The 130,546-nt window shown below is 42.3% G+C and overlaps 2 protein-coding genes and 1 non-coding gene across 4 annotated transcripts; 1 reads left to right on the top strand and 2 right to left on the bottom strand.

Moving 5' to 3' along the window:
- Positions 1-24,046: 24,046 nt before the first annotated feature.
- ccdc3b (coiled-coil domain containing 3b) lies at positions 24,047-66,590 on the bottom strand. The gene is made up of 3 exons (XM_071335286.1): positions 66,104-66,590; positions 39,715-39,889; positions 24,047-25,094 (listed from the first exon to the last, which is right to left on the bottom strand). Exons 1-3 carry the CDS (start codon positions 66,457-66,459, stop codon positions 24,810-24,812), a joined length of 816 nt encoding a protein of 271 aa, XP_071191387.1. The 5' UTR covers positions 66,460-66,590; the 3' UTR covers positions 24,047-24,809.
- A 20,456-nt stretch (positions 66,591-87,046) lies between these two features.
- Positions 87,047-112,157, bottom strand: LOC139535654 (protein FAM107B-like). 2 transcript variants are annotated; one of them, XM_071335283.1, is made up of 4 exons: positions 111,923-112,157; positions 95,568-95,796; positions 88,537-88,699; positions 87,047-88,426 (listed from the first exon to the last, which is right to left on the bottom strand). In XM_071335283.1, the coding sequence occupies exons 1-4, from the start codon at positions 112,002-112,004 to the stop codon at positions 88,319-88,321; spliced, it is 582 nt and encodes a 193-aa protein (XP_071191384.1). In that variant the 5' UTR covers positions 112,005-112,157; the 3' UTR covers positions 87,047-88,318. The 2 variants fall into 2 exon arrangements, with proteins under 2 accessions (XP_071191384.1, XP_071191385.1); XM_071335284.1 differs by having other exon boundaries at positions 87,047-88,423.
- A 13,717-nt stretch (positions 112,158-125,874) lies between these two features.
- On the top strand, positions 125,875-125,929 carry LOC139536616 (U7 small nuclear RNA). Its single transcript, XR_011667342.1, has one exon. It is a non-coding gene; the product is annotated as a U7 small nuclear RNA (small nuclear RNA).
- The last annotated feature ends 4,617 nt before the right edge of the window (positions 125,930-130,546 follow it).

Here is a 130,546-nt window from a genome sequence, read left to right as displayed (position 1 = left end):
CCAGGGGAAACATGTTTGGTTTCACCTGCTGACCTGATGGACTGAAGATTTGACCTGAGAATTTGACCTTGGACCTCATATAAACTCTGACCAATGACCACTCATTCATAGCCGTGGGAAGTAGTGTTGGTGATAAATAATGTTATTTTTCTCTCACAAAATTTGCTCACTAGGCCTTTATTGCTTCTATAATTAAATGTTACTATTCAATATCCAAGGTTATCTTGCTCACAGTATGTCAAAGGCCTGGGCCTGGAGTGTATTGGAATAAATTATATGTTTCATGGTGTGCACACACCTCATGTCATTCTCACTGCCCATACGCCTGTCGTCAGTACCACATTGGGTCCGTGTCTGCCAGCGCTGCCGGGAGTTACATGTGCCCCCTGTGTCCATCTATACTTGGGGACTGAAAGTGCCTGGGCACTGGTTCTATATTTCTATCTCTACCACCATAACTGTAATCCTAAATTACCCTAAATACGCAAATGTGTAGTTACTTCACTGACCCATCAATCAAATATCTTATGTTTATTTTATAGAGGTTGGTTAGAGCTGCGTCACCGCGCAGTCACGCCACCTCAGTTCCCCAGAGGGTACTATGAAGTCACCACGGGGTGTGTCCAGTGTGTGTTCACAGGGCTGTCGAACAGGACAAGGTCATGTTTTCAAATCAAGTCAAATCAAATTGTATTGGTCACATACACGTGCTTAGCAGATGTTATTGCATGTTTAGTGAAATGCTTGTGCTTCTAGCTCCTACAGTGCATTAATATCTAACAAGTGATATCTAACAAATTTCACAACATACTGTATACCCAATACACACAAACGTAAGTAGGAATTAATTAAAACCATATACAGTGGGGAGAACAAGTATTTGATACACTGCCAATTTTGCAGGTTTTCCTACTTACAAAGCATGTAGAGGTCTGTCATTTTTATCATAGGTACACTTCAACTGTGAGAGACGGAATCTAAAACAAAAATCCAGAAAATCACATTGTATGATTTTTAAGTAATTAATTTGCATTTTATTGCATGACATAAGTATTTGATCACCTACCAACCAGTAAGAATTCTGGCTCTCACAGACCTGTTAGTTTTTCTTTAAGAAGTCCTCCTGTTCTCCACTCATTACCTGTATTAACTGCACCTGTTTGAACTCGTTACCTGTATAAAAGACACCTGTCCACACACTCAATCAAACAGACTCCAACCTCTCCACAATGGCCAAGACCAGAGAGCTGTGTAAGGACATCAGGGATAAATTGTAGACCTGTACAAGGCTGGGATGGGCTACAGGACAATAGGCAAGCAGCTTGGTGAGAAGGCAACAACTGTTGGCACAATTATTAGAAAATGGAAGAAGTTCAAGATGACGGTCAATCACCCTCGGTCTGGGGCTCCATGCAAGATCTCACCTCGTGGGGCATCAATGATCATGAGGAAGGTGAGGGATCAGCCCAGAACTACACGGCAGGACCTGGTCAATGACCTGAAGAGAGCTGGGACCACAGTCTCAAAGAAAACCATTAGTAACACACCACGCCGTCATGGATTAAAATCCTGCAGCGCACGCAAGGTCCCCCTGCTCAAGCCAGCGCATGTCCAGGCCCGTCTGAAGTTTGCCAATGACCATCTGGATGATCCAGAGGAGGAATGGGAGAAGGTCATGTGGTCTGATGAGACAAAAATAGAGCTTTTTGCTCTAAACTCCACTCGCCGTGTTTGGAGGAATAGAAGGATGAGTACAACCCCAAGAACACCATCCCAACCGTGAAGCATGGAGGTGGAAACATCATTCTTTGGGGATGCTTTTCTGCAAAGGGGACAGGACGACTGCACCGTATTGAGGGGAGGATGGATGGGGCCATGTATCGCGAGATCTTGGCCAACAACCTCCTTCCCTCAGTAAGAGCATTGAAGATGGGTCGTGGCTGGGTCTTCCAGCATGACAACGACACGAAGCACACAGCCATGGCAACTAAGGAGTGGCTCCGTAAGAAGCATCTCAAGGTCCTGGAGTGGCCTAGCCAGTCTCCAGACCTGAACCCAATAGAAAATCTTTGGAGGGAGCTGAAAGTCCGTATTGCCCAGCGACAGCCCCGAAACCTGAAGGATCTGGAGAAGATCTGTAGGGAGGAGTGGGCCAAAATCCCTGCTGCAGTGTGTGCAAACCTGGTCAAGAACTACAGGAAACGTATGAACGCTGTAATTGCAAACAAAGGTTTCTGTACCAAATATTAAGTTCTGCTTTTCTGATGTATCAAATACTTATGTCATGCAATAAAATGCAAATTAAATACTTAAAAATCATACAATGTGATTTTCTGGATTTTTGTTTTAGATTCTGTCTCTCACAGTTGAAGTGTACCTATGATAAAAATTACAGACCTCTACATGCTTTGTAAGTAGGAAAACCTGCAAAATTGGCGGTGTATCAAATACTTGTTCTCCCCACTGTACATATGGACGAGCGATGTCAGAGCGGAACGGACAAAGATACAGTAGAATAGTATAGAAAACAGTATATACATATGAGATGGGTTCCTGGTCCGAAACCTGGAACGTTGTGTTCCGCAAGGTGCCAGAGCAGCAGTGAAAAAGGCTGGCTTGTGAACGTAAAAACTTTCTCATTAATAAATGCGCCTCTTCATTTTTCTCTAGACAAAAAATATTAATTTGGCCTAGATATTGTCAATCGTCCAATGTTGGATCCAAAATAAATCCAGAACCTTTACAAGTAGGTTTCTGAAAGGAGAATAGGGAGTTGGGGAAATGTGTGAACTGTCTCTCTGTCGGTCTATCTGCCTGCCTGCCTGTCTACCTGTCTGTTATGATGAATACGTCTGTCAGTCTACACATTTATCTTTCAACCTGCTTACATTCTAGTCTATCTGTCTGCAGGCGGATGTTTGCTGGTAAATCTAACAGAAACCATCTATCAAACTACTTGTTGCAGTCAAAAGAGATGGATGAGAGAGAGAGAGAGCGAGAGAGAGTGAGCGCAGGGGAATGGGTTATTTTTCCACTTTCAGGGGTCTATGTCCCATCAGAGTGGATCAAACCCTGCCAGACACTTGACACATGCTATTTGTATTACTGACAGGTTTGATACCCTACTCTTTATGAAAAGTGGAATTATTACAAAACTCTCACATACACAGGCAAACAGACAGCCCAGAGCTCCCAAGTGAGTGTCAGAAATAGAGGGGGGAAATGGAGGTTATGAAGAGAGCATGGAATGAGAGGGATAGAAAGAGAATTATGAATGAGTGTTTTTTTCCGTACCCGTAGTCTTACCTCTTTAGAATGCGATTCTTCTCAGAATGCTTCCATTGGAACAATGGATGAAAGGACCAGAGAGAGAATGGAATTTCAGGGCCATGGGTCGTTTGAGTTCCTCGGGGCAATGTGTACACATACAGGAACACCTTCTAATTGATTGGACAAGCTGGGTTATACACACATACAGTATACATACAATATGCACACACACACCCGCACACACAAACACATTTAGCTGTCATGCAAGTACCTTTTAAAAATGTGCACATTTAGTATAGTGTAAATCAACAGCAAATGCCAAATGTAATTAGTTATAATACTTTAGTCTTGACATGATGTTTCCTCTGTGACAAACACACTCAAACACACGTTAGACAGTAACAAACGTTGTCTGTCGTTTACAGTCACATCCATCTTAATTTACGATATCTGTGTTTAAATAACCCTAGCCCACACAGAATCCTTCCATTACCTTGTCTTCACATTGTTCCGTGTCTACAGGCCATTCAGACCTTTTTTCATGGGGAGCTTTTACTGGTGATGTAGAGAGAGGAAAGGGAGAGTTTCCCAGAACCGAACCGATCAGCGCTCACAAAGGCAGGCCAGACAGACGACCCACTGTTTGTGAGAGCGTGCATTGTGTGTGTGAGAGCGCACGTGTGTGTGTAGGTGCGTGAGTGAGTGAGTGAGTGAGTGTGTGTGAGGTGCTCTGGGTTTAAGGCCTGGGATGGGAAAAGAGGTGCTGCTGCCAACCGTCCTGTGAAGGAGAATTTATGTGGCGTTCAGGTCTCATAAATACACAGACATTTTGGGAGAGCTACAGAGGAGGAGGTGCATGAACGAGCAAATAGTGTGTGTGTGTGTGTGTGTGTGTGTGTGTGTGTTTAGAATATGCAGAAGGTTTCTCTAGGACTTTTCTAAATTCTGTGATCTAAATAGATCCGTGTTGAAGTGATTGTTTTAATCATTCTACCATGCTTCCTGTGTTTCAATGTGCCAGTTGGCCAGGTATTTATCACAAATTACAAATCTGTTGTTGACAACAGTCTGAAGATAAAGTTGAATAGGCATCGTAGATTAATAGATTTCATTGATGGACCAATACAAATGGGAAATAATTAATATGGCATAATGTCCCTGAACAGGACGGAAGAGGTAACTATAGTTCACACTGGACATTACCACATTTTACAAGATCAGGTGCTGATGCTGATGTCAACGTACAAATTCGGGCGTGCTCCGCCCAGAATCCTGAATCCTTTTCCAGGGTCTCATCCAGAATGACTCATGCTTATCCCAGTAGCAGCAGCGGGATAACACGTTTGGTGTGTACACATTGATGCTTCATGGCAGACAACAACGCCTTTTTAAGGATTGCTTTCTCTCCATGTCTGTTACAAGGAGACAGTTACAAGGATTCAAAGTTCTGGTAATGTCTGGTCCTCCCAATGGTCTGGTCAGAGAGCAGTGTGTCAAATGTACTGGCCATCTCTTCCTGCCATCCATCATAAACTGCTATGATTTCACTCTGCCTCCCTCTCTCTCTCTTTCTGTCAATGTTTCTCTCCCTTTCTCTTCTTTCCCTTGCTTGCTGTGTTGTTCTCTCTCTTTCTCTTTTCTGTCTCTTTCTGTCTCTTTCTCTTCCTCTCTATGTATCTGAACCTGCTGACCTGAGTAGGAGAGAGTAGGAGGAGGGGGGGTGAGGGAGGGTTGGGAATGAGCACATGGTCAGGAGTTCAGTGTGTCCGGTCAGAGTCCCATGTCTCCTCTCTGACTCTCTGAATGAAGCTGCTCTGGCCTCCGGATCCACAGTCCAGCAGACAGGGAGATCTGATTGCCATTACCTCACCAGCCTGGCCAGGATGAATGACAGTTGGCTGACACTGGGCTGAGAAACAGAGATCAGCATGTGAACCCTTCTTCCTCCCACCTCCCCACAGATGTGTTTGAAGCCCTGTATGAATTATATCATCCCGAAATAAGCTGATCAGGTTCCCCCTAAGCAGCCATGTCCCAACAGCAGTTTGGGGAAAATAAACTATATATAGCCACATTCTGAACGTGACCCTCAGATACCAAGGAAGTGTGCCCTTACAAAAAACACATGTTAAATTTGCTGTTTTACATGCTGAGCTTACATTTCACACGTGAAACCATGTTAACACCACCATTTCACATGTGAGGAGAATTGCAGTTTCACTTGTGAAAATCTAATTTGCAGGATCACATGCAAGAAAACTCCACATGTGAAAATATTCACATGTGTAATTGCAAGTTCACATGTGGGGGTGAAATAATGTTATTCTCCTCACGTGAAAATATGGTGTTAACATGTTGACCACATCTTAAAAGCCCAAATGCGGACAAGGGAATGATTGTGCAGGACATTCGCGGAGCAGTGGACAGAAAAAACTTGGAATTATCCGTATACCTTTGATGTGGAAATGCCCCATTCACTTCCATACGTTTTAGGTACCGGGTTACCTCCAGACGAGTCCCGTGACACTTGGGGTTTGTAGAGCAAAACAGAGAACACCATTGAGTTCATGAGAGTCTCATCAATAACAGTACAGTATGAAGATAGGCAGAAACTGTTCTCCAATAGAAATCCCTGATCACACTTGTTATGGCGACGTTGGCTAGCTGAGCGCATGCGCAGAAACACGTCATCGTGTCTAACAGTCGTCTCGTGCCAAACTGCATGCACATGTGTAGGCCATCAGATCAAAGGCACTACTTCGACATAAAGTCAACTCAAAACATACTGACACCCCAACTACAATCATGGTAACATTAGGAATTCTCCAGTTTGTTATTCTTTCGTCATGAAGAATCATAGGCAATCCTAAACATTATTCAGGGATAAGAGGGTGTATGACCTGAACTTGTTTTTTGTTTGATTGCGTTCTTGATCATGCATAGAATCCTCTTTGCAGTGTGTAATGATTGATAAGATATTGTAACAGCAACAATGAGTTTGTTTTGAATACACCAAGCCTGAGATATATGGCTTTAGTGGTTGATGAGGTGTCGAGGAAGGCCCAGAGGAAAAGAAGGATTGGGCATCGAGCTGAACATTAATAATCAGGAACGACACTGTCCAACATCAATCAAGAAAGGCTTTCTGGTCCGTGCCGTGAAAACACGAGCCACACAATCTCTCACAAGCTCTTTAATGCAACCGTTGTGTCAGATTTCAAAAAAGCTTTACGAATAAGCACACCATGCAATAATCTGAGTACGGCGCTCAGACACAAAAACAAGCCATACAGGTACCCACCATGTTGTGGAGTGAACAGAAGTCAGAAATAGCATTATAAATATTAATTTACCTTTGATGATCTTCATCAGAATGCACTCCCAGGAATCCCAGTTCCACAATAAATGTTTTTTTTCTTTCGATAAAGTCCATAATTTATGTCCAAATACCTCCTTTTTGTTCGCGTCTTCAGTTCACAAATCCAAATTCATGACGCGCAGGCCAGACGAAAAGTCAAAAAAATCCATTACAGTTCGTAGAAACATGTTAAACGATGTATAGAATCAATCTTTAGGATGTTTTTAACATACATCTTCAATAATGTTTCAACCGGAGAATTCCTTTGTCTGTAGAAATGCAATGGAACGCAGCTAACTCTCACAGGGGCGCGCCTGAGTGAGCTCGTGGCACTCTGCCAGACCCCTGACTCAATCAGCTCTCATTCCCCCCTCCTTCACAGTAGAAGCATCAAACAAGGTTCTAAAGACTGTTGACATCTAGTGCAAGCCTTAGGAAGTGCAATATGATCCCATAGACACTGTATATTGGATAGGCAAACCTACAAACCTCAGATTTCCCAGGTTCTTGCCTGCCATATGAGTTGGTTTATACTCACAGACATCATTCAAACAGTTTTAGAAACTTCAGAGTGTTTTCTATCCAAATCTACTAATAATATGCATATCTTAGCTTCTGGACCTGAGTAGCAGGCAGTTTACTCTGGGCACCTTATTCATCCAAGCTACTCAATACTGCCCCCAGCCATAAGAAGTTAACATAAATCTTCAATAATGTTTCAACCGGAGAATTCCTTTGTCTTTAGAAATGCAATGGAACGCAGGTCGCTCTCCCGGCCACGCGCGTGACCAGCTCATGGCATTCTGCCAGACATCTGGTTGAAACATCTCTCATTCTCTCCACTTCACAGTAGAAGCCTCAAACAAGGTTCTAAAGACTGTTGACATCTAGTGGAAGCCTTAGGAAGTGCAATATGACCCCATAGACACTGTATATTAGAAAGGCAATGAGTTAAACTACAAACCTCAGATTTCCCACTTCCTGGTTGGATTTTTCTCAGGTTTTCGCCTGCCATATGAGTTCTGTTATACTCACAGACATCATTCAAACAGTTTTAGAAACTATCCAAATCTACTAATAATATGCATATATTAGCTTCTGGGCCTGAGTAGCAGGAAGTTTACTCTGGGCACGCTTTTCATCCGAACGTGAAAATGCTGTCCCCTATCCCAAACAGGTTAAACAACTGGGGCGGAAAATATGGGAACGTTAATCTAATTCGTCCCTAGTCAGCGAATAGATTTAAAACACAATTATGCACTGCTAACAACAAACACATGAAGTCACATGCTGCTTATGTTGTGGCCCAGACAAGAAAAGAAAACAGAGAGCAGTAAAAGCGAGGGAAGAGAGAGGGAGAGAAGAGAGTGGATGGAAGGCGGTCAGTGAAGTGTTAGGAGAAGGCTGAGTTAATCATGTCATGATGGGACTGTTTGATAATTTACCAAATGGTAGCCATCAGAGGCGTAAAAGAGGTAACTCCTGCACTCTTACAGTAAACTAACTCTGACACACAATATGGAAACCAAACAATATGTCGTTGAAGTAATTGCTACAATACAGACAATAAACTAGAAGTAAGTACTATCTCGATCAAAGCCTTAACTCATCACCATCAAGTTCTTTCCATCATTGTACATAAACTCCTCCACAGCAGCCAGTGGCTTTGTTTAGATCTCCCCACAGACAACACTCCTTATTGTGAGGGATGGTGGCTGCAGATCAGAGAAACTCTTGGGAAATCGTCTGTGTCATCTTAAGAGTTCAGACGGAAACACAACAAAAATCTCTTAAATCTTATTGGCTCAAGTTAATGTTAGGGATCCTTTTGTGCAAGTGACCACTGCTAACTAAAGAAAAAAACAATACCCCAAACAAACTAAATTTCAAGTACATTTACAAACAAACAAAAACAAATAAATGTACCAGGCCAATACTGCTCAATATCTTCAACATCCAATAATATGCTGAGATGTAAAACAACCACATTCACATTACAGACCAGTCATCTGTATAAAAAGCATAACTCTCTCTGTCTCCTCTTCCTGACAGAGGGCTGTTGTGACCTGGCACTGGACCATCCCTTCATTAGGAGAGTGTTGTGCTTAGCTTTTCTTGGCAGTGCACTGCTTTTATTGTCTACAGGAGAGAGGATGGCAGCCGGAAGGTGTACTGTTATGTCAAAGTCAAATAACACATAGACACACTGACACACACATAGACAGACACACTGACACACAGACACACACACAGACAGACATGCATGCATGCACATATGGTGGACAAAAGCCTCACACATTCTTATATCCTGTTTGTGATCAACTAGCTACATTACTCAGCAGAGCATCCACTGAATGAAATGCTGAAGTCTACTTCTTATTGACCGACATGTCTCTTTGTCTGGTAAAAATGCCCAGGATCCTTCTCTTTGTACAGCTTGATGTCATAGCCAGTGAAAATATTGCACATTTCCCTCCATGGTTATATTAACTTCCCCCACCTGGTTCCAGCTCATTTCCCCCTGCTTTTCTTTGCAATCAATTCATTGTGGCGCTCCTCTGGAGTTTAGCATACATTTACTCTTAACAGTAAGGCTATATGTAGAGCCTTGGAAAGCAAGGGAAGCAGGGAAATCAAAGGAAAGCAAGGGAATTTCACATGTGCTGTACATACAGTAAACCTTCACAAAACAACATACACAAATACAAATATACAATCCAAGCAGAATCTGATTAATAAAGATGTAGGATTTTTATTTGATCATCCTGTTGCAGGATAACTTTCCTGCAATGTAGCGTCCTCTCTAAAATACCTCTAGTCTTCATCTACTATTCGGCTACAAGAAACTACTAAACTATGCCTAACTGTATCCTCTAGAACTGTCTGTTTCTATTCCTTCATCTCTCTCTACCCCTCCTTCTCCTCTCTCAGTCTCCCTCTCTCTTTATTTCTCAGTATCAATCAGGACATTTTACATTTGTTGTGTATTTGAGGTTTCTGGGGTTCTGAAGGGTTCTGAAGGGTTCTGAAGTTTTTTTAATTTCCACTTAGAATTTTCAGACCTGATTTTCCCTTACGAAAAATGTCAATTAATTATAATCCGCATAATAATTCAATTTTCCTCCTGTGGCAGGATTATTTTCCTGCTATAGCAAATTTTCAAAAATGAAGATCCTACATCTGTAGTGTAAACATTCCCCATGCTGACTGTATATACTGTAGGCCTTTTTGGTGGCAATCTGGCAGGTGTTATTTAAAACGAGAAGGGATGAGCACTGAGAAAACAACCGGCATGTGTCCTTTTCCTCTGCAGGACTGAACTGAGCTGATCTCTGCTGCTCCCTCCATGCCAATAACCACCACAGTGTATTTTACTGCTGCGTGCTGGGCATACCAAAACCAATGTGTTCTGAGACTGTGTGTGTGAGACTGGTGTGTGTCATCGGCAAACTTTGAGGGTGTGTACTTTGTCAGAGTTCTCAATGACTGTCCCAGATGTGAGCGTGTGTTTCTCTATGTGTGCGTGATTTCCTCACGCGAAGGCACTGAAACTGTCTCCACTGTCTGAGTCGTTTAGTCAGGAGAGAGCACCAGTATCCTACTCTGTAAAGAGAGATACAGCTCAGGTCAGAGCAGCTTTTGTCTCGGCCTGATGGGTATTGCTCTTTTCTTCTCCTTTTAGGAGGCCTGGTATTGTAATCATCGTCTGACAGAGAACTATAGGAATGACAGCAGCCTCAGAGGAAAAAGACATGCTTCTCTGCTCCTTATTGAAACAGACATAGACAAGCAATGATGGAAATCACCTACAGTAGACCTCGCTGAAACACACTCAGCTGGAAAAGCGCTAAGATAAAGACAAAGGCATGCATGCACTTCAAATCTGAGCTGAGCCTGTCAGGGTTAGGGTTACCATAATATACATTTGCTTAGATTCAAACCAATAATGCTTCATTAGCATGTCTGTATGTAACAACTGACATTGCCAAACTGCACTGTTGCCAAAGCGATTATAAATATCTTCAGGAGGTGATGTATCACAGGTTCAACCATTACACAATGAAACATGTATCATACAGCTTTGGAGCTGTACACGCTGCTTGCCAGTGCGCCTGAAGGAATGTAGGAAAATCACACTGGTGTGCCAGAGACTGGGGTTTTATTGTAGGGTGAGTGATTAAAAACCTAAAGGAACTGGAATTCCTGTGCATAAAAGGAAGTGTTGGCTCCTATGGTACATATTTGAGTTATTACCAACAGAAGCAGATGTGACCTAGACCAGAGACTGTTCATGTTCACATGGTAGATGTCTCTTAGGTTGGATAAATAACATATTTATTATATTGAATTAATATACTTTATTCTGTATGACATAACGAGTAAGTAAAATTTATCTTTGAAGATATGGATGCCTGTTGGAGCAAAGATAATTGTATATTGGGTAAAGCACTTTGAACTTCGTGGTGTAGGTGACGAGCTGGTTTATGTCCCAATGTCACGCCCTGGCCTTAGTTATCTTTGTTTTCTGTAGTATTTTGGTTAGGTCAGGGTGTGACAGGGGGGATGTTTGTGTTTTTGTCTTGTCTTGGGTGGTTGTAGTGTCTAGGGGGTTTGTGTTAGAGTGTATGGGTTTGTGTTGAGTGTAGGTATCTAGGTATGTCTATGGTTGCCTGAATGGTTCTCAATCAGAGACAGCTGTCATTCATTTGTCTCTGATTGGGAGCCATATTTAAGGCAGCCATAGGCATTGGGCTGTTGTGGGTAATTGTGTATGTCTATGTGTAGTGTTTAGTGGCAGCACTATTTTGTTTAATATAGCTTCACGGTTGTCTGTTTGTTGTTTTGTCTTCATTGAATTAAAGAAGATGTCTTTCTTTCACGCTGCGCCTTGGTCCGCTTCTTATGACGATCGTGACACCCAAATGGCACCCTATTCCCTACGTTGTGCACTACTTTTGACCAGAGCTTTATGGTCCCTTTTCAAAATAAGTGCACTACATAGAGAAAAGGGTGCCATTTGGAATGCAACCCTGGTGTTTCCTTCAGTGCTTCAGTGTCACAATTTCTCCTATTAACTAGACAGTCAATTTGATCAATGACACCAACCATCTTTTAAACCACTTAGCAGAATTTAGAAGCCATGAAAAGGATTCTAAACTGTAATTGTCTGCATTTTTTGGGGGGGAGGGAGTTGGTTGAGCCAGTTGAGAGGAATCTTATTGACTAGACACTATATTTGCCAACAAAATAAATAATCTGTATAATATCTCCATAACCGCATCCCAAATAGCACCCTATTCCCTTCATAGTGCACTACTTTTGACCAGAGGAAAAATACACACTTCCCTGCTCCTTATTGAAACAGACACAGACAAGCAATGATGGAAATCACCTAGTCCTCACGGAAACACACTCAGCTGGAAAAGGCATGCATGCACTTCAAATCTGAGCTGAGCTTGTCAGGGTTAGGGTTACCATAATATACATTTGAGTAGATTCAAACCAATAATGCTTCATTAGCATGTCTGTATGTAACAACTGACATTGCCAAACTGCACTGTTGCCAAAGCGATTCATATAATACCTTCAGGAGGTGATGTATCACAGGTTCAACCATTACACAATGAAACATGTATCATACGGGGACCCATAGTGCTTTGGTCGAAAGTAATGCACTTTATAGGGAACAGGGGGCCATCTCATTTTCTTCAATCATTTGTTTTTCTCAACTGTCTAATAACACAAGGTAGAGACCTGAGACAGATGACAGGAGGAAACAGGAGAGGGAGAGAGAGAGATACAAAAATATACATAGAAGTGATACAAAGATGGTTTGAGAACCTAATGAGGTTCTCACGAACTGTATGTGTATGGAATTGTATATTGCATGAAATTATGCCAGGATTCGATCCGATCATGGGCTATAGGCATTGCAGCTTTCAAAGGTAATTTCCGATTGAGCAAACATAAACAGCGTTTACCATGAATGGGAACATTTCTTTAAAAACCTTCATGCCAATAACCTGAGATCGGATTGAAACCAACCTAGCTATTTGACATAGATAATTAATGCTATATTTCCAAGAGAAGACTGACAGAAATCCCCTTACCGTTTATTATACCAGTAATCAGAATACTCCAACATTTAAATTGTATGAAACAGTTTACGAAGAGACATAAAAACAACAAAATCCCAAACCACATAAATAAAATAAGATAAATAAACCAGGTCTATAATTAGGCTGAATGCGCCAGGGAGGACCACCACAAATGCGGCCATATTGTCTGACATCTGTTTTGCAGCAGCTTGCCGGGGCGCGAGGGTTTTATGTTGAAAAGGCAGTGTATGTACATGTATCATCTTTGGCCCACTTCCACAGGGCTATGACATATTCCTGCAGGCAAAACTGTCTGATGTAGTGCTTTGAGAGAGTGGAGAGGAGAAATGGAGAGTTATATTCTGTAACTGTCTCCCCTTCGGAGGTCAACCGAGGCCTGCCAGAGGCCCCAAACAGAGAGAAAGGGCTCGTAAAAGTCGCCCACACTCATATTATCTGTGATATGTCTCCCTTTTCACCACTGGAAGAGGTTTACACACTGCAAAATGTGTTTTTAATGTTGTCATTTCTGAGTTTTACTTCCCCTTTCCCTCTCTTTTATGAAACGGCCTATATGGAAGAGATTGGGTTCAGTTCTCTCCTGGAAATTGTGTTGAAAGTTTTTATAGAAAACTGTCTGCCAAGATTATTCCAGATCGGAAATGATCCTTCCTCCGTCGCTATACCTAACTCCGTACAAAAGGATATTTTCGAGGAAAAGGTCCAAATCTGGGCTGACTATTTAGAATCCTGCTTTGTATTCATGCAAAAGAAATCATGATTTATTCACTTTGTATCACATTGCAGACCCCATAATTGCCAGAAGGAATCTATCACAAGCTGTCACACAGCAGAACAGAGGAAACATCTTGTCTGTTTTTGATTTGAGTCTGTTCTGTATGCTCTCTTTGCAACTAAGTTCTCCCGGTGGTAGCTCTAACATTTGGCTGTACTCATCTATGTTGAAATAACAGATCCATAGATAAAAAGAGTTTGGCAAACTATCCTTGTTGGCACCAAACATTCCATGACAATATGTATGTAATCGTTTTGTAACCTTTGGTGTCAATATGGTACCCCTTGGAATTCTAAATCCCAAACAAATTCTCCTCAACTGTTTACCAATGGCTCCAGGAAATCCCATGGATTCACTGATCCTCCAGTCTAGTTCTAGGGTATAGTGTACACCACAAATCTGCTCCAAGTGGCGGGGGAGTAGAGGGACGAGACTGCTTTCATGCCTCAGTCTAACATGGAACTTCTTTCACTTCATCTCTTTGCTGAAAGCTCTTTGGCTGACTGCGTTATCATATCTGTATATCAGCACTGTTCTATATAGCTCTCTGGGAATAGGAGGTGATAATCTGTAGATAATATACAGTATCTAGTTATTTCACTATATATAGTGAACAAAAATATAAATGCAACATGCAACAATTTCAACGGTTTTGCTGAGTTAAAGTTCATATCAGGTAATCAGTCAATTGAAATAAATTAGTTAGGCTCTAATCTATGGATTTCACATGACTGGGCATGGGTGGGCCTGGGAGGGTATAGTCCCAACCACTGCAGAGCCAGGCACAGCCAATCAGAATGAGTTTTTACCCACAAAAGGGCTTTATTACAGACATAAATAGTCCTCAGTTTCATCAGCTGTCCAGGTGTCTGGTCTCAGATGATCCCACAGGTAAAGAAGCTGGATGTGGTGGTCCTGGGCTGGCATAGTTACACAAGGTCTGCGGTTATGAGGCCAATTGGACATACTGCCAATTCTCTGAAACTACGTTGGAGGTGGCTTATGGTAGAGAAATTAACATTCAATTCTCTGGCAACAGCTCTGGTGGACATTTCTGCAGTCAGCATGCCAAGTGCACGCCCCCTAAAAACTTGACACATATGTGGCATTGTGTTGTGTGACAAAACTGCACATTTAGAGCGGTCTTTTATTGTCCCCAGCACAAGGTGCACCTGTGTAATGATCATGCTGTTTAATCAACTTCTTGATATGTCACACCTGTCAGGTGGATGGAATATATTGACAAAAGAGAAATGCTAACTAACATGGATGTAAACAACTTTGTGAGAAATACGCTTTTTGTGCGTATGGAACATTTCTGGGATCTTTTATTGCAGCTCCTGAAACATGAGACCAAAACTTGACATGTTGCATTTATATTTTTCAGCAATATTTGTTTTGTCTCTCCTTCCAACCACATACACTACATGACCAAAAGTATGTGGACACCTGCTTATCGAACATCTCATTCCAAAATCATGGGAAATAATATTGAGTTGGTCCCCCCCTTTGCTGCCATAACAGCCTCCAATCTTCTGGGAAGGCTTTCCACTAGATGCTGAAACTTTGCTGCGAGGACATGCTTCCATTCAGCTACAAGAGCATTAGCGAGGTCAGGCACTGATGTTGGGCAATTATGGGGCGGTAGGTAGCCTAGTGGTTAGAGCGTTGGACTAGGAACGGAAAGGTTGCAAGATTGAATCCCTGAGCTGACAAGGTAAAAATCTGTCGTTCTGCCCCTGAACAAGGCAGTTAACCCACTCTTCCTAGGCTGTCATTGAAAATAAGGATTTGATCTTAATTTGGGCTAGGCGTGCCTCAAGCGACCCACCTCAACAACATCCGGTGAAATTGCAGAGCGCCAAATTCAAATGACAGAAATCGTAATATTAAACTTTCATGAAAAAACAGGTGTCATACATAATTTAAAAGATAAACTTCTTGTTAATCCAGCCACGTTGTCAGATTTCAAAAAGGCTTTACGGCGAAAGCACACCATGCGATTATCTGAGGACAGCGCCCCGCAAACAAAAGCATTAAAAACATTTTCCAACCAAGCAGATGCATCGCGAAAGTCAGAAATAGCGATAAAATAAATCCCTTATCTTTGAAGATCTTCATCTGGTTGCAATCACAAGGGTCCCTGTTACATAACAAATGGTCATTATGTTCGATAAAGTACTTCTTTATATCCCAAAAAAGTATGTTTATTTGGCGCGCTTCATTCAATAATCCACCGGTTTCCCCTCGTTCAAAATGCATACAAAATGAATCCCAAACATTACCAATAAACTTGGTCCAAACATGTCAAACAACGTTCCTAATCAATCCTCAGGTACCCTAATATGTAAATAAACGATAAAATTTAAGACGGAAAATAGTATATTCAATACCGGAGATAAATAACCAGAAGTAAAGATAAAATAAATCACTTACCTTTGAAGATCTTCATCTTTTTGCAATCCCAAATGTCCCAGTTACACAATGAATGGTCGTTTTGTTCGATAAAGTCCTTCTTTATATCCCAAAAATGTCAGTCTATTTGACGCGTATGATTCAGAAATACACCTGTTCCAACTCGCCCAACATGCCTACAAAGGAATGTAAAAAGTAACCTGTAAACTTGGTCCAAACATTTCAAACAACGTTTCTAATCCAACCTCAGGTACCCTAATATGTAAATAATCAATAAAATTTAAGACGGAATAAACTGTTTCCAATACCGGAGAAAAACAACGAGGAGCACGCAGTCATATCCCTAAAAAGTTAACTGACTTGCGTAGTTAAAAAAATAAATAATGAGGCCTGGCTCGCTGTTCCAATTCATTCCAATGGGGTTGAGTTCATGGCTCTGTGCAGGCCAGTCAAGTTCTTCCTAACCGATCTCAACAAACCATTTGTGACCGACCGGCTCGATTCGGTCTTATGTGTTTATTTTTTATTTTTACATTGGATAAAAGTAGAGACTCAGAGCTAGAAAATGAAATATCATACACTACAGTTGAGGAACAAAGGGCTTTGAAAGTTGATAAACTTGTAACCCCACTTATGAGAAGATGGCCCTTGAATGTTTTGATACACCTACTGAAGAGCTCTTCTTTGTCTACACCCATTCAGCATCATTCATACCCTCTTAAGCCTTATCCCCACTCATCTTTAAGAATTCACATGTGAGACTATGTGCTAAACAGAGTGATTATGGTAGTGTACTAAACAACCAAATATTTCAAGACTAAAGCCTGGTTTATACTACGTTTATTGACATGTCACTGCGACAACTGTCTACAGACATCACGAACATTCTATTGTCATCCAACATCAAACTTGTCATTGTCTTTATGAAAAAGTATAAACACAAAAACAACAGGCTGCATGACATCAGCATCCTGGTGGTCCAAAATAGCATAACTGGTCTATTTTAACACCAATTAACCCATTGGTTTAAAAATGTATTCTGTATATGTCAATCTAGCAAACCAGGCAACTAAAATCAACTTTCTAAACAATGTTTTGGTTAGTTTCTAGCTTGATAGCTAGCTAGCTAAGGTTAAGTTAAATAATGACCATATCATAGCTGACAACGTCTTAACTTCAGCAAATTTTGGTTAATTATTACAGGAAAATAAACTCACAACACGATCATTATTTACAAGTTAATGGTGAGCTAATTACAGAAATGTTTTACGGTTGCGAGTGTGACAAAATAAAAGCAGGGCATTTTACCAGAGAATTTTAGAACTTGGACGCTGTCTTGTTGGCCTAATGTTATATCCTAATTTAACTTTGGTGAAGGTCATGTTGTTCTTCACATTACCGTGTTTGATAAACAACATTTATTTGTCACATGAACAGGATACAGAAGGTGTAAACGGAACAGTTACTTGCGTAGTGGAGTCTTTTGTTTAGACATGTAGCTAGCTAGCTAGATAAACAAGGAACCATAATCCCAACTCATATCGTTACTACCATGCATGAATATGCAGGTACAGATGCAAAATATTTTTATTGTGAAACAAATAAGAAATCAGACAAAAAAAATGAAAACTTGAGTGTGTGTGTAACTATTCGACCCCCCAAAGTCAATACTTTGTAGAGCCACCTTTTGCAGCAATTACAGCTGCAAGTCTCTTGGGGTATGTCTCTATAAGCTTGGCACATCTAGCCACTGGGATTTTTGACCATTCTTCAAGGCAAAACTGCTCCAGCTCCTTCACGTTGGATGGGTTCCACTGGTGTACAACAATTTTTAAGTCATACAACAGATTCTCAATTGGATTGAGGTCTGGGCTTTGACTAGGCTATTCCAAGACATTTAAATGTTTCCCCTTAAACCATTCGAGTGTTGCTTTAGCAGAACCTCCGTCTCAGTCTCAAAACTCTGGAAGACTGAAACATGTTTCCCTCAAGAATTTCCCTGTATTTAGCGCCATCCATCATTCCTTCAATTCTGACCAGTTTTCCAGTCCCTGACAATGAAAAACATCCCCACAGCATGATGCTGCCACCACCATGCTTCACTGTGGGAATGGTGTTCTCGGGGTGATGAGAGGTGTTGGGTTTGTGCCAGACATAGCGTTTTCCTTGGTGGCCAAAAAGCTAAATTTTAGTCTCATCTGACCAGAGTACATTCTTCCATATGCTTGGGGAGTCTCCCACATGTCTTTTGGCGAACACCAAACATCTTTGCAGCTCCTTCAGGGTTATCTTTGGTCTCTTTGTTGCCTCTCTGATTAATGCCATCCTTGCCTGGTCCATGAGGTTTGGTGGGCGGCCCTCTCTTGGCAGGTTTGTTGTGGTGCCATATTCTTTAAATTTTTTAATAATGGATTTAATGGTGCTCCATGGGATGTTCAAAGTTTTTGATCTTTTTTTATAACCCAACCCTGATCTGTACTTCTCCACAACTTTGTCCCTGACCTGTTTGGAGAGCTCCTTGGTCTTCATGGTGCCGCTTGCTTGGTGGTGCCCCTGCTTAGTGGTGTTGCGGACTCTGGGGCCTTTCAGAACAGGTATATATATACTGACATCATGTGACAGATCATGTGACACTTAGATTGCACACAGGTGGACTTTATTTAACTAATTATGTGACTTCTGAAGGTAATTGGTTGCACCAGATCTTTTTTAGGGGCTTCATAGCAAAGGGGGTGAATACATATGCCCGCACCACTTATCCATTTTAAATTCTTTCGAATTCTTTGATACAAGTTATTTTTTTCATTTCACTTCACCAATTTGGACTATTTTGTGCATGTCCATTACATGAAATCCAAACAAAAATCTATTTAAATTACAGTTTGTAATGCAACAAAATAGGAAAAAAGCCAAGTGGGATTAATACTTTTGCAAGGCACTGTAGCTAAAGCTAACCAACTAGGTTTAATGTTAGCTAGCTAATATTAGGCTATAACTAGCAATGCAAATGGCTTTCTGAGAGACAAATAATATTACTACACATATCATACACGTAAAGTTAGCTAGTGAGCCAGCCAGCTAATGTTAGCTAGCTAACAGTACGCTTTAATTTGCAATGAAAATTACTTTCTGACAAAATTAGAAATGTATGCTATCTGAAAATGTAGCTAGCTAGACACTCTGACCTGTATACAGTGGCAAGAAAAAGTATGTAAACCCTCTGGGAATACCTGGATTTCTGCATAAATTGGTCATAAAGTTTAATCTGATTTTCATCTAGGTCACAACAATAGACAAACAGAGACAGCAGGGGTTCAAACTGTAGAACCCAGTTCCTACATTTGAATTTAAAAATTGATTTTAACAAACAAACAAAACAAAAAGATTACTGAATGTACTGTAAGTACATTATTTACCTTCAGAGGTGAATGTATCAAACCAGTTGGCGTGATAAAAGCGTTTGTTGCTGTGCACTCCCCTCAAACAATAGCATGGTATTTCTTTACTGTACTAGCTACTGTAAATTGTACAGTCCTGTTAGATTAACAAGAATTTAAGCCTTTTGCCTTAACAAGACATGTATATGTCCTGGAAAGTTGGCTGTTACTTATAACATCATTCTAGTCACATTAGCGCACTTTAGCAACAACCATCCCAGGTTAGGGACACCGATCCCGTAGAGGTTTATGCATTTGAGCCAATCAGTTGTGATGTGACAAGCAGGGGTGGTTTACAGAAGATAGCCCTATTTGGTAAAAGACAAAGTCCATATTATGGCAAAAACATCTCAAATAACCAACGACAAACGACAGTCCATCATTACTTCAAGACATGAAGGTCAGTCAATCTAGAACATTTAGAGAACTTTGAAAGTTTCTTCAAGTGCAGTCGCAAAAACCATCAAACACTACAATGAAACTGTCTCTCATGAGGACCGCCACAGGAAAGGAAGACCTAGAGTTACCTCTGCTGCAGAGGATAAGTTCATTAGAGTTACCAGCCTCAGAAATTGCAGCCCAAATAAATGCTTCACAGAGTTTAAGTTGCAGACACACCTCAACGTCAACTGTTCAGAAGAGACTGCGTAAATCAGGCCTTCATGGTCGAATTGCTGCAAAGAAACCACTACTAAAGGACACCAATAAGAAGAAAATACTTGTTTGGGCCAAGAAACACAAGCAATGGACATTAGACCAGTGGAAATCTGTCCTTTGGTCTGATGAGTCCAAATTTGTGATTTTTGGTTCCAACCGCCGTGTCTTTGTGAGACGCAGAGTAGGTGAACGGATGATCTCTGCATGTGCGATTCTCATCGTGAAGCATGGAGGAGGAGGTGTGATGGTGTGGTGGTGCTTTGCTGGTGATACTGTCAGTGATTTATTTACAATTCAAGGCACAATTAAGCAGTATGGCTACCACAGCATTCTGCAGCGATATGCCATCCCATCTGGTTTGCGCCTAGTGGGACTATCATTCAAAAGAAATTACAGGACAATGACCCCAAACACACCTCCAGGCTGTGTGAGGGCTACTTGACCAAGAAGAAGAGTGATGGATTGCTGCGTCAGATGACCTGGCCCCCATAATCACCCGACCTAAACCCAATTGAGATGGTTTGGGATGAATTGGACAGCAGAGTGAAGGAAAAGCAGCCAAAAAGTGCTCAGCATATGTGGGAACACTTCCAAGACTGTTGGAAAAGCATTCCTCGTGAAGCTGGTTGAGAGAATGCCAAGAGTGTACAAGCTGTCATTAATGCAAAGGGTAGCTACTTTGAAGAAAAAAAAGCGTCATCCCTCATCAAATCAAATCAAATTTTATTGGTCACATACACATCTTTAGTAGACGTTATTGCGGGTGTAGCGAAATGCTAACCCAAACCATGAAAGACGGCTAACTTTACAGTTGGTAATATGCATTGGGGCAGGTAGCGTACTCCTGGCATCCACCAAACCCAGATTTGTCTGTTCGGCTGCCAAATGGTCCAGCCTGATTCCTCACTCCAGTGAATGGGTTTCCACTGCTCCAGAGTCCAATGGTGGCGAGCTTTACACCACTCCGGCCGACACTTGGCATTGCGCATGGTGATCTTAGGCTTGTGTGTGGCTGCTCGGCCATGGAAACCCATTTCATGAAGCTTCCGACAAACAGTTCTTGTGCTGAAGTTGCTTCCAGAGGCAGTTTGTAACTCGGTAGTGAGTGTTGCAACCGAGAACAGGCGCTTCAGTACTCGGCGGTCCCATTCTGTGAGCTTGTGTGGCCTACCACTTTGTGGTTGAGCTGTTGTTGCTCCTAGATGTTTCCCCTTCACAATAACAGCACTTACAGCACTTACAGTTGACTGAGGCAGCTCTAGCAGGGCAGACATTTGACAAACTTACTTTTTGGAAAGGTGGCATCCTATGACAGTTGAAAGTCAGTGAGTTCTTCAGTAAGGCCATTCTACTGCCAATGTTTGTCTATGGAGATTGCATGGCGGTGTGCTCGATTTTATACATCGGTCAGCAAAGGTTGTGGCTGAAATAGACGAATCCACTAATTTTAAGTGGTGTCCACATACTTTTGTATATATAGTGTATGCGAGAAGTGTGGGCTTGACATAACAAACACCTATCATATCGTAAGAGCCTCAATGTGTCTGAAGTGTGCCAAATAATAACGTCCTGCAGGCATTGAATTTAATTATTTTGCTCGATTATGACAATCTTGTTCCATTGGGATGCAGTGACCTGTTTGTTGCTAATCAGTACTGGTCTTTAATGAGATACTGTATGTGGCAAGGATCAGATTTAGGGAATGATCAATGTTGATCTTTGCGATGCTACAGTAGATATGGACGCCTGGAAGTCAATCACAACATTTTCGCTAATAATAAAACTACAAGCTCATACTATTGAGAATCTGCAAGATGGCAATACAAATGTAAAAAAATGTATGTTTATTTTTTTCATTATTTGCTGTCATACATGAATACACTAAGGTTAAAGGCAACCAAATGATTATTGTTTGAAGAGGACAAACATAAAAGCCAAGTACAACACATAATAGGAGACTAGGGACGCCTCTCAGTTCTGACACAGAAAAATATTTTACTGTACCACATCACACCTCATTGGCTAGTGGTTGTATTTATTGAGTGCTCAGCACCCTGTTTCAAATATAAAAACAAATGTTTCACTCAATAGAAATGTATAAACCACCCACAAAAAGCTGGGATCTTAAAAAAATAACAAATAAACCTGGAAGCCCTTGGGATAAAGTTATTATTGGTTAATAATAACCATATAACTGGCAAAATGAGAAACATCTAGATTTCAACAGAATTTGTTGTTTAGTGTGTAATGGTTATAGTTGGGACTGGGGAGGGAAGGTTCGGGAGAGCTTATCAGAGCCATAGATGCAGTATTAAGAGTTTAGCATCTGTGTTGTCTATCGTCTGTGTTGTCACTAAATCAAACTCCCTGTACTCTGTAGAGGTGATCCAGCATCAGTTAAGTTAAGGACAGAATGTAACCTTTTACATGTAACTCTCAAGTCATTTAGCAGATGTTCTTAACCAGTATGACTGTTTTGGGTTTCGCATCCTCAGGGCAGCAGTGTGAGGTCCTTGACATGGTTTTGCCAGCACACCTTTAGGCCTTTCTTTGACTTTCCCACTAGTTCTCCAAAAGGTGTCAGCTACCATGGCAGCATCTCACCTGGCATGGAGACTGGCATCGAACTCCACTCTGGGGAAGGCAGAATATTTTGCCTGGGCATGTTTGGGGTGTGAGAGGTGTGTAAAATTACAGGGGGAGACTTTGACCTGCCAACATAGCTCAAACACCTCACCTTATTTATCAGAATGTTATTAATTTTTTCAATATTATACCCTCACAGGAGGATAAGGCTTCACAGAGGCAGCACTGACCTCTACTCTATGGTACTGAGATGAGGGGACCTGGGGGGGGAGGGGATATGGGAGCAAAGTTTGGATGAGATAGGGGGTCACGAAGGCCCGGTGGGATGAGACATTGTGATTACCATATCCCCCAGCATACATTTTTGTAACAAAGCAGTTGTATAGACGGGTTGGCTGACAACGTCACAGAAATTATGAGTGTGCATCAATGTGGCCTTGCTTTGTTATGATTCTGAATGATCAGATAGCTAGCAAAAATGACAAGAAGATGCCCTTTTGCGATTCGTAGCTGGCTCGTTTCAGCTAGTTTTATCTTGTTCTTGATAACATATCTTGTTTTGAGGTGTTTTCATTGATTTCATGTCAATGCCAAAATGGCTAAAATTCACTAGCTTGCTATCCAAAAAGTGTAACGATGTGTTTGAGAGAAGTCCTCATTGTGCAAATGTATTTATGTTTTCAATAATCATTTGGAGACTAAATACAGCTTACATGTTGTCAACAATCGAAGCGAACCCCCGTCTGAGTCGTAATGAAGCAAGAGTGCCGTCTCAGCCTGTGTGTGGAAATCACATTTGATCCAAGACAACGTTTCCCAGCTAGCACAGTGGATCTGGGCCGATTCCGGCTGAGAGTCGGGGCACTCGGCTGAGAGTCATGTGGCCGACGTCATGTGGCCTGAGTCTGAGCCGGCCTTTGGCAGTATTACTTATGGCTAGGATGCGGGGATTGAGCTCGGGCCTATTCCGGTGTGTGTTATCTGTCCCAAATGTATAACTTGGTGCTCGGGTCGATTCCGGTGAGAGTTATCTGGCCCAAATGTATTACTTTAGGCTCAGGCCGATTGGGGCTACTCTCTGGCAGATGATTACACGGGCTGCTTTATATAATTAACATTTCATTATACATTTTTTCCATATTTTCTCATTGTTTCTGTGATACAATTTTTTTATTTTATTCTTTAAGAGTCCTGTGTAGTATTTTAGAAGTTTGCTACTTTGTGCAAGGCAATTGATAAGCATTAAAAACTTTGTGGATGGAGCTACAGATGTTGGTCTGAGACCCGTGCCGGCCGCGCCCGGGAGACCCATGAGGCGACGCACAATTGGCCCAGCGTTGTCCGAGTTAGGTGAGGGTTTGGCCGGCTGGGATGTCCTTGTCCCATCACGCTGTAGCGACTCGCTGACACGGTCACCAGGTGTATGGTGTTTTTTTTGTGGATGGGTATAATTTGTATGTATAAAATGTATAATAGTAATATTTAAAATGACGAAATTGGGTAATTTTGAATGCATTTATTTACATTTGCATCAGGCCGCTTCTGGGGGGATTCTGGTAAGATGCCGGCAAAGTCGGCTGAATTCCGGTAGACAGAAACGGCCGATGTACTTGGGCCGATTCTGGGCAGCCGATTCAATCAGTTCCGCCCCCCCGGAAGAGGGCCCTTTCTGGGCCGATTCCTCATTGCTAGCTGGGTTTCCTCAAATTGTCCTGCTACTCTTCCTGTGGTAAGAACAGAGTGACACAATGTGATTGCAATGACAATAAATGCTTATCACATTGTAGTGTATGCATTCCTTATAGATCCATACCGAGTATATGTGTGTGAAATAACTTGATTTATATTTAGAAATTATGAAGGCTATTCTATAGGTTTATATTATTGAAGGGAAAAATAATAAGAAACCTCCATCGTTGTTTTACTGCATCGTTGTTTTTTTCAGGATACAAAACATTCTGATTTGCTGAATGCACTTTCTTGTAACAGAGGTGTGCCTAGTCTGCATCACATTAAGGGTATGCAATTCCTCCAACATCAAAGCTTTTGACATGATACACTATTATATACAATACCTGTCTATAGCCTACTTATCCTTCTCCTGATGTCACATTCTATACAGTTCTTATATCCTTTTATGCCTGTCCATGTCTGCAGTGCAACAGGTGGTGGTGGTAGGGGCGGGTTTGGGCTCAGTTTTTTAGCGTCTTGGTGAGGATCTTTTTGAGGGTGGGTCTTTTCTGGTCCTGTGTGGTGTCCTGGTGTGGGTGGGGGGGCTCGGGGTTGTGCAGCTGTTTCATTGGAAGGGTCTTCTGGTCCTTGGTGTCTCGTTTGGCCTGGCGTAGCAGGCGCTTCATGTTCTTCACCTTGTCCCGCAGATGGCTGTTGGCCTTCTCCAGAGAACGCACCTTTTGGGAGAGAGTCTTCACACGCTCCTCCTCCTCAAAGAGGGCCTTCTGCACCGTCGAGCACAGCAGCTGGAAGAAACAGGAAGCAGGAAGTCAGTCAACAGGAAGTGAGAAAAATGCTAATTTACCAGATTGAAGTTGATCATAATTGATTCAAATGTTGTGTGAGTTCAGAGAATAAAGTCTCAGGCTGTTGCTGCTCCCATTATTGTTTTAGACCTTTGATGATCCATTGCACAAACCCCAACCAAGTTGTTACACTAATTCAGTCCTGAATCTTTAGATCCTATGGTTACTCAAGTTCCTGATACAGTCTTAATGTTTGGAAATTTATAATTTACTTCAAAAGGCCAATATATTCATCTCCTTTCTTTGAAACATATTTCAGAAAACAAATGCTTGCCTTGTAGGGGGGATATGCTAAAATGGTCATGTCAAGCCACAATTTATTCTGTGCCAAACAATAGAGATGGAAAACTAAAACCTAGAAACTGTTCCACTTCAGTGATGGAAAGTCTGAGACAGATTCTAATAATTTTTCACCTCATATGTCACGAATTAGACCTAATCCTTTGAAAGAGAATACACTGAGATTGAGGATGAAAGATATCTGCTAATTTACTGTGTTTTTACTTTAATTTTAAAAAATCAGGTTGGTATGAGATAAAGTACATCTCAAAGAGAACGAGTGAGAAACTTCTACAGCTAAGTTGTAGGTGAACATACCATCCAACTGAAGAATATTCCCTTCATTCAAAACACATGACGCACAACTTTAATGATTAACGATAAACACAAGGTCATTTCTTCAGAATGATGACAGGTAGTACTGAGGAGAGTAACCTATCATGTTTGTTGATAGTGTCAAATCTTCTAAGACCATCAGTAAAGTCTACTTGTATTTAAAGAGATTCCCTGGTTCTTTTGGATACTTTATAGCCAGTAGTTCTAAAATTCAAAAGACACTTGCACATCTGAGCTAGCTTTTTTGCAGGTGCATGGTAACAGTTGAATAAGATGAGAAAAAATAAGAAACCCGCACACTGCTCTTGATAGTATCACTGCTATTTATTAATTAAGCTTTATGTATCGGTCTTCGTCAAAGCTTTTGTGAGTTTTTTAAATTAGCACCCTTATGTAGACATAGCTCCACCCACATCCGTTCAATACATCGAATGTGGTTGGAGTCAAGGGAAAATAAGTAAGTGTTACCAAATAAAACAATGCGCATTTCATAAATATTCGAATAAAGTGTGTACATAAAACGTATTAAACACATCTGTAAAACCACAATGAGGACATCGACCCATCAAGCAAGTTTTCACAAATCATTGGGTACAGCGCAAGAAAAACGTCAGAGTCATCTGAAGTGGTGGCATTAATTCATGTTCACATTTACAACATAACATGCATGGGCATTTCATCATTAAGTCCTTCAGGAAATAATGTCTGGAGGGTGAAAATCCCAAAACATTCTCTGTCGCTCAGGGTATTATTTATATCCCCCCCCCTGTCTGATATCTTAACTTTCTCTGTGCCACAAAATCTAAAAGGTAGAAATGTCATGTTTTTGGTCATTAAAATGTACTGCGACTGGAAAATCCCTGTCGTTTCTCCTGATGTTCACTAATTCTCTGTTTCAGAGAACGAGAGGTTTTACCTACACAGCCCACATGGACATATAATCATGTAGATAACATGGGTGGTGGAGCATGTAACAATGTCATTTATTTGGAACTGTTTTCCTCTATGTGGGTGGCAGAAACTTTCACACTTCATCATATTGCTGCACTGTGCGCAACCTCTGCCTTTATAGCTACCATTCGGAAGAGGGCGTAAAAGAGCCTGGCTCATTTTATTTTGTGGCTGGCTGTTGACATGGACTGTTGATCGCGTAAATTGCGACCTCTCCTATATACAGTGCATTCAGAAAGTATTCAGACCCTTTGATTTTTTTCCACAATTTGTTATTCTAAAATGAATTAAATATTTTTTTCCCCTCATCAATCTACACACAATAACACAATAACAAATAACAAATAACAAAATAACAAAGTGAAATGTTTGCAAAAGTCTAAAAAATAATAATATATATATCTTATTTACATAAGAATTCAGACCCTTGGCTATGAGACTCGAAATTGACCTCAGGTGCATCCTGCTTCCATTGATCACCATTGAGATGTTTCGACAACTTGATTGGAGTCCACCTGTGGTAAATTCAATTGGACATTTATTTGGAAAGGCACACACCTGTCTATATAAGGTCCCACAGTTGACAGTGCATGTCAGAGCAAAAACCAAGCCATGAGGTCGAAGGAATTGTTCGTAGAGCTCCGAGAGAGGATTGTGTCGAGACAGAGATCGGGGGAAGGGTACCAAAAAATATCTGCAGCATTGAAGGTCCCCAAGAACACAGTGGCCTCCATCATTCTTCATTGGAAGAAGTTTGGAACCACTAAGACACTTCCTAGAGCTGGCCACCCGGCCAAACTGAGCAATCGGGGAAGAAGGGCCTTGGTCAGGGAGGTGACCAAGAACCGGATGGTCACTCTGACAGAGCTCCAAAGTTCCTCTGTGGAGATGGGAGAACCTTCCAGAAGGTCAACCATCTCTGCAGCACTCCACCAATCCAGGCTTGATGGACAGTGGCCAGACAGAAGCTACTCCTCAGTAAAAGGCACACAACAGCCCGCTTGGAGTTTGCCAAAAGACACCTGAAGGACCATGAGAAACACGATTCAGGAGGAAACTTGGCAACATCCCTACTGTGTTTTTCAGATGCAGGGACTGAGGGACTAGTCAGGATCGAGCGAAAGATCAACGTAGCAAAGTACAGAGAGATCCTTGATGAAAACCTGCTCCAGAGCTCTCAGGACCATAGACTGGGACAAAGGCTCACCTCCGAACAGGACAACGACACAGCCAAGACAATGCATGAGTGGCTTCGGGAAAAGTCTCTGAATGTCCTTGAGTGGCCCAGCCAGAGCTCGGACTTTAACCTGATCGAACATCTCTGGAGAGGCCTGAAAATAGCTGTGCAGCGAAGCTCCCCATCCAACCTGACAGTGCTTGAGAGGACCTGCAGAGAAGCATGGGATAAACTCCCCAAATACAGGTGTGCCAAGCTTGTAGCGTCATACCCAAGAAGACTCAAAGCTGTAATCGATGCCAAAGGTGCTTCAACAAAGTACTGAGTAAATGATCTGAATACTTACTTAAATATGATATTTAAGTTTTTATTTTTAATACATTTGCAAAAATGTCTAAAAAACAGTTTCTGCTTTGTCATTATGGGGTATTATGTATAGATTGATGAGGACCATTTTTTATTTAATCAATTTTAGAATAAGGCTGTAACGTAACAAAATGTGGAAAAAATAAAGGGATATGAATACTTTCTGAAGGCACTGTAAGTTGTTTGTCATAAGATATGGTATCTATAGCTCTATCGACCACTGAGTAAATAGGGAAAAAACAATGAGGTTTTGTCAAATAGCAGTAGGCCAGATTCGAACCTATGCCGACACTGTATACAGTATATAGTATATACAGTATGTGCTGGAGGCTGCGTCATTACTGCTAGACCAGCCAGGCCACTCAGCAGGTAACTCTTAACAGCAAATTCCAGGTAACCAAAACATTTGGAAGGAGAGATGGAGCTTGTTTGCCTGAGTATGTGTTTCATTCAGACCAGAGGTACCCACAGTAAAGTCCCCATTTCCACATCTTTCTGTCATTGTTATTGGAAATGCTATGGTTTTCCAGAACAAGCTCCATTGTGGACACATACCTATTTAATTGCCCTTGAAAATGTCTGGAGTTGAAAAATCTGGACTGTGATCTGTGCATCTTTATCCAACGTATGGTCCACACCTGCACCACAGCTACATAATAGCCGTAGACATATTTCAATGCTATCCCTATCATATCTTTCACATGGCAGCCAACCCAGTTAGAAAAATGTTGATACATTCAAATGTTTACGCAACCAAACCAAAAAACACTAATCACAAGTGGCAGATGAATGATGTATCACTGTGGTCATAATGGTAGGGACCCAGGTTCCATAGAATCATTGACATAACATGCAATTTTGACACTCATCTCTTCATTAATACATTTATTTCCAGCCTTAGTGGAACATTTTCCCATGTTATCAGAGGGACATCTTAAAGGTTTTTGAGGGAAAACAGCTATGGGTCCCAGTTGAAGATACCTCCATGGGCATGAGATTTTCAGTCTAGCGCAGGAAAATGACGACTATAATCATAACAGCATGTGTGTTGGGTAATTATCATTCGTTTTACATGTGAAGTCCCTAGAATGTCATTCTTACACAGCAGTAACAGTCATGTCTGTGTGGCATGATGACAGTATATGATTGCGTTGTGCTGTCACACAGTGCAGCCTGTGGGCCGAGCCATTCCTTCCAGTTATTTTGTAATACGAGTGTAATCATAAGAAAAACATTGTGCATTTCCTTCGCTTTGACTCTGATTACAGATTTGAGCTGAGATGTAGTCATTAATGGAAACATAAGCCAATTCTTATTCCTTCACCGTGAAAGAAGGCTTTTATGTGCAGTCAGCACATGATTGGAAACAGAGAAGACTGATGTAAATCTTGAATTCAATGAATGGCGTCTAAAGACTATTCATTTCTATAAAGGGACCGTACAGGAATCTATGATGTAATCACTGGCGTTGATCTTGACACTGAAACTCTGAGGTGAACCATGGATAGGTTATGGAGAAATGTGTAGACTTCATAGTCATGTTTACTAGCATTCAGTATCTTACAATGCGTATGAGGCACACTTTTCCCTCAACCTACTTCAAATCAGGACCACGGGACAGGGCTTTGAAACTGATCCAATAATTTGGTCACACTTAATTTGAACAGTCCAGATAGTTCATCTGTAAATGCTCTAAAGATGGTCCTACTATCAACAAACTATCTGTTGCTAAGCAACTGCTTGCTAAGGTTACGGTTAGGATTAGGTTTAGAAAAAGGGTTAGAGTAAGGTTTAGGGTTAAGATTAGGGTTAGGTTAAAACTTCTTACGGCTGAGATCGGCTAAGATCCAGTTAACGGGATCGATTTGACAACAGCCAGTGAAAGTGCAGGGCGCCAAATTCAAACAACAGAAATTTCATATTTAAAATTCCTCAAACATACAAGTATTTCACACCATTTTAAAGATAAACTTGTTGTTAATCCCACCACAGTGTCCGATTTCAAAAAAGGCTTTACGACGAAAGCACACCAAACGATTATGTTAGATCAGTACCTAGTCACAGAAAAACACAGCCATTTTTGCAGCCAAAGAGAGGAGTCACAAAAAGCAGAAATAGTGATAAAATGAATCACTAACCTTTGATGATCTTCATCAGATGACACTCATAGGACTTCATGTTACACAATACATGTATGTTTTGTTCGATAAAGTGCATATTTATATCCAAAATTCTCAGTTTACATTGGCGCGTTACGTTCAGTAATGTTTTGCTTCCAAAACATCCGGTGATTTTGCAGAGAGCCACATCAATTTACAGAAATAGTCATCATAAACTTTAATATAAGATACAAGTGTTATGCACAGAATTAGAGATAGACTTCTCCTTAATGCAACCGCTGTGTCAGATTTCCAAAAAGCTTTACGGAAAAAGCAAACCATGCAATAATCTGAGTACAGCGCTCAGACAACAAAACCATGTTGGAGTCAACAGAAGTCAGAAATAGCGTTAGAAATATTCACTTACCTTTAATGATCTTCATCAAAATGCACTCCCAGGAATCCCAGTTCCACAATATATGTTTGATTTGTTCGATAAAGTACATAATTTATGTCCAAATACCTCCTTTTTGTTCGCGCGTTTAGCCCAGTAATCCAAATTCATGAGGCGCGAGCAGACGAAAAGTCCAAAAGTTCCGTTACAGTCCGTAGAAACATGTCAAACAATGTATAGAATCAATCTTTAGGATGTTTTTAACATAAATCTTCAATAATGTTTCAGCCGGAGAATTCCTTTGTCTTCAGAAATGCAATGGAACGCAAGCTAACTCTCACGTCAACGCGCGTGGTCAGCTCATGGCACTCTGCTAGACCCCTGACTCAAAGAGCCCTCATTCCCCCCTCCTTCACAGTAGAAGCGTCAAACAAGGTTCTAAAGACTGTTGACATCTAGTGGAAGCTTTAGGAAGTGCAATATGACCAATATCCCACTGTATATTCAATAGGCAATGAGTTGAAAAACTACAAACCTCAGATTTACAACTTCCTGGTTGGATTTTTTCACAGGTCTTTGCCTGCCATATGAGTTCTGTTATACTCACAGACATCATTCAAACAGTTTTAGAAACTTCAGAATGTTTTCTATCCACATATACTAATAATATGCATACCCATAGCTTCTGGGACTGAGTAGTAGGCAGTTTACTCTGGGCACCTTATTCATCCAAGCTACTCAATACTGCCCCCAGCCATAAGAAGTTAAGAGTTAAGTTGAAATGTTCCTGATAGCCTGTAGAGTATCTACAGATGGACTACCCAAATAAAGTTTTACCAAAAGGTTTTACCTACAGTAGCAGTCAAAAGTTTGGACACATCTACTCATTCAAGGGTTTTTCTTAATTTGGACTATTTTCTACATTGTAGAATAATACTGAAGACATCAAAACTATTAAATAACACATATAGAATCATGTAGTAACCAAATAAGTGTTAAACAAATCTAAATATATTTTATGTTTGAGATTCTTCAAAGTAGCCACCCTTTGCTTTGATGACAGCTTTGTACACTCTTGGGATTCTCTCAACAAGCTTCATGATGAATGCTTTTCCAACAGTCTTGAAGGAGTTCCCACATATGCTGAGCACTTGTTGGTTGCTTTTGCTTCACTCTGCGGTCCAACTCCTCCCAAACCATCTCAATTGGGTTGAGGTCGGGTGATTGTGGAGGCCAGGTCATCTGATGCAGCACTCCATCCCTCTCCTTCTTGGTCAAATAGCCATTACAAGAAGTACAGTCTAATAGATTTCTGTTCTGTGCTCATTGTAGAAAACTCCATAGATGGATAAAAAACCTGTATGCCTCTCCTTGTCTCTCAGCCGCATCCCACATCCCCCAATCCAAGATGGCGTAGCAGTCGGACGAGTCTTTGTTTTGTCCTGTCCCGTGTAAATAGTCTTCGTATTTTTCGTATACATTTCGTATATATTTTAATTTCACTTTCCATCTAGGAACTGAATATACATTCCTACATTCTGCCTCACCCAATGTGGTACGGACCTGCTATTTTTTTTTATACTTTAGAACCGTAACCCCAATCAGAAGCTAGCCAGATAACTAGCTACTAGCTAGTAGTCAGTTAGCCACTGCTGCGGTCTTCACCCTCAACTCGGACACAGCCAGCTTCAATACCGGGCCAATACCTGCCAGTCTGCAAGCGCGATATCAACCCAGAGCATATAGGACTGCTTTTTCTCTACCACATCACCGGATTCCTGACGCAAGCTCTGGACAATTACACCGTATCATCACAGCTAGCTAGCTGCAACCGAGTGGCTACTACTGGCTAACACCTCTGTCCCGAAGCAAGCACCAGTTAGCCTTGAGCTAGCCTCGAGCTAGGCCCATCTGCCGGCTAGCTGAAGAGGTCTACCAGCGAATTCTTGGGCTACAATACCAGCTACAAGCTAATTTAGCCATTTTTTTGCCGCTGTTAGTAGCTTTTACCTTCTGCACAGACACCAGCCCTGTTATTAGCCTGGATATTACTCACCAATTTACCAGCATCGGACTGTCTCTCGACAACAACGCCGGATTCCTGCCGTAATCCCTGAGCCACTGCTTCTGATCCTCACAGCTAGCTTGCGGCTAGCGCAGCTAGCGCCACTGCCACGAAGCTAGCACCAGTTAGCAAACACAATTCTACAATTCACAACCTCTCTTTCGCCATCGCCATCTGGCTTGGATTCTCTGTCGACACGACCACGTCTGAGCAGACCCCCTCCGTCTGAGCAGACCACCCCCCGGGCTACTAACTTTAAACGCCGCGTGCTAGCTTAGTGGAGGCCTCCCTGCTCCATCTACGGCTGCCCCCTGGACACTATGATCACTTGGCTACATAGCTGATGCATGCTTGACTGTCCATTAATTCACGGTACTCCATTCTGTTTATTTGTGTTTTATCTGTCGGCTCTGTGCTTTAACTCAGGATCTGTGTGTAGTTAATCCGACCCTCTCTGCCTAGTCGTCGCCATTTTTACCTGTTATTGCTGCTGTTATCTTACCTGTTGTTTTAGCTAGCTCTCCCAATCAAGACCTGCAATCACTTTATGCCTTATTGTATGTCTCTCTCAAATATCAATATGCCTTGCATACTGTTGTTCAGGCTAGTTATCATTATCATTGTTTTGGTTTGCAATGGACCCTGTAGTTCCACTCTCCATACCTCTGATACCTCCTTGGTCCCACCCCCCACACATGCGGTGACCTCACCCATTGAGACCAGCATGTCCAGAGATACAACCTCTCTTATCATCACCCAGTGCCTGGGCTTGCCCCCGCTGTACCCACGCCCCACCATACCCCTGTCTGCACATTATGCCCAGAATCTATTCTACCACGCCCATAAATCTGCTCCTTTTATTCTTTGTCCCCAACGCTCTAAGCGACCAGTTTTGATAGCCTTTAGCCGCACCCTCATCCTACTACTCCTCTGTTCCTCGGGTGATGTGGAGGTAAACCCAGGCCCTGCATGTCCCCAGTCACCCTCATTTGTTGACTTCTGTGATCGAAAAAGCCTTGGCCTCATGCATGTCAACATCAGAAGCCTCCTCCCTAAGTTTGCCTTACTCACCGCTTTAGCACACTCTGCCAACCCTGATGTCCTTGCCGTGTCCGAATCCTGGCTTAGGAAGGCCACCAAAAATTCTGAGATTTCCATACCCAACTATAACACTTTCCGTCAAGATAGAACTGCCAAAGGGGGAGGAGTTGCAATCTACTGCAGAGATAGCCTGCAAAGTTCTGTCATACTTTCCAGGTCTATGCCCAAACAGTTCGAACTTCTAATTTTAAAAATTAATCTCTCCAGAAATAAGTCTCTCACTGTTGCCGCCTGCTACCGACCCCCCTCAGCTCCCAGCTGTGCCCTGGACACCATCTGTGAATTGATCGCTCCCCATCTAGCTTCAGAGTTTGTTCTGTTAGGTGACCTAAACTGGGATATGCTTAACACCCCGGCAGTCCTACAATCCAAGCTTGATGCCCTCAATCTCACACAAATCATCAAGGAACCCACCAGGTACAACCCTAAATCCGTAAACATGGGCACCCTAATAGACATTATCCTGACCAACCTGCCCTCCAAATACACCTCTGCTGTCTTCAATCAAGATCTCAGCGATCACTGCCTCATTGCCTGTATCCGCCACGGGTCCGCGGTCAAACGACCACCCCTCATCACTGTCAAACGCTCCCTAAAACACTTCTGCAAGCAGGCCTTTCTAATCGACCTGGCCCGGGTACCCTGGAAGGATATTGACCTCATCCCGTCAGTTGAGGATGCCTGGTCATTCTTTAAATGTTACTTCCTCACCATATTAGACAAGCATGCTCCGTTCAAAAAATGCAGAACCAAGAACAGATATAGCCCTTGGTTCACTCCAGACCTGACTGCCCTCGACCAGCACAAAAACATCCTGTGGCGAACTGCAATAGCATCGAAGAGCCCCCGCGATATGCAACTGTTCAGGGAAGTCAGGAACCAATACACGCAGTCAGTCAGGAAAGCAAAGGCCAGCTTTTTCAAGCAGAAATTTGCATCCTGTAGCTCTAACTCCAAAAAGTTCTGGGATACTGTAAAGTCCATGGAGAACAAGAGCACCTCCTCCCAGCTGCCCACTGCACTGAGGCTAGGTAACACGGTCACCACCGATAAATCCGTGATAATCGAAGACTTCAACAAGCATTTCTCAATGGCTGGCCATGCCTTCCTCCTGGCGACTCCAACCTTGGCCAACAGCCCCGCCCCCCCCGCTGCTACTCGCCCAAGCCTCCCCAGCTTCTCCTTTACCCAAATCCAGATAGCAGATGTTCTGAAAGAGCTGGAAAACCTGGACCCATACAAATCAGCTGGGCTTGACAATCTGGACCCCCTATTTCTGAAACTGTCCGCCGCCATTGTCGCACCCCCTATCACCAGCCTGTTCAACCTCTCCTTCGTATCATCTGAGATCCCCAAGGATTGGAAAGCTGCCGCGGTCATCCCCCTCTTCAAAGGGGGAGACACCCTGGACCCAAACTGTTACAGACCTATATCCATCCTGCCCTGCCTATCTAAGGTCTTCGAAAGCCAAGTCAACAAACAGATCACTGACCATCTCGAATCCCACCGTACCTTCTCCGCTGTGCAATCCGGTTTCCGAGCCGGTCATGGGTGCACCTCAGCCACGCTCAAGGTACTAAACAATATCATAACCGCCATCGATAAAAGACATTACTGTGCAGCCGTCTTCATCGACCTGGCCAAGGCTTTCGACTCTGTCAATCACCATATTCTTATCGGCAGACTCAGTAGCCTCGGTTTTTCTAATGACTGCCTTGCCTGGTTCACCAACTACTTTGCAGACAGAGTTCAGTGTGTCAAATCGGAGGGCATGTTGTCCGGTCCTCTGGCAGTCTCTATGGGGGTACCACAGGGTTCAATTCTCGGGCCGACTCTTTTCTCTGTATACATCAATGATGTTGCTCTTGCTGCGGGCGATTCCCTGATCCACCTCTACGCAGACGACACCATTCTATATACTTCCGGCCCTTCCTTGGACACTGTGCTATCTAACCTCCAAACGAGCTTCAATGCCATACAACACTCCTTCCGTGGCCTCCAACTGCTCTTAAACGCTAGTAAAACCAAATACATGCTTTTCAACCGTTCGCTGCCTGCACCCGCACGCCCGACTAGCATCACCACCCTGGACGGTTCCGACCTAGAATATGTGGACATCTATAAGTACCTAGGTGTCTGGCTAGACTGCAAACTCTCCTTCCAGACTCATATCAAACATCTCCAATCCAAAATCAAAGCAAGAATCGGCTTTCTATTCCGCAACAAAGCCTCCTTCACTCACGCCGCCAAACTTACCCTAGTAAAACTGACTATCCTACCGATCCTCGACTTCGGCGATGTCATCTACAAAATAGCTTCCAATACTCTACTCAGCAAACTGGATGCAGTTTATCACAGTGCCATTCGTTTTGTTACTAAAGCACCTTATACGACCCACCACTGCGACCTGTATGCCCTAGTCGGCTGGCCCTCGCTACATGTTCGTCGTCAGACCCACTGGCTCCAGGTCATCTACAAGGCTATGCTAGGTAAAGTGCCGCCTTATCTCAGTTCACTGGTCACGATGGCTACACCCACCCGCAACACGCGCTCCAGCAGGTGTATCTCACTGATCATCCCTAAAGCCAAAACCTCATTTGGACGCCTTTCCTTCCAGTTCTCTGCTGCCTGCGACTGGAACGAATTGCAAAAATCTCTGAAGTTGGAGACTTTTATCTCCCTCAACAACTTTAAAAATCTGCTATCCGAGCAGCTAACCGATCGCTGCAGCTGTACATAGTCCATCTGTAAACTACCCACCCAATTTACCTACCTCACCCCCCATACTGCTTTTATTTATTTACTTTTCTGCTCTTTTGCACACCAGTATCTCTTCTTGCACATGATCATCTGATGATTTATCACTCCAGTGTTAATCTGCTAAATTGTAATTATTCGATTTATTGCCTACCTCATGCCTTTTGCACACATTGTATATAGATTCTCTTTTTTTTCTACCATGTTATTGACTTGTTTATTGTTTACTCCATGTGTAACTCTGTGTTGTCTGTTCACACTGCTATGCTTTATCTTGGCCAGGTCGCAGTTGCAAATGAGAACTTGTTCTCAACTAGCCTACCTGGTTAAATAAAGGTGAAATAAAAAAAATAAAAAAATAAAAATCCTACTCTCCAGTCAACATACTCTATTCTGCATTGACACTTTTAGAGAGAAGAACAGCAGAGCTCTAACCAATGGGAGTCTGACTGTCTGGACCATCAGAGCAAGGCCTCTATCCACCACCTAAAGAATTCTGGTCTCCCAGCCACAAAGAACAAATTACACTTACAAGCCCCTCCTCAGTGGACCTTTGAAGATTGTGGTTAGCACTGACTACAAAGCCACTATTAGGGATGTAAAAAACATTTTCACATGGCCATCCCCATGTACTGTAAAAATTATTTACATACCTTCCCCCCTCATAAAATGTACTCAAAAAGAATGATTACCACCACAAATAACAATAACAGTAGCAACCCTGTGTTTATAAGCGTGGATAATCGACTTGACCACTTCTCCCTGTTTGTCTCATTACACTACGCACAGAGCTCGCTGCAGTCAATGATCAGCTAGTGGGAAATCAGATGTAAAAAATGTACTGCCTTTAAAAAAACATATCTGATACGGCTGACATGCTTAAAAACAAATGTAGTTTCTACTGACAATTGAGATGTACAAACTATGGCATAAGGGGACGACAAGCGGATAAGAGGCAATCTGTAATTTTGATTAAGACATTAATGAGCGAGCTAGGACGGATTTGGTCAATATAACTGTTTGTTCAGAACATTTTTACAGTGTTCTCCCTGTACATCTAGTCAGAACCGTAGGATAAATAAAGGGAGCATATAAGCCGACAATGAAAGCTCTTACAATATTTGATGATTACATTCCTCTAAAACAGGTTATAGGCTACATGTGCACCAACAAGTCAGAACGGTAGGCAAAATTCAGAGGGGAAAATAGACCAAGTTATTAGGGTGAGGCACATGGGCTACTAACAGCTTACTACAAAACATACACTTAGTATTACTTTCTTAGCTACAGTATACATATCTCCCTGGCATATTACATAATTTGTGCAGCAGCATACAAGACATTTATGGACTCACCTTGTTGTGCTGTACTCACTTGAACAGGAAGGAGGCGCGGCAGTCCTCTGTTGGCAAATTTTGTCAAACTTTATCATCAAAGTTTGGCATTCTGTGGATTTATGGTGCTTTCAAAACATCTAGGAACTCGGAAAAACAAGGTTGAATCATGAGGATGTCAGTGATCTTCCTGGAGTAGCTCTAGAATGAGGCCCGAGTTTCCAATTTACAATTCCAATTTGGAAGTTGGATGACCGTTCAAAATGTATTTTCCCAGTCGGAGCTAGTCTTTTCCTGAGTTCCCAGTTGTCTTGAACTCCCTGAAGTCAGATTTCCCAGTTCTGAGTTAACACTTGTTATGAGCGCGACAGAAATCATGCTGGATTGACAGCATGGCCAATGTTGAATGTTTATAATTTTAAGCTTGGAAAAGAGAACCTTAAACCGAGAATTGGGACCACATACCCACTCCAATGAATAACAGGCTAGTGATTGCTTTGCAATGCTTACAGTTAGCCACTGATTCCTTCCAAACCACTCATTGTTGAAGGTACGATTTCCAACTTGCTGTATAATGTTTATGTCCAATGCCCAATGAGCACCGATACTTTTTATATATAATTTCTCTTCATTATTTCGCTTCATATGACAAGGATTAAAAAGGATTTGCCAGTAGATTGTTGACTTGATTCATGATGCTCAAATCAAATCAAACTGTTGTGTTATCGGCAAACTTAATGATGGTGTTGGAGTCGTGCCTGGCCGTGCAGTCATGAGTGAACAGGGAGTACAGGAAGGGACTGAGCACGCACCCCTGAGGGGCCCCCGTGTTGAGGATCAGCGTGGTGAATGTGTTACCTACCCCTTAACTTCTAGCTAAGATTTTGAAAGTATGTCCAATCAAAGCTACTGTAGATATAATGTGATTTGACATCATTTTATCTGTGGCCAATGACCTTGAGCCTTCTTGGATGGGCACTTATAATGTAACTCTATGGCAGCTCCCAAGGGGCTTGAATTTTGTAGCTCTACCCTTAGATTTGTCAGTGATGTAGTGTCCCCATGTGTGACAGAACACTAAACCAATCACGGCGCAACTAGAGAACATTACCAACCCCTACGCTCCGCATTTTCCGCTGGCTGCCCCTCCACCACAGAAAGCACTGAGCTAAGCTGAAACACCTGCATTTTGGAGCTGCTTTACTCAAGAAAGCAAAAAAGAGACCATGTTTGTATGTTTGTATGGAGGCTTTATTAACTCAAGTATCATTAATATTTTTGGGGCTACAAATGTGGGGTTCAAAACACCACTGCTCCTATTGCATTCTGTTTCATTATAGGCACTGTTCCCTGATTGGGGGTTAAGGGGAGTTTAAGTTAAACATAATACTATGCAGCGCTACCTTTTGCTAAAAACTTCCTGTCTATCAAGTGCAGGTGATCATGGAAGACTTGCTACAATATGCAACGCTGCATGCTACCTCAGCCATGGGGAATGGCAAGGAAATTTGATCAGCTGTTTATAGTGTGTCTGTCAAAGGTTTCCTGCATGTGTTTTGATGAGATTCTTCCAACCTAGGTTGTTTTTCTTTGCCGGTCTTGCTCTTTGGTGGTTTAGGAGCTGCTGTTTAAGCAGTGCTGTTAAGACTTTTATAACAAAGGCACACAAAAACAAGAGCGATAGATAAGATTAATTCGTACCCGGCTGTCTTCCTGAGCCTCCCACTCTGGGGTGTAGGTGTGGACTGTGATTCCGGCCGTGCAGTTGGAGAACTGGAAGAGGCTGGCGAACATGCGGTGGTTCTCTGGTGTGTCTGGGAAGATTGGATCTTGGAAGTTAACACCATGGGGGATGATGTTGTAGTTCTCATCCATCCTGAGGAACACAGAGAGACAGGGGATCAACATACATTGCATTTGAATTCCACACACACACACACACACACACACACACACACACACACACACACACACACACACACACACACACACACACACACACACACACACACACACACACACACACACACACACACACACACACACACACACACACACACACACACACTGTAAGGCTTTGAGACTGAAGTGTGGCAGATTTTGTGATGCGGCTGTTGGGGTGTCAGACAGGGTTAAAATAACATGTATGCCTCCTCAGTGTGTGGCTTTGGTATCTGTTTATCTCAACTATGCTTTGGGCCACAGCTGTCTAATAAAACCTCCAATCGTGTGACACGGAGGGGAATACCCGTAGCATAACAGTTAGAGCACCTGCAGTAAAATATTATGACAATTCTTCAGCAGCTACACAAAATTACTTAAGCATTACAAAGGCATTTGGCAGCACAATTACATTTACCTCCAGGTGAAACATTGAAAGTCACATCCAAACTCATCTAAACTAAGTGGCATACTCTCTCTATGTCTCACATTCTCTCTTCTTTCGTTCTGTTGTTTTTATTAATTGTGGTGTTTAAAAAATGTCACTCATAACCTCTCCAAGCAGACATCTGCACACACACATATATGCACGCGCACGCGCACGCGCACGCCTCCCATCAAATGAAGGAAGTCTGTTATCACATCTCTCAAGGTGGCAAAATACATATTAATACAACACCATGGTTACCCTGGCATAAAAGGAGGAGAAATAACACACTTATTTGGTCTGCCTCTTGTTAAGGGCACTGCTCCTTTCTTTACTGTGAGCTTTGGCTGCTTTCCAAGGGCAAGCCTGAGGAAAAGTTCAGATTTATGTTTGAGCTACTTAATTTCAGAGAATAGATCACGAAATGGCCTGCAGAGTTTATTATAAGTAATAATCAAGCCTACATTGCGGTGAAGGAAGGACAAGTGGGTTCCATGGATTGTTTCCAAATGCAGGAAACTGTTCAATGGGCTGGTATGACATAATTTTGAATTATAAAGCTGGAAGGAAATTGTGTGTTTGTACAAACAGATAGTTTTTTAATGTGATTATCAGGAGTTAAACAGCTGTGTTTTTCAAATGATTCAAGCAATCAACATCTGACAGATGCTTGAACCAGTGTTCTTCAGAGAAAACTTTTCTCATGCATTCTGTTAGGTACAAATAATGACGGTCAGCACAGAACAAACAGTATATCACGGAACAGTAAATGTTACAGTATCTTCTCCAATCAACAGCTTCCAACCCCTCCCCCCCACCCCAGCCCATGTCTAGACTCCATCTAGGTTATGAGTGACAGTAGCTGCATGCGAGAAGTGTTACATTGGGTTTTGAGGGTAGTGAACGAAAATCGAGTATGGCACAAAAATACAAAATAAAAAGGCACCTCATGTACAGTGGGGAGAACAAGTATTTGATACACTGCCGATTTTGAAGGTTTTCCTACTTACAAAGCATGTAGACGTCTGTAATTTTTATCATAGGTACACTTCAACTGTGAGAGACGGAATCTAAAACAAAAATCCAGAAAATCACATTGTATGATTTTTAAGTAATTAAATTGCATTTTATTGCGTGACATAAGTATTTGATCACCTACCAACCAGTAAGAATTCCGGCTCTCACAGACCTGTTAGTTTTTCTTTTAGAAGCCCTCCTGTTCTCCACTCATTACCTGTATTAACTGCACCTGTTGGAACTTGTTACCTGTATAAAAGACACCTGTACACACACTCAATCAAACAGACTCCAATCTCTCCACAATGGCCAAGACCAGAGAGCTGTGTAAGGACATCAGGGATAAAATTGTAGACCTGCACAAGGCTGGGATGGGCTACAGGACAATAGGCAAGCAGCTTGGTGAGAAGGCAACAACTGTTGGCGCAATTATTAGAAAATGGAAGATGTTCAAGATGACGGTCAATCACCCTCGGTCTGGGGCTCCATGCAAGATCTCACCTCGTGGGGCATCAATGATCATAAGGAAGGTGAGGGATCAGCCCAGAACTACACGGCAGGACCTGGTCAATGACCTGAAGAGAGCTGGGACCACAGTCTCAAAGAAAACCATTAGTAACACACTACGCTGTCATGGATTGAAATCCTGCAGCGCACGCAAGGTCCCCCTGCTCAAGCCAGCGCATGTCCAGGCCCGTCTGAAGTTTGCCAATGACCATCTGGATGATCCAGAGGAGGAATGGGAGAAGGTCATGTGGTCTGATGAGACAAAAATAGAGCTTTTTGGTCTAAACTCCACTCGCCGTGTTTGGAGGAAGAAGAAGGTTGAGTACAACCCCAAGAACACCCTCCCAACCGTGAAGCATGGAGGTGGAAACATAATTCTTTGGGGATGCTTTTCTGCAAAGGGGACAGGACGACTGCACCGTATTGAGGGGAGGATGGATGGGGCCATGTATCGCGAGATCTTGGCCAAAAACCTCCTTCCCTCAGTAAGAGCATTGAAGATGGGTCGTGGCTGGATCTTCCAGCATGACAACGACCCGAAACACACAGCCAGGGCAACTAAGGAGTGGCTCCGTAAGAAGCATCTCAAGGTCCTGGAGTGGCCTAGCCAGTCTCCAGACCTGAACCCAATAGAAAATCTTTGGAGGGAGCTGAACGTCCGTATTGCCCACCGACAGCCCCGAAACCTGAAGGATCTGGAGAAGGTATGTATGGAGGAGTGGGCCAAAATCCCTGCTGCAGTGTGTGCAAACCTGGTCAATAACTACAGGAAACGTATGATCTTTGTAATTGCAAACAAAGGTTTCTGTACCAAATATTAAGTTCTGCTTTTCTGATGTATCAAATACTTATGTCATGCAATAAAATGCAAATTAATTACTTAAAAATCATACAATGTGATTTTCTGGATTTTTGTTTTAGATTCCGTCTCTCACAGTTGAAGTGTACCTATGATAAAAATTACAGACCTCTACATGCTTTGTAAGTAGGAAAACCTGCAAAATCGGCAGTGTATCAAATACTTGTTCTCCCCACTGTATGTGTGTGTATGTGTGTGCGTGTGCGTGAACTCTATGTTTGTATGTTTTTGTCTGACCCAGATAGCCTGATGTTTTGTCCCTACGGTGGGGGTCACTCATAACGTTGATAATGATGGCCAACTCCGGCACTGGAATGTTAGCAGAGGCAACACAGACCCCTTGACTTTTTCCACAATTTGTTACAATACAGCCTTATTCTAAAATGTATTACAATTTTCAAAAACTTCCTCATATATCTACACACAATACCCCATAATGACAAAGCAAAAACAGGTTTTTAGAGATTTTTCCAAATTTATAAAAAATTAAAAACAGAAATACCTTTGCTATGAGACTCGAAATTGAGCTTAGTTGCATCCTGTTTCCATTGATCATCCTTAAGATGTTTCTACAACTTGATTGGAGTCCACCTGTGGTAAATTCAAGTGATTGGACAGGATTTGGAAAAGGTACACACCTGTTTATATAAGGTCCCACAGCTGACAGTGCATGACAAAGCAAAAACCAAGTAATGAGGTCGAAGGAATTGTCTGTAGCGCTCCGAGACAGGATTGTGTCGAGGCACAGACCTCGAGAAGGGTACCAAAACAGTTCTGCAGCATTGAAGGTCCCAAGAACACAGTGGCTTCCATCATCCTTAAATGTAAAAAGTTTGGAACTAGCAAGACTCATCATTGAGCTGGCCGCCCGTCCAAACTGAGGAATCTGGGGAGAAGGGCTTTGGTCAGGGAGGTGACCAAGAACCTATGGTCACTCTGAGAGAGCTCTAGAGCTCCATTGTGGAGATGGGAGAACCTTCCAGAACGACAACCATCTCTGCAGCACTCTACCAATCAGGCAGAGTGGCCAGGCGGAAGCCGCTCCTCAGTAAAGGGCACATGACAGCCTGCTTGGAGGTTGCCAAAAGGCCCCGAAAGACTCTCAGACCATGAGAAACAAGATTCTCTGGTCGGATGAAACCAAGATTTAACTCTTTGGCCTGAATACCAAGCATCACATCTGGAGGAAGCCTGGCACCATCCCTACGGTGAAGCGTGGTGGTGGCAGCATCATGCTGTGGGGATGTTTTTCAGAGGCAGGGACTGGGAGACTAGTCAGGATCGAGGCCAAGATGAACACAGCAAAGTACAGAGAGATCCTTGATGAAAACCTGCTCCAGAGTGCTCAGGTCCTCAGACTGGGGTGAAGGTTCACCTTCCAACAGGACAACTACCCTAAGCCCACAGCCAAGACAAAGCAGGAGTGGCTTCGGGATAAGTTTCTGAATGTCCTTGAGTGGTCCAGCCAGAGCCCGGACTTGAACCCGATCAAACATATCTGGAGAGACCTGAAAATAGCTATGCAGCAACGCTCCCCATCCAACCTGACAGAGCTTGAGAGGATCTGCAGAGAAGAATGGTAGAAACTCCCCAAATACAGGTGTGCCAAGCTTGTAGCGTCATACCCAAGAAGAATCGAGGCTGTAATCGCTGCCAAAGGTGCTTCAACAAAGTACTGAGTAAAGGGTCTGAATACTTATGTAAATGTAACATTTCTGTTTATTATTTTTAGTAAATTAGCAAAAATGTCTAAACCTGTTTTTGCTTTGTCATTGTGGGGTATAGTGTGTTGATTGATGAGGGAAAAAAACTATCTAATATATTTTAGAAAATGCAACGTAACAAAATGTGGAAAAATGTAAGGTGTCTGAATACTTTCCGATGGCACTGTATGTGGCTGGTGAGAGAGGATCCGGCGCGAATAACACTCTGTGTTTGACTGTGTTGGTCCCCCCAAAAAATGCATATGGTTCTAATTAACTATTTTGTACAGACACAATAACACGCTCACAATATACAAGACCACCGAGAACGTCTGTGTGTACTCATTTCAATAGCTTTGAAATTAATTTAACTATATATTTTGAAGGACGCTGGAACCAATATCTCCCTCAAAACAATAACTGATGCACTGGTTTTAATTAATTCCATGCTCCTGAGACATGGATACTTCCCATCCTGACAAGCATGGCTTTGTGGATTGTTTTATACCACATCATTCATGAACCGTACGTTTTGTCCCTTTTTTTCTCCCTTCCTCCATCCCTTGCCCGATCTCTCTCACCCTTCCTCCATCCATTCCTCTCTCACTCTTTGCTCTGTTGCATATGGCCAGTGTTTCCCCTACTTCTCAAGTCTAGCATGAGGCCTATGTCTCCGGACATTTGGTTCCTATTGGATTACAAGCTGATGTATAAACCAATCAAATACTCACAGAGGGCGCACTAATGTCAACCAGCACTAGTAAATACAGGCCAATGTTTCCACTGGTTTAAATTTCTACTCAGCTTCTACAAATTCCATGGCACTTAGCAGAAACATAATTAAGCCCCAACCACTTGTGTACATTCCCAAACAGTTCCCCAGGCAATGGTTGTAGAAAAAATGCTGGCTTAGCTAAGTAATATCCTGGATGCGCTTTCTGTATTAGCTAGCTATATTGTCGCAGTTCTACCAAACCAACGTATCATCTACATTACACCCTCAGCATAAGGTATCAACTACATACAGTAGAGTCAATGGGACAGCAGTTATAGGGATTATCCTTTGTTTCAAACCCTCAGACCCCTTTTCACATCCCCTCTCAAATTCCCCAACTTTAAACAGCTCACCTCCCTCTCTCTCCCATCCCTCCACATAAAACCCTGTTCCTTCATAGGAAAGCTTGTCCTCTCGTCATAACCTTGTTTAGTCAAAAGCATGTTGGTTTAATTAATGCAGCCTCTCTCCTATTTCTTAGCTTTTCTTTTATGGTTTGACTGGTGAGTTTTGCCCTACCGAAATGGAACAAGCTGGCTGGTTGGTTCATGATGCGGCCACACAATGGTGGAAAAAGTACTCAATTGCCATACTTGAATAAAAGTTACGATACCTTATGTGGCGTACAGTGGATAAGCCACCAGGGGGAGACTCGTTGAAGTCAGGTGACAGACGGAGTCTACATCAAGCGGCAGTGGCTCCCTCTGCTGGATGTGCCAGGTCTCGACGGGTCCGGCCAGGACTAATTGGGGCTGATTGAGGCTGGTGAGTAAACCACTGATCTGCCACAAGTGGTGGAGAACGCGGCATTTGACAACGTGGTCGGATCAGGGTTGACATTTACGCGGTATCAGCATGGACGGGTTGATAGCTCAGTTCGTTTGGGCCCAACAAGCGCAACAGGACATTCAGGAATGATCGCTGGGAGAACAGCTTTTACAGAAAGTCTGCCTGCTTGAGGAAGTCAGGAAGCTGTGGGGAGAAACGCAGATCGATTTGCATTCCAATCAATTTTTAATAAAGCTAATGGACGATTACGACATCGAGACCTACCTTTGCACGTTCGAACGGACAGCACTCCGGGAAGGATGTCCCAAGGCGAAGTGGGCGAGTCTGCTGTTCCCGTCCCTGTCCGGAGACGACCAAAGGCGTACTATGACCTCAACACCGAACAGGTGGCTAACTACGACGGTCTCAAGAGGGAGGTACTCAGCCGCTACCGGTACAGCCTGGCCCGTCGGGCCCAACTGGTCCACCACTAGAGGTTCGTGGCCGACGCTTTCCCCCTGAGCCCAGATGAGCGACCTACTGTGCATCACCAGGCCATGGCTCCTAATCGACGTAACCACCCTCCCCGTTACTGACAAAGTGGTCATGGATCATTTCTTACAGACGCTACCTCGCAAAATGAAGAGGATGGCGAGCCTATGCACGCCCCAGACCTTGGAGGACCTCTTGGGAGCCGTGGAGACGCACCAGAATACCGAGGCTCTGCTGAAGGTACGCAGGATGAGTCCGGGAGCCATTGGAGGGGACTTAAGGACGACCCGACCACCGTACTCCACAATCCGACAGTCAGCCAGGCTAAAGGACCCTCCCCAGGTGGATGAAGACCAAATGAGGTGTTTTGGGGCTGATTGCTCACCACCCGTACGGGGCCCATAAAGCTGCCATGAGGGCAGCACACGGGAGGGATGGAGATAGTGAGAGGTTGCTACCGGATAGATGTACTCAAGGTCTGCTAGATCCGAGGGGCTCGGTGATCTACCCCAGAGGAGACAGCATTCCCTGGAGCCCAGAATGCGGTAACCAGGAGGAAACCTGTTTCTTCTTTTTCTTTATTGTTTTAAATAAACACCCTTGAATCTGAGGTATCACACTTGTCTGTCTGATCTATGTAAACGTAAAAGAAAATGACTCAAGTGAAAGTCACCCAGTAAAATAATCCTTGAGTAAAGTAAAAAAGTATCTGGTTTTAAATGTACTTAAGTACAGCGGTGGAAAAAGTACTAAATTGTCATGCTTAAGTCAAAGTAAATGCTATAAATCAAATTCCTTATATGAAAGGTCAAATGCCCCTTAGAACCAACTTCTCTGGTTTTAAAATGGCCTATGTGGCATCGATATGAGTCAGCAATATTAATTATAGTGTCAAAATTGACTACAAAGTGTAAATAGCATAATTTTGGTCATAAAGTCAGTCTTGTCAAACTGAGTTTTGTAAGTGAGTTCATCACAATTTACTGGAGGGTTGGGTATGGATTAGAGGTCTTCACGGATCCTGTTCCGAACGTACCCGAGGACAACTAGACCCGTTCCATATAGACCTGGTCGGATCCAGACCAGGTCTGAGTTAGGGAAGCAGCAGAAAAGTAATTTTTTAAGCTACTTTATTAACCAGAGCTGATAAAGCCATAGAAGGAGAGAGGTGCCACTCTAGCGGGAGGGGGAGGAGCCGTACTGTGAGCGAGTGACACGGGGAGGAGGGAGGGAGATACGAGAGACCGCAACCGATCAAGCCGACTTGTGCTACAGTAGACTAATAGCTGCCACAGCTAGGTTATTTAACATCAATATGATTACGTAGTACCTGTCTTGGACTGCATCAAACTGGGAAAATCTAGTTAAGCTAGCTAACTGAGGCTGCAGTGCATGATCTTTATCATCCTACAGTTAGAAATAACTTAATTCAGAATATTTAGTAGCAGCCTGCCTACCTGTTGGCTCTTGGTTGTTGTAGCCTCAGTGGTGTGTATTCATGGATGCCAAGGGAAGCCAGCCTTCTCCCCAAAATGTACCAAAAAATTTGAATAATAATTTATCTATCTTTCATCTCTCTGTGTTTCATCATCTATGACTGCCTATTGCCGCTTTGATGATTTATGATTGGCCAACAAGCTACAAGTGCCACAAGTGCTCGTGAAAAGCAAGAGCAGCAGCATAAATTATATAATTTCTCTCTCTCTCTCTACTGCAGCAGACGCGTTTGGATCTGTATGGGCCCTTCCGGACAAGTCAGTTAAAATTACAAATACCCGAGACCTATGACAATCATATCAGATCCGACAATCATCTCAGATCCGAACCCGCTTGGGTCCAAGTTCGGGTCTTGGGTATTTGGGTAAAGGTGGATCCGTGAAGACCTCTAGTATGGAATACTTACATGCCCACTTTTGCCAATGACACCCAATTGCCCAGAGACAACATGTTTTGCTCTGCCCCCAGCTGCCATGTGGACATTTATCGTCAAGTCTGCATATGAGTGCAATGCACGCACATTTAGCTCGTCCAATATTTGCTATCAATGTAGCATTAAACTAACTATTACTGGTTTTAGCTATATATGGCAAGTTTAGTTTAGAGTTTGTTTTCCTCAAGTTGAATGGGCAGAACACGACAGAAAGACAACAGAAGACGACATACCTAAGTCTCACAGAAGATGGCAGGCATGCTAGATAGCAACGATGACAGCTAGAGCAACATGGACACACAAAATGGTGCGAGCTCAAGCAAGCAAAGAAGGAAATGGACCAGGATGAGATACTTGCAACCTCTTTACCTCAGGCAAAAGTCCACCGGCGGAAAAAAGTGAAAATGGACATTTCCATGTCTGAACTTCTCACTGCAATCCAGACCCTAACTACTAAACAAGACGCCACATTCTCCAAAGTGTCCACCATAGAGTGGGCTACCAAAGAAATATCAATGAAGATGGATGGTTTGTCAGAAAATGTCCGTCAGCTTCACACAGATGTGAGCGGGAACAAGGAAAAGATAACGTTTCTAAAGAATGAGGGGAAGAAACTGCAGTCAGAAAACATGGAGCTGAGTGAGAGTGTAGCTGAACTTCAATGTTACTCTCGCAGGTGGAATCTGAAAATCCAAGGTGTAAGAGAGGTAGAGCGAGAGGACATCAGGGAAGCCGTCATCATATCCTGGGGCAGGTGGCTCCGTGCATCAAAGACAAACTAAGATATGTGATCAATGTGGTTCATCGACTTGGGAATCGAAACTCTGATGGACCTTCTCGCAATGTAATTCTGTGCTTCACCATGCGCCACTACAGGGAGATCATCTGGAAAGCGGCCAAGGGGAACAAGTTGCTGGACTAGAAGACGCTTCGCATCAAAGAGGCTCTGTATACCGCAGGATCAGACTCCTAGGGAGAAGCTGTGGCCGCTAATACAGAATGCTCGACAAGAGGGCAATAAGCTGGGTTCAAGGGCCCACGTGTTCATTGAAGGATGAAAGATTGCTGGTTGATTCTTGTGACATGACACCACACTTGAACTGTGAGTACTGCCAATAGTAAATTTACCGTTCGAACTATAACTTTATATGAACACTTTCCAACCCCCCTCTGTTGTTGATGCCTGGTCTTATTTCAATCTGGATGCAAGGGGTTATACCTGGACCAACAAAATTATGTCACTAAAATCTATTATAAATGTATTCCTAATTTCCCCCTCTTTGTTACAATTTGTTGTAGATGTAGATTATCTAAGGGTAATCGAGGCTATTTGAAATTAAACAACACACTTCTTAAATAACCTATTTTCAATGGGAACATCAAATCAATAGCCAAATACATTTTTGCGAGAGAAGAATTGGGTCATGGAAGTAAATGGGAAATTCTTCAAATTTAAAGTCAGCGTTTTAATCTATTAAACATGCCAAAGAGCTGAAGCACCTAAAGCACCTTAGATAATGTTTTTTAATGTCTTTTATTATTTTATTTAACCCCCCTTTTCTCCCCAATTTCGTGATATCCAATTGGTAGTTACAGTCTTATCCCATTGCTGCAACTCCTGTACGGACTCGGGAGAGGCGAAGGTTGAGAGCTGTGCGTCCCCAGAAACATGACCACGCCAAGCCTCACTGCTTCTTGCCACAATACTTGCTTGACCCAGAAGCCAGCCGCACCAATGTGTCAGAGGAAACACTGTACACCTGGCGACTGTGTCAGCGTACATTGCGCCCGGCCCGCCACAGGAGTCACTAGAGAGCGATGGGACAGGGACAACCAGGCCGGCCAAACCCTCCCCTAACCCGGACGACGCTTGGCCAATTGTGCACCGCCCTTAGATAATGTTTTTAAATGAGGAATCTTGACAGTCTTCTAAAGAAAGATAATTTATCTCAAGAATTAGAGTCTGAACTTAAATCTTTAAAACTAGAGTTAGAACAGTTTTACACAGATCTGGCAAAGTGTGCTTTTGTCAGATCAATAGCAAAATGGATTGAAGAGGGGGAAAGAAACACCAGTTATTTATTTGCACTCGAAAATAGAAACTACAAAAGAAAATCTATAACTGCACTCAAAATGAATGATGTATTATGAAAAGATCCCACTGAAATATCAACGTTTGCCAATTCCTTTTATGAAAACCTTTACAACTCACAACTTCAGGTAGATGGTTAAGAAAGTTACATTCAGAACTATGTCCCTGTGTTTGAGGATGAATTCCACTCAGTTTACGAATCAATAGTGTCAATTAAAGAAATCACTTTGCCCTGATGACCTGTCAGTTGAATTTTATATACAGTTTTGGGAGTTACTTTTTATGTGTTTCAAGGTTTCATTGAAACTTCTGAAATGGTTTCCACTATGAAGTAGGGCCTTATTTCACTGATTTCGAAGCCTGATAAAGACCCCTCTCTCATTGGCAATTAGAGACCCATCACTTCGTTAAACATTGATTACAAATTGATTGCTCTGGTTTATGCCAAAGGATTAAAGAAATGAATAGATCCAATTATAAATGACACTCAAACAGGCTTTATGAAAGGCCGTCACATTAAGTTTCAACATTAGTTTAGGGTTGGACCTTATGGATTGTACAGATGCAATTGACTCTTTACATTTTCTGTAAAGCCTTTGACACAGTTGAACATTCATTTCACTTTCGGTTTCGGTAAAAATGTGATCAAAGTCCTTCACATGTTTTACAAAGATTTAAATAGTTCTGTGATACTAAACCTTAATATATCCAAAAGAGTCGGTATCAACATAAATGTACGACAGGGATGTCTGTCTTCACCTTTCTTATTCATTTTGGTATGCACATTTGCATGGCTTATCAATTTTTGACTGAGATATAACAATTTACCAGCTGGCTAACAATACTACTCTTCTTTTAAGAGACTAAGACCAGGTCGCCCATTCCCTTAATGCCATCTCTGCATTCTCTATTGCGTTTGGATTAAAAATGAATGTTTCTAAATGTGAAATCTTATGTTTACAGTATATGACTCTAATGATAAAGAAATATAAAATATTCCTGTAAAGGACTGCGTTAAATATTTAGGAACATATATGAATTTCTCTCCTAAAATTAAGAAAACAAAGTACATATTTAATAATTGGCTACAAAGGGATCTATCTACACTTGGAAGAGTGCTTCTGTCCAAAGCAAAGGGACTGTCTCACTTTGTGTACCGTCTCATTGTCTTTATTTGTAAATCCCTCTACCTGTAATGAGATTGACAAGGCATTTTTTATTTGTAAAAGTCTTACAAACTAAAAAGTCTATACTCTGAAATAAGAGATCTGAAGGAGGTCTGGTAGTGTTGGATTTTGTTTACAAAAATAACATGTTCAAGGTCAATTGGTTGAAACGATGTTCGGTCAGTACAGAATCCATTTGGTATTTCATTCCAAACAATGTATTTAATAAGTTGAGAGGTCTTACATTTTGACTGAAATGTAATTATTTTCCTGAAAGATCACCTACTAAATTAGGTAGGTTTCCCCAACACGCTTTAATGTCCTGGAAAATATTTTTCCTTCACAACTTTTCCCCGCATAATGCTCTTTTGTGGAATAATTCAGAAATAACTGTAAGGAGTAAGTCATTGTTCTACCCTAGCTGGCATGAAATATGTATTCGACAACAGGGGTAATATTCTTTCATACGAACAATTTATTATATTGAATGAGTTTCCAATACCTTTCAGAGAGTTTATTTCTGTGATCAAAGCCATTCCTAGTGGTCTGACTACACTAAGGAAAACTAATCTTAGCTTTGGTGATGATCACAAAGCTTATCCAGAACTCAGCCTGTAAGGTGTGGGCTTATTTGAGAAATCTTGTAACAAATACATAAAGACACTTTCCATTCAAGGAACAAATTTATGCCTAGAGGTACATATTGTTTGGAACATGTTTATTCCTGACATTGTCTGGAAAAAGCAGGGTTAATGCATAAGATACTATACATCCATATAATTCCACGGTGTCCACATTTCTTGATGTTGATGATATGTATGTGTTTTCTGCAAAAAAGGTGAAAATCTCATGCACTTTTTTCTAAGAATGTAAATCTATGATAGATTTTTGGAGAAAACCTTGCGGAGTACATATTTAGCTTTTTGAACACTACCAATGTTGTTGACATGTATGTGTTTTCTGCAAAAAAGGTGAAAATCTCATGCACTTTTTTCTAAGAATGTAAATCTATGATAGATTTTTGGAGAAAACCTTGCGGAGTACATATTTAGCTTTTTGAACACTACCAATGTTGTTGACATGAAGGATATTGTATGTTAATATTGCAATCTTGTTACCAAATACATTAAACATAAACAAAAATTCCAGAAAGCTATACCAAAATTACAAATATTTCTGATTGAGTTGAATCCCTAGTTAATAACAAAAATGGTCCTTGAATTATTATAATGAGATTCTTTGAGTGAAAACAATTGCAATTTTTATTTTTTTATTTAAGGTCTCTTCTTGTTTTAACTATGCATTTTGTTTTGTGGTAGACATGTTTGATGTAGTGATGTAAATTGTTGATTGCTGATAATCTGTGTAACAAATATTTGTGCTGGATATTTGTAATTTGTACTTGGAATAAAAAGGAAAAAATGTAATAAAATGGACTTTCATAAAGTTGGTGTAAACTTCCAATGCATTTCAACAATATTGCCAGATGGCCAGGAATGGATTACATCAGACATGGTTACTTCTGCTGCCTGTCAAGCAAGGTTAATACAAATCTCCGCAGTTGAAAATGAAATGCTAGTCTGAAAGAAATGGGAGATAATGTCTAGATGCTTTTTACAGTGGAGATCAATTTATACATTTCCTGGTTTGGCTAATGAGACAGTGGATTGCACAGTCAAATACTGTAGAATAGTCATTTCAACGTCATAGCCTTAGCCGGTGGTATCTTGGAATAGACACTGGCTGGAATGGGGTTTTAACCAATCAGCATCCAGGATTAGACCCACCCGTTGTATAATATTTGTTAATGCTAGTGAGCCAGGCTAGCTATGATATCACAGATGAAAGGGGAAAGATACTGTAAATAGCTAAATAAACCAAGCTAACATGTGATGTAGCATATAAGAGGGAGATGTGCATAGCTCACATTAGCTAGCTACCTTTCTAACAGCAGCTAACTGTAGCCCATTGGCATTTAGGGTTAATACAGTGCAAGCACTTGGATACAAGCTTGCTAACTAATCATAGGATATAGCCAGCTTGCTTTCAATAATGTTTCAACTCGAACTGGCTAGCAAATGTGTTAGCTAGCTAGCCAACTAATTTCAAGTCGGACAAAGATAATGATAACTGACACGGATTTGCAAGTTGGGTAGCTAGCTAGCATTTGGGGGCTTCGTCTGCTAACCCAAAACAACATGCCTGTTCTCATAAAAGTATGTGTATTTTCTAGGGCAAAAATAAATGAAGGATGGTACTCGTCTACTACAAATATAGCTATGGCTCTGGCAGCAAATAGCAAAACGTATCAGCAAGCATTCAGCAACGTAGACAGCTGGTTGCACCGTAACGGTGTCAGCATCACCGGCCTGAAGATATTATGTAGTTACCGTCCATCTATTAACATATAAATTACTAGAGGCTACCTTTCCCCTAGGCTGAGTTTAGGGACCTACATCAAAGGAAGGGACAGAAAATAGAAATATATTTTCAATTTGAGTGGTATCAATGGAAAGACTGGCTCTGTGGCTGCACTGCTAGCAACCAACTCTGAGTCGGTTACTGTAACTTAAATAACTTGCCAATAGCACTCAACAAGCATGAGAAATCGGTATCTCACATCCAAAGCCAGATACAATAGCTCTTAAGACATTTGGCAGCTCACGGATAGATTTCACATTGAATGAACAACAGATATTGAACATCAGCACAGTGCAAAGGAAAAAGAGAACCGTGAGATTTTGAAAGACCTAGCTAATTAATACTACATGCTACCTAGGTAAACAGAAGTTGGCATTTCGTGACAACGATGAGAGTGCCAGCTCATGAAACAGGCCCAGGGGCAACTATGTGGAAGTATAAAATGCTTTGAATGAACAGTTCGCAACCCATCTAGAGACTGCCACCGTGTTTGCTTTTTGCTCATTGCATATGATGGAAATTTCCATAAAACTAATGCACTCTTCCGTGTTCTGCAGAATAAAGTGATGGGTATGGGATTCTGGGGATGGGGCTCAATAGACAGTTCCTACCTGGACTGCATGTCATTGGTCCAGATTCCGAAGCTGTGACTAGCGAACTTGCAACATTGTATCAACTAACCTGTACCAGGCCTTAATTTTCCTATGCCAGTGAGCTCAGGACAGACACAACTTTTTTTTGCACAAGGGAAGTGTTCAGGCAGTTTATTATGTTTCAAAAGGATATATGGAATCATCAAAGCATGACATTTTGCTCTTTCACACCGAGGCCTGGTGGTTATCGAGGGGGAGAGTGTTGAAAAGATTTTTCAAATGCTGTGAGGAACTGTCACGGCCGTCAAAGGAAGTGGACCAAAGTGCAGCGTGGTAAGCGTACGTTATCCTTTATTTTGGAATGACACCAACAAAACAATAAACAACCATGAAGCTTACGAGGGCATAGTGCCACAAACACAAGTCAACTACCCACTTCGAAAGGAGGGAAAAAGGGCTACCTACAGTGGGGAGAACAAGTATTTGATACACTGCCGATTTTGCAGGTTTTCCTACTTACAAAGCATGTAGAGGTCTGTCATTTTTATCATAGGTACACTTCAACTGTGAGAGACGGAATCTAAAACAAAAATCCAGAAAATCACATTGTATGATTTTTAAGTAATTAATTTGCATTTTATTGCATGACATAAGTATTTGATCACCTACCAACCAGTAAGAATTCCGGCTCTCACAGACCTGTTAGTTTTTCTTTAAGAAGCCCTCCTGTTCTCCACTCATTACCTGTATTAACTGCACCTGTTTGAACTCGTTACCTGTATAAAAGACACCTGTCCACACACTCAATCAAACAGACTCCAACCTCTCCACAATGGCCAAGACCAGAGAGCTGTGTAAGGACATCAGGGATAAATTGTAGACCTGTACAAGGCTGGGATGGGCTACAGTACAATAGGCAAGCAGCTTGGTGAGAAGGCAACAACTGTTGGCACAATTATTAGAAAATGGAAGAAGTTCAAGATGACGGTCAATCACCCTCGGTCTGGGGCTCCATGCAAGATCTCACCTCGTGGGGCATCAATGATCATGAGGAATGTGAGGGATCAGCCCAGAACTACACGGCAGGACCTGGTCAATGACCTGAAGAGAGCTGGGACCACAGTCTCAAAGAAAACCATTAGTAACACACTACGCCGTCATGGATTAAAATCCTGCAGCGCACGCAAGGTCCCCCTGCTCAAGCCAGCGCATGTCCAGGCCCGTCTGAAGTTTGCCAATGACCATCTGGATGATCCAGAGGAGGAATGGGAGAAGGTCATGTGGTCTGATGAGACAAAAATAGAGCTTTTTGGTCTAAACTCCACTCGCCGTGTTTGGAGGAAGAAGAAGGATGAGTACAACCCCAAGAACACCATCCCAACCGTGAAGCATGGAGGTGGAAACATCATTCTTTGGGGATGCTTTTCTGCAAAGGGGACAGGACGACTGCACCGTATTGAGGGGAGGATGGATGGGGCCATGTATCGCGAGATCTTGACCAACAACCTCCTTCCCTCAGTAAGAGCATTGAAGATGGGTCGTGGCTGGGTCTTCCAGCATGACAACGACCCGAAACACACAGCCAGGGCAACTAAGGAGTGGCTCCGTAAGAAGCATCTCAAGGTCCTGGAGTGGCCTAGCCAGTCTCCAGACCTGAACCCAATAGAAAATCTTTGGAGGGAGCCGAAAGTCCGTATTGCCCAGCGACAGCCCCGAAACCTGAAGGATCTGGAGAAGGTCTGTATGGAGGAGTGGGCCAAAATCCCTGCTGCAGTGTGTGCAAACCTGGTCAAGAACTACAGGAAACGTATGATCTCTGTAATTGCAAACTAAGGTTTCTGTACCAAATATTAAGTTCTGCTTTTCTGATGTATCAAATACTTATGTCATGCAATAAAATGCAAATTAATTACTTAAAAATCATACAATGTGATTTTCTGGATTTTTGTTTTAGATTCCTTCACTCACAGTTGAAGTGTACCTATGATAAAAATTACAGACCTCTACATGCTTTGTAAGTAGGAAAACCTGCAAAATCGTCAGTGTATCAAATACTTGTTCTCCCCACTGTAAGTATGGTTCCCAATCAGAGACAACGATAGACAGCTGTCCCTGATTGAGAACCATACCCGGCCAAAACATAGAAACACAAAATCATAGAAAACAAAACATAGAATGCCCACCCCAAACCACACCCTGACCAAACCAAATAGAGACATAAAAAGGCTCTCTAAGGTCAGGGTGTGACATGAACTATTAGCCTATCATTTGCAATGGATGTTAAAAAAAGCTGACTTGGTTGACTTACTGTGTGAGGTGAGGTGAAGCTCAGCTTATTATTAGTGGTAGTCAGAAGTATCCTACTTTATGCGTGCTCAGGCGCGCGCACTCCGTCAACATTAGCAGGACAGAGAAATAAACCAGAGACATGTTCACTGCTCACATGGATCGTTCCAAACAAAAGACAAGGAAAACATTTACAAAACTTGTAAATGGTATGAAACAAAAACCCAAACTTACTTCTCACAAGTGTAGCAGGTTAATGTGAATTCTTTTCCACTCTGAAAATGAATTTATGCATTTTCATAAATGAATGTAACCAAATGACAGGGATTAACGGTAAATTTACCACCGGTTACATATGTAATGGGGAATTTATTAAAATAATCAATCAAAGGGCAAACAATTCACACAATGAAACAACCCACTGGGCACACACTGGTTGAATGAACGTTGAGCCAACGTGGAATATATGGTGAACGTCTGTACCCAGAGGGAATTAAATGCGCAAGAACTAGATGGAGTGCTGAGTGCATTCTGGAGAGAGATTTCACAATATACTCATGACATTATCTTCACACATATTTTAAATGCTTTTCCCTGACAGTTGCAACTCAATAATCAGCTAGGGTTATTGCCATGCGTGCTGCCCAAATTGCTGGCTTCCAAACAAAGCATAGGCCTACGTTCTTGTGATTTGAAACAAACCACAGCAATTTTTTTTAAGAAGCTGATGATCCTCTGCAGCTAAGTCATGCTCTCTGGTGAACTATTTTGAAATTATTGTATTTATTTCTGTAAAGAGAGGAGTAATTATATAATTTTGGCAAATGTATTTCAATTGACTTTAAAATGTGCTGGCTATGGTACAGTAGTTGAAATTCAGAGCTTGAATAGCAAGAAGGATTAGTCTTAGGTCTTTGTCAGGTATCAGGACTATAAAGCAAATGCAACAGCCTGTTTAACAAACGATAACTTGCACATGGATGGTATTCATAAAAGTGCATTGCAGGCTACTAGGCTACTATTTTACTTTGCTGGGTTAGGGGGAGGGCGGCATATCAGCCAGGACCGGGCCTGTTACCAAGTCGTACTTACGTAAGTGAACTGAACACAATGGAGATATTATAGCACTGTGACAAAAGCCCTGCAGTAGACAAGATCAAGTGTTTATTGCTCTCAGACAATGCTTTCACCTATTCTATCTTCTCAGATCAGTTATTCTAGTAATTAGAAAATAGAGAAGGAAACTTCTTCCAGTTTATAGTAGCCCTCCCTAGCGGCAGGCAGCTGAGTGTCTTGAGGCTTAAAGCTAGTCAGAGTACCACCACTGCATTGAGATTTATTGACCTACAGTAACTTGTGAAGACCCCCTTGTGAGTTCAGAAAGAATGGCTGTCATGACCCCTTCACTTAATCTGGTTAGATGAAAGCAAGAGATGAACTATTAAGTCCTAACCATGATATTAACTGTAAAGGAATACCTAGGATAGGATAAAGTAATCCTTCTCACCCCCCCCCCCCTTAAAAGATTTAGATGCACTATTGTAAAGTGGCCGTTCCACTGGATGTCATAAGGTGAATGCACCAATTTGTAAGTCGCTCTGGATAAGAGCGTCTGCTAAATGACTTAAATGTAAAAAATGTAAATGTAAAGCCTTAACACACACATTCTACTCCAAGAATAATAATCTGTTTCTTCACTTTGTTAAACAGCAGACCAGCAACAATGTTATGGGAGTGAGACTGCTACATTTGGCACAGACAGGCAGACCAATCAACCAGTCTACAGTTTGGGTCCAGTGGGAGATTCCTTATTGCATTTCTTCCTATGCTAAACTATCCTTTAGTCCTGTCCTGGGCACTCATAGTCGCGATTGATTAGGAGAGGCTGTTTCAGACTGTGTCATTTGGTGGGCTTTAACAGGAAATGGGAGCTCACTGGAGACTCTGATGGAAACTTTTCAGCACTGGCTTGCTGATTCAAAGCCTGAGAGAACCATGTTTGCAGAATGACGAGAACAATGCTTACTTGAACTGAAGACTCCTCTGTTAAATGTTTAAGACGGAGGTCTGAGATTAGCTGAGAAGCTGCAGAGCAGCACTAGAGGCTCAGGCATACACATCCCCCTCCATCCCAGCATCCTAATGAAGGAAGGTACAGATGAAGGATTTTATTTGAGCCCGTTTGCTACAGCAGGGAAATTATCCTGAAGCAACAGGAAATGTGAATTATTATGTATAATGGATTTTTGTTGATACATTTTTCATTAGGGCAAATAAAGTCTGACCTTTTAAAGTGGAATTTACAAACTTTAGAAGCCTTTTTAAACCTTGAATACACTACAAGTTTGCATTTCCTGCCGTGCAGGAAAATTCTCAGAAACAAAAGAGTGATCAAATTATGGTCCTACATATGTAGTTCAGAGATGCATCAGAGGATGTATACAGTATTCTTATATTGGCTTTTTAAGGAACTTTTAGTGACAGTTTAACGCAGCACACTAAATGTCAATGTCTCGGGCTGTTTTATTCTAGTTTTCATTGCACCCTAAATCCGTGGGCCCATATGTCTGTGTCTTACTGTAACCCTTATTAGGTTGTTTCCTCCCATAGTAGCTGGCTGATTGCAGGGTTAATCCCTATGGCTTGTAGTTGAGGACACTTTCAGATCAGCAAAACCCCCAATAATGCCTTTAGGATTTCCCAATAATGGAGAAGGGCTACATCATGACACCATCAACCTGTCCTCTCAAACGGAACACACCATTTTCTGTGTGTGTTTAAAACGTGCGTGCATGTAGTCTGTGTTAATGTCTGTGTGTTCATGTGGGAGTGTGTGCGTGTGTTTGAGGATATGGATTGGCAGCAGGGGGCCTATGAACCTGGGGTCTTCAAAAAACGATTGAAAATGCAGCTGGCCATCCAACTCATCTACACACACACACTCTTTCCCTCTGACTATCTAAACACACGGTCACTATTGTACTTGGCGGTGAACCTCCATGCGGGATAGCTGAAATGCCTTTGAAAGACTCTTTGAATGACTGTGCACTTATCTGTTCTAGGTGCTGAGAATGAAAGGAACACAGGAAGACTTGAGACATCAGTTAAACGTGTCGGTACAAGTTAATCTCCCAGAACAGAAGGCTGGTGTTATTCAGCAGGGTTGTTCCGTGTTTGGGAAACAAAAGACTTCCCAGCCAGCCTGTGGTTGGTGTGGAGATAACACCATCAGCCTAAACTCCTAGCTTTGAGGGTCTCCCCTAAGCGGTTGGGAATTGTCGGCCTCTAATTACACAAGCTGGAAAGCCATGGCCACTTTTTTCTATGACTGCTGTGTTGTTCTAACACCAAGGGAGATGCAGTGCCTTCAGAAAGTATTCAGACCCCTTGACTTATTCCACATTTTGTTGTTTTACAGCCTGAATTCAAAATGGATAAAAAAAAAAATTCTCACCCATCTACACACAATACAACATAATGACAAATTGAAAACATGTTTTTATATTTTTTTTCACATTTATAAAAAATTAAATACAGAAATAAATAATTTACGTAAGTATTCATACTCCTGAGTCAATACGTGTTACATTCACCTTTGGCAGCGATTACAGCTGTGAGTCTTTCTGGGTAAGTCTCCAAGAGGTTTTCACATCTGGATTGTACAATATTTGCACATTATTCTTTAAAAAATGCGTCAAGCTCTGTCAAGTTGGTTATTGATCATTGCTAGACAGACATTTTCAAGTCTTGCCATGGATTTTCGAAACGATTTAAGTCAAAACTGTAACTAGGCCACTCAGTAACATTCAATGTCGTCTTGGTAAGCAACTCCAGTGTATATTTGGACTTGTGTTCTAGGTTATTGTCCTACTGAAAGGTGAATTTGTCTCCCATCGTCTGTTGGAAAGCAGACTGAACCAGGTTTTCAACTAGGATTTTGCCTGTGCTTAGCTCTATTCCGTTGCTTTTTATCCTAAAAAAACTCCCTAGTCCGATGACAAGCATACGCATAACAAAAATCAAATCAAATAAAAGGTTATTTGTCACATGCGCCGAATACAACTAGTGTAGACCTTACCTTGAAATGCTTGCTTATGAGCCCATCTCAACATTGCAGAGTTTAAAAATAGTAACACACAAGAAATAAAATATATAAAATATACAAGAATGGAGCTATATTCAGGGAGTACCAGAACCAGATCAATGTGCAGAGGTACGAGGTATTTGAGGTAGATATGTACATGAAGGCAGGGTAAAGTAACTAGGCATCAGGATAGATAATAATAATAAGAGTAAAATAAAGTCAGAGTAGCAGCAGCAAATGATGATTGTAAAAGTGTGTGTGTGTGCTGTGTATGTTTGTGTTGTGTCAGTATGCGTGTGTGTGTTTGTGTGTGTGTGTGCGTGCATACGTAATATATGTAAATGTGTGTGGGTTTTGTCTGGGAGTGGCAATGTAGTGTGTGTGAGTGAGCGTGTATATGGTTTGTATATGTAGTCTAGTGAGTGTGTGTAGGGTCAGTGCAAGATAGAGTCAGTGTAGATAGTCGGGTACTATTAATTGGCTATTTAGTCTTATGGCATGGGGGTAGAAGCTGTCTCGGAGCCTGTTGGTCTGAGAACCAATGCTCCGTCACTGTTTGCGGGATGGTAGCAGAGTGAACAGTCTATAGCTTGGGTGACTGGAGTCTTTGGCAATTTTTCGGGCCTTCCTCTGATACCGCCTGATAAAGAGGACCTGGAGGGCAGGGAGCTCGGCCCCAGTCATGTACTGATCTGTCCGCACCATCCTCTGTAGAGCTTTGCGATGGCCCATGCCAAACCCTCTTCAAGACTGTGCGGGTGTGTGTTAACCATGTTTATTAAGTCCTTAGTGATGTGGATGCCAAGGAACTTGAAGCTCTCGACCCGCTCCACAACAGCTCTCTCAATGTGAATGGGGGCGTGCTCTCCCCTCTTTCTCCTATAGTCCACAATCAGCTCATTGAGGGAGAGGTTGTTGTCCTTGTGTCACACTGCTAAGTCTCGTACCTCCTCCCTGTAAGCTGACTCATCGCCGTTGGTGATCAGGTCTACCATCGTAGTGTCGTCAGCAAACTTGATGATGGTGTTTGAGTCGTGCGTGGCCACGCAGTCGTGGGTGAACAGGGAGTACAGGAGGAGACTAAGCACACCCCTGAGGGGCCTCTGTGTTGAGGGTCAGCATGGTGGAGATGTTGTTGCCTACCCGTACCACCTGAAGGCGGCCCATCAGGAAGTCCAGGATACAGTTGCAGAGGAATTGGTTTAGTCCCAGGGTCCTTAGCTTGGTGATGAGCTTGGAGGGGACTATGGTGTTGAAGGCTGAGCTGTAGTCTATGAACAGCAATCTCACCTAGTTATTTCCCCTGTTATCCAGGTGGGAGAGGGCAGTGTGAAGTGCAATTGAGATTTCGTCAACATTGGATTTTTTGGGGCGGTATGCGAATGGGAGTGGGTCTAGGGTGTCTGGGATAATGGTATTGATGTGTGTCGTGAGCAGCCTTTCAAAGCTGCTACACGGCGGTAGTCATTTAGGCAGGTTACCTTGGAGCTCTTAGGAACAGGGACAATGGTGGTCAGCTTGGAACATGTTGGGATTAGAGACTGGGACAAGGAGAGATTGAAAATGTTTGTGAAGACACTTGCCAGTTTGTCTGGGTATGCTTTGAGAATGCGCCCTGGTTTTCCGTCTGGCCTGACGGCCTAGTAAGTGTTAACCTGTTAAAACATTTTGCTCACATCAGCCATGGAGAGTGAGATCTGAAAAAACAGGGGCTTTCATGTTATATTCCTTGGAGGGAGCATAAAAAGGCATTTAGCTCATTTGGGAGTTCTGCATGGCTAGGTTTCCCTTTGTAATCCATTATCGTCTGCAAGCCCTGACACATATGACAAGCGTTGGAGCTGGTGTAACAGGATTCCACCTTCATCCTATATTGTCCATTTGTATGTTTGATGTCTTGTCGGAAGCTTTCTTGTATGAGTCCATGTCCGTGTCCCGTTCCTTGTAAGCGGTAGCTCTAGCTTTTAGCCCAGCGCGGATATTGCCTGTAATCCATGGTTTTTGGTTTGGAAACGTTTTTATAGTCACTGTAGGGACGAAATCGTCTATACATTTATTGATGAAGCCCGTGACTGTTGTGGTAAACGCGTCAATGCTATCTGATGAATCCTGAAACATATCCCGGTCTGTACTAGCAAAACGGTCTTGTCCCCTCGCGTCTGCTTCATCTGTATTGAGCGCATCACTGATACTTACTGCTTGAGTTTTGTTTGTAAACAGGCAGCAGGAGAATGGAGTTCGGGTCAGATTTGCCAAAGGGAGGACAAGGGAGGGCCTTGTATGCATTTCTGTGGGTAGAATAAAAGTGGTCTAGACATTTAGTGCCCCTAGTGGAGCAGGAGACTTGTAGGTAGAAGTGACGAAGGACAGTTTTAAGTCTCAACGCATTAAAGTCTCCCACCAGAAACGCTGCCTCTGGGCAAGCGGTTTCTTGTTTGTTTATGGCCTCATACAGTTCGTTGACTGCCAGAGTGGTGTTGACTTGTGGAGTTACGTAGACAGCCATGATAATTTCAAATGAGAACTCTCTTGATAGATTAAAGGGTCAGCAGATTACCATGAGGTTGTGAGGGTTGACGCTGGTAGAGATGAGAAGCAGGTACAGGGAGTGAACATTTAATTATCAACGGACATGGAACGGAACAGGACAGCGTCTGGACAAGAACACATAACGACATTAATGCGACACAGGGAACAAACGGGGGAGGAGACAGTTATAGACGGGGCAATTAACAAAGGGAAGGAGTCCAGGTGAGTCCAATGAGCACTGCTGTGCGTAATGATGGTGACAGATGTGCGAAATGAAGGACAGCCTAGCCCCTCCAGCGCCGGAGAGGGAGAGCGGGAGCAGGCATGACAGAGGTATTCTATATCAGGTGGGAAAAAGCTTGAGATTTCCTTCACACTTGAAGCAGAACACCAGTTGTTATTTATGAAAAAACACACTCCACTCCACCTCCTTTCGACTTTCCTGAAGCAGCCATATGATCCTGCCGCTGCATGGAGACTCCAACAAGTACTACGTCTGTAGCGTCAACATCCAGACACGTTTCAGTAAGAGATATAATATTTCTGCTTTTCAAGTCTCTCTGATAGGATGCCTGTATCTTTGTAGTGACTGGGTGTATTGATACAACATCCAAAGTGTAATTAATAACTTCACCATGCTCAATGATACAGTGCCCGCCCTAATTATTGGGACAGTGACATAAAAAATGTACTCCACATGTGTAATTTTGGAGTCACTTTTATCACAAATAATAATAGAATATGTTTCTAAACACTTCTACATCAACATGGATGCTACCATGATTGTGGACAGTCTTGAATGAATCGTGAATAATGATGAGTGAGAAAGTTACAGACGCAAAAAAATATCATACCCCCAAGATATGCTAACCTCTCACCATTACAATAACAGGAGAGGTAAGAATTTGAGGGGGCATGATTTGTGCATCTGTAACTTTATAACTCATCACTTTTCACGATTCATTCAGGACTATCCGTAATCATCGTAGCATCCACATTAACGTAGAAATAATCTGTAACACAACCAAAACAAACAGCAAATGCATCCAACAAGTTTATAGAGTCACAAACTTGATGTAATCATTGTGTGCTAGGAATGTGGGATCAAATACTAAACTTTTGACTACTTTAATATACATAAGTGAATATACATAAGCTGACAGTCTGCACTTTAACCTCATAGTCACTGTATAATTTAAAATCTGAAGTGCTGGAGTACAGAGCCGAAAGAAGAAGTAGTGCTTCACTGTCCCAATAATTATGGAGGGCATATTCAATGTCTGCTTTAAAACAGTTTTTTTGTACCAATCTACCAATAAGTGCACTTATTTGTAAGGCATTGGAAAACCTCCTTGGTCTTAGTGGTTGAATCTGTGTTTGAAATCTACTGCTCGACTGAGGGACCTTAAAGATAATTGTATGTGTGGGGTACAGAGATACGGTAATCAATTCAAAAATCATGTTAAACACTATCATTGCACACAGAGTGATACTATGCAACTTATTAAGCAATTATTTACTCCTGAAATGATTTAGGCTTGCCATAACAAAGGGGGTGGCGGGTGGGCCGTTTTCTCCCAAATTTCGTGTTATCCAATTTGTAATTGCAGTCTTGTCCCATCGCTTCAACTCCCATACGGACTCAAAACATTTAAGCTTTTAATTTTCTATTCATTGCACTTTAACATTATGAGGTATCGTGTGTAGGCCAGTGACACATAAGTCTAAATTTAATCCATTATAAATTCAGGTTGTAACAACAAAATGTGGAGAAAGTCAAGGGGTGGGAATACTTTCTGAAGGCACTGTATCAAACTCAATTATCTCATAGTCCTGCACATTGATTGATTCGGTACTGGTACCCCGTGTACATGGCCAAGTTATTGTTACTCATTGTGTATTTATTTCTTTTGTTATAATTTTCTCTAGATTTTTCTCTTTGCATTGTTGGGAAGGGCCTGTAAGTAAGCATTTCACTGTTAATCTACACCTGCTGTTTATAAATGATCTAACAAATAAAATGTGATTTGTAACTTTACAGGGGTTACTTCTAAACGACCTGAATCTGATCATCTTTTCAATCAGTTGATATTTATCTCACATGCGAAACGGTTTGTGGAATCTAGCTACACAATATGACACACTATAATATTGCGCGCACACACACACCCACGGTTTGGTTTATTCTTCCTGCTGTGTTTGCTTGCCACTTGGGTCTTTCAAAGTCAAAACACATCCCAAGACAATCAATCCTAAGGGCAGACCCAGCACTTTCAACTCTATTCCACCTAGTGTCTTATCATCAGACAAAAGTTTCTCATTAAACTGTAAAAAGGTTAACACCGCTGGAAATGTAAGGGTTATATTATATCTAGACACAAACAATCAATCACTATATGTCTATATTCTGGTGTATTATACTTGTGTCATTTCAGTATTTAAACTTGCTTGAAAGTGATAAACGCTCCTCCATCAACACCAGGACTTCACGGTCTCTTACCTCAGAAAGAAATAGTAAGAGCTATTCTCCACGACACTGTAGGAGTAACAGGGGAAGTAGCCCAGCCCGGTGACATTGAACCGGGAGCCGGTGGGGACCTCCAGCATGCTGCCCCACGCCTGGTCGCATTGCAGCTCTATCTCTGCGGAGAAGAAGAGGTCCGTGTCATACTGCCAAGGCAGGTAGTTATACACACTGTACGAGTCCTTGTGCAGCGCAAGCACCTTGGCGAACACGATGATCTCCGCGAGCTCCGCACGGCACGCCTCAGTCTGGGGTCTCCAGTCGTGGGCCAACTGACATCCCCAAACCCCGCTCAGACAGGTCGCCAGAATCAACGCAAAAATAGCACCCATGTCTGGCAACTGCGGGTTTCGATTGCAGCCACTATGAAACGCAAATTCGGGGCAGTGAAGGGTGTGCGGGCTGGTGAGAGTTACAGGACCAGGACCACTGACTTCTCATCAAATTGTCAGGCACGACTGTATTCCATGGGCTTGTCAGCGCATGCAGCACCAATATGTGACAGGTATCATTCAAGTAGGCTATGCTCTCTTTATAAATAACAGCAGGAAAGTGACATAAAGTAAGTTGTTGCATTCAAATACAATAGCAGTTACTTATGCTAAACCCTCTTCCCTCATCCCCTCCTGCACGCTAGGCTACACTGTGAGTGCTGATCTAAAATTATGCGCAGCTTCCCTGGATCCTGTGAGTAGAGGCGCTCTGTGCGCTTGACATCTGACACGCACTAAAGTAGGCTATTCTGACTAGTCAAGAGAACACCTTGTCTATTACCTAACACTTTATAATACATAACCTCTCTCAATTATACATGCATGGGGTAATCCGTGCTTCTACAGCTGCATTGCTTGCTGTTTGGGTTTCTGTATCGGCCCTTTTTGACATCTACTGATACATGTAGATGTTCCAAGATGGCTTAGCAGTTCAGACGTCATTTTTGTCCTCGTACTGTCTTGTCCTGTATATATATATATTTACACCTTCTTCGCATATCTTTTATATATTTTATTATCCAAGAACTCAACTACAAAAGCTTTCCTGCAAAAGCTTTCCTGCAACCCGCCTCACCAATTACAAAAAAAAAAGTATTATTTACCTCAAATCTGAAAATCCACAGTGGAAGCTAGCCAGGGGCTAATCAGAAGCTAGCCAGAAAGCTAACCAGAAGCTAGCCGAAAGCTAATCTGAAGCTGCCCAGAAGTTAGCCGGTTTGCTGGCTAGCGTTGGTGTTTCAGCTGCCCACGTTTTGTGGTCATCAGCTATTCCTTTAGCTCGATAATCTACCGGCACTTTTGTGCAACGCGACTCGGACCGGAGCATACCGGGCCTTTTTTTTCTCTCAGTTTCCCCGGATTTCAGCCGCAGGCTCTGGACATTTGCACCTTGAATTCGCAGCTAGCTAGCTGCAAACCGTGTGACTATTGGCTTACGTCGATCCCGGAGCAAACTTAAATTATTCCGGAGCTAGCCAGCTGAGGAGTTCCATCAGCCATTCCTGGGCTACAGTCACCTATCCGGACCCGTTTTTTTTTTTGCTGCAGATACGGAGCCCCACCGGGCCTTCACGACTGACTGCCGACGTTATCTGCCCGAGGGAGTTATCCAACTGGCACCTCCGTCGCGACGTTACCTGAACGCTCATCTGGGGCCCGCTAATCGTTAGCTGTCTTATCCGCTGCTATCTGAATAAGTATATTGGACAATTTTTTTTTCTTGGGTCACTATATCTATTTTGCCAATTGGATTGATCCCCTCTACCACACGGAACCCCACTAATCTACCGACGGAAACGCACGAGGTGTCTAAAAATACATTACATTTACATTTAAGTCATTTAGCAGACGCTCTTATCCAGAGCGACTTACACATTGGAAAGTTCATACATATTCATCCTGGTCCCCCCGTGGGGGAATTGAACCCACAACCCTGGCGTTGCAAGCGCCATGCTCTACCAACTGAGCCACACGGGACCGTGCCACACGGGACCTCCATCCTATGCTATCTTGCTACCGATAGCCATCTACCCGGCCAGCTGTCTGGATCGCCGTGACCCCAACCAACCTCTACTCACTGGACCCTTATTGATCACTCGATTAAGCATGCCTCTCCTTAATGTAAATATGCCTTGTCCATTGCTGTTCTGGTTAGTGTTTATTGGCTTATTTCACTGTAGAGCCTCTAGCCCTGCTCACTATACCATATCCAACCTTTCAGTTCCACCACCCACATATGCGATGACATCACCTGGTTTCAATGATGTTTCTAGAGACAATATCTCTCTCATCATCACTCAATACCTAGGTTTACCTCCATTGTATTCACATCCTACCATACCTTTGTCTGTACATTATTCCTTGAAGCTATTTTATCGCCCCCAGAAACATCCTTTTACTCTCTGTTCTAGACGTTCTAGACGACAAATTCTCATAGCTTTTAGCCGTACCCTTATCCTACTCCTCCTCTGTTCCTCTGGTGATGTAGAGGTGAATCCAGGCCCTGCAGTACCTAGCTCCACTCCTATTCCCCAGGCGCTCTCTTTTGATGACTTCTGTAACCGTAATAGCCTTGGTTTCATGCATGTTAACATTAGAAGCCTCCTCCCTAAGTTTGTTTTGTTCACTGCTTTAGTACACTCTGCCAACCCGGATGTTTTAGCCGTGTCTGAATCCTGGCTTAGGAAGACCACCAAAAATTCTGACATTTTCATCCCCAACTACAAGATTTTCAGACAAGATAGAACGGCCAAAGGGGGCGGTGTTGCAATCTACTGCAAAGATTGCCTGCAGAGTTCTGTTTTACTATCCAGGTCTGTTCCCAAACAATTTGAACTTCTACTTTTAAAAATCCACCTCTCTAAAAACAAGTCTCTCACCGTTGCCGCCTGCTATAGACCACCCTCTGCCCCCAGCTGTGCTCTGGACACCATATGTGAACTGATTGCCCCCCATCTATCTTCAGAGCTCGTGCTGCTAGGCGACCTAAATTGGAACATGCTTAACACCCCAGCCATCCTACAATCTAAGCTTGATGCCCTCAATCTCACACAAATGATCAATGAACCTACCAGGTACCACCCCAATTCCGTAAACACGGGTACCCTCATAGATATCATCCTAACCAACTTGCCCTCCAAATACACCTCTGCTGTTCAACCAAGATCTCAGCGATCACTGCCTCATTGCCTGCATCCGTAATGGGTCAGCGGTCAAACGACCTCCACTCATCACTGTCAAACGCTCCCTGAAACACTTCAGCGAGCAGGCCTTTCTAATCGACCTGGCCGAGGTATCCTGGAAGGATATTGATCTCATCCCGTCAGTAGAGGATGCCTGGATATTTTTTTTAAATGCCTTCCTCACCATCTTGAATAAGCATGCCCCATTCAAGACATTTAGAACCAGGAACAGATATAGCCCTTGGTTCTCTCCTGACCTGACTGCCCTTAACCAACAGAAAAACATCCTATGGCGTTCTGCATTAGCATCGAACAGCCCCCGTGATATGCAACTTTTCAGGGAAGCTAGAAACCAATATACACAGGCAGTTAGAAAAGCCAAGGCTAGCTTTTTCAAGCAGAAAAAGCTTCCTGCAACACAAATTCAAAAAAGTTCTGGGACACTGTAAAGTCCATGGAGAATAAGAACACCTCCTCCCAGCTTCCAACTGCACTGAAGATAGGAAACACTGTCACCACTGACAAATCCACTATAATTGAGAATTTCAATAAGCATTTTTCTACGGCTGGCCATGCTTTCCACCTGGCTACCCCTACCCCGGTCAACAGCACTGCCCTCCCCTCTGCTACTCGCCCAAGCCTTCCCCATTTCTCTTTCTCCCAAATACAGTCAGCTGATGTTCTGAAAGAGCTGCAAAATCTGGACCCTTACAAATCAGCCGGGCTAGATAATCTGGACCCTTTCTTTCTAAAACTATCTGCTGAAATTGTTGCCACCCCTATTACTAGCCTTTTCAACCTCTCTTTCGTGTCGTCTGAGATTCCCAAAGATTGGAAAGCAGCTGTGGTTATCCCCCTCTTCAAAGGGGGGGACACTCTTGACCCTAACAGCTACAGACCTATATCTATCCTACCCTGCCTTTCTAAGGTCTTCGAAAGCCAAGTCAACAAACAGATTACCGACCATTTCGAATCCCACCATACCTTCTCCGCTATGCAATCTGGTTTCAGAGCTGGTCATGGGTGCACCTCAGCCACGCTCAAGGTCATAAACGATATCTTAACCGCCATCGATAGGAAACAATACTGTGCAGACGTATTCATTGACCTGGCCAAGGCTTTTGACTCTGTCACTCACCACATCCTCATCGGCAGACTCGACAGCCTTGGTTTCTCTAATGATTGCCTCGCCTGGTTCACCAACTACTTCTCTGATCGAGTTCAGTGTGTCAAATCGGAGGGTCTGTTGTCCGGGCCTCTGGCAGTCTCTATGGGGGTGCCACAGGGTTCAATTCTTGGACCGACTCTCTTCTCTGTATACATCAATGATGTCGCTCTTGCTGCTAGTGATTCTCTGATCCATCTCTACGCAGAAGACACTATTCTGTATACTTCTGGCCCTTCTTTTGACACTGTGTTAACAACCCTCCAGGCGAGCTTCAATGCTATACAACTCTCCTTCCGTGGCCTCCATTTGCTCTTAAATACAAGTAAAACTAAATGCATGCTCTTCAACCGATCGCTGCCTGCACCTGCCCGCCTGTCCAACATCACTACTCTGGACGGCTCTGACTTAGAATATGTGGACAACTACAAATACCTAGGTGTCTGGTTAGACTGTAAACTCTCCTTCCAGACTCACATCAAACATCTCCAATCCAAAGTTAAATCTAGAATTGGCTTCCTATTCCGCAACAAAGCATCCTTCACTCATGCTGCCAAACATACCCTTGTAAAACTAACCATCCTACCAATCCTCGACTTCGGTGATGTCATTTACAAAATAGCCTCCAAAACCCTACTCAATAAATTGGATGCAGTCTATCACAGTGCCATCCGTTTTGTCACCAAAGCCCCATATACTACCCATCACTGCGACCTGTACGCTCTCGTTGGCTGGCCCTCGCTTCATACTCGTCGCCAAACCCACTGGCTCCAGGTCATCTACAAAACCCTGCAAGGTAAAGTCCCCCCTTATCTCAGCTCGCTGGTCACCATAGCAGCACCTACCTGTAGCACGCGCTCCAGCAGATATATCTCTCTGGTCACCCCCAAAACCAATTCTTCCTTTGGCCGCCTCTCCTTCCAGTTCTCTGCTGCCAATGACTGGAACGAACTACAAAAATCTCTGAAACTGGAAACACTTATCTCCCTCACTAGCTTTAAGCACCAGCTGTCAGAGCAGCTCATAGATTACTGCACCTGTACATAGCCCATCTATAATTTAGCCCAAACAACTACCTCTTTACCTACTGTATTTATTTATTTATTTAGCTCTTTTGCACCCCATTATTTCTATCTCTACTATCTCTACTCTACTTTTATTTTTTTATTTTTTTTACTTGCTATATTGTATTTACTTCGCCACCATGGCCTTTTTATATTTTTATTTATTTATATATATATTTTGTTTGCCTTCACCTCCCTTATCTCACCTCACTTGCTCATATTGTATATAGACTTATTTTTCACTGTATTATTGACTGTATGTTTGTTTTACTCCATGTGTTGTTGTATGTGTCGAACTGCTTTGCTTTATCTTGGCCAGGTCGCAATTGTAAATGAGAACGTGTTCTCAATTTGCCTACCTGGTTAAATAAAGGTGAAATAAAAAATAAATAAAATGTGATTGATTGATCGGGGTTATCAACAGTGCCATTGCTTAAAATTGAGAGCCTATCGAATGTTTTTATTTTATAATCCTCCAAAATTGCAGACCATGGTCTACTTCCATACATTTCCAACATCACATAATATTGGGTTTATTTCTATACTTCTGTATTTCTTCGATCACAATTAGCCTTGTAAAATGTACAAAAATAAATACGTTTTCAGCCCCTCACAACAGCAACCTTATCACAGACACAAACTATGTCTTATGGGGTCATGACTTCTGAGATATGATGAACGGGCCCGCCCACTCCACGTGTGATAACAAGTTGGGGTTGCAGTCACAAATTAGGCTACACCTAAGAGCAAATTAGACCACCAGATAACTTTCTAATCAGTCTGGTATCTGAAAAATATATGAGTTGCTGCTAAGCGTCAGAGGTCAAGAATACTGTACATTTCCCAAATGTCTCAGGCTCAAAAGCCCCAGGCAGAACATCATGTCTGTGTCCCTGCATTGCACCTCTGTCATGGGAATGTCCTTCCCAGCAAGAAAGGGCGGGCGCGCATTAGCAGAAACTATAGTTAAAAAATAGGCCTATAAATATAAAATAACTAGAGATCTCACACCAGTGACCTCGGTAAATGTTTTCCTGCCTATTAAGATTTAAATAACTTGAACATATTTTGTTGGTAATATTTTTCCCAATATTTTTTTTCTTCACATTTTTTAAAAATCTTCCCACTTACTCACTGGGGACTGCCCATGTACCCCCAGGGGTACACCTACCCCGGTTGGGAAACACTGGGCTAGCCTATATGTTGGGTTTAGGCTGACCCATGTCTGGCTGATGTGGGATTGATATGGGCTTGTTGTGTTGGGCTTGTTGTGGGCTAGGCTGTGTCGGGCTGGTGTGGGCTTAGTGTGGGATACCCGTGCCCACCGAATAACAACATAGGGGTCATATTTACTGGGTAATCTCGTTCCTGGATGAGGTTACTAAAGAGAAGATAACTGGGGGCTTTTCTGCTGGGTCAATGGTTGATCTTCTGCTTGCGCCGAGTGCACGTGATCCTTTGCTCTGTGTGCTAGAGTGCCTGCTGCTGTTATCCTCGCAGAAACTATGATTGATAAGACAGCAGTTGATTCACTGAAGACGGTACCATTGTCAAATAACATAGTGTGCTGTACGATCGAGGACATGGGCATTGATATTGTTTATCAAGTGCTGAATTTTTGAAAATTCCGGTCCATCTTCTCTGCAGTTGGACAAATCGACTGATGTTATTGGGGAAGGCAATTTGATTGCGTTTGTGCCATACAGAAACATTTAGGAAATTAATGAGCACATTCTGTTCTGCAAGAAGCAAATGGGGAGAACTACGGGTGAGGATGTGTTTCACGTTATTGACACCTTTTTCTCACAGCACAATCTGGATTGGGAAATCCTGTGTTCATGTGTGCACGGTTCGTGCTGCATCAATGCCTGGGACTCGCAGTGGCGGATTTAGGCATAGGCGACATGGGCATGGGTACCTTGCGTTGGCGACATGGGGCGCCCGCACAATAAATAAATAAATAAATAATAATAATATTCCGAATGGTGACATTTGCGCGATCGGTTTTCTATCGCTCATTTACACGCCACGTCAATGATATTATGTCACCGTGTGGGACTGTGGGTCAATTAACCTTGTCTGAGTGGGCGCCCTGATTCTAGTTTGTGAGCTAGGCAGGCTACTGTCTGGGAAGGTCTCCCACTCAGAAGTACTAGATGGAGAGGGGGCGGGGTAGGTTGACCTCAGGACTCCCCACTGGAAGCCCGAGGTAGGGGGAGCAAGGAATCTATCAAATACCGCACTTCTAACTTTGTACAGTACTAATGCAATTAGTAATGCAATTAGTTGTGCAATTTAGTTTGTGTGTTTCTTGTTTGAAATGCAATAGTGTAATAATCAGGTTATCTTCTTTATTCTTATCTTCTTTATAAGTGTGTTATCCTATTTGTGTATTTGTGTGATTTAGGATTTGTGCAATTTAGTTTTATTTGTGTGTTTTTTGTTAGCAATAGTGTAATAATTTGATTCTCTTTTTTATTTGTAGTTATATACTACAATTTGTTTCTATTTGTCTCTGTTACTTCTTTTTGATATTTATGAGTCTTATTTTTGTATTTTTAGATTTATATAGTTTTAAATGTTATGGTTATGTATTTGTTGTTCCAAATGTCTGAATAAAAATGACAGTTAGTGCAGAATGGTTCTTTTTGTTGTTGTTGGGGGGGCTGAAGGGGGGATTCGCCCAGGGAGCCATACAAGCTAGCACCGCCACTGCGCTGGAAGAGTGAAATGATTAATTGCCCACATAAAGAAGATAAATCCCACTGTATCATTCACAGAGAGGCATTGGCTAGCAAGAGAATGTCCTGAGTTACATTATGTTTTGAATGACACAGTGAAAGTGTTTAACCTCATTTTTGTCAAATTTACACGTGATCTATGAATCACGCCGGTCGCACACACATGAGGGGGAACTTCAGGTAGGTCAAAGTGCTTTAGGAGTACAGTACCCAAATAAGGTTGGGAACCACTTGGCTAGCCCACACCTGCCCAACACGGGCTAGCCTACACCAGCCCTACACAGGCTAGTCCACATCAGTCCAACACAGGCTAGCCTACACCAAGCCCAACACGGGCGAGCTCACATCAAGTCCACACCAGCCCAACAATAGCTAGCCCACACCAGCCCAACACGGGCAAGCCCACGCCAAGCCCACACCAACCCAACACAGACCAGCCCACACCGAGCCCAGCACGGGCTAGCCCGCACCAGTCCAACACAGGCTAGCCTACACCAGCCCAACACAGGCTATAGCCCACACCATATCATGCCAAGCTAGAGGCGGGGGCTCATACATACTGAGATTGTCGTTCCAGTTGAAATGTTATGTTGTGTGATGCAGAAGTTTAAAAAAAGTATTGTACACTGCCAAAAAGACTCTAATAAGTGCATATGACATATGAGAAACATAACAGTTTCTCTTGTAAAAATATATGTATGATAGTATCAGCTTGGTTGGCATTCTGCTACAATGTAACATATTCCCTAATGACCTTTTAGGCTTGAAAATGATGCAATTTATGCATATAATTCAATTGTAATAATTCAATTATAAATAAACTAATTTCTATTAAAAAGCAGTGTTGCGGCGTCACTACAGCCTGGGGTTTGATCCTTGGCTGTGTCATTACCGGCCGTGACTGGGAGTCCCATAGGGCGGCGCACAATTGGTCCAGCATCGTCCGGGTTAGGGAAGGGTTTGGCCGGGGGGCTTTACTTGGCTCATCGCGCTTTAGCGATTCCTTGTGGTGGACCTGACTTTGGTCATCAGTTGAACATTGTTTCCTCCGACACATTAGTGTGGCTGGCTTCCGGGTTAAGCGAGTGGGTGTTAAGAAGCGCGGTTTGGCGGGTCATGTTTTTGAGGACACATGACTCGACCTTCGCCTCTCCTGAGCCTGTTGTGGAGTTGCAGCGATGAGACAAGATTGTAATCATGAAATTGGGGGGAAAAAGGAGTGTAAAACGTACAAATAAGACATAAACAAAATAGAAAAGGAGCATTGGCCCAATGTGGGCGGCCTACAGTACATACAGGAGGGACATTATTTTCTGTATTTGGCCCACATCGTACCAATGTGGGCATGTTTGCTGGGAAAAGATGGTCTTATTTAGGTAAAGTGAGGGCCGCTCTCACCAGAGATGGGCTGCTCACACAGAGAAAATGTGGAGCCGATAAGCAAAGGCTCATTATCCTTATGTGGGCAGCCTACATGGGGCCAATGTGGGCAGGTTTGCCTGGTTCTTTAGTAATCTCTCATGGGCAGACTACGTAAACATAAATGGTACCGTAGATTTGCCTTTATACTATGATCACCGATAGCTAATGAGCAGCAATAGTTCCTGGGCATAGGTTTTTCCATCACTGGTTATTCGAATTTCGGAAGGGAAAGGGTCATTTGGCCCATAGACTTGCCTGTAACTTGCAAAGAGAGAGGGTGGAGCTCCTCGTTCCGGTCCTTGTTCTAGCATCTCTTCATGGGCATGTTCCTCTGCACCCCAGGAATTGCTGACGCATACCAGATCTTACAACGCCTGGATAGGTATTTTACATATCAGCTAACCACATCATACTAGTCCAGCGTTGGACTAGTAACCGAAAGGTCGGAAGATCAAATCCCTGAGCTGACAAGGCAAAAATCTGTCATTCTGCCCCTGAACAAGGCAGTTAACCCACTGTTCCTAGACTGTCATTGAAAATAAGAATTTGTTCATAACTGACCTGCCTAGTTAAATAAATGTAAAGAAAAAATCTGGTTGATAATGTGGCACGCAAACATTGGTTGATGCATGCAATGTCTGATATGCGACCCATATCATCTCTTAACACGTATGGACCCAGCACTTAATTGAGCAGCTGACCAATGATGCAATACTCTGGTAAACCAATAGTTCTGGTTTATCCAAGATGATCTTTTTAGCGGTGAGGGATGCAACCCAGGCCAGCCATGCTAAAAAAATAGTAGGCGAGAAGGGATTAAGAGATCTCGCTCCCTCGCTCTCTCAGTTGTTCACATAAACAAAACAAGATTAACAACTCATGCTAGCCAGAGCGAGATTAACTGAAATCAAAATAACAAAAACATTAGATAAACCATCTAAAACTGTTTCAGCTAGTTGGCCATCAAAAATGGATAAACAAACTGGTCTCAGAGCATTTCGTATTATTCTATAAGTAAATCCAAAGCACTCCATTTGGTATGATATGTTACATTTGGTTACATAAAACAGATGGCTACTTAAGGCAAAAATGAAAGGAGAGTGGGCGCATAATGTGAATGTCTAGTAACCCAAAGGTTACGAGTTCGAATCTAATCACGGACAACTTTAGCATTTAGCTACTTTGCAACTTCTTAGCATGTTAGCTAACCCATACCCACAGCAGCATGCTGTGGGTATGTTATTCAACGGGAAGACTAGTCAGGATCGAGGGAAAGATGAAGGGAGCTAAGTACAGAGAGATCCTTCATGAAAACTTGCTCCAGAGAGCTCAGAACCTCAGACTGGGGCGAAGGTTCACCTTCCAACAGGACAACGGCTCTAAGCAAACAGCCAAGACAACGCAGGAGTGGCTTCGGGACAAGTCTCTGAATGTCCTTGAGTGACCCAGCCAGAGCCTGGATTTGAACTCGCTCGAACATCTCTGGAGAGACCTGAAAATAGCCGTGCAGCAACGCTCCCCATCCAACCTGACAGAGCTTGAGAGGATCTGCATAGGAGAATGGGAGAAACTCCCCAAATACAGGTGTGCCAAGCTTGTAACGTCATACCCAACTAGACCTGAGGCTGTAATCGCTGCCAAAGGTGCTTCAACAAAGTACTGAGTAAAGTGTATGAGTACTTACAGTACGTATATGTGATATTTCCGTTAAAAAATTTTCATAAATTTGCTAAAATTTCTACAAATCTGTTTTTGCTTTATCATTATGAAGTATCATATGTAGATTGAACATTTAATCAATTTGAGAAGAAGGCTGTAGCAGAACAAAATGTGGAACAAAAATAAATGGGTCTGATGACTTTCCGAATGCACTGAATTATACTAAATGGAGTGTCCCCGATAAACGTCCAGAATAATATAAAATGCTCTGAGACAAGGTTGCAACAAACGATGGGGAATAATGGCCTGCCTGCTCGTCCTTCTGCAGCTTGCCTGCCAATGCATGTTTTTCCCAACCCACGTTTAAACATCTTAATGGGAGCTTGCCCGCCCTCCCATTTGATAGATGCCAAATACATTTGATTGACAACCAAGGGTGCGTTCATAAATTGACTCCAGTGTGTCACAGGGCGCTCTGGGTCGTTAATAAATTCAGACCTTTGTCAGATAGTCTGTTTGTAATTTCAGAGCGCACACTACACTATTGACACGGAACGTGCTGGTTGAGGAGTAGGGTTGATCCGAGCGTCTTTCACAAAGGTAGTCAAGCACCCAAGCTAACTGGCTAAAGTTGTCTCGCTTGCTAACTACTTCTAGACACAAATGAGAGAACACCTCAAATCAAATCAAATCTTATTGGTCACATACACATGGTTTGTCACGATCATGTGGAAGAGATTCGGACCAAAACGCAGCATGAGGAAAATAAGCCATCTTCCTTTATTAACACCACGAAGATGAACACGACACAAAACACTATACAAACTAACAAAACGACCGTGAAGCTACAAACGCTGTGCACATACATACAGGCTACAAACGTTCTACATAGACAATTCCCCACAACAAACTAAAGCCTATGGCTACCTTAAATATGGCTCCCAATCAGAGACAACAGAAACCAGCTGTCTCTAATTGGGAACCCATTCAGGCAACCATAGACTTTCCTAGACAACTACACACAACATAGACACAGCTAGACAACTATACTAAACATAAAGCCAACTACTCTAAATAAACCCCCTAAACCTTACAATCACCCTGGACACTACAAAACCCACATAAATACCCATGTCACACCCTGACCTAACTAAAATAATAAAGAAAACAAAGAATACTAAGGCCAGGGCGTGACATGGTTAGCAAATGTTTTTGTGAGTGTAGTGAAATGCTTGTGCTTCTCGTTCCGACAGTGCAGCAATATCTAACAAGTAATATCTAACAATTCCACAACAAATACCTAATACACACAAATCTAAGTAAAGGAATGGAATAAGAATATATAAATATAAATATATAGATGAGCAATGTCAGAGCGGCATATGCTAAGATGCAAAAGATAGTATAGAATACAGTATATACATATGAGATGAGTAATGCAAGATATGTAAACATTATTAAAGTGGCATTATTAAAGTGACTAGTGTTCCATTTATTAAAGTGGCCAATGATTTCAAGTCTGTACGTAGGCAGCAGCCTCTCTGTGCTAGTGATGGCTATTTAACAGTCTGATGGCCTTGGGATAGAATCTGTTTTTCAGTCTCTCGGTCCCAGCTTTGATGCACCTGTACTGACCGCGCCTTCTGAATGGCAGCAGGGTGAACAGGCAGTGGCTCGGGTGGTTGTTGTCCTTGATGATCTTTTTGGCCTTCCTGTGACATTGGGTGCTGTAGGTGTCCTGGAGGGCAGGTAGATTGCCCCCTGTGATGTGTTGTGCAGACCCCACAACCCTCTGGAGAGCCCTGCGCTTGTGGGTGGTGCAGTTGCCATACCAGGCGGTGATACAGCCCGGCAGGATGCTCTCTGACCATTTTACTCACCCTAGCAGAGCTGGTTAGGCTGTTTACTTGTTATCTAGAGCGTAATTATACAACGGGTGGGTCTAATTCTGAATGCTGATTGATTAAAAGTGTATTCCAGCCAGTGTCTATTCCACAAGTTACCACCGGCTAAATCTATGACGTTAAAATGCCTATTTACCCTGTTCCATTTGACTGCGCAATCCACTGTCTCATCATCCCAGGCAGGGAAGTTAGAAACTTGATCTCCACTATAAAAAGCATCTAGACATTATCTCACATTTCTTTAAGACTAACATTTAGTTTTCAACAGCAGATATTTATATAAACCTTGCTGTCTGTCTCCGACATTTGCAGCATTGTGTCAATATTCAAATTCGATCTCCAACTGTCCCATAGTAATGAACGTGTAGGGGTCGGGAGTCGTGACGAGAGAGAGGCAGGCAGTTTTTTCAGCCAGTCAAAATCATGAATCAGCTGGCATATATATATATTTTAAATTGTATATAAGGCTGCTGCCCTTTATACAGTACCAGTCAAAGTTTGGACATACCTACTCATTCAAGGGATTTTCTTTATTTTTAATATTTTCTACATTGTAAAATAATAGTGAAGACATCAAAACTATGAAATAACACCTATGGATTCATGTAGTAACCAGAAAAGTGTTAAACAAATAAAAATCTATTTTATATTTGAGATTCTTCAAAGAATCCACCCGTTGATTAAGGCAGCCCCCCGCACCTCTCTAATTCAGAGGGGTTTGGTTAAATGCGGAAGACACATTTCAGTTGAATACATTCAGTTGGACAACTGACTAGGTATCCCCTTTGCCCTTTCCCTTTGCCTTGATGACAGCTTTGCACACTCTTGGTATTCTCTCAACCAGATTCATGATGTAGTCTCCCAGAGGAAGGCCCTAAAAATTGTCAAAGACTCCAGCCACCCAAGTCATAGACTGTTCTCTCTGCTACCGCATGGCAAGTGGTACCAGAGCGCAAAGTCTGGGACCAAAAGGCTCCTTATCAGCTTCTACCCCCAAGGCATAAGAGAGCTGAACAGTTAATAAAATGGCTACAAGGACTATTTACATTGACCCCCTTATTTTATTATTTATTGTTATTTTTTGCACTGACTCTCTTGCACAGGCTTGATGTACACTCACTGGACTCTGACCACTCACTCACACATATTACACTGGCACTGCCGTTGATCACTGCCTTTCAAAGTGTGTTGCATTATGGGTAAAAGTATTGTCTGACTTTCGACTATATGTCGACTGCATGAACTTTACAAAAATCATGCTGTTTTTGATGAAATCACCTTAAAGCTTTAGTTGCTTTTCACCACCTGCACCATGCAGCCATCACCTGAATTGTGGGAGGCATTGTTAGTCAACCAATCATTAGGGTGTTTTTGTTTGACCCACCCGAACTTGGCCAAAGACGTGACTGAAACATGAACCAACTTTGCTGCGATTCTAAAGCTACAAATGAAAGAGACATTTGAGAGAGATCTAACCAATTAATTGTTCACACGTTATGTTTTCAGTTTGTGAGTATGTGATATGCGAGTATAGAAACGTTTATTTAGACATATATAAAGAAAAACTTATATAAACAATAGCAGCTATGTTGATCACAGATGCAACACCCCCGACTTCACTCACTGACTTTCATCTACAGTCGGCTTTGTTAGGCTTACCGCTCGAACACACCCACAGTTAGGGCTACGGCTAGATTCAATCAGATCCGCTTTAGCCAACATCCGAATAGCAGTTGTTTTGGTGGTGTCTGAGGTGGAACTGCATTAGAGCTGTCAAATCCACAAGTGGCTCCCGGCATTACACCTAAAGCAGACATTGCCATTTGCTGCACGGAGTTACATTAACAGAAATCCCATGCAGCCTTGTTCACAAGTTTGAACACTGGAATGAGAGATGTAATGTACACCTCGATTAAGATGATAGAAATCCTCATTATTTAGTTTGAATGATTTTTACATTTGAGCATAAATATTTCTATATAGCCTACACATTATCGTTCTGAACTACTAACGCGAGTGGAGCTTCGTGACAATAATCACAAGAGCAGCTGCTCACCGATTTCTCACCTCCAATGCAGTTCCACCACCAACACCGCTTGATCTGATTGAATCTAGGCCCTAGACTTTTGCTCAGCAGTCTAACACAAAGTCGGTCACCGCCTTCCAAAGTGTGTTGCATTGGGGGAAAAAATTGTCCATATTGTGTCTACATGACAACTACATGAACTTTACAAAAACCAAGTGATCAAAGGTCATGAAGTTTTGACTGCAGTTGACTGCAAGTTTCTGCTGTTGCTCTTCATTATCTTCCTCCTCAGCCAGCGCCTGCATTGTGGAAGGCTCTATATAGGGTGTTTTTGTTTGACCCACGCGAGCTTGACCAAGACTTGACTGAAACGGGAACCAGCTTTGCCGCGATTCATGTGTAGACTTCAATCTACAAATGAATGTGATGTGTGAAGCTCGCTCACCAATTGAATTCATAGTACAATGTACACACATATATTAAGAGTTTGTGAGTGTGTAATATGGGAGTTTCAACATTAAAACGAAAACACTTTTATAAACAACGGCAAACTGCCATGTTGCATTTTTCCTGTTGCAGATGCACCTCCCCCGACATTACTCTTCGACTCTCGTCTGCAGTCGGTTGCTTCAGCCTTACCACTTAAACGAGCCCAATGTTTGTGGTGCATAGGAGACCTTGGTTTGAACCCAGTCAGTCACATTGATCCATTGGTTTTTCTGGAGCCATAACAAAATAAAGTTTACTTTTGCTTTGTGACATTGAGCATGAAAAGATCCTGCAGGACAATAAGATTACTTAGAAAACAAATGTACAACGTCCTTTTATGTGCTACGGTCCATATTACTATCTAGCTCATGGGATTTTAATTTTAATTTTATTTAACCTTTATTTAACTAGGCAAGTCAGTTAAGAACAAATTCTTATTTACAAAGATTAATACCCTACTCACTAAAGCAGAGGGCTAACAATAGCTCCAGCAGTTTACATTCTAGAAAATCAAAGTATGTTTTGTCTGTCCTGTTGGTTTTTCTGGTGTTCCTTTTTTCTCAGACCTCCATTCTTACAACCCCTCTCCCATTCCTTTCCCAAGCCCAGCTCTCGACTTGATCAATTTTCCGACTCGCTGGAGCGTTTCTTCTCCCACGGTATAGCTGACAGACCTCCATACTTCCCTGCCTGGCTTCTCCTAACAACATCTCACCAGGGACAGGTAGGAACAGTGTCAGAACACAGTGTCTGGTGTCCATACTGTAGTTCTCCCTGATAGCCTTGTATGGACCAGCCTAGCCACCCCTTGTCAACATGCTTTCACTGAGTTGCTAGAGCTGGGGAGGACAATGGACAGGTGCAGATAGAATTAGATTCACATGCAGTTTCTCTCTCCTGGTAGGAAAATTAATTTCTACTGTGAACAATGAAGATTACATGCATGTTTTGTTTTGGATAGTAATTCTATCTAATCAGTAATCTGTGAGGTTCCTTTCTGGGCCATGGTTCTAAGCATGGTTTCATCTTTTGCCGGAGGTTTCATATTTTACCTGAGGAGGGAAGCAGAATCTTGATATACACAGATAGTTCAGATTTACAAATTTGTCAAAAAGGCCCTTTGTCTTCCCAGGTGTACAGATGGTTCATTCTATATTGCACATATCTGTTTATGAATCCTCTTCAGGCTTACATAGCTGTTTCCATTGATCTCTTCATGTCAAATAATATTGCCTCACACTTAATAGCACATCTTTTCATTTCCCCAATCTATGTTGATAATGTCTTGGACACCAAGTATACAAAAGATATCGAACAACAATTGATTAAAATATGCATTTATTGAGATATTTACACAGACATTTCTAAAGTAGGCCTGCCTATATATTTCTAAATCAGTAAGTTGGATATTTAAATACAGGTAATAAAGGTCAGGGATAATTCCCTATAATATTTGACTTGGGAGTAGGCACATTACAAAGAAATATTGTAAAATTAGTTGTAAATGGTAAAAGCATTTTGTTTGCAAATCTTCAAGAAGTACATTGTCAAAATATTATACAAATATTTTGCATTGCTCCACATAATATAATTTAGTATATCAACTTCAATTACTTCTCATAGTTCAAGTTTTACCACTCTTAACTGTCAAAGTGGGAAATATTTCCTTTGGACAATTCATGGCTTATAAAGAACTGTACCTATGCAGTTTAAGATCTATGATTCTACGAAGATAACTTGCAAAATAAATGAAGTACTGAGCACCATTCTTACGAAGCACCAATATGAAGGTAGGCAATTATATGATTCTTTAACTAATATAACAAGTGTTAGCCGTTTTTTGTTAAAAATCAAGAAATACTGTGAAACAAATTTTAGGAAGACTCACAAATCATAAATCAAATGGTTTGACAAAGCAGAGAGAAGAACAATATTATAATAAATCCATTTTTCACAAAGACCTTGGAATTCTATATTTCCAGTAGTTAAAGTTTTTATAATTCCACCCATCCCAAAAAGATAATGATTAATAAAGTGGAATATTTGGCCTTGCATTTTGTCATTCGTTATAGATAAGACCCATGCATCTAATGTCTGTCTGCTGCAGCTCTCCTGGCGTTGGCCTGATGATGCTACAGTATATCCCAGGACTACATCCCTGAGCCTTCCTCCACCGTAGCCTCACTACCAGGACTCTGAAAATAAGAACCAGAAAACTAAATATTATGGGCTGTGTGCACCTTGTTTTCCATAAAAACGTGGAAAACTTGGAACTTACCGAGTTCACCCCTGCCCCAGTGCCGCCATTCAACAGCATCTTCGAACTGTCCTTCTGCGAATTCAGAAAGTTATGTAATCCTCACAAATTGTGTTACACATAGATGGCTTTATGGTTTTACAAAATATAAAGTACTGCATATTATTTCTGTCTGTTGGTGAGTTAGTCAGAGTTGTTCAAGTTCAGGACTAGTAACAGTTCTCATTCTAGAAATGTGATATTTCAAGTTGGTGCAAATGAAACAGATGTCAGGGTCAACGTCCTGACCTGTCTTTGTTCTCTTGTATGTTAGAGTGCAGTAGTGGTAGTTGTACCACTGCCCTGGAGGATCAACTTACAGAGCCGTGTTTCTCAGTCTGTGGCCCGTATATAGTGATACAATATTTTTTTTCAGGAGAGACCCAGTTAGCTGAAACAGATTTAATCAGTTCTAGCTTTGATTTAGCCATCCTAAAAGGAGGAACACTGTAGCATGAATTTGAGTAAGACTATAATATTGGGTGACCCATATTTACTGTCTATACTCCAGTGTGTCTGCCAGCCTGAACTCACGTAGTGTGAGTTGGCCTCCAGTAGCTCCTCAGCTTCACTGTCCTCCATACTGCAGCCTGCAGGGAAACATTCTGCAGCACGCTTCTCTCTTACTGGTCTTAGGAAGTCAGCCGCTGTGGATTTCCTCAGCAGAGCTACAAAACAACAATATTTGCACCAACACACAGTACTTAATGTACATAGGAATAATGTCCTAAGTAACTAAAATATCAATGTCAAATGTAGTACCGGATGACAATAGTGATAATAGTGATAGAACCAAGTCAAATAATATCAAATCAAATATGAGCCCATTTTTACTCCATATATTTGTTTTTCTTTTCTTTTGTCCTTGCAACACCATCACTTTGATATGGATCACCAACTCTGAGTCTTACTGAGAGACAGATGTTAAAATAACTTACTTGTATAGCCATTATAATGTGCATTGAAACCCTCATGTGGCAATTAAATTACAAACTCCATTATTTGTTCATGAAACACCTGCAACTGAGCTGTTTTCAGTTTAGAGGTTTAAAGATACTTATAATACAGATACTATATGGACTCTTACCTGCTTCACAGATGTAGGTCATGTGCACCATAGCCAGCAGTGGCACAGCAATATCCATACACAGCCTCATTGCCTCTCAACAAGCAAAGTGCAATGCCCCTAAAAGCCCTAGCTCTTTGTATGTTACCTGAGAAAACACCACGCCCCCCCAAGCACCTCAACAACATCGTTCATCGTGTGTGTGTGTGTGAGCATGTGTATGTGTGTGTCTGTGTAGACTCTAGACAGGTGGATCAAGGCCAAAGAGGGTGCTCTATTTCTAAGCATTTACTTGTGGATGTGCCACGGGCAGCTTAATTTCAGGTCAAATTAACTTGTTCAATAAGGAAAAATATATAAACAATCACACATTACTGCACTAGTCAAACTGAAGAGCAGACACAAATGTAACATGGTGTGTATCCATGTAAATCCCCATCGCTACAACAGTTATGACACAGACTAGTTGTAAGTAACATATTTCCGTCTTTGCATTTAAAAAGTAGAACTTGCTTATCTGGCTGAACTTATCGGTAGTTATCGGTTTCTATAGTATAATCTAAAACAGGATACTTCCACTGCTGTATTTAGCCGCTTTGTAAAGAATAGCAAATTCTATTACTCAGCTATTACTCAGGAGTCAGGACTGAATGTGGGCACTTTCATTGTAAGACTTCCGTTCGCTGTACCCTTCAGTTCAGGTTCACCAAGGCAACATTGAAACAATTTGGCTCCTGTGTAGCGGAGCACTACAAATCGGATCCTGAAGATTCTTTAGGATTAAGCACACAGGAGGGTGATAGTGGTTTGAGGACAAAGAGTCTTCTTGTGATGCAGAGTGTCGCATTACTCTACCCCCATAATTATGGGGCCAAAGAATTTAGTGAGGGCACAGGGGACTATGTCTAATGGTGTCTCGCAATGCTGAGCAAAACACCTAGAGTCGATGTCCTCACCCCCACGGAAATATAATTAGCATAATTGTAAAAAATCACCATAAAAATAATTTTCTAATTAGATATTCTGTCTGTATTACTCATAGCCATCAAGTATTCTTAGGTCAGGGACTGATTCTGAATCATTCTCTCGTGCATTTCACTATTCTCTCAGGGCAAAAATCCTACTCTCATGAAACCATTCCATTGGATACCTTGGAGAATTTGTATGGTTGGTCAAAGTTGGGATATTACATTGAGGGCTCAAACCCAAACAAAAATGTCACAGATGGACACATCTTTAGAATTTCAGTGACAATGTACTTTGTACTGCCACAATCTTCCTATCTTAATGAAGGCTTAGCAGAGTTGCCACTCACTCTCTCCCAGGCTTGTTTACCTGTTCAGGTGTCACCGGTCCAGAATTCCAGCCTTGATGATGTTGCTCAGCATCTTACTTTCTGGTTTGTAACATTCCATGGGAAGTGGCACTGTAGTGAGTGCCTTGTGTTCTGGTTGTTTGGCACAAGAGACAGCTTCCTGGCTCTGCCTAAATGGACCCAATAGGGACATTAAACTCGATACGCTGTTGCAAACTTACTGATGGAACTTTGTTTTCTAGAACTTTCAGCCATGATGGTAGAAGGCTGGATCAGTGGTGTGTTTCTCTCTCTAATGTAGCTCACCAAATATTAATCTCTTCTTCAACAGCATTCAAAAAACTACCAATGAGTCTAGACATTCTCCATCCAAATGAATGGTCACAGTAATACTATCAATGCAGTGTTTGTCCTTTATTTATTTTCTTAGAAAGAAAAGCAATCTTACTTAAGCTCTTTGTACCTCCCTTCTCAGATATGTAGTAATTTGAAGTTTTATTGTTATTCATAACAATCATTGTGCTATTGTAAAAGCTATTGAAATAATCATACATTAATAGAGTCATACTTTTATGCAATGAAAAGACTGAAAATAAATGAGAAGTAATGTCTTCATGTTTATAACATGTACAGTTTTATACCATTAAACATTGTAAGTGGCTTCAGTAGTCAGTAAAGGCAGAGAACAATATGTGGTGCAAAAAAACACAAAAATACAAATATACGCAATCAGGATAAAAACAAATTCAAACTTAATCATTGGATTTTAAAAAGACAGGATTTAAAAAATGACTAATTCATAATTGATCACTAAAATACATATTCAGATACATAATTTCATTTTCTAAAGTGCCTTATTTAAATAAAATTATTCAACTGATTGCATTTAATTGTGTATCGCTACATAATACTATTTAAAAAGAGCTGTGATAGAATTACAAATGTGAGAATATCTACCTTGCGTCACACCTTTAGCACAAAACATAAATATAACTTTCCAAAACATGTAAATGTTACAAAAAAAGGTGAGATGTGGTTGGAGGTAATATAAATATCTGTGCCTCTTGTGTCTCTTCAACATCACACCAACACTCACATTCACCTACATACAGTACTCTATATGATGCCCAGGTGACATTAAATGATTGATAGTATACAGTTTCATAATGATAGCTTTTCTTGTTTTTAACTTTTTGATTAGGATGACATGCAACTAGGAAGGCACTGTTAGGGATAGGAACTTTCTCTGTGAGAGATTTCACATTGAGATGCGTGACCTTAAATTGCATGAGAAGATTATGAGTGTGCCATGAAGTTAATTGGATTGTTTCCTGTTAACAATCTGTATTGATTGTATGTGCAGGTACAGTGTGCTTCTTATACTGTATCCTAGAGAATGACTCTTGGATATACACAGCTTAAAATGAAAAGTAACCACTGCTCTGACACACTGTAGAAGAACACCCACCATGGCTTTATTTCTAGAGTCATTGCAATACGGAACACTATGTCCACTAGTGAATAGCTGCTCCCCTCTTTGACCCTCACACTCATGCCAGTTTCTCTGGATTGAGATGTCACAGCTATAGTTTGGCCTATGCTACTGACTGTAACACTAGTCCAATGCAGAGTCAACCTTCCTTCTCTGTCTCTCTCTCTCTGTGTCTCTGCTCTGAGTAGGATTGTGAAGGCATTGTGTCATGGCTTGTCGACCAGTCCTTGTAACAGGTAGAAGTTCCTTGCTGTTGTCTGAGTTGTGCAGTCAGAGCAACACAACACAGCAGTTCTTTGTCCATTCACACTTATAATACACACGTGTGCAAACTCCAGCAGATTCCAACTAAATTGTATACCTGGACCGGTTTGTCTCTACACCTCTTTCTCTCCATTACTGTGAAAGGACGTCCGTCTCAAGTTCTCCTTGACCTTGACAAACTCTGGGGCTTTCACTGTCTCCTCTTGTTTTTCCTGCTCCTTCTCCAATTGAATCAGAAACAAAAGGGAGTTTATTCAAACAATTTGTGACTGATGCCTTTGTAAAATGTTCTATATTAATATAATTGTATTGACCGATTGATGATTCCTACCTCTTCTAGCTTCTCCTTCCTCTTGAGGAGCTCTTGTTCCAGAGGAGAGATCTTCTTTCTGGCCTCATCTTCTTCCTTCCTTTGCTTTATAATTTTTTCCCTCTTCCTGGCCTCTAACACGCGCTGCAGCTCCGGCTTAGACTCCACACCAACAACACCATCCCTATGAGCCGGAGGGAGAGAAGGTATTTACTAAGGTCATAAGCATTTGAATTTAACTTCAATGTTTTCATCTTGTCTCCAGCAGAGGTCCCTCTTATCATGCTAAATGCTAAGTTCTGATTTTGCTCTGTCATCTGATATCCTGTCCTCACCCATTGATTTCTTCATGATTCTATTATAATAATTTGACAAAAATAACCAAATGTGAAAGGATTATGTTGCAGTTTAGCAAACAACAATTGCATAGAAGTAGCCTAAAGCAAATGTTCCTGCTGATAAAGGTTCCTGTAGTCCTAACATGAACGGGCTAGGGACTGGTGATCCACGAGCTGTGTTTCTGTGTGTGTCTCTGAATCTCTATGGTGATGCCAATCCATTCATATTGGCAGCCTCTTTTCAAATTAGATAGAAAAAGCCAACAGGAAGCACACTGCTGAGGCTTGGTGGTGGGACTTTTGTTCCATCAGGATGGTAAAAAAAACATCCTTCTCAATTGTTAATATACTTTGAATTTATTCAATCACTGCACGTGGCCTCTTAAACTGATAAAGAATACATTCAATATCTACCCTTGATATCTCACATCAGCTAACTTCAGAGTGACACGCTATTACACTCAGGATAAGATAGGTGTTGAACTCGCCACTGGGCAAAAACTGGTTGAATCAATGTTGTTTCCACGTCATTTCACCCCCAAAAATGATACATTATTACGTTGAATCAATGTGAAAAACTTATTGGATTTGCAAAAATCCACCTAAATCCAACTTTAAGGTGGATTTAACTTTGAACCTAAATCCAATGACATGGTGACATTTTGGTTGATTTCACTTTGAACTCATGTTAGTTGACAACTCAACCAAATGTAAATCAAAACAGTGGGTCTCTTGGCAATCCTCCTCTCAGTTCTCCTCTGTGAGACGGCTAATTAAATCAATGTAGTGCCTTCTTCTTCCTTAGGGAGGTGCAGTCACAGGTTTGTATTACGTGGCAGATAGAGGGAGGGCTGCTATGGGAGGTGTGATTAGTGTTTTCATTAATTTGGTCTGTGCTCATCGAATGAGTCGGAGAGGTGTACACAAACAAACATGGAGGTGATTAAAATAGAGTGATTCTGTGTTCATCAGCATTCACCCGCTTCTCTGCACACAAAACAAATAAAAATCAAATCACATTTTATTGGTCACATACACATATTTAGCAGATGTTATTGCGGGCGTAGCGAAATGCTAGCTCCAACAGTGCAGTAGTATCTAAACGCACACACGCACACGCACACTCTCACGCACACACTACTAGACTGCTGTGTCGATGCAGCCTGTTTATGAAAGGAACACACTACCAGTGTTGACTACAATCTATTTTCCGCAAGAAATCTATGGAAGGTATAGTTCGCTTGCCAACCACAGGACAAGAATAGCACATTAAAAGGGCTGATATCTGAGCCCACTATATTACTTTCTGGTTTCTGTTGTCTATACGCATGACCCTGGGACCACTGACTCCTCTATACCTCCTCACTGCTTATAAATCCATAGATAGGCTCCTGTTTCCTTCCTAGCTACACAGCATTGTGAACTGGAGTGACATTTGAACCCAAACATGTTTTCTCTCTCTGTGTGTTGTTGTCAATGCTTTTTAGTCCCTCTTTTCTCTTCCATCCGCACCCTCAGATCTCCCAGCCATCAATGCCACTCAATGATACAAAAAGCCTTATCTACAGCGAGAGAGCGAATGAGAGGAGGAGAGAAAAAGCAATCAGAGAAAAGAGAGTGGAGACCAATCAGTTAGAGAGAGAGACTGTTCAGTTTGATGACCTAATTCCTGCACCCCCACCTCAGTGATGTGGCTTATCTCCCAGCGTTGTTAGGGCTCTCTCTGTCATGGTGCCCAACACAGATTGCCTCTTCTGGGCTTTGACTCTCACAGCCATACCCCTCTTAGCACCAGTAGCAGTGCCAACCCAAGCCCTGCAGATAAATGCTTAATTGAAAGCATGGTGCCATGCCAGCTTACCTCTGAATATCTGCCTGCCTGCCTGCCTGTAGAAAAGCAGACGCTAATGCATGTGTGTGCATCTCAAGGGAAATATAATAATCTGCTGATCACGGCCAAATGGGCCCCTCGATGTGGTGTCTGTTTGTTCTAGATGAACATTGACAGAAGCACCAAAGCAGGCTCAGTGAAAGATAACCTTACATAACCCCAAGGACATATATGGAATCAGGTTTAGTGCACTGGTTTTTCCTCTCTCTGTCATATCAACACTGGAAGGTGGACATATTTAGTAATGGTCATATTACTAGAATAGAGGCTGCAGGTGAGACATGCATGTCCTTTCATTAACTTCTTATGGCTGCAGGGGCAGTATTGAGTAGCTTGGATGAAAAGGTGCCCAGAGATGCCCAGAGTAAACTGCCTGCTCCTCAGGCCCAGATGCTAATATATGCGTATTATTATTATTATTGGATAGAAAACACACTGAAGTTTCTAAAACTGTTTGAATGATGTATGTGAGTATAACAGAACTCATACGGCAGGCAAAATCTGAGAAAAAAATCCAACCAGGAAGTGGGAAATCTGAGGTTTGTAGGTCTTCAACTCATCGCCTATCGAATACACAGTGGGATATGGGTCAGTTTGCACTTCCTACGGCTTCCACTATATGTCAACAGTCTTTAGAACCTTGTCTGATGCTTCTACTGTGAAGTGGGGCCGAAGGAGACGGGAATGAGTAAGGTCTATCATGAGCTGACCATGCTCTGACCATGCGCATTCACATGAGAGGGAGCTCTGTTCCATCGCACTTCTGAAGACAATGGAATTCTCCGGTTGGAACTTTGTTGAAGATTTATGTTAAAAACATGCTAAAGATTGATTCAATACATCGTTTGACATGTTTCTACTGACTGTTACGGAACTTTTTGACATTTCGTCTGCTTTTAGTGAACGCGCTTCCTGACTTTGGATTAGTTTACCAAACACGCTAACAAAAAAAGCTATTTGGACATAAATGATGGACATTACCGAACAAAACAAACATTTCTTGTGGAAGTGGGAGTCCTGAGAGTGCATTCTGACGAAGATCAGCAAAGGTAAGTGAAGATTTATAATGCTATTTATAACTTTTGTTGACTTCACAATTTGGCGGGTAACTGTATGGCTTCCTTTTGTGGCTGAACGCTGTTCTCAGATTATTGAATATTGTGCTTTTGCCGTAAAGCTTTTTTGAAATCTGACACAGCGGTTGCATTAAGAACAAGTGTATCTTTATTTCTATGTAAAACATGTATCTTTCATCAAAATTTATGATTAGAATTTCTGTTATTTGATGTGGCTCTCTGCAATTTCTCCGGATGTTTTGGAGGCATTTCTGAACATGGCGCCAATGTAAACTGAGGTTTTTGGATATAAATATGAACTTTATCGAACAAAACATATATGTATTGTGTAATATATGTACGTAATCTTCCTATCTGGGTTGGCGCCCCCCCTTGGGTTGTGCCGTGGCGGAGATCTTTGTGGGCTATACTCGGCCTTGTCTCAGGATGGTAAGTTGGTGGTTGAAGATATCCTTGTAGTGGTGTGGGGGCTGTGCTTTGGCAAAGTGGGTGGGGTTATATCCTTCCTGTTTGGCCCTGTCCGGGGGTATCATCGGATGGGGCCACAGTGTCTCCTGACCCCTCCTGTCTCAGCCTCCAGTATTTATGCTGCAGTAGTTTATATGTCGGGGGGCTAGGGTCAGTTTGTTATATCTGGAGTACTTCTCCTGTCTTATCCGGTGTCCTGTGTGAATTTAAGTATGCTCTCTCTAATTCTCTCTTTCTTTCTCTCTTTCTTTCTCTCTCTCGGAGGACCTGAGCCCTAGGACCATGCCTCAGGACTACCTGGCATGATGACTCCTTGCTTTCCCCAGTCCAACCTGGCCATGCTGCTGCTCCAGTTTCAACTGTTCTGCCTGCGGCTATGGAACCCTGACCTGTTCACCGGACGTGCTACCTGTCCCAGACCTGCTGTTTTCAACTCTCTAGAGACAGCAGGAGTGGTAGAGATACTCTTAATGATCAGCTATGAAAAGCCAACTGACATTTACTCCTGAGGTGCTGACTTGCTGCACCCTCGACAACCACTGTGATTATTATTATTTGACCATGCTGGTCATTTATGAACATTTGAACATCTTGGCCATGTTCTGTTATAATCTCCACCCGGCACAGCCAGAAGAGGACTGGCCACCCCTCATAGCCTGGTTCCTCTCTAGGTTTCTTCCTAGGTTTTGACCTTTCTAGGGAGTTTTTCCTAGCCACCGTGCTTCTACACCTGCATTGCTTGCTGTTTGGGGTTTTAGGCTGGGTTTCTGTACACCACTTTGAGATATCAGCTGATGCAAGAAGGGCTATATAAATACATTTGATTTGATTTGATTTGTAACATGAAGTCCTATGAGTGTCATCTGATGAAGATCATCAAAGGTTAGTGATTAATTTGATCTCTATTTCTGCTTTTTGTTAATCCTGTCTTTGGCTGGAAAAATGGCTGTGTTTTTCTGTGATTTGCGGTGCTTTCGCTGTAAAGCCTTTTTGAAATCGGACACTGTGGTGGGATTAACAAGAAGTGTATCTTTAAAATGGTGTGAAATACTTGTATGCTTGAGGAATTTTAATTATGAGATTTCTGTTGTTTGAATTTGGCACCCTGCACTTTCACTGGCTGTTGTCATATCGATCCCGTTAACGGGATTGCAGCCCTAAGAAGTTTTAACAGATTTATTTTGGAGTGAATTATGTATTACTAGACTTGTGGGCTATAAATGATTGGTCTGGCTCTCCTGTATGATGATGTTGTTCTTATAACCTATTTAGCACCTGATTGATTAACTGACTAACTACAGTGTAATCAAGTTCAGATACACCATGAAAATGTATTAACATACTGTAGATTGATTACAGAAAGGGAAGAGCAGATAGAGGAGGCATTTCACCATTATGTACTGCATTCTATCTTCCTGGGAATGGGGTTTCCGGGCCATTCTATGGCATTATTTAATTGTATTCTTCTTGCATGTTGTAAAAGGTTTGGATTCATGTTTATGATCACTGAATACCATGACTATAAATACAAATCCAACTGCATAATAAAACAAACAAGAGTAACACTAGAAAACAGCAGGGCTGTAGGGGCATAAAAGGCCCTCTGTTGCCCACTCTCTTAAAGGTTTGAGTTCCCACTGTCCCCTCAAGGATGGTTGGAGTGCTTGAGCCATGGGGATTTGCCCAGTTCCCAACAATTCAGCGATTGGGACAGTATCTTGGTGGGTTGTCAACTGGCTTCTAATTGGCCTGCTAATTAAAGAGATCTGAATGTTGAGAGAAAGAGAGAGACAGACGACAGGTTTCAATGGAAAGAAAACACTGCTCTGTTTGGTTAGTTTCTATTTTATATGCCTTAAGGCAAGTTCGTGCATATTATGACAACATTTTGTGACGTTTTTGCTCGTTTTGGTCTTCGACAAGGTTTTTTTGGCTGTTCGTGCACACAAAAATTGTCCTTGCTCAGTCATTGGTCAACATTAGGGATTCTTCAATGAAGTGTTTGTTGTCATACAATGATAGACGACTCATTTTTATGCAAATTTCACTAGAGAATTACTGCAACAAACACCTTAGATGTCAAATTGCGCGACCATGATCTCCTCTGCAATAACGTCCAAATTAATGACAGATTTCTTTAGTTATTTTTTTATTAATTCTGACTATTTTGAGGAAGTGTATACTGGCTACTGCGTCTCAAGATGAGCAAACAGAACTATTGTCGATTTTTTTGTTTTTCAAGCAAAAATCGTTTCATATTTTTCATCCCAAGATCCAAACACAGCTGATTCTCTGTAGTCATTTAGAATTCCTATTTGAGACCCTTTAAATAGTGGGTGGGGGGATTAACATCCATCTCCCCCAAACTCTTTTAGAGAAAAAGGTGCTATCTAGAACCTTAAAGGGTTATTCGACTGTCCCCATAGGAGAAGCCTTTGAAGAACCCTTTTTGGTTATAGGGTTCTACATGGAAGCAAAACGGGTTCTACCTTGAAACAAAAAGGGTTATCTGAATAACCCTTTTGGAACCCTTTTTTATAAGAGTGTACCCAACCTGGCATGTTGAAAATATCCTGCTTCCTGGGAACTAAATATTTTGGGAACTTTTAAGTGTAGTTACTAGCATATGTTGTGAGTGGATCTCCAAGACCCCTTTCAGAAAGCCGTTTGGAGGGGCAGTTTATGGGGTTCTAGTCAGGAGAGGGAGAGAGGGGAAATGGGAATGTTGCCTATGCTGTTACACTTTGTTTCAATCATTATGACCCTTTTTAAACCCAATCCTTTCTGTTTGTTATGTTGTTACAATAAAGTACCTTTGGCTTATATAATTGAGAAGTGGGATTACACCATTGTAGCATTACGATCAGTTTTCATCTGACCTTTCGTGACTAATGATGTCTATGTTTTAGAATGTACTTCTCCTTTTATGTAAATCCGTACATGTTTAGGTACATATAGTGATTATGAGTAATCCTGGATCTCTTTATTTTTGTAATGCCTTGATATGGGTATGTGCCTTTAATGTCATCATATTGATCTGTAATGGGGCATTACTGTAGGGAAATCCATCCTCTCATACAAAATGAGTATTAGTGATGCAAAACATTACAGAGGGCTTGGCTTAGAATGCTGAATGCCTTGTCAGGTTGACCTGTGTGTACACACAGATGTACACACAGAAGAGCTGAAAAACACTGATAGCTAGATTGCTGGATAATAACCTCAGTCAGCTGTTCCATACAAGATTTTGTATGGGACTCTGTTGGGTGGGAGTTGTACCTTTTCTGGCTCATTAGCAGCTCTCGTTGGAGGTCCTGGTGGCTTTTGGAGGCTTTCACTGGATTGAGGAGCCTTTTGGGCTTGATGAGATCATGATCTCCCTCCATGTAATTGGGCTGGGGGATGTAGCCAGCCACTGGGGGCTGGTCCCTGTGAGGGTAGTCCTGAGGTGGGTGGCTCCCATCCTGCCTGGGCTGCTGCTCCCACTGCAGGTTCGCATAGGCCGATGCTGTAGGACAGAGAGTAGAAGAGATGGTGGGACAGGATGAATGAACAGAGAAAGATACCAGTGTTAGTGATTGTGAAAGGAAACAGGGTAATAATATACTAGCAATTGAGGCTTGAGCGAGGGAAACAGGAAGGTGGCCATAGGTTCCACATTTCCATAAAGGGGCAATAGCAGCTGCATCCACAGAACATGAGATGGGAAAATATTCCTGCTCATTGACACACTAGCAACAGCTGAGCAACGGCAGGTGATCTGCAAGGCACTTGGCTCTGTTTGGGCTCTTTGGAGCTGTGGGTTGAGATGCTGAAACGTTAGTTTACACCCTCTTCGCTAACTGTTAAACAAACAGTCGTGGCCAAAAGATTTGAGAATGACACAAATATTAATTTTCACAAAGTTTGCTGCCTCAGTTTGTATGATGGCAATTTGCATATACTCCAGAATGTTATGAAGAGTGATCAGATAAATTGCAATTAATTGCAACATCCCTATTTGCCTTGCAAATGAGCTGTATCCCCCAAAAACATTTCCACTGCATTTCAGCCCTGCCACAGAAGGACCTGCTGACATCATGTCAGTGATTCTCTCGTTAACACAGGTGTGAGTGTTGACGAGGACAATGTTGGAGATCACTCTGTCATGCGGATTGAGTTCGAATAACAGACTGGAAGCTTCAAAAGGAGGGTGGTGCTTGGAATCATTGTTCTTCCTCTGTCAACCATGGTTGCCTGCAAGGAAACACGTGCCGTCATCATTGCTTTGCACAAAAAGGGCTTCACAAGCAAGGATATTGCTGCCAGTAAGATTGCACCTAAATCAACCATTTATCGGATCATCAAGAACTTCAAGGAGAGCGGTTCAATTGTCTTGAAGAAGGCTTCAGGGCGCCAAAAAAAGTCCAGCAAGCGCCAGGACCGTCTCCTAAAGTTGATTCAGCTGCGGGATCGGGGCACCACCAGTACAGAGCTTGCTCAGGAATGGCAGCAGGCAGGTGTGAGTGCATCTGCATGCACAGTGAGGTTAAGACTTTTGGAGGATGGCCTGGTGTCAAGAAGGGCAGCAAAGAAGCCACTTCTCTCCAGGAAAAACATCAGGGACAGACTGATATTCTGCAAAAGGTACAGGGATTGGACTTCTGTGGACTGGGGTAAAGTCATTTTCTCTGATGAATCCCCTTTCCGATTGTTTGGGGCATCCGGAAAAAAGTTTGTCCGGAGAAGACAAGGTGAGCGCAACCATCAGTCCTGTGTCATGCCAACAGTAAAGCATCCTGAGACCATTCATGTGTGGGGTTGCTTCTCAGCCAAGGCAGTGGGCTCACTCACAATTTTGTCTAAGAACACAGCCATGAATAAAGAATGGTACCAACACATCCTCCGAGAGCAACTTCTCCCAACCATCCAGGAACAGTTTGGTGATGAACAATGCCTTTGGCAGCATGATGGAGCCACTTGCCATAAGGCAAAAGTGATAACTAAGTGGCTCGGGGAACAAAACATCGCTATTTTGGGTCCATGGCCAGGAAACTCCCCAGACCTTAATCCCATTGAGAACTTGTGGTCAATCCTCAAGAGGCGGGTGGACAAACAAAAACCCACCAATTCTGACAAACTCCAAGCATTGATTATGCAAGAATGGGCTGCCATCAGTCAGGATGTGGCCCAGAAGTTCATTTACAGCATGCCAGGGCGGATTGCAGAATTATTGAAAAAGAAGGGTCACCACTGCAAATACTGACTCTTTGCATTAACTTCATGTAATTGTCAGTAAAAGCCTTTGATACTTATGAAATTCTTGTAATTTTATTTCAGTATTCCATAGTAACATCTGACAAAAATATCTAAAGACACTGAAGCAGCAAACTTTGTGGAAAATAATATTTGTGTCATTCTCAAAACGTTTGGTCACGACTGTACACACAAGCAAACCCCAGAGGGAATGCCAGGTTCACCGAGCTTTGACTTTCTTTTTTATTTTTAATTAATTAATAAAGATGGGGTGACTATAACTCATTCCTAAGTGACATGGGAAGTGCATGGGATTTAGTCACTCCCCAGTGCTCTCAATGGAAGTTATAGAATCATTCATAGAATGTTGGTTCCAATGTTAGGATGTAAATGGTCCCATCAGAACATACACAGATACACTCAATTACCAAACGTATGTAATCACCTGCTTGTCGAACATCTCATTCCAAAATCATAGGCATTAATATAGAGTTTGCTGCTATAACAGCCTCCACTCTTCTGGGAAGGCTTTCCACTAGATGTTTGAACATTGTTGCGGGGACTTGCTTCCATTCAGCCACAACAGCATTAGTGAGGTCAGTCACTGATGTTGGGTGATTAGGCCTGGCTTGCAGTCAGCGTTCCAATTCATCGCAAAGGTGTTCGATGGGGTTGAAGTCAGGGCTCTGTGCAGGCCAGTCAAGTTCTTCCACACCAATCTCGACAAACCATTTCTATATGGATCTCACTTTGTACACGGGGGCATTGTGATACTGAAACAGGAAAAGGCCTACCCCAAACTGTTGACACAAAGCACAGAATCGTCTAGAATGTTGTTGTACGTTGCAGCATTAAGACTTTCCTTCACTGGATCTAAGGGGCCTAGCCAAAAACATGAAAAACAGCCCCAGACCATTATTCCTCCTCCACTAAACTTTACTTTTGGCACTATGCATTGGGGCAGGTAGCGTTCTCCTGGCATCCGCCAAACCCAGATTCGTCCGTCGGACTGCCAGATGGTGAAGTGTGATTCATCACTCCAGAGAACGCGTTTCCACTGCTCCAGAGTCCAATGGTGGTGAGCTTCACACCACTCCAGGCAATGCTCGGCATTGCGCATGATGATCTTAGGCTTGTGTGCGGCTGCTCGGCCATGGAAACCCATTTCATGAAGCTCCCGACGAACAGTTCTTGTGCTGACAATGCTTCCAGAGGCAGTTTGGAACTCGGTAGTGAGTGTTGCAACCGAGGACAGACGATTTTTACGCGCTAAGTGCTTCAGCACTTGGCAGTCCCGTTCTGGGAGGTTGTGTGGCCTACCACTTCGCGGCTGAGCCAGTGTTGCTCCTAGACGTTTCCTCTTCACAATAACAGCACTTACAGTTGACTGGGGCAGCTCTAGCAGGGCCAACATTTGAAGAAGTGACTTGTTGAAAAGGTTGCATCTTATGACGGTGCCAAGTTGAAAGTTACTGAGCTCTTCAGTAAGGCCATTCTTATGCTAATGTTTTCCTGTGGAGATTGCATGGCTGTGTGCTCAATTTTATACACCTGTCAGCAATGGGTGTGGCTGAAATAGCCGAATCCACTCATTTGAATGGGTGTCCACATACTTTTGTATATACAGTACCAGTCAAAATTTTTGACCCCCGTATTTATTCAAGGGTTTTTCTTTATTTTTCTATTTTCTACACTGTAGAATAATAGTGAAGACATCAACACTATGAAATAACATACGAAATCGCGGAGTAACCAAATAAGTGGTAAACAAATAAAATATACTTTATATTTGAGATTGTTCAAAGTAGCCACCCCTTGCCTTGATGACAGCTTTGCACAATCTGGCATTCTCTCAACCAGCTTCACATGGAATGCATTTCCAACAGTCTTGAAGGAGTTCCCACCAATGCTAAGCCCTTGTTGGCTGCTTTTCCTTCACTCTGCGGTCCAACTCATCCCAAACCATCTCAATTGGGTTGAGGTCGGGTGATTGTGGAGGCCAGGTCATCTGATGCAGCACTCCATTACTCTCCTTCTTGGTCAAATAGCCCTTACACAGCCTGGAGGTGTGGTGGGTCATTGTCCTGTTGAAAAACAAATGATAGTTCCACTAAGAGCAAACCAGATGGGATGGCGTATCGATGCTGTGGTAGCCATTCTGGTTAAGTGTGCCTTGAATTCTAAATAAATCACAGACAGTGTCACCAGCAAAGCACCCCCACACCATTACACCTCTTCCTCCATGCTTCACGGTGGGAACCACACATTCGGACATTATCTGTTCACCTACTCTACGTCTCCCAAAGACACGGTTGTTTGAACCAAAAAGACACGCGGTTGGAACCAAAAATCTCAAATTTGGACTGATCAGACCAAAGGATAGATTTACACTGGTCTAAAGTCCATGTTTCTTGGCCCAAGCAAGTCTTTTCTTATTATTGGTGTCCTTTAGTAGTGGTTTCTTTTCAGCAATTGAACCATGAAGGCATGATTCACGCAATCTCCTCTGAACAGTTGTTGTTGAGATGTGTCTGTTACTTGAACTCTGTGAATCATTTATTTGGACTTCAATCTGAGATGCAGTTAACTCTAATGAACTTATCCTCTGCAGCAGAGGTAACTCTGGGTCTTCCTTTCCTGTGGCGGTCCTCATGAGAGCCAGTTTCATCATAGCTCTTGGTGGTTTTTGCAACTGTGCTTGAAGAAACTTTCAAAGTTCTTGACATTTTCGGAATTGACTGACTTTCATGTCGTAAAGTAATGATAGACTGTCGTTTTTCTTTGCTTATTTGAGCTGTTCTTGGCATAATATGGACTTGGTATTTTACCAAATAGGGCTATCTTCTGTATACCACACCTACCTTGTCACAACACAACTGATTGGCTCAAACGCATTAAGAAGGAAAGAAATTCCACAAATTGACTTTGAAGAAGGCACACCTGTTAATTGAAATGCATTCTAGGTGACTACCTCATGAAGCTGGTTGAGAGAATGCCAAGTGTGCAAAGCTGTCTTCAAGGCAAAGGGTGGCTACGTTGAACAAGCTCAAATATAAAATATATTTTGATGTGTTTAACAGTTTTTTGGTACCTACGTGATTCCATATGTGTTATTTCATACTTTTGATGTCTTCACTATTATTCTACAATGTAGAATAGTAGTAAAAATAACGAAAAACCCTTGAATTAGAAGTGTTTAAACTTTTGACTGGTACTGTATATAGTGTACATAAAGCAAAGACGTGGGTTTATACTGTCTGTACCTAATGTCCCAGCCCTTTGTTTTTCCCACATATTTTTTTTCTCCATCAGAACAGACAGATTAAGAGGCACCTGATCCGTGCCAGACTGTTTCTGGAGAGAGATCAGGTGTCATACGCAAGTAGGATCGCTCAGAACAATGACTCTCTTTCGCAAGTGCAAGTAGACACCATCTCTGCTACTTAATATTTCAGAAAATTAAATGAGCTGTGGTTGTCTTGTCTCAGTATTTCCCAATCAGGGCTAGTGACAGGATGTTGATGGACTGGGACCAACAGGAGATGATGTTGGGCATTGAAAACAGTAAGACATACATCAACTCATTTTAGATGGAGAAATAAATGTGTCTCTTGGGTTGCTGTGGAAATACAGGTCATTGAATTCAGGCCATTGTTTGAAATGCTAGTTAGGGCCATTTTGTTCATCTACCTCATTCTCATTTGGACAGAATGCCACTAACAGCAGGATGACAAGTACCGTGCCAGTCTTGCATTTTAGCTGTGTACAGTGCAGTAACCTGCAGTAACTTGTAAGGAACAACAGCAGAAGTATATGACCCAGGAGGTCCAGTTTGTCTGAGGATTATAAGGGCATTATTAATCACTGAACAGAGTGGGCCTGTCAGTCTACAGAGATGAGAGGGAGAGCACAGGTAAAATGCAATTCACCGAGAGGGAAAGATAGAAAGTAATAGAAAGAGAGAAAACAATAGAGAGAAGGAGAAGATGAGAGATATAGTATTCAAAAGAAAGAGAGCAGTACAGAAAGAGCTGGAGATAACAGAAGTATTAAAATGAGAGAGAGGGAAATACAGTAGGGAGAGAGATGTGGGATAAACAAATTAATAGAAAGTAAGTGAGCAACACAGGAAAGGAGGGAGGGATACATGGAAAGTAATACAAAGAGAGACATACAGAAAGAGAAAACCAGAGTCATTGTTTTTTATGAGTGCGGGTCCAGCAATGCAGACTCGCTGTAATCACAGATGCCTTCTATAGTGAGCCTTGGTGGTAAATGGAGGGAGCAGTTTCCAGAGTTGTGGACACCAGTCCACAAGTCACAAATTTGATGAAAATAAAATAACATGAGACTTTACTTGGACTCGGAGCCTCAAGACTCAGGACTCGACATTGACTTGAGACTGATGACTTGAACTTATCTGGCCAGGTTTTGTAATGTTTTGTCACTCATTTTGTGGCACAGAGTCTAGTTGGATTACTCTACATGCAGCCAGAGACAGTAGCCGCAGCATCGCCCTTGCAAAAAAACCTGCAACAGATTGGCTAGTCCCATAATAAATACATTTGCAGCTCCAAAAATGGTTTGGTATTCAAGAATATTAACTGTTTACTTTGCAAGCTCATCAGCAATGTGGCAACAATTACTAATATAGGCCTACTGGTATTATAAATTTTTTTGTACTTATGAAGCTTGCATTTGGAATTTGTTTAAAATGAATTATTACTGTGGCGAAGACACATCATAGGCACATCATCACGGCTCTTCACTTGCACACTCCAAACTCCCGCCAATGGGGAGTGCTATTTTTCTCTTGTTGAAATGTGTGTTCTTGCTTTCACACGTTTGCATCGGCCCTATGTGATAAACCTATATTCCATCTAATACTACAATCATTTCTAGCGTTTCATCATTCCATTCCTGTGCCTTGCATTGCAACACGTAGACATTTATGTTTCATGTTTGATAGACCAACAATACATTTTAATTTAGCCAACCATTTCTTACCCACTGAGTGGGCGCAACGTTTATTGTGCACATGAACGTTCACAAGACTCATGAGGTAGAAGCTATGTTTATTTAACTCAATGTATGGTTTCCTTTGTTCATATTTTCCGGGTAATATCGGAGTTCCATGTGTCTGTGTCCTATGCCGCTTGTCATTCATGGTTGTGGTAATAGGAGCGCATGCACCTCAGTGGGTATAGAAATAGGCTACGTGGCCTGCGCTCCATGCTTTGCAGTCAGAATGTTGACTAAGAGAAACTGATTGTTCCATGTATGCATGGTGTTGAAGTATCATTAATAATCATTAAGTGTGATTAAGAAGAACATACCAATGTAACAAAGGATCTGTAAATTGCCTTTTACATTGTAGAACCAGTTTATTGGTTGTAATTGATATAATGGCACCAGAGGAGATGGCTGCCGTTTTATGGGCTCCTAACCAATTGTGCTATTGTTCGTGTCTTTTCGCGTTATTCGTAACTCATTTTGTACATAATGTTTCTGCCACCGTCTCCTATGACCAAAAAGAGATACTGGATATCTTAAAACCTTTCAAGGACACACGTTCCGCTAGCGGAACCCCCCCCAACATTCCTCTGAAAAGGCAGCGCGCGGAATTCAAAAATATTTTTTAGAAATATGTAACTTTCGCACATTAACAAGTCCAATACAGCAAATGAAAGATAAACATCTTGTTAATCTACCCATCGTGTCCGATTTTTAAAATGTTTTACAGCGAAAACACAACATATATTTATGTTAGATCACCACCATATCCCAAAAAACACATAGCCATTTTTCCCAGCCAACGATAGTCACACAAAAGCAGAAATAGAGATAAAATGAATCACTAACCTTTGATAATCTTCATCAGATGACACTCATAGGACATCATTTTACACAATAAATTTATGTTTTGTTCGATAATGTGCATATTTATATCCACAAATCTAGGTTTACATTGGCGCCATGTTCAGAAATGCCTCCAAAATATCCGGAGTAATTACAGAGAGCCACGTCAAATAACAGAAATACTCATCATAAACTTTGATGAATGATACATGTTTTACATATAATTAAAGATACACTTGTTCTTAATGCAACCGCTGTGTCAATTTTTTTTTAAACTTTAGTAAAAAGCACACCATGCAATAATCTGAGACGGCGCTCAGATTTAACAAAATGTCTCCGCCATGTTGGAGTCAACAGAAATATGAAATTACATCATAAATATTCCCTTACCTTTGATTATCTTCATCAGAATTGAATGCCAGGAATCCTAGTTCCACAATAAATCGTTGTTTTGTTCGATAATGTCCATTACTTATGTCCAATTCGCAACTTTTGCTAGCATGTGTAGTACACGTGTCCAAACGCTGGAGCAGATGCAGGCAAACGTCGGACGAAAACTTCAAAAAGTTATATTACAAGTCGAATAAACTGGTCAAACTTAGTAGAGAATCAATCTTCAGGATGTTGTTATCATATATATCCAATAACGTTTCAACCGGAGCATTTCTTCATGTCTGTATAAGTAATGGCACACATGGTCATTCCATGACTAGCGCGCGTGACCAGGAACTAGCATTCTGCCAGACCACTGACTCAAATAGCTGCCATCCGGCCCCACATCACACTAGATGCTTCATTCCACGTTCTACAGACTGTTGAAATCTAGTGGAAGGCGTAGGAAGTGCAAACATATCCATATATTACAGGGAATTGAATAGGCGATGACTTTCACATCGACCCTTCTCAGAATTCTCACTTCCTGTTTGGAAGTTTGCCTGCCATATGAGTTCTGTTATACTCACAGACATAATTCAAACAGTTTTAGAAACTTCAGAGTGTTTTCTATCCAATAGTAATAATAATATGCATATATTATCATCTGGGACAGAGTAGGAGGCAGTTCACTATGGGCACCAATTCATCCAAAAGTGAAAATGCTGCCCCCTATCCTTAACAGCGATTACTCACCTCATACTGGTACGAAGATTTTTTCTTTAACGAGTCGGACGCAAAGGATTTACTTCAGACACTGGACAAGACCCAAATCCCCATGAAGAAGAGACAGGGATATAGGGGTCGTAGGTCAGGAGGCTGTCGGCGAGTGTGTAACCCGCTTCTACCATCAGTCCTATTAGCCAACGTGCAATCATTGGATAATAAACTGGATGAGCTCCGATCAAGACTATCCTACCAACAGGACATTAAAAACTGTAATATCTTATGTTTCACCGAGTCGTTGCTGAACGACGACATGGATAACATACGGCTGGCTGGGTTTTCCATGCATCGGCAAGATAGAACAGCTGCCTCCGGTAAGATGAAGGGTGGTGGTCTGTGTCTATTTGTCAATAACAGCTGGTGCACGATATCTAATATTAATGAAGTCTCGTGGTTTTGCTCAGATGAGTATCTCATGATAAGCTGTAGACCACACTATTTACCAAGATTGTTTTCATCTATATTTTTGTGCAACCAGAGGAAAAAAAAACTCTAGACCACCTTAACTCCACACACAGAGACACGTACAAAGCTCTCCCTTGCCCTCCATTTGTAATTTTTTTGCCCATAACTCTATCCTCCTGATTCCTGCTTACTAGCAAACACTAAAGCAGGAAGTACCAGTGACTCGCTCAATACATAAGTGGTCAGATGACGCAGATGCTAAACTACAGGACTGTTTTGCAGGCACAGATTTTTCCGATGACCTTTAGGAGTACACCACATCAGTCACAGGCTTCATCAATAAGTGCATCGATGACGCCATCCCCACAGTACATACCCCAACCAGAAGCCATGGATAACAAGCAACATCCCCACTGAGCTAAAGGGTAGAGCTGCCGCTTTCAAGGTGCGAGACTCTAACCTGGATGCTTATAAGGAATCCCTCCAACGAACCATCAAACAGCCAAATTGTCAATACAGGACTAAGATTGAATCCTACTACACCGGCTCCGACGCTCGTCAGATGTGGCAGGGCTTGGAAACTATTACGGACTACAAAGGGATGCACAGTGAGCTGCCCAGTGACACGAGCCTACCAGACAAGCTAAAGGACTTTTTTGCTTGCATCGAGTCAAGCAACGCTGAAGCATGCATGAGTGCACCAGCTGTTCCAGACGACTGTGTGATTATGCTCTCTGTAGCCGATGTGAGTAAGACCTTTAAACAGGTCAACACTCACAAGGCCACAGTGCTAGGTAGATTACCAGGACGTGCACTCTGAGCATATGCTGACCAACTGGCAAGTGTCTTCACTGACATTTTCAACCTGTCCCTGAATGAGTATTTAATACCAACATGTTTCAAGCAGACCACCATAGTCCCTGTGCCAAAGGACAAGGTAGCCTGCCTAAATGACTATCGACCCGTAGCACTAACGTATGTAGTCATGAAGTGCTTTGAAAGGCTGGTCATGGCTCACATCACCACCATTTTCCCACCCCCTCCAATTTGCTTACAACCCAAACAGATCCACAGATGACACAATCTCTATTGCACTCCACATTGCCCTTTCCCACCTGGACAAAAGGAACACCTATGTGATAATGCTCTTCATTGACTACAGCTCAGCGTTCAACACCATTGTTCCCTCAAAGCTCATCACTAAGCTAAGGACCCCGGGACTAAACACCTCCCTCTGCAACTGGATCCTGAACTTCCTGATGGGCCACCCCCAGGTGTTAAGGGTAGGTAACAACACATCTGCCATGCTGATCCTCAACACAGGGGCCCCTCAAGGGTGCGTGATCAGTCACCTCATGTACTCCCTGTTCACCCATGACTGCATGGCCAAGCACGACTCCGACACCATCATTAAGTTTGCCAATGATACAACAGTGGTAGGCCTGATCACCGACAATGATGAGACAGCCTATAGGGAGGAAGTCAGAGACATGGCAGTGTGGTGCCAGGATAACAACCTCTCTCTCAACCTGATCAAGACTACAGGAAAAGGATGGCCGAGCATGCCCCCATTCTCATCGACGAGGCTGTAATGGAGCAAGTTGAGAGCTTCAAGTTCCTTGGTGTCCACATCACCAACACACCAAGACAGTCATGAAGAGGGGACGACAACACCTATTGCCCTTCAGGAGACTGAAACTATTTGGGTCCTCAGATCCTCAAAAAGTTATACACCTGCACCATCGAGACCATCCTGACTGGTTGCATCACCGCCTGGTATGGCAACTGCTCGGCCTCTGACCGCAAGGCACTACAGAGGGTAGAGCGTATGGCCCAGTATATCACTGGGGCCAAGCTTCCTGCCATCCAGGACCTCTATACCAGGCGGTGTCAGAAGAAGGCCCTAAACATTTCCAAAGACTCCAGCCACCCTAGTCATAGACTGTTCTCTCTGCTACCACATGGCAAGCGGTACCGGAACACGAAGTCAAGGTTCAAAAGGCTTCTTAACAGCTTCTACCCCCAAGCCTTAAGGCTACTGAACAGCTAACCAAATGGCTACCCGGACTATTTGCATTTTTACTCTGCTGCTACTCTCTGTTTATTATCTATGCACAGTCACTTTTCCTCTACCTACATGTACATATTACCTCAATTATGTTGCTCTTACAATTATTTGTTATTCTTCTATTTTCTTTTTTACTTCAGTTTATTTTGTAAAAACTTTTTTACACTTGTTTTTTCTGCATTATTGGTTAAGGGCTTGTATGAAAGCATTTCACTGTAAGGTGAAGGCTATACCTGTTGTATAAGGTGCATGTGACAAATAAAATGTGATTTTATTTTTTATTTTATTTTATTTTATTGTATGGTCTATTGTGGGCCAAGTGCTTATATTATGCAGGCCTACCTGTTTGAGCTCCTGTTAGACAGATTCAATTTGGTTTCTCATGGGGAGGCTGTACAGTCAAGCCCCCTACCTGTGTTTGTTCAGATAGGACACGTTAAGCCTGATACAGAGGCTATATAGTTTGGGCTATTGCCCGTGTATATTTGGTAAATCTACTTGTATATTTTGTATGAAATGGCGCTAACACCATTGGATCACCAAGACTTGTAAATAATTCTACACTCTGAACATGTCAACCTGCCTTGCCTTCTGCTGATTTTATGCCCTTTCGACTGCTACAAGATCCCTATTTTACAACTACATAGGCAAATCAAAATTCGTTGTAGACAAAAGAATGAACAGGGCTATCTGGTAGCCTCAATAACTAGACAAAGATTTGTAGTTGAACAAGTCGTTGTATGTACAGATTTTTTTTAACTTGATCTAAGACTTGAAAACGTGTGACTGGACTTGCTCTTAGAATTCACGACTTGGACTTGACTCGAGACTTGACCCATTCTACTTCAAATCAAAATCAAATTTTATATGTCACATACACATGTTTAGCAGATGTTATTGCGGGTGTAAAGAAATGCTTATGTTTCTAGCTCCAACAGTGTAGTAATATCTAACAATTCACAACAGTACACACAATCCAAAAGTAAAAGAATGGAATTAACGAAAATATAAATATGTTCGGAGTGGTATAGACTAAAATACAATAGAATAGAATACAGTATATACATATGAGATGAGTAAAACAAAAATATGTAAACATTATTAAAGTGGCTAGTGTTCCATTATTAAATTGGCCAATGATTTCAAGTCTATGTATATGGGGCAGCAGCCTCTAAGGTGCAGCGTTACGTAACCGGGTGGAAGCTGCGTACTGATGGCTTTTTAATAGTCTGATGGCCTTGAGATAGAAGCTGTTTTTCAGTTTCTCGGTCCCAGCTTTGCTCCTGTACTGACCTCACTTTCTGGATGATAGCGGGGTGAACAGGCAGTGGCTCGGGTGATTGTTTTCCTTGATTATCTTTTTGGCCTTCCTGTGACATCGGGTGCTGTAGGTGTCCTGGAGGGCAGGTAGTTTGCCCCCGGTGATGCGTTGGACAGACCGCACCACCCTCTGAACAGCCCTGCGGTTGCGGGTGGTGCAGTTGCCATACCTGGCGGTGATACAGCCCGACAGGATGCTCTCAATTATGCATCTGTAAAAGTTTGTAAGGGTTTTAGGTGCCAAGCCAAATTTCTTCGGCCTCCTGAAGTTGAAGAGGCACTGTTGCACCTTCTTCACCACACTGTCTGTGTGGGTGGATCATTTCAGACCTTCAGTGATGTGTACGTCAAGGAACTTGAAACTTTCCACCTGCTCCACTGCGGTCACGTCGATGTGGGCAGGGGCGTGCTCCCTCTGCTGTTTCCTGAAGTCCACGATCAGCTCCTTTGTTTTGTCGACATTGAGTGACAGGTTATTTTCCTGGCACCACACTCCCACGGACCTCACCTCCTCTCTGTAGGCTGTCTCGTCATTGTTGGTAATCAAGCCTACTACTGTTATGTTGTCTGCAAACTTGATGATTGAGTTGGAGGCATGCATGGCCACGCAGTCATGGGTGAACAGGGAGTATAGGACGGGGCTGAGGACGCACCCTTGTGGGGCCCCTGTGTTGAGATTCAGCAAAGTGGAGGTGTTGTTTCCTACCTTCACCACCTGGGACTCAACTTGAGACTCGGACCTTGTGACTTGAGACTTGCTTCTGACTCGAGTAATAATGACTTGGTCCCACCTCTGGCTGTTTCTAAAGCAGTAGCGATTTCTAAAGAAGCTTACTGTACTCCAATTCTCTGCTGGATCTCTACACATCTCTACACAACCACTCATACAGTGAGAGGAATTGCTCTCTATGGGTGTACTGTGTATGTACTGTGTGTGTGTAAAATAGACAAGACTCTCTCGAAAGATCAAGAGAGAGATACAGAGTGTCACGTGGGAGACGGACACGTAGGTGAATTCAGTAGCTCTTCAGTCATATAATCCTGACTGTGGTGGTATTGATTTGACATTTAGACCAAGCTAGATGTCATCTCAATGTACCCTGGGTAAGTTAATTGTACCTCTGTGCCCTGAGTCCATCATCCAGTTGCATTGGGACAATGCGTTTAGAGTGTTCTCTGATAACCCTTGAAGAGCATGGGAAATAATATTTTCCTCTTGGTGTCTGTAGCAGGAGAGCAGGCTCAGGCTACAGTGGCTAGAGAAACATGAGCCCTTTCAGTCCCCATCCTCCCACAATCTACAGCAAACCATTTTATGGCAATGTAGTTTGAGTCGCTGTTTGTTCTTTTAAATGCTTTCTTTGCCACTATTAAGTTATGTTATCCTGAGGAAGTGGTTATTGCAGTGAAAGCAGGCTACACATTGTTTGATTATATATTACTTTGGGAAATTAAGGTGAAATGGCTTGGCCTGTCAATCAATTATTTCCTTATGATTTTCAACCAAGGCACATTCTAATGTTTTTCAGTGAGATTTACTTCCCTGTTATTCTAGGAAGTGTATGCAGATGGCTTGGGTAGGGAATTTATTCGTTCTGACGCTACGCACCTTGGGAGGAAAAATCAGAGCGAAAGAGTTCTCAGATTGTATACAAACAGAACACTGGTTGTCGTCGTGGCAACGCCGGCTCCCACGGGGCAGGGTGGGAGAGTTGTTTTCCCAGAATACACTGTGAATACAGATTGACGACACACCATGAAATTCAGACTGAGGCTCCATGAAGTCATTATCATTAAAAAAGGCAGGGGTCTAACCTCGTATCAGCAGCAGCCAAGGAAGACGGATGTTAAGCCTAACCAGACAGGCCATCAGAATCATACAGTACACTACTTAGAATTGTGACTGTAGAGTTGAATTAAGCAAATTATTCACTCAGAGTCACTAGATGAATTAGTGATACAGACAGAACGGTATGCATATTCTGCTTGAATAATGGACCCAAGTACATGGTGTGTATGTTTAAGTAGAGTATGTTACTGTTTCCATACTCATGCAGGGCAGTCGGTCACACACCCTCTGATAACATGCCCGGCAGGCAGTACAGTTTATTTGACTTGATCACAACTCAGCCATTATACCACAGAGGTGAACCCAGTGTTATTCTACTTAAACAAACAAGACATCCAGATACTGCAAGTGAAATCACAGAAAAATAGGTTGCGAAAGGTGGAAGTCTCATACAGTTTGAGCAATATATGACAACAGAGCAACCATTGATCAGTTTAAAGTGCACATAGGAGGCCCTGCACTGTCCAAATGACGGACATTGGACGTAAGGATTTTCTGCCCAGAGCACATGTTAATGTCCCAAGACTCTCAAGGGTACAAAACATGAAAATTCTGCTTGGACATTATCTGAATTAATCTATCTGAAATAAACAGCATCCCCAAAGCCAACTCCTCATTTGGCCACCTTTCCTTCCAGTTCTCTGCTGCCAATGACTGGAACGAATTGCAAAAATCACTGAAGCTGGAGACTTATATCTCCCTCACTAACTAAGCATCAGCTGTCAGAGCAGCTTACATATCATTGCACCTGTACACAGCCCATCTGTAAATAGCCCACCCAACTACCTCATCTCCATATTGTCATTTATTTTTTCTCTGTTGCACCCCAGTATCTCTACTTGCACATCATCATCTGCACGTCTATCACTCCAGTGTTAATTCTAAATTGTAATTATTTCGCCTCAATGGCCTATTTATTGCCTTACCTCCCTAATCTTCTACATTTGCACACACTGTACATAGCTTTTTCTGTTATCGACTATACGTTTGTTTATGTGTAACTCTGTGCTGTTGTTTTTGTCACACTGGTTTGCTTTATTTTGGCCAGGTCGCAGTTGTAAATGAGAACTTGTTCTAAACTGGCCTACCTGGTTAAACAAAGTTTAATTTTTTTTTTTTTTTTAACACTTTATTCAAGGATTACGGATTAGAAAATAATCAAATTAAGTGATTACAAATGCTATGCTGTCAGCATCTTGCCATGTGAAGTCAGAGAGCTTTGTGGCACCTTGGTGTGTCCAGCACATCGTTCCCAAACTGTTAACATGACAATCTGTGCTGCTGTGCCAATGCATCAGTCATAGATATAAGCTAGCTGTCCACAAGTGATTTTCTGTGAAACTGATCTAATGCTTTTTATGTCACAACTTCGAGTATATTTTTTCGCTCCATGTTTGTCTGTTCTAGGCACTGCCAATGAATACTCTTAGATTTGTCTGAAACACGTTCTCACCCATAAATAGAAATCGACAACAACATCTATATAGTATCTACAAAGTTCCCACCAGCTAACCTCAATAATACATCCCACTGTCCTTGCGAAACCATGTTGTATTATCAACATACTGTACAGATCTCACTACCTTCTCTGTACTTGCACAATTTCCCTTTCCCCTAAATAAACAAAGTCTATAACATAGAAAACACTGTCCTGCAAAATCTGGCTTCTGCTGATTCCTCTGTCAGCCCTGCTGTTCTGCCATAGTGACAGAGTGGAGTCTGGCTTTGCATGGGTCTTACCTGACTTGACCAGCACGTCCCTGGGCCTCCCAGACTGGCCAGGAGGGAACAGGCTGTGGCTGTGGGTGACTCTCTGTGCCATGCCTCTCTCTGTGTCTGTCTCTCTCTCTCTCTCTCTCTCTGTCCGGGTGTCTCTGTGTGTCCTGTCTCTGAAACCTAAATGTATCTGTGTAGAAGCCCGTCAGAGGCAGGGCTGGTGCAGCACTCCTTTAAACTTCTGTGCCCAGGCTAGAGTAAACAGTCACATGACCCTGGGCATTCCACTGCCCCGCCCCTCCCTCCCTCTCTCCTCCCCTCCCCTCTGTGCTCTCTCACTCTCCCTCTAATATTATTACTCTCTCTTTTGCCTCTCCCTTCCCTCTCTAACATGCTGTTAGATACTCTCGCTCCCCCTCTCACTCTCTCTTTCTCATGCTCTCTCTTACACATTTTTTATCTTCTGTCTCTCTCTTTCTTTTCCTCTATCCTCTCACGTTCCCTTTCCCTCTCCCCTACTCTCTCTCTTTTAAATTATTTCTCACTATTTTCTCTCTTTCTCTTCCACTACCCCCTCTCTCTATTTCCTTATCCCCCCCCCCCCCACTGTCTCTCTCCATCTCTCCTCCTCTCTCTGATCCTCAATGGTCTATAGCTGGTAGGATTAGCAGAGAGTTTAAGCTCTCTGGCCCAATGCTCATATTAACCATAAATCATCTGGGTGCTTTCATACTCAGCAGAGTGTAGTGCAGTAGACAGGCTGGCTGTACTGCGAGAGCACACTGGGCTGTTCATCTCCACATGACTTTTCCAATGCCTCTGCTTTAAGGGGATGTAGAATGTATACAGCATTAGCTAGGCTACACAGAGATGATGAGCTAGCCTGCCATCACCCATAGGGTTATCAGTATCACTGTGATATTTTTCTCCTGACAAAGGGTTACTTACCACTATGGAAAAGATAACTGGGTGACAAGTTGTTCACTGACTTATTTGTTACAGTTATGAATATTGCTTGTCATTAAACATATCCTTAGTTTTTCAACAAAGTGAGACATGGGATTAGGATTAAAAATAAATCTCTTTAGCACTCTGAAGAAAACTCTCCAAGACATGTTGACTTAATGTTGGACTCTTAAGTCTCTGTTGAGTACCACATAGTCCATTTTATTTCACAAAATCGACGTAATCAGAGTTTATCATGTTAGTACAGGTCCTGAATTATAAGACTCTTGTAAGACTCTTAAGGTTCTTGCTGGATGATTTGGACCCTTTAAAACATGTTTTCATGCATAACACAAACACTGTAACCAGACCAGTAAACAGTCCAATGTGCCAAGTGTGTGGAAGACAGGTGAGTGGAGGCCCAGGTCCATTACTCTTCTATGTACATGGAAAGGCTGATAACACAGGATGGTAACTCAGAGGTGCTTGGCTTTACTTCCCAGACCTGTTATTGTTTCATGACACTTAGAAGGCCAGACGTACCTGTGCCATTCCGGTGCTTTCCGCTTTTCACACGCTGCTGCTGTTGGTTGATGTTGTACGCCTTCTGCAGAGAGAGAGGGGGGGGGGGCAGAAATCGGTTCAGACGATACATCAGACCCTGATAATTTGATCATATCCGCCCACCATGCTTGTGACGTCATTAGTGTCTCTCCTCATTGATTTTAAATGGACATTACCGGTCTGGGGTCTATAAACAGTTGAAGGCCACTGGCACAGTGACAACAGAACTGAAACACTCCTCCATTGGTGTCCTGTCCCTCTCTCCCCTCCATTCCTCCTCCATCCCTCTCACTTCTACTCCTCTTACTCAATTTACTCCTATCCATTCCTCTCTTCATCTTCCTCCTTCATCCTCCTCACCTTTATCCCTGTTCTTCCCCATACCTCTACTCCATCCTGTAACTGCTTCATCCTTCTCCTCCCTCCCTCCCTCCCTCCCTCCCTCCCTCCCTCCCTCCCTCCCTCCCTCCCTCCCTCCCTCCTTCTGGCAGGGCTCCAGAGGCATGGTTGTTCATAATGAAGCACTGCAGCACAGCCTCTTCACAGGGGTGAACTGAGCTCCGTTCAAAAGGGCCTTTTGGACGTCCTGTCGGCTGTGTGAAAGGTTATTGTGTTGCCGTCTACGGTTGCTAGGTGAGGCCTTCTAAGGCTTGGTGTGGTGACAAGGCCCTTACTGTCTTGAGTCCCCCCACCAACCCACAACCTGGCATTACTGGGGTGGGGGCTTTTCTGTTAATCCACTGGTGGGGTATGGGGTGAATTCTGTGTCTTGCATGGAAATGGAGAGTTGGGGGGGATGGAGGTTTTGAGGTTTCTCCTAAATCTGAACACAGGGTGTTCCTCATGTACTCCCAACTCTAAAATGTTCTGTGAATATGAAAAAGTATAAATAATACATGTCCTCACATGGAAAATACATAATATCTGTTGATTGTATAATGTACTATGATACACATTTTTTTTTGTGACGTGATCAAAATAGAGGCTTCAGTCATGATAATGTCTAAAGATGTTTCTTTTTTTCATGGTAAATGGAATACATTTTTGTAAAATTGAATAGTTATAATAGAAAATAATCACTTTTTTGCAATACATTGCTCTTTATATTAATGCTTTCTCTCATTTCTTTGAAGTACAACAGAGTTGCTCTAAGCAGTATTACAATTACCAGGGGGCTCTCTAAGAAGGTATAAGAAGAAAAGCCTGTGCCAATAACAATAGAGTCAAGTTTTAAATGAGCTTAGCGTGGAATAAAATCCCTCTATAGTTACAGCCACACACTGCATAAGCCCCTCTCTCATTGATGAGTCAACTCATACTGCCTGAATAACCCACAGTAAGCTCTGTATTAATCTCCAGTGCTTATGAGTGTCCATAACTTTATCCTCTTAATTTTCCTGCCCCAGGAGTGTATCGAGGTTCATGCCATGCCTCTATAAGTGGACAATCAAATCCAAGCAGGCTCAACCTGTCCTATAACAGGTCTGTCTCAGTACTAGGGTTGCAAAATTCTGGTACCTTTCCCAAAATGACCACGTTATCCAGAAATCCCAGTTACAGTAGAGGATTCCTGGGCCAAATCCCTTCTGTAAACACTGGACCTAGCCCCTACTTAAAAAATAAAAAATAAAATCACCTTTATCTAACCAGGTAGGCCATTTGAGAACAAGTTCTCATTTACAACTGCGACCTGGCCAAGATAAAGCAAAGCAGTGTGACAAAAAAACAACAAAACAGAGTTACATATGAGATAAACAAAAGTACAGTCAATAACACAATAGAAAATGATATATACAGTGTGTGCAAATGGCATAAGGAGGTAAGGCAATAAATAGGCCATAGTAGCGAAGTAATTACAAATTAGCAAATTAACACTGGAGTGATAGATGTGCAGATGATGATGTGCAAGTAGAAATACTGGTGTGCAAAAGAGCAAAAAAGTAAATAAAAACAATATGGGGATGAGGTAGGTAGTTGGATGGGCTATTTATAGATGGGCTGTGTACAGCTGCAGCGATCGGTAAGCTGCTCAGATAGTTGATGCTTAAAGTTAGTGAGGGAGATATAAGTCTCCAACTTCAGCAATTTTTGCAATTCATTCCAGTCATTGGCAGCATAGAACTGGAAGGAAAGGCGGCCAAATGAGGTGTTGGCTTTGGGGATGACCAGTGAGATATACCTGCTGGAACGTGTGCTACGGGTGGGTGTTGTTATCGTGACCAGTGAACTGAGATAAGGCAGAGCTTTACCTAGCATAGACTTATAGATGACCTGGAGCCGGTGGGTCTGGCGACGAATATCTAGCGATGGCCAGCCGACGAGAGCATACAGGTCGCAGTGGTGGGTAGTATATGGGGATTTGGTGACAAAATGAATGGCACTGTGATAGACTGCATCCAGTTTGCTGAGTAGAGTGTTGGAGGCTATTTTGTAAATTACATCGCCGAAGTCGAGGATCGGTAGGATAGTCAGTTTTACTAAAGTGTGTTTGGCAGCGTGAGTGAAGGAGGCTTTGTTGCGAAATAGGAAGCCGATTCTAGATTTAATTTAGGATTGGAGATGCTTAATGTAAGTCTGGAAGGAGAGTTTACAGTCTAGCCAAACACCTAGGTATTTGTAGTTGTCCACATATTCTAAGCCAGAACCGTCCAGAGAAGTGATGCTAGTCGGGCGAGCGGGTGCGGGCAGCGATCGGTTGAAAAGCATGCATTTAGTTTTACTAGCGTTTAAGAGCAGTTGGAGGCCACGGAAGGAGTGTTGTATGGCATTGAAGCTCGTTTGGGGGTTTGTTAACACAGTGTCCAAAGAAGGGCCAGATGCATACAGTACGGTGTCGTCTGCATAGAGGTGGATCAAGGAATCACCCGCAGCAAGATCGACATCATTAATATATACAGAGAAAAGAGTCGGCCCAAGAATTTAACCCTGTGGTACCACCATCGAGATGGCCAGAGGTCCGGACAACAGGCCCTCCGATTTGACACACTGAACTTTATCTGAGAAGTAGTTGGTGAACAAGGCGAGGCAGTCATTTGAGAAACCAAGGCTGTTGAGTCTGCCGATAAGAATACTGTGTGTGACAGAGTCGAAAGCCTTGGCCAGGTCGATGAAGACGGCTGCACAGTTTTTTTATCGATGGCGGTTATGATATCATTTAGTACCTTGAGCATGACTGAGGTGCACCTGTGACCAGCTCGGAAACCGCATTGCACAGTAGAGAAGGTACGGTGGGGTTCGAAATGGTCAGTGATTTGTTTGTTAACTTGGCTTTCGAAGACTTTAGAAAGGCAGGGCAGGATGGATATAAGTCTGTAACAGTTTTGGTCTAGAGTGTCACCCCCTTTGAAGAGGGGGATGACCGCAGCAGCTTTCCAATCTTTAGGAATATCGGACAATACGAAAGAGAGGTTGAACAGGCTAGTAATAGGGGTTGAAAAAATGGCGGCGGATAATTTTAGAAAGAGAGGGTCCAGATTGTCAAGCCCAGCTGATTTGTATGGGTCCAGGTTTTGCAGCTCTTACAAAACATCTGCTATCTGGATTTGGGTGAGGGGAAGCTGGGGAGGCTTGGGCAAGTAGCTGCGGGGGGTGCGAAGCTGTTGACCGGGATTGGGGTAGCCAGGTGGAAAGCATGGCCAGCCATAGAGAAATGCTTATTGAAATTCTCGATTATCGTGGATTTATCAGTAGTGACAGTGCTTCCTAGCCTCAGTGCAGTGGGCAGCTGGGAGGTGCTCTTATTCTCTGTGGACTTTACAATGTCCCAAAACTTTTTGGAGTTAGAGCTACAGGATGCAAATTTCTGTTTGAAAAAACGAGTCTTTGCTTTCCTAACTGACTGTGTGTATTGGTTCCTGACATCCCTGAAAAGTTGCATATCGCGGGGACTATTTGATGCTAGTGCAGTATGCCACAGGATGTTTTTGTGCTGGTCGAGGGCAGTCAGGTCTGGAGTGAACCAAGAGCTATATCTGTTCTTAGTTCTACATTTTTTGCAAGGGGCATGCTTACTTAAGATGGTGAGGAATTTACTTTTAAAGAACAACCAGGCATCCTCTACTGACGGGATGAGGTCAATATCCTTCCAGGATACCCGGGCCAGGTCGATTAGAAAGGCCTGCTCGCAGAAGTGTTTTAGGGAGCGTTTGACAGTGATGAGGGGTGGTCGTTTGACCCCGGACCCATTACGGATGCAGGCAATGAGACAGTGATCGCTGAGATCCTGAATGAAAATAGGATAGGTGTATTTGGAGGGCAAGGATAAGATATTAGGTGCCCATGAGGGTGCCCATGTTTACGGATTTGGGGTTGTATATGGTGCGTTCCTTGATCATTTTTGTGAGATTGAGGGCATCTAGCTTAGATTGTAGGACGGCCGGTGTGTTAATCATATCCCAGTTTAAGTTACCTAACAGAACGAACTCTGAAGATAGATGGGGGGCAATCAATTCACATATAGTGTCCAGGGCACAGCTGGGAGCTGAGGGGGGTCTATAACATGAGGCAACAGTGAGACACTTATTTCTGCAGAGATAATTTTTTAAATTAGAAGCACTGTTTGGGCATAGCCCTGGAAAGTATGACAGAACTTTGCAGGCTATCTCTGCAGTAGATTGCAACTCATCCCCCTTTGGCAGTTCTATCTTGATGGAAAATGTTGGAAATCTCTGAATATTTGGTGGCCTTCCTAAGCCAGGATTCAGACACGACAAGGACATCAGGGTTGGCGGAGTGAGTAAAACAAAGCAGTGAGTAAAACAAACTTAGGGAGTAGGCTTCTGATGTTAACATGCATGAAACTAAGGCTTTTACGGTTACAGAAGTCAACAAAAGAGAGCACCTGGGGACACACAGGGCCTGGATTAACCTCTACATCACCCGAGGAACAGAGGAAGAGTAGGATGAGGGTACGGCTAAAGGCTATCAAAACTAGTTGTCTAGTGCGTTGGGGACAGAGAATAGAAGGAGAAGATTTCTGAGCGTGGTAGGATAGATTCAGGGCATAATGTACAGACAAGGATATGGTAGGGTGTGTGTACAGTGGAGGTAAACCCAGGCATTGAGTGACGATAAGAGAGGTTGCATCTCTGGAGGCACTAGTTATACTAGGTGAGGTCACCTCATGTGTGGGAGGTGGGAAAAAAGAGCTATCTGAGGCATGTTGAGTGGGACCAGGGGCTCCGCAGTAAAATAAAACAATGATAACTACCCTAAACAACAGTATACAAGGCATATTGACATTAGAGATAGACATAAAGCGAGGCAGAAAACAATCACAGGTGTTGATTGGGAGAGCTAGCTAAGACAACAATGGGTAAGACAGCAACTAATCAGCTTAAGACAACAACAGGTACAATGTCGATGAATGGACAGAGAGGGTCAGTTAACTACACACAAGGCCTGAGTTTGAGGCTGGTGCCGACAGATAAACAAAATAAACAAAATGGAGTACCGTGATTAATGAACAGTCCAGCAGGCATCAGCTATGTAGCCAAGTAATCATAGGGTCCAGTGAACAGCAATAGATAGCGGGAAACACGGCGTTCATAAAGCATCCTACTGTATGCCTACATGCTGGCTGACCTGGGTTTAGAATGTTATGTTGTGTTTTGCCCTGGCCAAGTGTCTCCTTACCACCAGTGGTCATTTGACCTTTCCAATCAGAGTCCTGTTTGATTTTCCTCAGGTTTTATTAAGCATCCTGAGAAAGTGCCTCTACGCCTCTATGCCTCAAAAAAAAGTGGGTAATAAGGTTTGAGACAAAGAGGTTGGACTTTTTTTTGTCAAATCGATTTGGACCCTGGTCCGGTGATCTGGTGCTCTGGTTTCACACCTCAGGGTGCTCAGGTTACCCAGACGACACAGGCTGTTAGCAGAGGCTCCGGACGGGAGAGCAGGGTTGCTAGGAAGTACACAACCATGGCACCTTCTAACCACTAACTCTAACTTTAACCCTCACCTTGATATTGCCTGGTTGATACCGCCAGGAGCAGGTTACCTGCATCATTCCCATTAGAGATCAGTGTTATGCATTCAGTTACACACACACATGCACACAAACACAGTCTTGTATAACTAACCTGTGGGGACACACAATTCAGTCCCATTCGAAATCCTATTTTTCCTTACCCTTAACCCTAACCTTAACCCTAACCCGAAAATCTAAACCTAAACCTAACCCTAGCTCCTAACCCTAATTCTAAAACTAACCCTAGCGCCTAGCCCTAACCTAATTCTAACCCAAACACTAAATCTAACCTTAACCCTAAACCCCCTAGAAATAGCATTTGACCTTGTTGGGACTAACAAAATGTCCCCAGTTGGTGAAATGTTTGTTTGTTGTGTTTTTGTTAAACACGTCCACACCCACATTGTGAGTATATCATGATAATTACACAACGTTATAATTATGTTTGCATTATACCCTCTGAATAGTATTACTACATATTTCAATATTGAAAGGACGCAGTGTCATCATTGGCCATTTAAAACATGTATATAAATATATATATCTTACACAATCAAGTCTTGTGGCTGACACATTGCCTCAGTGCAGTACCCTATATGAGTCCCTTAACACACTGCTTTCTAGATAAGATGAAAGAGCAGTCAAAACAGAAAGATTGTCAGAGGTATTCAGGACTAGTTCATTGGAAGAGACAGAGGGAACTACCCAAGAGAGTGTGCATATTTAAAACCTGTAATGTTGATTTAGAACCTGACACATGTAGTAGGACAGCCACATGCTGGTGACAGGCCCTTCAGCATTGCCCCTTGATAATGGATAACGACACAGTCAGTGTTGCTGTTAACCCACTGTCGACTCCCTTGAGGACTTGGAAAAGTTGAGGTAGTTCCTTGGTAAGTCAAGATCCTGACTAGACAGTTGTTTTTGTTTACTGAAAGTAAACAAATATGATAACCACTCCATGAACCTGATCCTAGATCAGTGCTCAGGGACAGTGTACACCTCAGGACAGTACATTCATACAAATTCAGATTTATGCATTATCAGATTGAACTCTGTTGAGACTACTGATTCTGCCCCCTAGTGGAGAAACACATCTACTGTACACTGAGTGTACAAAACATTAAGAACACCTCTTTCCATGACAGAGTGACCAGGTGAATCCAGGTGAAAGATATGATCCCTTATGAGACAATTGAGACATGGATTGTGTGTATGTGCCTTTCAGAGGGTGAATGGGTAAGACAAAAGATTTAAGTTCCTTTGAACGGGATTTGGTTGTAGGTGCCAGGCACACCGGTTTTTGTCAAGAACTGCAATGCTGCTGGGTTTTTCATGCTCAACAGTTTCCTGTGTGTATCAAGAATGGTCCACCACCCAGAGGTCATCCAGCCAATTTGACACAACTGTGGGAAGCATTGGACTCAACAGGGGCCAGCATCCCTGTGGAATGCTTTCAACACCTTGTAGAGTCCATTCCCTGACACATTTAGGCTGTTCTGAGGGCTAGCTCAATAGTAGGAAGGTTTTCTTAATGTTTTGTACATTCAGCATATATGTGCCACAACTGATTGTGATAGCAGCACCTTCAGAGCTAGTCCAAGTCAGGCCCTCTACTCTCATTACAGCTACAGTACAATTTCAGGTCCATGTTGCAGCTTTGGTGAATAAACCGATATCTGAGGGATTTTAACTGTTGGATGGTATAGTATTTTAAGTATAACTGCCAGGTCACAGTTGTAAATGAGAATGTGTTCTCAACTGGCCTACCTGGTTAAATAAAGGTGAAATAAAATACAAATAAAATAATGTCCTATATGGTGGAGCCAGAAGAGCTTGTAATGAGGACAGGACCATGCAGGTAAACACAAACACCATCTGGTCATATGGATCTGCAGCTGGGCGACTGTAGGTCACATGCCAGCAACAGGGACAGATGTCTGACAGCATGTCACACAAGGACGGACGACATAGAGCAGGTTGTAGTTCCATCATAGGCTGCACTGACACCAGCGTCAGCCTGGCATGGCCTGGGATCAAAATGTGTGCACACAGGTGAGAGACCAGGCCTGGCTGGTATGATGTTGTGTCTGGGTTTTCTGCTTTGCCAGCTTGTTATTGATTGCCTGTCCAGCAGGGTTGGGCTCAAGTGGATTTACAATTGGAATTTGTGAGTACTCCACATGTTTTGATATCTTATCAATATTGCCATGATACAGACATTATTGTGTAAACTTCTCTCTCTGCTGCTGTTGGTGCATTTTCTCAAATTCTAGAATGACTGAAATGTTCTCAAGGACAAACCATCATTGTAATGTTTACATGTGAAATATTTTTTAATCAGCAGCACTGTCATAATGCAGTACTGTTTCCATAACATATTGTAGAGTACCATTTAGTTTATTACAAAACATGGATGATGACAGTTTTCTTGATAACAATAATAGTCATGATAGTTTATTGAAGAAGTATGTAATCATAGGAGCTTAGGTTACATTAACCTATAGGAGCTTTAAAATATGTAATAGAAAGACACAGCTACTGCACATTCCGTCCAGCCCAGTTCTTCTCAGATATGGGAATGAAGCTACATTATGGTTCTCTCTGTTTTCTCTCCCTGTGATAAGTGTTTTTAATGTTATCTCTCCTGCTTGGAGTGTATATTTTTTGTCTAAATACAGCATCACACTGGCTTCATGGTTGAGGGAGTGACTGGTGATTGGAGGATTGGAGGCCCTGGGATTGTTACAGCTCAAAATGTATCAAAGGCATCAGGCTAAATGTCATGGCCCAGAGAGCAATGGTCAATCCTTCCTTTTAAACATTCAGTGAACCTTAACAATAACAACAGATACAGACATCCACATCGCTCCTCATTCACTTTTGGCAAGTGTATACTAATGTATAATTTTATTTTTTTTGCCTTATATAGAAATTTGCAGGACACAAACTGCTATTTTGGGCATATTTAAACCCATTATCCACAGACGTCTCTGTACTCACTGAGACTGATCCTGAATTCCTCCTGTTTAATGAAGTCTTACGGATACTGCCAGGGCAAGCTGTGTCTGCAACGTGGTCTCAGGACAATTTGTATTAATCTGAACGTAAATATGTGGCAATCCATTTAGTATGATATGTTCAATTACGTTAGGTTACATAATGAATGGATACAATATCAATATCATACAAATCAGAGGACGTATAGTATCATACATCTTACCCGGTCGTACAAATGCATACGAATTGGATGAAGTAACTTATCATTCCTCTTGGAGGATGTATAGTATTACACATCTTTATCTGAGACCAGGTTGCTTGTTGCGCCATAACAAAGGAGAATTACAGGGAGAATTTACATTGGCGGTTAGGAAAACTAAAATGACAATTTACATAGCATGGGTTAAGTTTTGAATAAGGGTTAGGGGAAGGGTTAGCTAAAATGCTACAGTTGTCCCCGACGCATCTCGAACATTCAACCTTTGGATTGCTAGACCGTCACGGATTACGCCTACCCATCCTCCCTCACCAACCTCCCTACTTTCGTTTCTGGCTAAAGTAACTAGACCATTAGTAGGTGTCATATGTCTTGGAGGTGCTCAGAAATATGTAAAGTATATTTTGTATGGCTCTGAGGCCAGGCTGGTGTCTGAGGTGCTTCCTTCCTCACCACAACATGTCCAACAGCACACAATCAACACCATGGGCACAACTTTGGTTTTATAAGTGGGGGGAGGACTTCCCCCCCGCCGTCCCCAGTGAAAGTTGTGCCCCTGCTCAACACTATGTGCAAACCATCAAGGGGGCTGAGTGCTGTAGATGCCCTAAAGAGATTTGAACACATTTGAACTTCCGCCCCCTGCTGTATCACAAAGGGTCATGGATACTCCCCGAGCACCTGTTGATACGTAAGGAACCTTTAAACGCAGACTGGAGCGGAATTCACTTAATTTTTTTGTTGCTGAAAGACGATGCCCACTCCTTTGATTGGTTCAGCTAGAATCCACAAGTGTGTATCCTATAATGGAAAGGCATCCGCGAAAGAAGATTCCACAAACTTGTGTGCTGTTGTTACATTTGTATTGGTGTTTCATTACATGTCCGATGAGCTCACAGTGTTGTTACATGTAATTTGCGGCGTGCATCATGAGCAAAGTCATTGTAGCCTATCATTTCATTTCCCCTCGCTGTGAGAACCATGGTATGAGCACTGGCTGACTTAGCATTTGTTCTGGACCTGTTAGTTGCTTAGCACCCTAAGGGCTACTGTACATTTAGCGAGTCCAGTATAGCATTGCAGCCGAATATCCTGCCAGCAGCCTACCAAAGGTTGCTCTGTGTCAATTACAATGTAGAAACACGTGTCTCTAGTCCAAACCGTTCAGTAGTTAGGCTATGCATATTACCGGAGCTTCATTTTATACCTTCTATTTCTATGGCATATTTGCATCTGCAATATGTAAGATGACACAACTTTGGAGATTTTTTTTTTTTTTTTATTTATTTTTTTTTTTATTTTACCGTTATTTTACCAGGTAAGTTGACTGAGAACACGTTCTCATTTGCAGCAACGACCTGGGGAATAGTTACAGGGGAGAGGAGGGGGATGAATAAGCCAATTGTAAACTGGGGATTATTAGGTGACCGTGATGGTTGAGGGCCAGATTGGGAATTTAGCCAGGACACCGGGGTTAACACCCCTACTCTTACGATAAGTGCCATGGGATCTTTAATGACCTCAGAGAGTCAAGACACCCGTTTAGATAACAATAGATGCTGGTTTCCCTTTTCCATCTGTGGCGAAGTTTTCCCTAAATGCATATGACAAATCCTGCTCCAGAACCAGCTATCCCACATACAAAATACTACAGTTTACTATAGAATACTACAGTACTTACTATAGAATTCTAGAGTAAACTGTAGTATTCTTTATACAGCGGCTGGTTCTAATCTTGAATGCTGATTGGTTAAAACTGCATTCCAGACGGTGTCTATTCCAAAAGTTACCACCGGCTAAATCTATGACGTTAAAATTCCTATTTACTCTGTTCCATCTGACTGCGCAATCCACTGTCTCATCAGCCTAGCCAGGTAATTTATAAACTTGATATCCACAATAAAATACATCTAGACATTATCACACATTTATTTTAGACTAACATTTAGTTTTCAACAGCGGAGATTTGTATAAACCTTGCTCTCTGTCTTTTCGGCATTTGCAACATTGTTTAAATATTCAAATTCGATCTCCAGCTGTCCCATAGTAATGAACATGTCGGGAGTCGGGACGAGACAGACAGGCAGGCAACGTTTCTCAGCCAGTCGAAATCATGAATCAGCTGGCATCATTTTTATGAATATATACAACGTATAAATGTAAATTGAAGAAGGTAAAACGAAACGGTGCAGCTAGTTTGTAGACTTTCCAGCTTTAGTTTGAATTGATTGTGTGAGCTGTGTTGTTGGCTAGCTCCCCTGAACAACAGCATCCTGACGAGAGAGCACATTTTCTATGCCAGGCAAAATAACGCCTCATTAGCTCATTGTTATGGATGTATCCAAATAAATGTCACTAGAAAACAGCTTAAACAAATGCAAATGCAGCTACTTTTGTTATTCTGGCTGCACTATTTGACCTGACTGTAAGTTAGCTGTCGTTGGCTTGCTAGCAAGCCTTGGATGAGAACGTTGCCAGCCAGTATGGCAATGGTACATTTAGAACGAACGACTGAACGTCCATAGATACAGAACAAAAAGACTAAATGACTGGGTCGCGTCTCTGGCAACTGAACCAATAGAACGAACGACCAGCCGGCTTGGGTAGCAACCCTAGATTTGTTTCAGGACTATATCTTGTGGAAGGATGAAATAATATGAATAAATTAATCAAAATATTTGTTTTTATTCAAATATATAAATCATTATTTGAAAATGTTGGTAACCCGTTGTGATAATGCCCGAGACACCGGTGTTTGGAGGATATATTTGCACGGTTTGCCCAACATCCGTGACAATATGTCCTCCAAACACCCGCTTCTCGGACATTATCACTTAAGTAGAATACTATACTACACACTGTAGTATGCTATCCCTCAACCATGTGTAGTACTTAGTATAGAATTGTGTAGTATACTGTAGAATACTATAGTAAATACTAAAGTATTATCCACACAAAATATTTCATAAATGTCCGCAAAAACACTACAGTCCGCAAAAACATATTTTTTTTAACTATAGTAAATACTACAGTATTTAATTAGCATATACCCTACCAATTCCTCTCCCCCATATCCTAATATGTGCCACCCGTAAGTGAGAAACCTACATGCCAAGTATAGGCCATATATAGTGTTCCCTACAGTTATGGAAGACAGCTGAAGCGCTGAATGTACAGACCCCAGTCCTTCCTTTATTCCTCCCTTTATTCCTTTCTTTATTCCTGCCTGCCTGCCTGCCTGCCTGCCTGTCTGTCTGTCTGTCTGTCTGTCTGTCTGTAATGGAACATTTGTTCTTTTAGTATTTATCCAGTAGGTTTTCTCAAGGAGAAAGCCCCCCACGTATATATTAAAGATAATAACAAAACACTACAGTAAATACTACGGTACACCACAGTCCGCAAAAAAACTATAGTAAATACTACAGTATACCATACTTCAGTCTGCAAAACACTACAGTGAACTATAGTATTCCTAACATAGTATACACTATAGTATTTTTCCATGTGTGATAGCCTAGCCAGGTAGCTAATCTTTTGAATATGGTGTAGTAAAAACAACAGAAACAGATAGCATTAGGTTGCTATATATGCTAGCTAGCTACACTGACAGCTGTCAATGCCCTACTTGTTGTTATTTCTCCACTCCATGTGGAAATCACCGCAACGTTCCAACCCTCAATTCGTGAATAAGTATTAGTAGCCTGCGTCATTCTTCAGAGGTGGAACCTAAACAAGAATTTCCGCTCTAGGACAGGAATTAAGCATTGCCCTCTGGTGGGGGCCTTTAGTAAGCATTTGCAGAAAGTCAGGGAAAGGTTAGTATGTGGCTTACTCTTTAACCTTAATCTTGAGTGGCCTTTTTGGCTTGTGTTCAGTTTAAATAGCAAGTGCTAGTCTTCTGTCTCACAGTTTTAAACATATAACTCATGTGACTTGGTTTTCAGGCATGGAATTTGTCCTGCCCAGAGCTTGGTCTTTGGAGCATCTTGAACATTAGGGCGTTAAAGTAAACCATTACATTACAGTTTCTAAGTTTATTGTCAGTCTTAGCGGTTTTAGTCAGAAGTCCTATCATCATTACCACCTCTGTGTGTTTAATAAGTAAGCAGTACATCTGGTTGGCATAGGGGCCCACAAATCATCAACAAACATAGCTAATGGATGTTTCCTATTTCAATGTAGCCATCTACCTAAGATACCCTACCCTCACCCTCTCACTACAGCCATATCATTACAGATACAGTGCCTTGTAAAAGTATTAATCCCCCTTCGCATTATTCCCCAAAAATGTTCTTCCTAAATTATGCCAGGATTCTATCCTATCATGGGCCTTAGGCATTGCAGCTTGTAAAGGGAATTTCTGATTGAGCCAACATATACAGCCTTTAACCATGAATGGAAACATTTCTTTAAAAACCTTCATGCCTACAGTGCCTTGCAAAAGTATTCATCCCACTTGGCATGTTTCCTATTTTGTTGCATTACAACCTGTAATTTAAATAGATTTTTATTTGGATTTCATGTAACTGACATACACAAAATAGTCCAAATTGGTGAAGTGAAATAAAAAAAGAACTTGTTTCAAAAAATGCAAAATATATATATTATGGAAAAGTGGTGCGTGCATGTTACGGCTCTCGTTTGTTGAATGAAGAGTGGACCAAGACGCAGCGTGGAAAGTGTTCATGATGTTAATATTCAAAAACACTCAAACAAAATAACCAACGTGAAAGCGCACAGTTCTGTCAGGCAGAAACACTAAACAGAAAACCATATCCCACAAAACCCAAACGGAAAATGACAACTTATATATGATCCCCCAATCAGAGACAACGATAGACAGCTGCCTCTGATTGGGAACCACACATGGCCAAAACAAAGAAATAGAAAACATAGACTTTCCCACCCGAGTCACACCCTGACCTAACCAAACATAGAGAATAACGTGACAGTGCATATGTATTCACCCCCTTTGTTATGAAACCCCTAAATAAGATCTGGTGCAACCAATTACCTTCAGAAGTCACATAATTAGTTAAATAAAGTCCACCTGTGTGCAATCGAAGTGTCACATGATCTGTCACATGATCTCAGTATATTTACACCTGTTCTGAAAGGCCCCAGAGTCTGCAACACCACTAAGCAAGGGGCACCACCAAGCAAGCGGCACCATGAAGACCAAGGAACTCTCCAAACAGGCCAGGAACAAAGTTGTGGAGAAGTACAGATCAGGGTTGGGTTATAAAAAAATATCAGAAACTTTGAATATCCCACGGAGCACCATTAAATCCTTTATTCAAAAATGTAAAAAATATGGCACCACAAAAAACCTGCCAATGTAACAGTTTAACTTTAGTCCGTCCCCTCGCCCCGACCCGGGCGCGAACCAGGGACCCTCTGCACACATCAACAACAGTCACCCACGAAGCATCGTTACCCATCGCTCCACAAAGGCCGCGGCCCTTGCAGAGCAAGGGGAACCACTACTTCAAGGTCTCAAAGCGAGTGACGTCACCGATTGAACCGCTATTAGCGTGCACCACCGCTAACTAGCTAGCCATTTCACATCGGTTACACCAAGAGATGGCAGTAACATTTAATAACGGACATATAACGAGACAGGAATAGCATCAGCATACAGAAAACAAAGGCTAAAAAACAATCAATGCAGCAGCGGGGAACAGAGCTGGGGAACTGACAAATATAGGGGAGGAAATAAACAGGTGATAAGTGAGTCCAGGTGAGTCCAATAATGCTGATGCGTGTGACAAGGGAAGGCAGGTGTGCGTGAAGGATGGCAGGAGTGCGTGATGCAGGGCAACCTGGCGCCCTCAAGCGCCAGGGGGAGGGAAGAGCGGGAGCAGACGTGACAAGGAGGGAATTAATCAGAGAGGCAACAAAGAGACCAAAGATAACCCTGAAGGAGCTGCAAAGCTCCACAGCGGAGATTGGAGTATCTGTCCATAGGACCAATTTAAGCCGTACACTCCACAGAGCAGGGCTTTACGGAAGAGTGGCCAGAAAAAAGCCATTTCTTAAAGAAAAAAATAAGCAAACACATTTGGTGTTCGCCAAAAGGCATGTGGGAGACTCCCCAAACATATGGAAGGTGGTCGTCGTCACCGTCCTACTAGCCGCCACCGATCCCTTTTTCGTTTGTCTGTTTGTTTTGTCTTATTAGTTTCACCTGTGTTTCTGTTGTTTTCGGTTAATGAGCTTCCCTATATTTAGTAGGTAGACCCGCCCTTGTTTTGTGCGGGATTGTCTTTATTTTGTTACGTGTTATAGGCTGAGGTGTATTTTTCTTTCTTTCACTTGACACCCTGTGGTTTTTGGGTTGTCACGTTATATGTCCGCGCCCTGTATTTGTTGGGCTTATATTTTGTGTGTGCCTTATTAAAGAGCACTATACCCCCAGTGGAACTCTCTCTGCGCCTGATTCCTGCACCCACCTAGTCCCGTGTGAGATTCAGTCTTCCATAGATTTGAGAATGGGATGGAGGTTCGCCTTCCAACAGGACAATGACCCTAAGCATACTGCTAAAGCAACACTTGAGTGGTTTAAGGGGACACATTTAAATGTCTTGGAATGGCCTAGTCAAAGCTCAGACCTCAATCCAATTGAGAATCTGTGGTATGACTTAAAGATTGCTGTACACCGGGGGGGGGGGGGGGGGGGGATTTCTTATGCACGATCAAGTTCTGTTATTTTGTGTTATTTCTTTCACAATACAAAATATTTTGCATCTTCAAAATGGTAGGCACGTTGTGTAAATCAAATGATACACACTCCCCCAAAAATCTATTTTAATTCCAGATTGTAAGGCAACAAAAGAGGAATAATGCCAAGGGGGGTGAATACTTTCGCACCTACCGTGCCTCACCTCAACAATGACTTGATTTACTCCCAAAAACTCTCAAGGAGAATGTTGTGACTGTTTACTCAAAGCTCCACACCTGATCTAATGGTACTTATAGAAAATAACAAAAAGAGTACTGAGTACATTTCAAAATAGGTTGTTAATGTTTTCTTTAGTGCCCCAGTGTACTCCAATTCCATTGTGCATTCCCACTGGACACACACTGCTTGAATCAAGGTTGTTTCCATGACATTTCAATGAAATTAATAGATGTTGAATTGACGTCTGTGCCCAGTAATTGACTGTAAACTGTTTGGGGATTCAGAATGCTTTCCATTTTTAAACACTCTTAGCACCTAATTAGCCATGACCTAGCACTTTGAGGACAGACCTGTTGGCTACTACCCATCAACTCTCACCTTTCTCCACCATCTTTCTCTTCCTTCCCTGATTTAGACACTGTTGGTGGGCACAGACAATAGTGACTAAAGAACCCCATCAATGAGCCAGGCAGTTTAATAAAAAAGCATTCCAAATTTCTGCATGGGTCTGGTCTTATGTCTGAAAGTCTAATTAATTAAACAATTATGTAAGAAATACCTACATATATATTCTGGGTTTGTAGGTAACAGACAAATGGTTTCTCAGCAGAATTCTTACAGTGCTGTTCTATCAAATACACTGAACAAAAATATAAACGCAACATGCAACAATTTAAAAGATTTTTCAGAGTTCCAGTTCATATAAGGAAATCAGTCAATTTCAATAAATAAATGAGGCCCTAATCTTTGGATTTCACATGACTGGGAATGCAGATTTGCATCTGTTGGTCACTGATACCTTTTTTTAAAGGTAGGGGCGTGGATCAGAAAACCAGTCAGTATCTGGTGTGGCTACCAATTGCCTCATGCAGCGCGACACATCTCCTTCGCATAGTTGATCAGGCTGTTGATTGTGGCCTATGGAATGTTGTCCCACTTCTCTTCCATGGCTGTGAGAAGTTGCTGGATATTGGCGGGACCTGGAACACGCTGTCGTACACATCGATCCAGAAGATCCCAAACATTCTTAATGGGTGAAATGTCTGGTGAGTA

Source organism: Salvelinus alpinus, chromosome 12 (assembly GCF_045679555.1).
Source record: "Salvelinus alpinus chromosome 12, SLU_Salpinus.1, whole genome shotgun sequence".
NCBI classification, from domain to species: Eukaryota; Metazoa; Chordata; class Actinopteri; order Salmoniformes; family Salmonidae; genus Salvelinus; species Salvelinus alpinus.
This window is presented reverse-complemented; position numbering and strand designations above follow the sequence as displayed.

Excerpts from the sequence above, each read along its gene's own strand:
- ccdc3b (XM_071335286.1), bottom strand. The coding sequence starts at position 66,459 with ATGGGTGCTATTTTTGCGTTGATTCTGGCGACCTGTCTGAGCGGGGTT. Across the intron at positions 39,890-66,103 it reads TCTTACTATTTCTTTCTGAG|GATGGATGAGAACTACAACA; the intron begins GTAAGAGACCGT and ends TGTGTTCCTCAG. Across the intron at positions 25,095-39,714 it reads AGGCTCAGGAAGACAGCCGG|CTGCTGTGCTCGACGGTGCA; the intron begins GTACGAATTAAT and ends TGTTTCTTCCAG.
- LOC139535654 (XM_071335283.1), bottom strand. The coding sequence starts at position 112,004 with ATGGCACAGAGAGTCACCCACAGCCACAGCCTGTTCCCTCCTGGCCAG. Across the intron at positions 95,797-111,922 it reads GGACGTGCTGGTCAAGTCAG|CATCGGCCTATGCGAACCTG; the intron begins GTAAGACCCATG and ends TCTGTCCTACAG. Across the intron at positions 88,427-88,536 it reads GGAAGGAGAAGCTAGAAGAG|AAGGAGCAGGAAAAACAAGA; the intron begins GTAGGAATCATC and ends ATTCAATTGGAG.